Consider the following 143,481-nt stretch of genomic DNA (forward strand, 5'->3'; position numbering starts at 1 on the left):
CAACTCGGCTGAAATCCCTAACCTGTTGCAGCCTGTCCCTATGCACATTTATTCAGAAGCCCCATTGAATTACATGGGGGCTTCCTTCCAAGTAAATGTACGCTAGATTACAGCCTCGTGCACCTACTGTATAAGCTCTGGCAAAGGATTCAAATGAAATGACTTTTCAGCAAACCAGACTAGTCCGGGGTTTTGGCTGCAGGCTTCTTGTTTTGGTTGGGCCCAGTTCTAGGAAAAGGCGGAAATCAGAGAGGCCCGGTGCGTGATTTGGAAGGCTGGCTCCCAACATTTTGAACTTCGCTTTTTAACAGCTGCGTTTGGCTACAATTTTGGCAGCCGCAAGGTGACGAGAGAGAAAGGCGGCCAGATGTATTCCAGGAGTCTCGATCCCTTTGGCAGAGGCAAAGGATGTGTAGATGCTGCGGCAAGGCCCGTCCCACCCTGCCTGAATATAAATTTGCAGGCGATCCAAGCAAGCGCTGGCTGAACTGCAGACGGGTGTTGCCAAATCTGCAAGGTTTTCATGAATGTCCCTGCACATAATAACACACAAGTGAGCTTTTCATGGTTCACAGAGGCAGGCGATTATGTCAAAGTGCCCACGCTGCCGAGGCATAAAGGAAATAGAACAGCGCCAACTAGCGGCTGCAAGAGGAAGTGTGTGGAACTTCAGCCCAAAGCTTGGTCAGTAATAATCAAATAATCGGTTTCCAGGTATTGATATGACTATCAGTGTGACTATGTGTTCATGTGAAACAAAACAGAAAGAAAGAGATTTGTCATTCAGAAGTGTGTTCTCACCAGTGGAATTTGCATTCACATTACACACCAACTTCAGAAACAAAAAAGTTGCTATAGGAAAATTACCTGTGTCTTTTAAGGAAGTTTTCAGAAGGCTAACCAAACCTATTGGTCCAGAATGCATCATTTGCGGTGTGCTCTTTTCACACATTATGTTGAAATTGTCTTTGACCCTCCTTGTACATATGTGTGAAAGTTACCAATGTAGTATATAAAGCAGAAGAGAGACAATTTGAAATCAAAAGTAAATTTTCTACATTGGAATTACAAATGCGGGGAGAGGGGTGTTTCCTTTGAAGACTTGCCTTCTGCGTGGCCCCAGGTTTGATCCTTGGGATGTCCAGTGAAAGAATCTCAAGGCAGCAAGGCTAGGAAATAGATCATAGTGGGTTAGATGGGACAACCTTCTGACTCAATATAAGGCAGTTTCCATTGTTCATGTGCTTGATTGCCCAAAAGCGTTTCCCAACCACATTTTAATCCACATGTGATACACTCCTGCAGGTTGTTTCGGCAATAATGGTGCACTATTCTATCCCTATGTAATAGATGTGTATAGTGAATGGAGGAGGGGCTTCCTCTTGTTTGTGACTTAAAAAGTAGAAATCGCTCAAGGTTCACAGCACATGGGTTGAGCAGCAGAGGTGTGCACAGCATGGAGTATGGTGGATCAAGTTAAAAAACAAAGCAACTCACTAGGCTTGTAGCAGAGAAACTAAGAACGTGCAAGCCCTGCTGGATCAGACCAAGGGTCCATCTAGTCCAGCATTCTGTTGACACAGTGGCCAACCAGCTGCCCATGGGAAGCCCACAAGCAGGTCATGAGTGCAACAGCACCCTCCTGCCCATGTTCCCCAGCAACGGGTGAACAGAGGCATAGTGCCTCTGATACCGGAGGTAGCATATAAACATGTGAACATATTTATGTTTGTGAACCTCCCAGAGAGCTTCGGCTATTGGGCGGTATAGAAATGAAATAAATCAATAAATAAAACATCAGGACTAGTAGCCATTGATAATCTTATCCTCCATAAATTTGTCTAACCCACTTTTAAAGTTGTCCAAATTAGTGGCCATCACTACATCAGTCAAGGAAATCTCCTTGCACCGGTAGGTCAGAGAGGGTCAGGTAATACTTCCTGACTCCTATAAACGCTTTCAGGTCAGAGTTGCTCTCATCTATCTATCTATCTATCTATCTATCTATCTATCTATCATCTAATCTATCTGTTGGAAGGACAGATACTGAAGCTGAAGCTCAAATATTTTGGCCACCAAATGCGAAGAGAAAACTCCCTGGAAAAGACCCTGATGCTGGGAAAGACTGAAAGCAAAAGGAGAAGAGGATGGCAGAGGATGAGATGGCTAGATAGCATCACCGATGCAATGAATATGGACTTGAGCACGCTCCGGGAGAGAGCGGAGGACAGGAGGGCCTGGCGTGCTATGCTCCATGGGGTCACGAAGAGTCGGACACGACTGAACAACAACTATCTATATCTTTCTCTTTGTATGGTGGTAGTGTTCCTGGTGGGAAAAGCTATAGTCAAACTAAGTAGTGGGTCTCAATTCCACAGCTAAACACCAGTGAATGAGGGGACCCACTCTGGTTTAGCAACAAATTGCCCTCACTTTTCTCCCCTCTCCCTTTGTCTTGCCCTGCCTTCCATGGCGCAGGAGCCTGGTCTGACATCCTGGAACTTGCCCATAGTTTACGTTGTGAACCAAAGGCTGGATTCCTGGACAGCAGGCAGAGTTCACACAATCGTTTACACCCAACACATTGTGTGTATGGAACCACTTCAGTTGCATTCATCCATGATGAGCACAAGGCAATCCAGATCTCCCAACACAACCCAGATCTGTGATAAAAGATACAAACGGAAAAACTCGGGGAGATTTGCAAAAGAAAGCCTTGCCAACTGCATTTTGTTTCACTGGATTAAAGAACTCTTCGTCAACGAATCCATTTAAAATTAATTTCATTAATATGCAATCTGCACACATTTGTACATGATTAAAACAATACTTTAGAAGAAAAAAAATACCCTTTTTTCAGATGGTGCCTGTTATATGTCACCTTCAGTTTTACTAAGCACATATATTAAAAATGATTAACATTTTTTTTTAAATATGCTGCCTAGTTAATCAACAGGCAAAGCAATCCTACGTGTGTGTGTGTGTGGGGGGGAGATCTGAAAGTGAAGGAACCACCTTATTCCAAAGACCTGCTGATTTCACACCACCAGGGAGAAAGGGATGGAAGAGTGGGTTTTTCAGGGCTAGCATACACTCCTTGCAACTCCGGGGACATGTTGGGAAAATTGGGGAGGTTCCCAAATTGGGGAGGTTCCCAAATTGGGGAGGGTTCCCACCCAAACTCCCCAGCTACAGAAGTTTCCCAAATTGAGGCTTTGTGCAGGCACAGAGCCCATACGTATGATGCATAGAGACCACGAAGAAGAAGGAGAAAACTGGATTCAATGAGTAGTATCCAATGTTAGGCCTACATAGGGTAGACCTACTGAAATAAATGAGACTTAAGTCAGGCATGGCTAACTTAAGTCTCATACATTTCAATGGGTCTACTCTATGTAGGACTAACATTGGATACGAGCCTGTAGGTTTAGGGCTCCTTCACAGTGAGCTTTTATTCAGCAATTGAGATTGCTCCTTCACGGAGGTTTGTGGGCTCTTCACATGACGCCGTGATCATTCAAGGCATCTCCTGCACTAAATGCCCTTTCTTCCATTTGTAAATAGATCGCAGATAATGAGCTATCAAATCACCCCAGTGTTCCGCTTCAGTTTCCTCTGAGAAAAGAGCAGAAGCGGCAAGAAGAGGAGCGAGATCGATGAAAGATAAATGGAAGACTCAGATACAGGGGGAAGGGGGGAAAGAAGTGGGTGAAAAAGGGAGTCGTGATCCTGCATTTAAAATGGAAGCAGAAAGTCCCGTTTTAAATGCAGGATTTTAGGCTGGTGTAGAGATGCCCTTATGCTTTCCCGTCGATTGGCCCCTGTCCCGCCTGCCCTCTCTTGCCTCTACCAACATTGGAGCTCTAACAGAGAGGGAAGGGTTGTAGAAGTAAAAACTCTCAGTAGTTTCTATTCATTCGTGCCACTCCATTTGGTCCAAATCTGCAAAATCAAGACAATATTAGGTCCACCAAGTAAAATATATATAAAAAAGAGTGAGCAAGCTTCCAAGTCCTCCAGGACTCTTAATTGGGCAGGATGTTGAAAAAGAAAACTGGGGAAGGGGGAGACAAAAAATTGGAAGTAGGGTAGTTGCCCCACAAGTCTGCTGTTTATAAGAATCTTGAGCTGGAATGCAAGAGGAGTGTTGCAGACATAACTGGATTAGCCTCTCAAATTGCAAGACAAATTGTAAAACTATAAAATCTAGTAGCGACTTGGTTTCTGTGTAACCCTGTATGGCTGAAACAATGCTATGTGCATAACACAGCTGACGCTAGTGCTGGCGAAAGCAGTCTTGTTCTGTTCTCTCTCTGCCATTATGTTTGGAATCAGTTTAACAGGTGCCATGATCATGTTGTGGGTTTTTCCCAAACCCCATACCATACCACTGGGAAATTCACAACTTGATGTTGTAATAACATGGTTTCAAATGTTGCCTGGTAGAGGGGAAAAGTAGGGCTTCTCTACGTGAGGTTAAAATCCCACACCCTTACCGGGCTTTCTGCCTCTGGATTCCTTGCAGGATTAAGATCGGCTCCTTTACACATGTTTTTTTTCTGGGGGTTTTCTTTCTGGGCAAGTTCTATATGTTTCCTTATACAGCCACTAGATGGTGCTGTGGTATAGGTGCAATGCAGTGGGATTCTGGAAATTCACCAGAAACGTATCGTGCGTCAAAGTGCTATAAAATCTCTTATCGCATTTTCCCCATTGAGAATAAAGCTGCTATAATGGCCAGAAAGCACAGGAGGGAACCTGGAGGTTGATGACATCGTGTAAAGGACCTGAAAAAAACTGTGAGTGACTAATCACGAGTGCACAATAAAAGCCTTGTGTAGTGAAGCCCCTACTTCCTTGTTAGAAAGGGGTTTTTTTTCTGGGGTTGGACTTGATGGTCTCATAGACCCCTTCCAACCCTACTATTCTATGATATAGGACATGTGAGGTTTCCAGAACATCTACAGTGGTGGAATTCTGTCTGTGTGGAGTTGGATTGTTTACATTGTTAGGTCCTTGGGGAATGGCTTAAAACAGGGATGGGGAATCCATGGCCCTCCAGATGTTGGGCTGCAAATCCCATCCTCCCTCACCATTGGCTATGCTGACTAGGGCTGATGGAAGTTGCAGTCCAACAGCATCTGGAGGGCCACATATTCCCCACCTATGGCTTAAAAAGGTGATATAATAATTTAAACTAATGAAGAAAAAATCCCCACTTAGCCATCATATTTCATGCTCTAGGAAAGAACAAATGTAGTCAAGCATTTTATAAGAGCATCAGACAGGGAACTGTGGAAGCCTTTACACCTGATAGAGCTTGCTGGCTAATTCTGCAGCTGCCAGCAAGGAACCTGACTGAAAAAAACCCTCAGCAAACACGCCAGCCCAGTAAACCAGACACCAAGCAAGATGCCGCGGCTGTTGTAAAGAGCTCTGCAGTCCAGCTGTTGAACGTGCTCCCATCTGTGGCTGCAGCTGTTGATTTCATTGCTGAAGGAGAGGAGCCGTTTCCGCTGAGGTAACATGGCCAGAAACGGCGCCAAGTCAGTATCATTGCAGGCCAGGGAGCATTTAGATGTTTAAAAACTCCTTTTGAATGGGTGGCTGGAGGCGAAAATATACTAGCGGACGATGACTCCATCACCAATGAGGATGATTGGAAGAGGGGAAAGAGTGCGCCAGTGAAAGCACGGATAATTGCCAGAGGAGGTGCAACAGAAAGCAGTGTAGGAACAATCCTGTATACCAGGGGTGTTAAACCTCTTTCAGCCAAGGGGACGAATTTCAGAGAAGCTCTCGGGGGCTGCATTCCAGTGGTGCACAGGGCCAAAATGTCAGCATACTTTAGCTTAACACTTTCACTGTTAGTAAAAAAAAAAAGGGGCATTTCAACCATTTAGAAAGGAGGAAAACAGCACAAACTCAGGGAAACCACCAAATGATCGGTGATCGGGGGGAAGGGGGCGTAGTCAGGTGGCCAGATTCAGACCCCATACCTGAGGTTCTGCACATTCATTCATTCATTCATTTTATAACATTTGTATCCTGCCCTATATCATTAAGATCAGCATACAGATAAAATCAAGTTAAACAGTATAAAACAATAAATAATTTAAACAGCTAAAAACCTATGAAACCATTAAACAAGCTAATAACAATTAGCATCTAAAAGAAAGCAGTTAAAACAGTGTGCTACTTTAGGGAATGCACTTAGCCCTCAAAGTCTTTGGTAAAAATCCATGTTTTTACTTGGTGCTGAAATGACACCAGTGTCTGTGCCAATCGGGCCTCCAAGGGGGTGCCACAGCAGAGAAGGCCCTCTCCCATGTCCCACCATAGTGTATGTCTTGCACCGATGGGACGCAGAGGAGGGCCCCGCCAACAGATCTCAGTCCTTGGGCAGGCACATATAGGGAGAGGTGCTCCCTCAAATATCAATTATATTAATAGCAAACTCATTCTGGCAGGGGTGGGCAGAAATGGAATGAATTCTCCTAGAAAAGGCCACGGCTCCGTTCTACAACATTTTGTGAAGGTCCCATTTGTCCTCATGTTTTGCAAACGTCTTTTTTTGCTGATCTCTTTTCCTTCTATCTGTTGGCTCCCAGCTGTAGGTCTGTGTTTTGCCAGTTGTTATCGTAATTACGAACAAAACAAATCGGGCCCTAGGAGAACAGAATTTTGTATTGAACGAAGTACCTGTTAGATAAGGGATGGGGAACCTTATTTCAGCAGGGGTGCAGAGGAGCTTGCAGGGGTCCAGTGCTGGCACTTTTTGATTAGCAGGGATGCTGACGTCATCTGCCACTCAGACTTCCCTGTTCTCTTTTAGCTTAGCTGCAATTTCCACATTAGCTGTGGGTGGATGAATTTTCTCAGCAACAATATATGGTTATGAGCTATCTCTGTTATACTGCAAAGTATTTTGGGGTGACCTGGTCCTGAATGGACAATTAAGACCCACCAGCTTTACTGAAGACCTGCTCCTGGTGGAGATGAAAGCTGCTAGAATGGTTTGTTGATATGGATCTACAGCTGCTTGCATTTTGGGCCTTTCCTTGAGGCAGGCTTTTGCGGACTGTCATGATGAGCGCCTGCACTTCAAAATTGGCCACTGTGGCATTGCCCCTCAGAGGTAATGTGTCAGGGGGCTCATGGTGGCACTGGGCAGGGCCACAGCCAAACATGGGCAGGGCACCCCTTTGTCTCTTTAGGTCCTGGAGAAAATAATATTCTTCACTGAAATCCTAGGAAAATGGTGTTGGTGCCAAGCAAGCATCGCTGGAGAGGCGGCCTTCATTGAAAAGTCCCAATCCATCATTGCTTTACTTCTGGAGTTGTGAGGACACCTGCAGAATGCTTTCCAGTGTTGATCTAAGACCGGCAAGTTTGTATGGGAGAAGGCATCCTTCAGATGGCCAATGCTCAAGTTGTTTAGGGCTTTATAGATCAACACCATTATGATCATTATGCTGATGACACAACTCTCCTCTCAGAAACCAAAGAAGGTCTGGAATATATGATCAAGAAAATCAAAGAAGAGAGTGAGAAGTTTGGTCTCTCCTTAAACATCAAAAAGACCAAGCTCATGTCCACTGCGAAGAACAGAAATATCAGCATAGTAGTCGATGGTGAAGAGTTTGAATGTGTAGAAGAATTTATTTTCTTAGGATCGCAGATCAATCATAGCAGTGAATGCAGCCCAGAAATAAAACGTCGAATTGTGATGGGTCGCACAACAATGATGAGCATGAACCAAATATGGCAAAACAAGGACATCAGCTTGACAACTAAATGGAGATTAGTTTGTACCACCATGTTTCCCATAGTTACTTATGGATGCGAAAGCTGGACAATGAAGAAACAAGACAGAAAGAGAATTGATGTATTTGAGCTGTGGTGTTGGAGAAGGCTCCTGCGCATTCCTTGGACAGCTAAGGTAACAAATAAGTGAGTACTGGAACGTATAAACCCAGACATGTCATTGGATGGAAAAATCATGAAATTGCGATTGACTTATTTTGGCCATGTTATATGGAGGAACTCACTAGAAAAAGCAATTATGCTCGGATTGGTTAGCGGAAAAAGGAAACCTGGCCGCCAAAGAACAAGATGGCTAGATACCATCAAAATTGATACCAACCAGAGCATGGAACAGCCCAAAGAAATAGGACAAGATCGGGATATGTGGAGAGAGATGATCCATAGAATCGCCAAAAGTCGGACACGACTGAATGGATAATATCATCATCATCAGATCAACACCACTGCTTTAAATTGTGCTTAGAAACAAACTGAAACCTAGGATAACACTTGTAACACAGACACAATATGTTCATTGTACAGAGTCCCACTTGGTAACCTCACCACTGTATTTTGGATCGGCTGAAGTTTCCGAATGATTTTCAAAGGCAGCACAACATATAATGTATTTACTATAATCTAACCTCGAGGTGACCAGAACATGTATAACTGGTGAGGTCACTTTTTTTCAAGAAACGGCATAGCTGGTGTGCACCAACCAAAATGGAGATGTTAAGGCCCAAGATAAAACACAAAGTACGGGGGGGGGGGTATGATTACTTTTTTTCTGAGGCCTGATTTGGAAAAAAATGAATTTTAAGAAAAAATCACACACACACACACACACCTCAGAACACCTAACACATCTCTTTATGATTGTTTTTAAATGTACAATGATCAGCGAAATTATGTGCATTGCATTATAGGCAGAGATATTTTGGAAATGGTAGTAAATCTAGAAAACCTCTGATCTCTCAAATTGCTAAGAAACGAAAAAGAGAAATATTACCCCACCCTCACCCTTTTAAATCTAAAGATGGGAATTTAGTAAAAACATCTGAAGGGATTAAGTAGGAGTTTGGGGAGGATTATTGTTATACAAGACAGGAGGACTTGGATTGGATGATATTTAGTTCTTTCTGGATACTTTACTTAAAGTATCATTAAAGGATAAGGACAGATCAAATATTCCCATTACATCAAGTGACTGAGCAAATTAAGAAAAACAAGCCCACAGCTAGCTAGATAGGATACCATCGAGATTTGTGTAACTTAAATCATGGCTAAGCTGTTCAAAATTTCTTTATTGTACAAAAGTATCCCGTATCTTGAAAGGAATCCAAGACAGTTTTAATTGGTGAGGAAGGGAAAGATCTTGCTGAAATGGATTCATATAGAGTCTTTATTATAGACCAACATCCTTAATAGAGATGATGAAACACATTTATTGTCATATCTATTTTCTATGGGATTTTTTTAAGTTAAAAAGTAGAGGCAATAAAATTTTGACATGGTTTCTTAGCCAACTGAGGGTGTGTCTTCTCCCATAAGTTCCTCTGCGCTCCTTTACGATCTAGTACACAAAATCTGTTGATCCCATCCATTAAACTGGTGGCACCTTGAGGCCTTTTCTGGACCTCATGGATTCAGTTGCCTTTTGTGTACACAGCTCCAACTGCTTTGCACGTGCTCTGTTGGATCACTGAGTAGAAGGCCGAGGAGAGGTCTGACCGCACTAAGCAACTCCTTTGAATCCACACTTTTCAGCACCAAGAGAAACCTATTTCACAGAAGGCAAACTTTTTTCTCTCCCCCACCCCTCTGCTAGCCGACTTATTCCCCCCTATTCTTTTTCCCTCTCACCCTGGCTCCCCACACATAGATATGCTTTTTCTCTCTCTCCATCCATGTTGCATCCCCCTACTCTAGGTAATTGGTTCCATTGTTGAACTGGCCTTACCATCAAGGTTTCTCCTAACATTCAACGGAAACCCACCCTCCTGTAATTTAAGGTACCTCAACGATATATTTTTTCAATTCAAGCCAAGACTTCTGGTCAGGTTGAATGGATGTATCTTTGTGCAGCCAATCCTATACATTTTCACTCAGCTGCAAGCCCCCCTGTGTTCATTATGGCTTACTCACAAGTAATTGTGTGTAGGATTGCAGCCCTACAGTTCTTGATGCTTTGGTTTAGGAACTAATTTTGATGTTTGGATAAAGTTAATTTATTCCCAACTCACAGCTAGGCTGGTAGTGAGTTTGAAATTGTCAGAAGAATTTCAGTAATCACTGGGTATTAGGCAGGGGTGTCCCCTTTTGCCAATATTTATTTGCTTTAGCAACAAATTTCCTCAAGATCAATTTCTTGCAATTTCTAAAAGTTCAAATGCACAACAGGAAGTCCTGGCAGAAGATGAGCCAAATGAAGTATCAGTGTATGCAAATATTATTCTATCATTACAGAACCACTTAAGAGTCACAGGTGTTCCAGGCATTAGAACAGTAGAATCTTATTTCAAGATAAAAACTGAAGTTAAAGGTAAATTGAAATTATTGGGAATTCATATAAAAGATGAGGGGAAACCTCGCATTTCAGTACAATTTACCTTAAATTGTAACAATAGGGATGTAGTATGGCTATCAGCTGATTAAAGACATTTCAATTGATTGACTAATTGCGTACAATTAGTGCTCTGTCATGGAGACATCCATGTTAAAGCAGCATAACCTGAGGAAAAAAGGAACGTATCTTTCGAACAAGCCTCAAGTCTAGCCTTATAATACTCCCACTTCCCATGAAAGGTACAAAAGGCTAACTTGAGTGGTCATGTAGAAAGCTGCTTTATACCGGGTCTATTTGTCCATCTAATCCAGTGTTGTCTACTATTGTGATGGGCAGTGGCTCTCCAGGGTCTCAGGCACAGGTCTTCCCCTTCGCTTCATACCTGATCCTTTTTAACTGGCGAGGCCAGGGATTGAACCTGGGACCCTCTACGTACAAAGCATGTACTGTACCATAGTACTCTCCCTATAGATGCTAGCAGCCTGTTAGGACTTACCCTTCTGTTGCTCCTTGACACCTGGTGTCAGACCTCTTGCTATAGGGGAGATCGTGATTCCTTTCCCCTCACCACACCAAAGTGGTCCTTCCCTGGCTGGGCTGTGGGCTTGCCAGCTCAGCAAGCTGACTTTTCCAGCTGGAAGCCCTCCATCAGCCTATCTAGTTTAGCAGAACTTTGGGGCTGAGAGTTTGTCAGTCTGGCTGTCTGAAGCCCTTTGTAGCCAAAAGCCCTGTTGGTGGTGCCTGGAGGTAAGAATTCTTCAGTCTCCTTTTATGACTACGGTAGTGAAGGGTGAATTGAGCATCCTTTCAGAAACCTTTAGAGCGGTTACTGGTATTATCAAACACCAGTCCTGCTCTCTGAGACAGGGAAAATCCAGGATGGGGATACACCTCATCTCTTGGTATCAGATAATTTTAAGCTCTGCCTTCTGATGTAGGAACACAAGCATTCTCATTCCCAACTGCTTTTCCTCATTGGACAGGAGACCTGGCGTGCCATGCCATCAGCATTCCTAGCCTCATAGGTGGCGGCCTTATGCTACTTCCATCTTACTCAGCAACATCTGGTGAAGTGCAGATGCCCAGCAACCTATGCAGTCTGTCACACTCATCCAGAACTCTCTGGAAGTGAGGTTCTGACTCTCAGGAATGCCTCCAGGATCTTGCTGCTTGCTACCCTATCCAAACTGGGCTTACTTCAGCATCCATCCAGACTCTTACATGAGCAGTCCACTCAGAGCTTCTATTGCCCCATGGAAGTCAAACGCACGACACAGCACCACAGCCAGTCTACTCTGTGAGACAATGCTGACTGGCTTTGCATCCATCAACACAGCGCTGCAGCCAAGTGACTCAGCTCACATATAAAAGGGACAACACTGGGGTGGAGGATAACCTAGCTCCCGCCCCTAGTGACCTCCCCCATCAATAATCATACCTGTTTTTGTTTCTTGGTCATTCTAGAGCATGATGGAATGTCAGGTCCCAGCTTTTAATGATATACAGAAATATTAAACCAAGCTCCATTTGGGACTTTGGGAATGAGGAATCCACAGGGCCCCATGATGTGTACGTGCTAACAGAATAGGCATATCTTTCCTTTACCTAGCACAATATTTTAACGCAAGTGTACAAAAGGAAAAAAGTAGTAGGTGCTAAGTCAGACTCCCCCAAGCGGTACAAAGAAGTGTATTTAATGAACATTATGAGATCATGCTTATTTTTCTGCAGCAGCTTAGAATGTAGCAAACCTCCCCCTCACTACTCAAAAGTAACTACTTTTAAAAAAATCTTTTGTCCAAAATACTTAACCTACATCTTGCCCATGGGATACAGACAAACATTAAAAGCAAATAATTATGCATAGCAGGCATTAAAACCAATAGGTCTGAACTGCAGGTATTTTTGGTGTTTTCTTTGAAAAGCCTCAGATTTTCTCCGCTTACAATACAGACCTCCCCGCCTTTCACTAAAAACAAGGTTTGAAGACACACATTTTTCATGAGTTTTCTTAAAGGATTACAAAGAACTACAAAATGTAAGTTTTATTGCATTTTGGATTAGATTGTTTACACAGCAATTCACCATTTTTTCTTAGTTAAGGGAAATCAGAAGAGACGAATCAGATAAGAAATGGCTTCTGAAAATAGATAGAACACAAACAACCAATTTAACTTCTTGTTACTCTAAATTCACCAGGAGTGCAGTTACCCATAAAAACATTGCCCTCCAAGAGTATTCCAATGCCTTTAAGATGCTGGCGATTCAGGATGGTATTTACAGAAGGGCTCATACACCTTGGTGGAGAGATTCTACATAAGAATTCCTTCACACATTCAAAGCTCATCATGTTTTGTAGAGTCCACGCTGGGTTTAATGAAAACACCTTCCATTGCCTTCCAGTAGTTGTGATGATTAGGAGAATGCATGCCGTGGACTTCCCGTTGGCCCCTGATTGGGTGACCATACTGTTCGCCAGTTACTGAAAGGAACGCATCTGTTCCTATGTGCTTGAACCGTACTGCATCGTCCCGGTCCCAGTGTTTCCCATTGCACTGCACTGTCCACACATCTAAGTCATCTCCTTCTCCTTCATCACCAAATGCGCTTACTTCCTGTTAAAGCCAGAGTGGGGGAAGAAGAAACTTCTTTAAAGATATGCATTTATAGAAACATCAAGCCAGGAGAATGGCAATATCAAGTGAAATATGATAAAAGAGATCATGTATTTGCTTTGAGATCATCATAAGATTTACTAGAACTAACTTTTCCCTTTTTAAAGAATCTAAATGCCAGAAACCAAAAGTTACAGCAACAGACAGGCACTGGGAATAAGCCCTGGACCTACTAGGTAGCCTGAAACAAGCCACTCTCCCTCAGCCCAGTATCTGTAACTTGGGGAAATAATACTGAGGGACAATATTACAAGTCTTCATCTATTACTGTGGAATACCTATGAAGCACTTTGAACAATCTAAAGCACTATATAGTATAAGTTATACTATAGTATTACGAAGTTATACTATCATTCAACATATCACATATGCTACTATCATGGAGGATTCTTACCACAGAACGAGAGTTGTCTGTCACTCGCATTTACTTCTTGCCCTGCATATTACATATTCCAGGGCAATAATTAATGTCAACAGCAACTGCAATGGAAGAGGTTCACCACAGAACAGAACAAAGTTGCTTTCTGTTCTACATCTATGAACCAACCCTTTATACAGTGTGGATTAGGGATATGTTACCATTTGCATGACTATATGGATGCAACTTCCATCACAGTAACAATTTTTGAGTAGTCAAAAAGGATTTTTCAAATAATTTTCCAAACGAGGAGTGTCAAAAATAGACAGGTCTCAATTGAGAAAAAGAATGTGTAATGTAATTTAGGGTGCAACCCTCAACGCACTCACTACGCTACGGGGTAAGGCCTTGTGGGATTTCTGAGTAAACATGCACAGAACCGCACTGTACATCTGTATGATTAAAAACTGTAAATTGCATATTAAAAAGCACAAGTTATATTTTGATGTAAACATACAGATATTTCATGTCTTCTCTTTGCAAACCTCTAATTCAATATAGTCAACTAAAGTTACATTTTTCTACATTTGCTTAGAGGCACCTGAAATAACTAAAATACAAAGTGTGAAGGACAAACTTTGGTTTTACCTGATTATTGGAGAGTGGTGATGGGAAATGGTGGGTGTGCAGATTTTTCCCTGTATTAACATGGGTAAGGCGTACTGCTTGCCCACACTTTACTGGCACCCCTCGCTGGCAGGACCCATCAGTTTTGCCTCTGATCCTCCAGTAGCTGTTAGCATCATCTGACACTTCAACTCCAGTCACTGACTGCTGACCACTTCCTAGTAACAAAATAATCACTATATTATCATTGCAGGCAGATACAGGAATAGGAAGGAAAGCTTGCCTTGAAACTGGGCCAAGGGAAGCTATTTTACTTGCTTTCTTTTTTGAGAACACTCCTTGCTTTGCCAAGAGAAATTCCCTCTCTCCTTGGAGACCTGTTGGGTCCCTTCTCTTTTAGTATTTAGACACTTCTTGGAAACTGTTTTTTTGTTGCATTGTGCCTTTGGTTTGCAAATTTTGTTTTTGATTTTTTGTCATCATGCTGTACTTGGCTTTTAACCTGCTATTTTGGATTTGGATTTTACCTGCTCCTGTTTCTAATTCCCCTTTTTTGATTATTCTGTTTATTTTAAACTGTTTAAGCAACTTGAGTGCCCTCAGGCAATACAGCAGGATACAAATAATATGTCTAATTAATTTTTCTAAGCTTCATTGGTCCATCAACAGCAATTAACCATGACAGCTACATGTACAGAGTGTTTGTTTGTTTTTATATTTAATGTTGTTCACCATCTTGAGGCTTTGTTAAGAACACAGGAAATAAATTTTAAAAATATAAATAAATAAATAATACAGAAGCAGTTGAATAGCAGATGCTGGGCACAAATGTTTGTGTGCATGTGCAAACAAAAGAGGATGGATACTGCTGATGACATCCATGGAGCCACTGTTGGAAAAAGGATGCTAGACTAGATGGAGTCTCAAGTCTGATCCAGCAGGGTTCCTCTTATGTACTGATAAAGGTTTAGATAAACTCATGGTTCCTACCATAGCCCCCATGATCAGAGGTGGTCTACATTGCGTGGGGGAGGGGCAGGGGAGAAAGGACACGCGAGGATAACTTGGGGCCACTGTGGAAAACAGGATGTTAGCCTAGTTAGGCCCTCAGGTCTGATCCAGCAGATCTTTTTTATGCTCTTTATATAGGATTAGATAACACTGGCCACTCGGGAATCCTTACCAGTACAAATTAGACAGGTGCCAACCCTTCTGGGGGTTTGGCACCTACTGAAAACATATTTCCGAGGAAGGTAACCTTGTTTCCTGTCTATAGTAATAATACAAAGTTTTTAATTATGATCTTATACTGTATCATTCTGAATATAGCTTAGGAATTGTTATTAATATAAGCAATACGTAAATATCATTAATAAATACCAGCTCTTAACCATAACTGCTAAGAATGGTACTGCCCTGTTCAGAAGCTGTCTACGTTAATTTATTACAGCCCAAGGCAGAATACATGATCCTCCTCCTCCTCTGCATTTCAACCTCATAACCCTGTGAGGTAAGTCAGGCTGAGATTCATTGACTGGCCAAAAATCATCCAGTGAACTTCATGGCCAAGTGAGCACTAGAACCCAGGTCTCCCCAGTCCCAATCCAACACTCTAACCACTACACCACACTGGCTTTTTGCTGCCAAAAGCAATTCCCTGAGTTTGGGATGTTACCGACTACACTCTCATCATCAAACCGTTTTTCCTCTTGCCATCCCCAAGCTTCTCCGCTTTACCGAGCAGTGTCCCTCCCTTCCTCCCCCACCCCCCAGACAGCTGGCAGACCTTCAAAGCTTTGGTCTCTGGTCACTCACTATTTTTATTTTGTTTGCTTGTTACACCCTTTTCCCTCTTGCAAGCAACCGAAGTGGCTTACATGGTCCTCCACCTCTCCATTTTATCCGCACAACAACCCTGTGAGGTAGGTTAGGCCGACAGTCAGCAACTGGCCTGAAGTCACCCAGGGAGCTTAATAGTGGAGGGAGGACTTGAACCCAGGTCTCCCAAGTCCCAGTCCAACACTATCGCCACTACACCACATGGGGGTGCTTCCAGATGGTGGTCTCGTAGTGCTACCAGTCAGAAGGGACTGTACATCAATTCCACCTTTTTTCCCTTAAGAGATTTTCTGCGGCAAGAAAAAAAGATTGAAGGCTCAGTGGTGGGAAAACACAGGAAGGTTACAAGTGGAAGACAACAATGTCTGGACCCCACTGTAAAACTCAGGGAACAAGGCAGCATGATGGCAGGATAAAAACCTCATCTTTGTCTTTATTGCTGTTTTTATTGCAGCCTTACTGTTTTTATTGCTCTTAATATTATACTGGCTTTATGTGTTTTATTGCTGCATGCTGCCTTGGGAGGGCTTCTGCCCTGAAAGGTGGCCAAGAAATATTTTACATAGATAAAGATTTGAAGCATTTTATGCAGGAACTAAAGACTCTATTATCCTTCCCTCTTTAGAACTCGTGTTCCTCTTTGTTGGCTTTTATACATTGTTTTTATGCTGTGCCGTTATTATCATTGGGTCTTTTTTGTTAAATTGTTTTTAACCTTGTACACCACCTGGCGTATTTGTATATAGGCAGGTTATAAATTGGATAAATAAAAATAAATAAACTAACGAACCTGGAAGCACCTTGTCTCTCTCTCTCTCTGAGGACTGCGGGGCAGTGCAGGCAGGTGGCTCCGAGCCAGTGTGGTGTAGTGGCAAGAGTGTTGGACTAGGAGCTGGGAGATCCGGGTTCTAGTCCCCACTCGGCCATGGAAGCTCACTGGGTGACTTTGGGCCAGTCACACACTCTCAGCCCAACCCACCTCACAGGGTTGCTGTTGTGAGGATAAAATGGAGAGGTGGATGATAACGTAAGCCGCCTTGGGTTCCTTGTAAGAGGAAAAAAGGCGGGGTATAAATGCAATAAATAAATAAATAAATAAATTTCGGCGGGGCTTCCAGAGCATCCATTCTGGGCTTCGGTCACAACCTGCCAGAACTCTAAAGGAGCGATCCAAGGGGCGGAAGCTATTTTAGGGATCGGCTTCAGCACCTTGCATAGCTCCTTTGGAGTTCTGGCTGGTTCGGGCTGAAACCCAGAATGGGTTCACTGCCCCACAAAAACCGGAGCCGCCAGCGCCCACTGCTTCGGGGGCGGGGGTCGCACGCACACAACCAACCACTTTCTTGGCCGGCCTGCCGGTGAGCTTCCCTCAGAGGCTTCTGGCTGGGCCCCCGTGGGGACCAGAGTGTTGGGCTGGGAGCCGGGAGATCCGGGTTCTAGCCCCCACTCGGCCGTGGAAGCTCACCGGGTGACTTTGGGCCGGTCACAGACTCTCAGCCCAGCCCACCTCGCAGGGTTGTTGTTGTGAGGATAAAATGGAGAGGAGGAGGGTTATGTACGCCGCCCTGGGTTCCTTGCAAGAGGAAAAAAGGCGGGGTATAAATGCAATCAATCAATCAATAGGATGGATGGATGGATAGACAGACAGATAGATAATGGATAGACAGACAGACAGACAGACGGGGCTCGGGCCTGATCCGGCCGGCTTCCCCCTCAGGCCGACGGCGACGTCGTTTCCCCTCGGCCGCCCGGCTCCTGCCCGTCCCCGCGGCCCCCCGCCGCCTCCTCACCGGATCCGTACTTGACCTCGTGCGAGTGGAGCCGCACGTTATGCCGGGTGTTGAGCAGCTTCAGCACCGAGCCGCAAGTGACAGCGCCCGCCGCGGCGTCGCTCGCCGGGCACCAGCCGCACAGGAGGAGGAGCGGCAGCAGCGGCAGCGACGGGACCCGGCGAGGCGACGCCGAGAGCGGGACACGGCCGCCGCCGCCGCCGCCCGCGCCCGGCCGCCGCATCTCGCGCCCCCTCACTGCGACCCACTCTCCCCTCAGAAGCCGTTTCCGCCGCCGGCGCTCGGCACGGGCCAATCAGCGGCTGCCAGCGCCGCCCACGCGCACCCCTATCCTGCCGCCCAGGCCGTGAAGGCGACGAAGGAGGAGCTCATTGGCCCGCGGTGCCCATCCAAGCGGCCAATGGGATGTGGCGGCGTGGCGGCACGCGCCCTCCCTCCCTCCCTCCGGAGAAAGGGGAGGGGCCGAAGGGAAACGGGAAAGGACGAAGCGATAGGGAGGAGTTGGCGGGGCGGGGCGGGGCCTAAGAGCGAGGGGCGGGGGGAGGAAGCGCCGCGAGACCGACAGGCCCATCCGACGGAGCGATGTTGTCGATGGGGGAGCCGCGGGTTCGAGCCCCGCCTGCCCACGTGGGGCTGTCAATCTACTTAATTTTTTAAATAATAATAATAATAATAATAATGCAGGCATTGATTGATTTAATTTATAAATATATATATTTATAAATTTAATAATATTTATATATTTATAAATTTATATACATTTATAAATTTAATAATACATAAAATAAATAAATTTATATGTATTTATATTTATGCTTGTTTAGTTACTCATGTAAAACACACACATTTAAATTTATTTTTTTTACTTATATTTATTTATATTTATGTTTGTTTAGTTATGCATTTAAAATGAACGCATTTATATTTGTTTTATATTTATTTATTTATTTATTTATTTATTGGCTATCGTGGTGGTGTCTGGTGTTATGATTGTAAACTGCTCCGAGAACATTTGCCAGTTGGGTGAATAAGAAATATGAATAAATATGTATTTATTTATTATATTTATTTATATTTATTATTTACCCAACTGGAAAAAATGCTCCTAGGGTGATGTACAATCATAAAACCAGGCAACAGCAAAATCTCCAATCAATTAATAAAAATAATAATACCACAATTAAAGTATCAAAATAATACAATGTACAACATTAAAAATATTTTAAAAGTATTAAAAGTATTGAGGAGCCAGCTGTAGAGTTAATAAAGTAACAAATTAAAGACTAAATGCCTGCTTAAAGAGGAACATCTTAACTTGGTGTCTAAATTTATACAAGGTATGCAATGAAGTTTAAGTCACACAGCCCCCTTGGAAAAAGTTTTCCCCTGGGAAGAGAGGCACTCTAGTCATGGTCAAACAGAGCTGCTGCTGCTGCTTCCTCCTCCTCCTCTAGAGAAATGTCCCCCTCGGAGGAAAGGCACTCTGCTCATATTCAGAGATCACATTTTTTCTTCTTTGGAAAAAGTGTACCCCTGAGAAGAAAGGCATTTTGCACATTCTCAGCTTGAGGTGCCAGAAATTTTTGAAAAGTTGTCGGTCTTTGGTGCAATGCTTTAGTGCGCTTGTGCAGTTCTTTTGTTTTTTAAAGGACAAATTTGTATAACATTGCTGTTTAAAGTTGATAAAATTCAAAAGCAACAGTAATGTAATATTTATCAAAAGATTTTTACTTTGTCTATAGGGAGTCAAATAGGCTGCAAACTTATGCATGCTAACCTGGGAGTAAGTTTCATTAAACTCAATGGGATTTACTTCTGAGCAGTCATGTATAGGATTATGCTGGCAAAATATATAAACATAATATACAATAGCTGTAACAACAATACCTTTATTAGGATCAGTTAAAATGATACAGGTAGTAAGCAAGCGTATGAATTCACCAGAACTCTCCTTCAGGTGAATTTAGATGAAATCAAATTGATTGAAATGATGAAGATTTTCTACATCCACCCTGAAGAAGAATCCTGGTGAACCTGAAAGCTTGTGCACCTCTCTGCGACTTTTCAGTTGGTCCTAACATAGTCCTATTATGCTACTGTTATGGAAATGAAAATGATCTTTTAAAAAAGTAATGTTTAAATTTCAAAAAGGGGCTATACAAATACAGGGCAGAACAGCAAAGATGGTAAAATATTGCCCCCACTGCTAAAGTCACAAAGAAGTGAGCAAGCCTTTGAGTCCATCAAAACTCTTCATCAGGCAGAATTTCAGCAAAGTTGAAATGCAATTAAAATGTTTCCCACAGTGTCCAACCAGGGGCCTCTTGGAATCCCACAAGCAAGATATGAGGGCAGTAATACTCTTCCACTGTTGGTCTCCAGGATCTGGTACTGAGGTGGGCTCATTCTGAAACTGGAGGTAATATATAACTGCCATGCCCTGTAGCCGCTGGAAGCTTTATCCTCCATGTTTGTCTAATCCTCGTTTAAAGCCATCCAAGTTGGTGGCCATCACTACATTTATTTATTTGTTACCTTTCTATACCACCCAATAGCCAAAGCTCTGGAGGGTGCTTCACAAATCCCCCCTCCATAACTCTAGAACCCATTGGCATCATCCCATGAAGCTGATTGGTGGGAAATTCAGGACAGATCAAAGGAAGAACTTCTTCACGCAGTGCAGAGTTAAACTATGGAATTCGCTGCCACAAGACTTAGTGATGGCCACCAATTTGGATGGCTTTAAAAGGGGGGTTAGATAAATTCATGGAGGAGGAGGCTATATCAATGGATACTATTCCTGCTGGCTCTGTGCTACCTCCATTGTCAGAGGCAGTATGCCTATGTACACCAGTTGCTGGGGAACATGGGCGGGAGGGTGCTGTTGCACTCAGGTCCTGCTTGTGTGTCTCCCGTGGACAGGTGGTTGGCCACTGTGTGAGCAGAATGCTGGACTAGATTGACCCTTGTTCTGATCCAGCAGGGCTCTTATTATGTTCTAAAATAAAACTTAAAAGCATGCAATATCAAAAAACAACATAAAACATACAACATAAATGTAAAAACCTTTTAAAAAATCAAGTTTACAACAACAAAAGCATAAAAACAAAGTAAAAACCAGCAGCAGTGTATAATCTCAAAAAGCATTAACACCATTTTAAAATAACACAATGACTCAAAATCAGGGGAGGATTAAAAGGTCTTCACCTAGGGGGGAAAAGGTCACAATGTGGGCACTAGGCAAAAATTTCTGGAGAGAGCATTCCACAACTGAGATGCCACCACTGAAAAGGCTCTTTCTTTAGCAGCCACCTGCCTCACCTCATTTGGCAGGGGCACCCAGAGGAGAGCTTCTGAAGATGATCTTAGGGTCCAATCAAATATATAGTTTAGCTATGTGCTGTGTGAAAAAAAAATACTTCTCTATTTATCTGTCCTGAATTTCTGATCATTCAGCTTCTGAGCATGTGTAAAGTGCCTCTTCTCCAAGAGGAACTTTTCCAAAGGAGAAAAACAAAATCCTAATCATTGGTAGGGCTGTTAGGAAGCATAAGGCTGGCTTTTCTTTTGTACCTCCTGATACGTGCCAGCTTCCTTCCTAATTGGAAAGATTGTCAGTGGCCAAGCAAAAACCAAACGGAGCAAAAGAAAAAAGGAGAAAGAGAAGGAGAAGAAAAGGAAGCAATCTGGTACAGTCTGACATGTCACACAATGTATTTGTATTTCATGAGAAAGGACTGTTCCTTCCTGTTAGGAATGACAATGGATCATGCTGTTTTCCTGAAACAGGTCAAAACAGATGTCTTGGGCTGTCAGCTTAGCCGTAGAAAATCAATCATATGGAGCTTTAGCTAGCATCTGTTTGTCTTTCTGGGAGGTCACCCACCCCCAAGACAGTTTGCACCGTGCTCCTTACAATACTTCCCAGTTGAACTAAATAACAACAACAACACACACACACACTAAACAAAACCACCACCCACAATTGTGCTACAATAGCTTCTGCCAAAGCTTTACTTTCTTTGTTTATGACCACTTTAATTTGATGCTGGCGGTCTATTGTCGTGTCCTCACAAGGCGCTGCTGTTTCTATCGTGGGGTCGCTGGAAGACGCGCAGATTGAGATCGGAAGCTGTACGCCCCCCACCCACCCCCAGATCCCACTGATGGAAGGCAGGAGGAACGGAGACATGCGGTTCCTTCAGAGGAGAACTTCAAGATGTTTCCTCTTTTGCGAACTTGAAACAATTAACAGTTTCACGGAACTACAGCAGGGCTTATTTTAATGGCCAGAGTTCAGCCCTCGTAGGTAGGTATGCAGCAGTAAGGAGGACAATGGGCCCTCTTGTCTTTACTATGGAATCATTACACTCCCCCAAGCGTTAGAGAGCAGGTCAGAGAGCAAGAATTCAGTTCTCGGGGTGGCCAGGTGCCCTCTTTATGAAGGACAGTTCTCTACTGAAGAGCTGCCAGAGAACCAGAGGAAAGGTTATAACGTCTGGGACCGTTTAGCTTAGAGAAAACTCAAATAAGGGGAGACATGATAGAGATGTACAAAATTATAAATGGTGTGGAGAAAATGGACAGGCAGATATTTTTCTCCCTCGTAATACTAGAACCATTAATAGCCTTATCCTCCATATGTTTGTCTAATCCCTTTTCAAAGCCATCCAAGTTGGTGGCCGTTACTATATTTATTGTTTGTTACCTTTCTATACTGCCCAATAGCCAAATCTCGGGGGGGGGGGTGCTTCACAAATCTCCCCCTTTCTCTCTCAAAACTCTAGAACCCAATGGCATCATCCCATGAAGCTGAGTGGTGGGAGGTTCAGGACAGATAAAAGGAAGGACTTCTTTACCCAGCACATAGTTAAAGTATGGAATTTGCTACCACAAGACGTAGTGATGGCCACCAATTTGGATGGCTTTAAAAGGAGATTAGACAAATTAATGGAGAAGGCTATCAATGGCTACTAGTCCCTGACGGCTATAAGCTACCTCCAGTATCAGAGGCTGTATGCCTATGTACACCAATTGCTGGGGAACACGACCGGAAGAGTGTTGTTGAACTCATGTCCTACTTGTGGGTTTTCTCTGGGCAGCTGGTTGGCCACTGTGTGAACAGACTGCTGGACTAGATCTGGTCCTTGGTCTGATCCAGCAGGGCTCTTTTTAGGCTCTTATGACCATCCTCTGTTTGAAGGCATCCCCTATGTGAAGAGCTGTCCCGTCTAATTCCTTTCCTCCAAGGAGGCATACACAATCCTCCTCTCCATTTTATTCTCACAACAACCCTGTGAGGTAGGTTAGGCTGAGAGTTAGTGACTGGCCCAAAGTCACTCAGTGAGCTTCATGGAAGAGTGAGGCTAGAACCCAGGTCTTCTAAACACTAGACGAACTGTTGCCCATTCACAATTAGCACTTAAGCAGCAGACTGAACAGGCAGGCACACAAGTCACCTGATCACAGTCTTCCACACTATTTATTTTATTTATTTATTACATTTCTAATCCACGCAATAACTAATGTTCTCTGGGTGGGTTAAAAAGAAAAAAGAAAATGCCACAGAACAGTTAAAAATATAAAATAAAATACAAATATTTAAAAGAATAAAATACAATATAATGCAAATAAACAGCACATGAATAAATAAATAGCCATAATAACCTAGAACTAACATGCCTGAGAGAAAAGAATGGCCTTCGCCTGATGACAAAAAGATAACAACACAGGTGCCAGGTGAACCTCTTCAGGGAGTTTATTCTGTAAGTTGGGCGCCCAGACGAGGCCCTCTGAAGATGACCTAAGGATAAGATTCCTGTATTTCTATTTAAATAATAATAATAATAATTTCTAAATTTGCATCTATACATATAAATGAGCATATGCAAAATTTATGCAAATTGCTGTCCTCTTTTTTGTGTGAAACATTTCCTTTTTTTTTTGGCGATTCATAAGTGGCCATCCTACCCTCTCCCCTTTGTGTTGGGCTATGATTTTGTCCATCCCCTAAAAGGCAAAACGTCAGCCAATCTCTAAAGCACTCAGAGATCTCTGTGCAGGAACCCCCTGGCAGAGGGAGGCACAATGTATTTCTATCATATGGGGAGAAACTTTGAATGCTCCTGCTCCTTGGACCTGAGCTCAAGATGGGCTGGGGGTAGGGGTTGCAGGAGACCATTTTGCCTCACCACAGTCTTGTCCCTGTTGGATAATAGGAACAACTCCGCATGCTTCCAGATACTAGGGGGCAATAGAGAATGTCCTGTTACTGGATCAGTGCGCCCTCTCTTTCCTCTTCCTCCTTTCTTCCTTTTGTCTGAAATGTCAAAGGGGCACAGCTGCATGCCACAATGGAAGCTAGGATAGACTGTAAAATAATAATAACAATGCCGATGAGGATATAGAAATATTACACCCTCACACCAGCTAATGGAAGCCCTATTTGTGACCTTGGAACCTACAAAACAGCATTTTGGATACAGTAGGTGGGTATTTATATAAATCACAGAACCACAGTATACAAATCTATATGCTTTATTGTTATTATATCAGTTTAGTTTGAGATTTTAGGCAGAACAGTCTTACTACCTTCCCCAGCAGTGCTGGACTTGCGCGACGACAAGGCTTTCTTCAAGAGCTCTTCAGAACCCACCGATTCCACTTCTGGCAAAACAGTCCTAGAGCTCCTGTTGCTGTCGTGGACTTGGCTTGCTTTTCGGGAAGATAACGACTGCTTTGAAGACAGAGCGGGTGACTGATCTTCAGAATCGAGGGCAGTGCCAGGGGCTTTTGTTGGGCTATCTTCGGAAGGAATAGATCTCTCGGGGCTATCAGTGGCATCAGTTACAGACCCCTTAGGAGCTGAAGACTGAATGAAGAGGCCCTCATCCTCCTCATCTGGAGAGATGTCATCCGTTCCGGGCTCTGTGGGAAACTGTGGTGGAACTATCTCGAAAATCTCTGGGACTTGGCTATCCTCTCGCTCTTTTGTGGACTTCACTCTTCCCGTTTTGCTGGACACAACGTCTTGCGCAATGGCTGTCCTCATTACCATCACTTTGCCGTGCGGCATTTCGGGCTTGAAAAAAACGCTCTTCTTCTCCCCTGATTTCTTCTGCTTGTCCCCGGCTTTCCTCTTCTTCTCGCCCGCTTTCTTTTTGTCCCCAGCTTTATGTTTTGGGGTCTTGGGCTTACGCGGGCGCACCGCGTAGACCTCTTCAGAGACTTTTGCCCAGTCAATTTGAGAAGAGAGCCGTATCCCGCTGCCCTTAACTCTCTTGTACCCGAACATGATTTCCAAGAGCACCTTTGTCACAGGAACCGATATGAAGCCCAGCTTCTCGGAAAGGAGGGTTTCGTAGTTGTACTTGTACAAGATGAGTTTGGCTGCATTTTCAATCAAAAAATCGATGATGGTTTGCTTCGGGAGAGGCCGGCCATGAATTCGTGCCCGCTTGATGTCTTTGGGCGTAATAATATGCCTTGCATGGATAGCCTGTGAACAGCAAAAAGAGAGGACGTAAGTGTTGAAAGAGATGCTTTGCACCAGTGCTGCCACCAGGTTTTTGAGGGCTCTTGGGCAAGACACCCCCAACGGACCCCCTCCCTCAGCACGTCTCCCTTCTCACCACCATTGTCACCAGCTGCTATTGGTTTTCACCCTCTTTCTCATCACTGCTGCCACTTGCTTCCTTGGCAGGCAGAGAGCCCGTGAATAAGTAGGCCGTGGCATCTGCTGCTGTTCTTTCTCACCACCACTGTGGTCTGCAGAGCTGGCCCAAGACATTTTGCTGCCTGAGGCAAAGGTCAAAATGACGCCCCCTCCCATCCCATTTACAAAAGCTGACTGGACTGGCAGATGAATTTGTCTTCAGCGCTAATGATGGGACGACGTTCTCCACTGACCTTGAAGGCAGTAGGCTGACAGAGGGGGTGCAGAGTAGGCTGCATGGCACCCAGTTCTCTCCATGAAAACCTTGCTGCTGCCTCCTAGCATCTGCTGCCTGAGGCCACTGCCTCACCCTGCCTAATGATAGGGCCGGCCCTGGTTGTCTGGGCCAGAGCAAGAGGCAGGTGAACAAGCAATGGTGCAATGGTGAGGAGGAGGAGGAGGAGGAGGAGCAGATCCAGGGGGCTCTCGTCAGTGGGTGTGTGCTGGTGCCCAACCATGCCTACCCTTGACGTTAGCCTTTCTTGACACTAAAATTAAAAATAAGGCCTAGTGTACATATGTTACTGGACAGGCCCCCTTGCCAATTCTCTGTGGTGCTCCTGTGATGGTTAAAAATCATCATTTTAAAGTCAGTTGATACGTTTTGCAGTTTTTTACCAGTCATTTCAGGATATCCAGAGATTTTGTTGAAAACATATAAATTTGTATGTTAATGCGTAGTGTATGAGTGTGTGTGTGTGTGTGTGTGTGTGTGTATCTCGTCCTTTAATACTTCTGTCAGACTATAAGGCTTATGTATGTATATATAGAGAATTTTAACATTATTTTTAGGATAGTTTAGCGTGCTCTGAAGTTTTTAATTAGTTAATACATATTATTTAAGAATTCTTTTGGAAACATGTAAAATTGTATCTTAAATGCTTTGGTGTACATTATATATCATTTATCATGTATTTTATATTTTGTATTCTTCAGCTCCCTTGATAAAGACCAGTGTCGAAATGCATCGGGAATTTAACTGGTGCAGCTGTTCCTTTTTTGATTTTAGTAAGAAGAGCCCTGCAAGACCGAAACGCCATCTAGCTATGGTGGTGATGTGCCCTCTTTTACAGAGGACTGTCCTTTATTTCAAAGACATGCTGTGTTTGAAGGGCTGTCCAGTCCATGTCCGACTTAAAGAACTATCAGAAGGGAGAGCTGGGCCTTGAATTTGCCCCTCAACAGCACCTGGACAGCAGACAGAGCAAGGCATGCTGGTCTCCTGGTCACAGACTTCCACATTAATGGTGCAATTTATTTATTTATTACATTTATAGCCTGCCTTTTTTCCTCCTTAAGGAACCCAAGGCGGCCTCCTCCTCCTCCATTTTATCCTCACAACAACAACCCTGTGAGGTGGGTTGGGCTGAGAGTCTGTGAATGGCCCAAAGTCACCCAGTGAGCTTCCATGGCTGAGTGGGGACTAGAACCCGGATCTCCTGACTCCCAGTCCAGCACTCTCACCACTATACCACACTGTCTCTCAGTGAGATGCACTCTATTTCTATTTACATTATAATAATTTTTAAATGTGCATCTAAACATATAAACTAGCAAATGCAAATTTTTATGCAAACTGGTGTTTTCTTTTTTGGAAGTAGCCACCCTCTGGCCATCCAATTGCCTTTAGGAAGCCACATGGAGGATTTGAGGGCAATAGCCTTTTCCTGCTGCAGTTCAGGTTGCCTTAAGTAAGGCTCTTTCTCAGCCTCAGATCCGCTAGATGGGGATAAACATACTATTGGGCAGTATTGAAATGAAATAAGGAAGGAAGAGTTACAGAGATGTTGTCGGTGAAGCACTGTAAACATTCTGAAGAGCTGCATACGTGTAATAATAATAATACTTCTTTGTGATTATGATGGCTGATTTGCACATGCAAGACATCGCATTGTTCAGTCTCCCTGTGACTGTACCACTTCAAAGTGCAGGTGGGGGATTGCAAGATCAAAAGCTTCCCCTTGTAAAAACAAAAACTGACTGCACTTAGAAAATTAGCAAGTTGAGGACAAGTCTAATAGCCATTCTTTCTGCTGAGCTACTTTTCTAAACACAAGGAATTATATACTTGACATACTCCCAGATAATACTCTGAAGGCACCTGATGCAATGCTGCAGCTGAAACTCAAAGAGTCTTGCTGAGACCTCTGACTGGAAGGGAGGCCTCTGCAGAATCTAAGTATGCCCCTCTATATTCTTAAGCAGATATTTGTTAGATAAATATAGGATTTTAAACAATTTTCTGTATTCACTGAACTGCAGGGCTTAATTTAATCAGGGCTGAACCAGGGGTGCACAACCTCAGGCTTAGGGGCCAAATCTGGCCCTCTTGAGGTCTCAATTTGGCCCTCTGGGGTTCCCCAGAAGGCCCTGGCAATTGTTTGCTAGTTTCCCGGATTTGGGGCAGTCTCCCCCCCCCTTCTAAATTGTTGAAGTGCCTCTCCTAAGGCTTAGTTATTGGCCGTAAGAGCTTTAAGCTACAAGATGCTGGCATTTTTGTTATGTTGGCCTCACCCCTTTTGCCTTTAGCTCCGCCCACCACTGGACTGTGGCCCCTGAAAGCTTCTCTGAATTGGAATGCGGCCCTCAGGCTGAAAGACATTCTGCACCCCTGGTTTATTCCTTCACCACTGAGTAACCTCAGCCAGCCGTTGCAAATCCAGGCTCAGGGGAAAGGTCTCTAGACCGATCGCCCTGACAACTACGTAGGCCCCAGGCTTCTCTCCCATTAGAATGTAACACTACAAGTACCTGTTTGGATGACTCTGATTCCGTCTGGACCAAGTCTTGTTTTTTCTGTTTTGGTTTTGGAAGTGGGGGTGGGACATATTTGGGTTTGTGTGTGGGCTCCTCAGGCGGTGGCCTAGGCTTTGTTTTAGTGGGTGGAGGTGCCACATATTTTGGCTTGCGTTGAGGCTCCTCGGGCGCAAGCGATTTCCGCCTGCTTTTGGGAAGCGGTGGTGGTGTGTATCTTACTCTGCCCTTCTCTTCTCCCACGGGAGATTCCACCTTCTCCTTTTTTTTCTTTTTCCCCTTTCTCTTCTTCTTCTTCTTTTTCTTTCCATCAGCTGTCTTGCTTCCTTCTGATTTGGACTCATCCTCCGATGTTTCTTCACTGTCGGAGGCTGCTGAGCCACTTCTCATCGCTTCGTCTTCTTCCTCTTCTTCGCTGTCTGCCATGGAAGAGTCCCATGGCATCAAAGGGTGGCCTTCCTCATCGTAAAGGTTCAGCAAAGGGATCCCATCCATCCCAGTTGCCTCCAGGACTTGGCAAACGGCTTGGTTTATAATATCTTGAAGAGCTGCAAGGATTTTGTTTTCTTCCAAGAAATCCAGAGCTTGAAAAGGTTGATTCCCAGGATAATACAGGGGAATACTGCTTGGTGTTGGCCGTTTCAAAACATTGGTGATTTCCTTATGGAGAGATTCTACAGAAAAAGACTGTTCTGGTAACTGTTCCTTAAATTTTGCAAAGTAATCTTTTTTGGGCGGCTGTAGCTGTTCAAAGGACTCTGCCAATTTGGCCCAAATATGGAAGTGTTCTTGCCGGAAAAAGTAATTGTCCCTTGATCGTTCTGAAAACGTCTGGAAAGGAGTAAAGGAGAATGTGAAAGAAAGAAAGAAAGAAAGAAAGAGAGAGAGAGAGAGAGAGAGAGAGAGAGAGAGAGAGAAAATAAAGTACATTATATAGTGTCATAATAAATAACAAAAGGATGTGTTAGGATATTGTAGGAGGTAGCACTAAAAGGGTCAAATTCAACTTCAAAACTAGCTAAATTTGACCCATTTAACATTTTGTAGTGCTATTGTGGCCATTAAAAAAATGGATTTTTTTCAGGTGCTCTGAAGAGGGCAGCCTGGGGGGCAAAAATGGCCCCTGGCCCCCTTGCAGTTGCCCACCCTGGGCTACAGTGATGGACAGCAGCCCTCCAGCCTTTCAGGCAGGAGTTTTTCTCAGTTCTGCCTGGAGCCCATCCTTGGATGTGCCAAGGATTCAATATGAGACCTTTTGCATGTAAAGTATGTGCCCTACTACTGAGCTCCCAATAGTGGAGCCAGCCTTTCCCTCCTGGGTAGGGCTTATTTAGGATTCAAACCCAGGACCTTTTGCACCCTAAGTGAGAATCCTACCCCTAGACCAGCCTTCCCCAACCTGCTGCCCTCCAGATGTTTCAGATTACAATTCCCATAATCCCTGACCATTGGCCATGCTGGTGGTGCTGATTGGAGTTGTAGTCCAAAACATCTAAAGATCACCTGGTTGGGAAGGCTGCCTTAGACCAACAAGCCAGATGACCAAGAAATCAGATCGACCACTCGGAATCCCTTAGCAATTTCCTCACATTATGCGGAAATGACGCCCGTATCTTTTGATAGTCTGAGCCTATTCCAGACTCTTTTCCCTTTCCCTTCCTTATCCCATCAGTTCATCAGCTAAAAAAGCCAGAAGAATGGAAAAAGAAGCAGCAGCAGAATGACTTATGATTGCTGATCTGTGATAATAGTCTTACATAAATAGTAGAGGACACTTGTGCTTTTCATATGACATTGGTGATGGCACAGGAACTATCCAATAGATTCTTATGACATGCTGTTCTTATTATAGGCAATGCTCCAAGTTGCAATGCCCCCACTAGCTTGGGAAGAATCACATTTCCTCATAGCATCATAGAATAGTAGAATCACAGAATAGTAGGGTTGGAAAGGGCCTACAAGGCCATCGAGTCCAACCCCCTGCTCAGTGCAGGAATCCAAGTCATAGCATCCCCGACAGATGGCTGTCCAGCCTCATATTGAATGCCTCCAGTGTGGGAGAGCCCACCACCTCCCTAGGTAATCGGTTCCATTGTCGTATTGCTCTAACAGTCAGGAAGTTTCGCCTGATGTTCAGCCGGAATCTGGCTTCCTGTCACTTGAGCCCATGATTCCGTGTCCTGCACTCTGGGATGATTGAGAAGAGATCCTGGCCTTCCTCTCTGGGACAACCTTTCAAGTATTTGAAGAGCACTATCCTATCTCCCCTCAGTCTTCTCTTCTCAAGGCTAAACATGCCCAGTTCTTTCAGTCTCTCTTCATGGGGCTTTGTTTCTAGTCCCCTGATCATCTTTGTTGCCAGAAACAATATGTTGAGGCTTAAGTTCTAGGAACACGTGCAGCTAGGGGAACGCTAGGAAACTGCAAAGTCAAAGACTCTGTTCACACATAATGACAACTCATGGCTTAATTAAGCCATGGGTTGTTGACTTAACCCACAATATGGCTGCCATACAGTAGAACACATTGTGCGTTGTTTTGTTCCACCCCCCTTGCTGGCTCCCAGCCCATATCCCAGGAATTTGCAACACCAAAGAGCCACCTCTGTAGCCTGATGAAACAACCCATGCACAACCCACAATTCTGGGTTGTGACATAAAGACAACCCATGGCTTGAACAACCCACAGTTGCCAACCCAACAACAAGCCATGGGTGCTCTTTGAGGGTTGTTCATGGTTAATAACCCATGGTTTGTTTGTTTGTTTATTTATTTATTAGATTTATTAGCTGCCCATCTGGCCGGCTACCCGGTCACTCTAGGTGGTGTACAATACAAATAACAACACAAAATACAACAAATTTACATAATCAACTGAACAAAACAACATTTCTTTAAACACACACACACAGAGACAAAAACCCTAACCCATCCCAAATGCCTGCCTGAACAGCCAGATTTTCAAAGCCCGGCAGAAGCTCATCAAATAGGGAGCATGGTGGAGGTCACTAGGGAGGGAATTCCACAGAGTGGGGGCACCACAGAGAAGGCCCTCTCCCTCGTCCTTACCAGCCTAGCTGTCCTGGCTGATGGGACAGAAAGAAGGCCTTCCAAGGCTGATCTCTTTGAACAGCGTCCCTGGTGTTGTTGGAGGTGCTCCTTAAGATAGATTGGGCAGGAAACATATAGGGCTTTAAAGGTCAATGCCAACACTTTGAATTGGGCCCAGAAAACAACTGGTAACCAGTGCAACTCCTTCAGCACTGGAGTGATGCGGTCTTGCTGATGGCTGCCTTTAATCAGGTGGGCTGCCGTATTCTGCAGCAGCTGCAACTTCCGAACCATCTTCAAGGGCAACCCCACATAGAGCACATTACAGTAGTCTAGGCGAGAGGAGACCAGGGCATGAACTACTGATGGGAGCAGATGATTAGGGAGGTAGGGGTGCAGCCACCATATCAGATGGAGTTGGTATAGTGGTGCCCGGCTCACGGCTGACACCTGAGCCTCCATGGACAGCTGGGAGTCTAAAATGACCCCCAGATGGTGGACCTGGTCCTTCAGGGGCAGCTGCACCCCATCGAACATCAGGTCAACCTCCCCCAACTCCCCTTGTCTCCCACCAAAAGTACTTCGGTTTTGTCGGGGTTCAGTTTCAACTTAGTCCTTTCCATCCAGCCACTCACCGACTCCAGCCACTTGGACAGGGTTTCTACAGCCAACCTTGGTGAGGATTTAAGTGAGAGGTAGAGTTGCGTGTCCTCCACATACTGGATGACTGGACTGAGCAAATGAGCAAGAACTGGGCATTTGTCATGCTGTTTATCAGTTCTCTGGAACGGCTCAAATGGTTTCACAGCAACGCCACCACCACCCAGTGATATCAAAGCCATAATGCCATAACGCACAATGGTTGGCAACGAGAACCACAGGCTGAATTTATGCCCCTGGGTCTGTGGAGAAACAATGGCTAGTTGTGCATAGGTCCCCATGTGAAGGGCCCCTATGAATGGCATTACTAGAGGTGGTCACCCCCACTCCATCTCCTATCAGAGCAGGCTTTTTTGGATAGCAGGATTCCAGACATGTGTGCATAAATGCATTGCCATGCATGGATTACATTGGCTGGGCCAGAGCAAATACATCTCAAGGCAGCTGGTAGGTCTCATCCTTCAAGAGAGGCCTAGAAGTACCTCTGCATGGAATCCTCCAGATATGCCCCCCATGGTCTTCTTCTCCAGCTTGGGAAGTCTGGCCTTATACTTATCCAGAAGGCACACTTTGCCCTCCAGCTTAGGCTGCCTTTTACTCTTGATCTGTTTTTCCCAGTCATCGTCAGAGGTGGACATGGTGGTGGTATGATACTTCGACTGGGAATGCGTTGAGCTGTAGGAAAATGACCACGATTCGCTGTCTGGGCTCGAGCAAGAATCTTCTTGGATGTCAAAGATATGCTCCCCACCCTCTGTCGTCACATTTCGGAGCTTCCGGACCGCATCCTCCACGATACTCTGGAGGCTGTCCAGTACCTCCTCATCTGCTAAGAAATCCACAAACTCTGAAAATTCGGCAGCAAGGTGACTGCTTTCTCCGGCACTGCTGCTTTTGCGACGTTTGCGCTTCCCTTGTTTCACACAGGCGAAAGTGCCGGAAGCAGAAGTAGAGGCCGCCGGGTCTGGATTCCTGAACTGACAGCGGGAAGGCGGTCTCAACAGGCTGCTCCAGTCGTATGTGGCTCTTCTCTGGTAAGCATTTAGGTTCCTCATCTGTGACCAAGCAAAACACGGCTGCATCAGTAACAAGAGAATTGGTAGATCAGATTCAGATTTGTTTCTTTGTATATAGTCATCGGATCATCGCAAAGAAACATTTGACACAAGAGACTAGATATCAGTATAGAAATAACCCTTAGGAGAGAGAGAGGAATCTCTTTCTCCACACAGTTTTGGACTTAGGGCACAATCTTATTGGGATGCCCGTCAGCCTCCAAACTCGGAAGCTGATGGGCATCCTCAGCAGAGCCGGAGGAGCACGGAGGTGATCTTCACCTCCACACTCCTCCGGCTCTGCATTTTTGCTATACAGGCTTTTTCACCCATCTTAGCTGGGGCTCTGCAGAGCGGGAGGGAAGGATGCTGGGGAGGCTGGAAGATCCTTTGTAAGCTGGCCTGCCCAGTTCTCTCCCCTCCTTGCCCATGGGAATGCCCCCTTTCCCTCCTCTCCAAGGTTGCCTTTGTGACCTTGGAGAGGCAGTAAGTTCTGACCTTGGATCCAGGAATCCAAACTATCCTATGGCCCCGCCAGATGCTGTCTAAGGGCCATAGGATTGCTCTCTTATTTATTTATTTATTTATTTATTTATTTATTTATTTATTATTATTCAAATGTATACAAAGGTATCAAAGCAGTGAACGTAAAATACAACGGCATAAACACAACCATAAATGCAGCAATAAAAACAACATGATACAAATTAATCAGCAGTAAAACTGCACACTCTACTGTGTGCCACAAACCATAGCTGGCTGAGTCACAGTTCAGGGAAAGCCAGTGCAAAGAGATGAGTTTTAAGAAGACGTCTGGTCATCAGAATATTGGGGCCCTGTTTAATGGCAGTTGTTAGAATAATAATAATAATAATAATAATAATAATAATAATAATAATATCCCGCTGTTTCCCCAATTCTGGGATTCAAGGCGGCCTTACAACGTTAAAACTGCTACAATTAAAACCTATAAATAGAAATATAAATACAACTGTATAAAAGTTAAAAATATAATTAAATCATCAATATTAAAATTGTAAAGATTTTAAAACATTAAAAGACAACCAGAACAACAAAAATGGTATCCATACGTCACATTTTCCCAGGTCCAGACTAGTTATCCCCAAAGGCCTGCTGGAATAAAAAAGTTTTTGCATGCCTGCGAAAACATATCAAGGAGGGTGCCACTCTCACCTCCCTGGGAAGGGAGTTCCAGAGCCTTGGGGCAGCCACCGAGAAGGCCCTCTCCCACGTTCCCACCAGGTGTGCCTGTGATGATGGCGGGATGGCGAGAACGGCTTCCCCTGAAGATCTCAGGGCACGAGTAGGCTCATAGGGGAGAATACGGTCTTTCAGATAACCTGGACCCGAGCCGTATAGGGCTTTATAGGACATAACCAGCACTTTGAATTGTGCCCGGAAACAGACTGGGAGCCAGTGAAGCTGTTTTAACAGGGGAGTTGTATGCTCCCTGTAACCAGCCCCAGTCAGCAGTCTGGCCGCAGTTTCTTTGAACCAGCTGAAGTTTCCGAACACTCATCTGAGGCAGCCCCACGTAGAGCGCGTTACAGTAATCCAAACAGGATGTAACTAAGGCATGTGTCACTGTGGCCAAGTCAGACATCTCAAGGAACGGGTGCAGCTGGCGCACTAGCTTTAACTGTGCAAATGCACTCCTGGCCACCGCTGAAACCTGGGCATCCAGGCTCAGGGCTGAATCCAGAAGTACACCCAAGCTGCGAACCTGTGTCTTCAGGGGGAGTGTAACCCCATCCAGCACAAGCTGTATCCCTATTCCCTCCCTGATCTACCTTTTGACTGACCAGGAGCACTTCTGTCTTGTCTGGCTTAAGCTTCAATTTGTTTGCCCTCATCCAGTCCATTACTGCAGACAGACACCGGTTCAGCACCCCAACAGCTTCCTTGGAATTAGATGGAAAGGAAAAGTAGAGTTGGGTGTCATCAGCGTACTGGTGACACTGAACCCCAAAACTCCGGACACCCTCCCCCAGTGGTTTCATGTATATGTTAAATAGCATGGGGACAAAACAGAACCCTGAGGGACCCCACAAGCCAATGGCCAGGGGGTCGAACAGGAGTCCCCCGGCACCACCTTCTGAGTCCGCCCCTCCAAGAAGGAATGGAGCCACTGTAAAACAGTGCCTCCAAGTCCCATCCCAGCGAGGTGGCCCAGAAGGATACCATGGTTGATGGTATCAAAAGCCGCTGAGAGGTCCAGCAGAACCAACAGGGACACACTCTCCCTGTCTAGTTCCCGGTGTAGGTCATCCACCAAGGCGACCAAAGCTGTTTCTGTCCCATAACCGGGTGTGAAGTCAGATTGAAATGGATCTAGATAATCTGTCTCATCCAGGAATCTCCGGAGTTGGGAGGTCACCACGTGCTCCAATATCTTGCCCAGAAATGGAATATTGGAGACTGGATGATAATTATCCAATATAGTGGGGTTCAGGGAGGGCTTTTTTAACAAAGGTCTCACCACCACCTCCTTCAAGCAGGCTGGAATTCTGCCTTGCCTAAGGGAGGCATTAACCACTCCCCTTACCCACTCGGCCAGTCTACCTCTGGCTGCTTTTATGAGCCAGGAAGGGCAAGGATCTAGAACACACGTGGTGGCTCTCACCTCTCCAAGGATCCTGTCCACATTCTCAGGCTGTACAAATTGAAAAGTATCCAACAACACTGGACAAGCAGGGGCCAAAGTTACATCCTCTGGGTCTGTAGCAACTATAGCGTCCAAGCCAGAGCGGATCCGAGCGATTTTGTTCTGCAAAGTGCTGAGCAAATTGTTCACAGCGGGCTGTCGAGGGGTTTAAATTATCCTCTTGCGGGCTAGCATGTAAAAGACCTCTAACCACTCGAAACAGCTCCGCTGGATGGCTCTTTGCAGACGCAATAGTGGCAGAAAAAAATATTTTCTTTGATGCCCATATTGCATCAGAGTAGGCCTTCAAATAGGCTCTAGCCCGTGTTCGATCGGATTCATGCCGAGTTTTCTGCCAACGTCGCTCCAGTCGTCTTCTCACTCGTTTCATCACTGCCAGCTCCCTAGAAAATCTGGGTGCAGCTCCACTTCGTGAGAGAGGACGCTCAGGAGCAATTGTGTCTACGGCCCTGGTAATTTCTCCATTCCAGAGATCGGCCAGGGCTTTGACAAATCGCCTGCCGAGACAACAGGAAAACCCCCAAGAGCCGTCAGGAAACCGTTTGGATCCATCAGCCTCCTGGAGCGGACCATCTTAATCGGCCCTCCACCCCTGCAAAGGTTCCGAGTGCCAGCAAGTCTAAACCCCACCAGGTAGTGATCTGTCCATGACAACAGTACTATAGAGAGTTCCTCCATACTCAGATCACCGTCACCCCATCCAGCACAGAAAACAAGGTCCAGAGTGTGCCCAGCAGCATGGGTGGGGCCAGATACCTTCTGGGACAGACCCATGGTTGTCATGGTGGACATGAACTCCTGAGCCACGCCCGACAGGGCAGCCTCAGCATGGATGTGGAAATCCCCCAGCACAACAAGCCGAGGGGTCTCCAACACCAAACCCGAGACTACCCCGGTTAGCTCAGGAAGAGAGACTGTTGAGCAGCGGGGTGGACAGTACACCAACAGAATCCCTATTCTGTCCCAGGCACCCATCTTCAAATACACACAGTCGAACCCAGCAGACTGCAGGATAGGGCACCTGGTAAGGGGGATCGAATCATGATAGACCACTGCCACTCCACCTCCCCGCCCCCCAGGTCTTGCCTGCTGCTGAACAGAGAACCTAGGAGGGCAGAGCTGAGAGAGATTAACCCCCCCCCCCCCAGCTTCGTCCAGCCAGGTCTCTGTAATACAAGCCAGGTCAGTGCGCTCATCCAGGATCAAGTCCTGGATAGCAGTTGTTTTACCATTCACTGACCTGGCATTCAGGAGCAGCAGTTTCAACCCAGGGGGTCTGTTGCCAGGGCCATCCAGGTTATTTGAATTGGGGAACAGTTTAGGGACAGTCAGCACCCTATTGTTACTAGGGATGTCAGAGAATTTCGCCACGAATCTCAGGGAGGTTGAATGCCAGCGCATTCGGCCCCCCGAAATCGGTGGCAAAACGGTCTGCCCCCCCGCCCCCCCCGGGACGGGACTTACCTTGTGTGAATGTCCCTGGCGGCGGTGGCGGCGGCGGCAGTTCGGCGGCGGCGGCTGCGGTGGCTGCCGGTCTTCCGACCGGCTGCCGCCACCGCCATTTCCAGTAAAAAAAAACAAACCCGAATAAACGTGATAGGCTACGTAAACATTTACGTAGCCTATCATGGCTAGATTTTAAAAAAATACCATGATAGGCTATGCAAATGTTTACGTAGCCTATCACGGCTGAGTAAAAAACAACAACAACAAACCACGCGTACGCAAATGGCGGCGCCCATGGGCGCCGCCATTTGCGTTCCTTATTTTGGCACGTCTAGTCTATGTAAACATTTACGTAGACTACGGCGAAAACAAGGGGAACGCAAATAGCATAGACACTATGCTGTTTGCGTTCCCCTTATTTTCGCCGTAGTCTACATAAATGTTTACGTAGACTACACGTGCCAAAATAAGGAACGCAAATGGCAGCGCCCATGGGTGCCGCCATTTGCGTACGCACGGGGTTGTTGTTGTTTTTACTCAGCCGTGATAGGCTACGTAAACATTTACGTAGCCTATCACGGCTGATTGCAGGGATGCAAACGGCGGCTATGGCCGCCGCCATTTGCGTTCCTAGCCAGCCAGGATTCACGGCGGGAGGGACGGGGCGCCTCCCTCTCCGGCCAGAATTTTTTTGGGGGGACGGGGCACCTCCCCCCCGGCCAGAATTTTGGGGGGAAGGACGGAGCGCCTTCCCCCCACCACGAATCAAATTTCGGGCAAGGTAAGTGACTTTCGTACATCCCTAAATTTGTGACACACTCTGCCTTTAGAGTGTGACTGTCTCCCTCTGCCCTGTAGAATGTCCCAGAGGGTGGGTGCTGCAACACTAAATGCCCTACTGCAAGTGCTCCTGAGGCAAACCTCAACTCCTATCAGCCCCGGCTGGCATGGGAATTGTAGTCCAAAATATCTGGAGGGCACCAAGTTGGGGAAGGCTACATTAAAAAGCCCCAAACCCTTTAAACTTTCTTTTGAGGATCAGTGTTCCAGCCTCTTGATCATTTTAGTTGCCCTTTTCTGCACCTTTCTCAGTTCTACAATATCTTTTTTGAGATGGGGCAACCATAATGGTACGAAATATTCCAAATGTGGTTGCACTCTTGATTTATATCAGGGCTGGGGAAATATTTTCCCTGTTGAGATCCACATTACCTCAGTCAAAATCCATCAGGGTCATCATTCTAGCACTGGGCAGGACCAGAGCCAAAAGTGGGTGGAGTTGCTGAAGTCACTCTTAGCATTGTTCTGTACTCAGCAGGGGGGAAAAGACATTTGCGCCCAGGCATTCTCCTTCTCCCACTTGTGTATGGTTCCCTCCATCAGCTTTGCAGTTGTGGGACAGAGTAGGAAGGAGTAAGCAGTATCTCCAGCAGGCCTGGGGAGAGGGGTGTGACCTGGGGAGAGTCTGGAGGTCTGGACTGAGGCCTGGATGTCTGGTCTTTGCCCTCTGGTCCAAGGTTCCCCACCCTTAATTTATCTAAAGGAATTTTGATACTGGCAGTTTTATTTCATGCTGTGCTGAAAATTTCTCCCACATTTTTTTGACCATTCTCATTCAATTTGATAGAAAATAAATTGCTTTTGAAAAGAAATTCAAAGAAGAAGAATTTTGGATAAATTCTCATGGGTTGGGTTTGGGGTTCTTGTCCATACTTTACTTATGAGGTGGTCATGGAGTGTACATGATTGTCCTGTCTTTCATTGTCCAATAGTCTCTATGGCAGCCTGTAGCCTCCTCAGCTTCCCACACTTCAGTTGAAGTGATCATGAGGAAGACATCATGAGATAATTCCTGCCATGGGACTTTTTCAGTTCAGGAAGTGCAGGTGGCCTGGGGGGCTGCAGAGCAATGGAAAATGTGTAATAGAGAGAAAACACGCACAGCCCCCTCAGCCACCTCACAGGGATTAGGCAAGCTCAAAAACCAAAGAAATTCAAAACTCTGCCTCAGAAAAGTGGAAGCCTCAACATAGTTGATGCTGTTGCCACTTGCAGGAGCAGTGCAATAAACCAAAAACCCTGAGGAAAAAGAAAGAACCTGTGTTACAGCCCCTGCCATTAGTGAGCCCTCTCTGTGAGAAACTGCTGGAGAATTTCTCCTCCCCTAGGAGAAATTCGGTGAAATTGTCCCCCCAATTTCTCTGCCCACAAATAGGCTGGAGAATTTTGAGAGGCCATTTGCGCACAGCTCTAGTTTTATTGTCAGTCCCTTCCCTAACAACTAGCAGCTTGAAGCCAAATAACTGGTTAGTTCAGGGGCGGGGAAACTAATTTGGTCCAGGGGCCAAATTGTTCCACCCCTGGACTAATGAGGCAGGCTGACGACACCATGAAGCCTGTCCCTTGACATCATCCACTCCACGTATTTGGCTGTTCTCTGTGCAGAGCACTGCATGGGATTCCTGGCCTAAGGTGTCTATCCCAGGTTAATTGGATTTTGCTGTGGCAAGTCATCTTTTCTTTTCTCTCTGGAGATTTGACCAGATTCCACCTGGCCAAGGGCAACTATTCTCTGCCCCCTTGGCTCTTACCTGAGGTCCCCTGAGGCTCTCGTCATCTGCCAGATAGCCGGAGTATCTGCGACTCACCATGGTGCTGAAAGGACAGCGCCTGCCCGCTCCTCCTCCTCTCGCCTTCTTTCTCCTCTTTCTGCACGCAACAGAAAATAGGTTTTTGTTTTGTTTTGTTTTTTACAAGGAGGGGATTCAAAAAGGGGGAAATGATACAGCGCCAGAAGACAGGGAGGGAGGGAGGGAAGGAAGGAAGGAAGGAAGGAAGGAAGGAAGGAAGGAAGGAAGGAGTAAAAGAAAAAAGAAAAACGTATCAGAAAATTTCTTAGAAATCATAGGAGATGGGGCAAAAAAAGCAAACAAACAAAATATATGAGGCAGAGGGCTTCTCTATGCTCTTTTAATGTTGTTTTTCTTTTAATATCACAGTTTAATGAGGGCTATAACCTGTGAAAACTGAGATAATCAGAATTCTAAGAATATATGACCCTCAGTGCAAATATAGCTAGAATACAGCCTGGCGAGCAAATTTTCCCATATCGAAATTATTATGGAAGTTACTTCCATACTATATGTTTAATATTTAAAACAACAAATACAACTCACAATTGGGTGAAAATCCCAGATTACAAGAGGCTGCAATCTCTCAGAATGTCTCATCCAGGATCCTAATCAGCGGTCTTTCTGGAACTGAGAGTTTTGCCAAGGTGAGGAAGAAATCTGGCCCCAAAGGTTCAGGTAGAAGCCAAAGAACAACAGAGAACTCACAAAGAATCTTCTTCTGCTATTGTTGGGTAGCCAATTCTGTTTGTTTGTCCATGTGATTCTGTTAATTTGCATAGGATGTTCCATTTATACCACATCGACAGAAAGAATGGCTTCAGCTAAGCTGCTGGAACCAGTGGTATAGTGGAGCCAGAGATCACAGGGACACAGCACCAACATTTTTTTATTAGCAGGGATGCTGACATCATCCACCACCCCCTCAGAATTTTCTTTTCCCTCTGAGTTTAACTGTAATCTGCACAGTAGCTGGGGGGTGGGGGACAATGAATTATCCCAGCAACAACGTATTATTCCATGTTGTAATGCAAAGTATTTTCAGGTGGCTTGGTCCTTGTGTGTTTCCCATGGGCAGCTGGTTGGCCACTGGGTGAACAGAATGCTAGACCAAATGGACCCTTGGTCTGATCCAGCAGGGCTCTTCTCGTGTTCTTAATGCTCTTGTTTTCATTGCTTTACCATTTTAACTGGTTTGTACACTGACTCGATGGCTTTTTAGCGAATAAGGCTGTATATCAATGCTCATAAATAAATGAGAGCCAGGGTGGTGTAGTGGTTAGAGTATTAGACTGGGACGCAGGAGATCCAGGTTCTAGTCCCCGCTCAGCCATGAAGCTCAAAGGTGACTTTGGGCCAGTCACTGACTCTCAACTTAACCTACCTCACAGGTTTGTTGTGAGGATAAAATGGAGAGGAGGACGACTATGTAAACTGCCTTGGGTTCCTTGCAAGAGGAAAAAGGCAGGATATAAATGTAATAATAAATGAAATAAAAATAAATAAAAAAGTACATTCCATTTCAATAATCAGAATGGCTTCTAAATTTGCATCAATACATATAAATTAGCCTAGGCAAAGTTGATGCAAACTGCTGTCCTCTTTTCAGGTGATGTATTAGTTCTTGTTTGGCAATTCAGAAGTGGCCACCTTAGATCCCCCCCCCCCACAGCTCTTCAGTGACCTGCCACTAAATGTAATATTGCTCCATCGTTCTTACAGAAATAGGGACCTGTTTGTAGTGGGCCTGTTCCAATAGATGCAGTTTCCACAGTTTTTGGAACACTCTGAGTAGAGGAACCTGAATTTCTTGCCTGCACCAATATACTTCAGCTACCTGTAAAAACAAAACCATCAGAAGAATGCCACTTGGCTGCATAGTCTGTGGTGAACGGCCTGTACTTTTCTCTTAACCCCCCCCCCAAAACCCCGATGAATTCTCTCTCTCTCTCTGTTACAAAAGAAGCCTTTATTGCATTTCAGCGTGTTGTAGTCAACATTCCAACCTATGAGAAGAATGGCAGGTTCTTCTGCTTATGAGGTGGGGCAGGGCAAGTGGGGGATGGAAGGAGGAGAGCCTCGAATGCAGAGCAGGGCTGGTGTCAAAGGTAGGCATGGTTGGCCACCTGCTGAGGGCCCACTCTCCAGCAGGGCTCCACTGACCTGCTCCTCTTCTTCCCCACTGCAACCTGCTTGGACCAGACAACGGTGGCAGTGAGGAGCAGGAGATACCATGGCCAACTTGCTCCCTGGCTCTCTGCCTGTCAAGCAAGCAAGTGGCAGCCATGATGAGGAAGAGGAGGAGGAGAAAGAGCAGCTGGTGATGAGAAGGTAGAGTCACTGAGGGAAGGGGGCCCATGGAGGGTGTCTTTCCCAAGAGCCCTAAAAACCTGGAGCCAGCACTGAAGCAGCGGGTCTGTTTTGCTGGTGTTGGGACCGGTTTCTTCATCCTTAGTGGCTCGCCTTTATAAGAACGTAAGAGGGGCGCTGCTGGATCAAACCAAAGGTCCGTCTAAACCAGCACTTCCTGTGTCTTGTGGTGACCAACCACATACCTCTGCAAACAGTGCTGGCACCAGGTTTTTGAGGGCCCATGGACAAGGCACCCTTTTGGCACCTTAAAGACTAACACATTTATTGTGGCATAAGCTTTCGTGGACTACAGTCCATTTCATCAGATGTATGAAGGGTAATCCTGAGTTACAAGTATGGCTGGGGGGGGGGCAGGGGAGGGATTGTAAACAGTGAAGTCAGCAGGAAATGAAATGCAGAAAGCACAGATCATGGCAAACATGTTATTAACAGTGGCCATTCACAAAGCAGTTGTTGCTGATAACACAAACATCCTGGCATTGGGTAAGCCAATTAACAGGCAGTGTGATTTAAAAACAAAACAAAAAACTGTTATCTTGATTCAAGCCGCAGAAAATAGATCAATATTTTCAATAGGTTCAATAGTTGAACCTCCTGATGGATTGTATCTGTTGAGCTGGGCAGTGTCCATAAAAACTTATGCCAGAATAAATGTGTTACTGCCTTAATGTGCTTCAAGACTCTTTGTTGTTCTTGATGAATTGTAACCCAGTGATTTCTTGATCTAATCCCCCTTTGATATTCTGGGATCCCACATAAAGAATCAATCTTCCACAGAGTCATGCACCTGGCAGACATTCCCCAAATTACCCCTATGGTGCTCTTTCTGTTCCACTCAGGTGGAAGAGGATGGGATAGAAATAGAGGGAAGGAGCCCATTGAGAGGAATTGGGAAAACTGGATCTTGGGATTTACGACGTAATATCTTGGTGTGGTGAAGTGTAAATGGTTTAGCTGAGATGACTGAAGTTTGTGGCTCAGAGACAGGGCCCAGAATCAAGAGTAGGGTGGTGTTGCACAGATTAGGAGGCCAAAGTTAGGCTGTTTTTCAGAGTGTCTGCTGGGAGTTTAATTTAAGGCTGAGTTGGGTAGAATTCTGACAGGACCGGCCCTACCATGAGGCAGAGTGAGGCAGCCGCCTCAGGCAGCAGATTTAAAAGGGCAGCAAATTGTTAGCTATTCAGTTTGTTAATATTGCATATTTACTGCTAGAGAGGAAAAGCACTTGTGGGATTTTCTGCCTCTTCTGCCCAAATAATGTGCCTGGCTTTGAATCCTATGCACCTTGACTTGGCTGGGGGGCCGTTTGCTGCTCTGCCTCGGGCAGCAAAATGTCTTGGGCCAGCTCTGACTTCAGGCTTGTGGGATCTACTTTGTCTTATACTGGAACCCCAAGATCCACCATGTGGAGCCCGGTGCAAAAGATATACACTTAGAATTAAAGATCTCTGAGCTCAGGAATTTGTTCTAACTACCAGAACTGAACTGAGTTCTTCCGCAGAAAGAAACGCCCCTGGTTCCCCTGCAGCCCAATGCTTTTTTAATGTCAGCAGTATAATTTAGGGCGGAAGGGAATTCATTTTGTTGCTGCTACAGTTAAACAATGGTTAAAGCTCCCAGAGTTCCTTAGTCCTCTGGAGGATGGATGGGAGGAAGGAACTTCATCTCACCTTATGTGCGATGCTTCCATCTGGAGGAAAAAGTGAGAACTACATTGCTGGGTGTCTAGATGATGAGCAAGAGAGGGCAGCATGCATGCTCCATATAACACAATCGTGGTTCTTTAATCTTCCAGGCGTTCTTGGCTGCCAACCTAAACATACTCACCAGGAGGTGAGCCTCATTAAATGTGATGGGCCCATGCCAATTTTAGGGCATGGGCTGATGTTTCAGAACAGGGCGGGTACAGTGTTTGCCCTGGTGAAGATGTTGTGTGAGGTCAGTCACTCATCACCAAGGGCAGAGGCGTTGCTAGGTCTGAGCCCATAGGACCCTGGCCCCGGATCTATTCCAGAGAGTGCTAAGTGTCCCGTGGTCTCAACGCAAGATTTTTCAGGGTGAAATCCTAAGCAAGTTTAGACAGAAAAAAGTCCAGCAACTCCCAGCATTTCCCAGCCAGAAAAATGCATAGCTGGTTGGAGAATGCTGGGAGTTGCAGGACCTTTTCTGTCTAGACCAGCACAGGATTGCACCCCTTAATCAGCTTAATTGCCATGCAAGGGGCAATTTTCAAAGGGAATTGTAGCTAGAGAGAGAAGGGTTAACCCCCCTTCCCACCCTCCCCACATGCTGCAATGCATCCCCTCCAACCCTCTCCCCTGCATGGAAACCTAGAAAAAAAAATCTTCCCAGAGGTTCCACTTGGAGTTTTTTTCCCCTAAGCTTTGTTGCGGGGTGGGGGAAGAATTTCCAGGGGATCACAGCTGGGGAAGGAAGGGTTAAGCTGCTCTTTCCTGTGCACAGGTGTCTCCCAAATCCCACCACCACATGGCAATTAGGCTGAAGAACCAAAGAAACTTTGGGGCAGAAGTCCAAGTCTCCAGGCAACAGAATGAGCAGGAAGGCCTCCAAAGTCAACTGGGCCAGCTTTCCCCTTGACTTTGGGATCAAGGCTAATCAAGTATCATTGGTATCAATGAGTCTACTCTAAGTATGACTAGGTCTGGATCTAAAGCTCTGTGGACATGACACCATTAAGTCCGGAGTTTAAAATTACCTAATGGGACCACTGAGGGGGGTGCAGCATTTTGTGCAAGAATTTCTAGAACATGATTTTTAGATCAGTGGGAGACGGATCCAAAAATCAACATCTCAAAAGACTCAAGGAGGGCCTTGTAGTCCTTGGCAACATCAAAATCAACTGTGGCATGATTATGAGAGAATGCCCCAACATTATCGGTATTTGACACTCCAAAGGATTATTTATATTTACAAAGATAATGGCCCAATCAGTGGAGGAAAAAACCTCGGAACTACCATTGCCCAAAACGGCTGGAGGGCCACAACCCCCATCAGCCTTAGCCAGTAATGGTGAAGGGTGATAGGAGTTGTAGCCCCACACATTTGGAGGGTGCCCAGTCGGAGAAGGTTAATGTGGCCCTCCGGCCGTTTCAGCCAACAACTGCCGCCAGCCTTAGCCAGTAATGGTGAAGGGTGATAGGAGTTGTAGCCCCACACATTTGGAGGGCGCCCAGTCGGAGAAGGTTAATGTGGCCCTCCGGCCGTTTCAGCCAACAACTGCCACCAGCCTTAGCCAGTAATGGCGAAGGGCGATGGGAGTTGCAGTCCCACACCTTTGGAGGGCCACAAGCTGCCGACCCCTGGAGTCGGAAATTCCTGGGCTCGTCCCTGTCTTTCGGCCGAACCCACCTCACATTGGTTGTTGGGGCGACCTAATGGAGAGGAGGGCCAAGAGGCATCTCCACCCCGAGTAAATAAACACACTGAAATTAAGAGAGAAATGCTCCTTCCCTCCCAAAGAGTTCCCCTTTGCGCCACCGGAGGGCGCGCGCGCCCTGCCTCACTCCGCCGGATTCACACATGCTCGCCCCCCGCTCCTCCTCCGCGCTGGGCTGCAGGCGCGCCGCTCGCCGCTGGACGCGGGTCATGGGCGCTGCCGCCGCCGCCGCCGCCGCGACTCTTCCGCGATGGGTGAGTGCCAGCGGCTCGGCGGGCGGGCGGGCGCTCGCCGCGGGGTCGCAGCCGGGAGGTGGCTGCAGGCCGGGCTGGCCCGCATCTCAGCCGCGCATCTCTCGGCCGCCCTTTCCGCGCCGGCCTCCGGGCGAGGATCTCCGGCCAGAAGCCCAGAGGGCCATCCCGCCCGGGGGTGGGGTGGGGTGGGGTGGGCTGGGGCGGGGGGAGGAACGAGCCCAGGGTCCCGTCCAGCCTGGAGCGCGGGGCCATCCTCGGCACGCCGCCCTGGGAGCAAGGCCGCCCCTCCCGGCTCCCTGCAGGCAGCGGGCCTCCCTTCCGAGTAAAATCGCGTTTCCGTGTATTTGTCTTATCGTTGTGTTGATCACGTTTTAAGTGTGATTGTAAGCCGCCTTGAGTGCCGTTTTTCTTGGTAGAAAGGCGGGGTACAAGTCGAATGAATGAGTGGAATATTCGACGTATGAGTCACCCAACAGCGCGTTTATGCGTCACCCTATAGCTGATTGACGGAGTGAGGTCCCGTCTTCAGTCCCAGCTCCTGCCAACCTAGCAGTTCGAAAGCAAGAAACTGCAAGTGGATAAATAGGTGCCGCCTCGGCGGGAAAGGTGACAGCGCTCCGTGCGCCTCGGTGGTCAGTCATGCCGGCCACACGACCACGGAAGCGTCTTCGGACAGCGCTGGCTCTTCGGCCTAGAAACAGGGATGAGCACCGCACCCTAGAGTCAGACACGACTGGTTGGGGACACCTTTACCTTTTTATAGCTGATTTATTCAGTTATTTGATTTATGAGCTGCTGTATAGCTGATTTATTTATTTATTGAGCCCCCCTACAGCTGATGTATTTATTTATTTGGGCCGTGAGTTGCCCTACAACCAATTTATTTATTTAATTTATGAGTCCCCCTAAAGCTTATTTATTTATTCAATTTATGAGTCCCGCTATAGCCTGCCTCTTCATTCATTCATTCATTTTATGAGTCCCCCTATAGCCTATTCATTCATTCATTCATTCATCCATCCATTCATGAGGCCCCGTTGTTGTTGTCGTTCAGTCGTGTCCGACTCTTCATGGCCCCATGGACCAGAGCACGCCAGGCCTTCCTGTCCTGCGCTCTCTCCCGGAGCGTGCTCAAGTCCATATTCATTGCATCGGTGATGCTATCTAGCCATCTCATCCTCTGCCGTCCCCTTCTCCTTTTGCCTTCAGTCTTTCCCAGCATCAGGGTCTTTTCCGGAGAGTTTTCTCTTCGCATTAATTAGGTGGCCAAAATATTTGAGCTTCGTTCATCCATTCATGAGTCCCCCTATAGCCTATTTATTCATTCATTCATTCATTCATTCAGTCAATCAATTTATTTGTTCAATTTATGAGTCACCCTACAGTTGATGTATTTATTTATTCGTGAGTCTCCCTATAGCCGATTTATTTGTTCAGTTTATGAGTCACCCTATAGCTGATGTATTTATTTATTCGATTTATGAGTTGCCCTATAGCTGGTTTATTTATTATTTGATTTATGGGTCGCCCTCTAGCTGATTTATTTATTTAATGTATGAGCCGCTCTATAGCTGATTATGTATAAATGAGAGCCAGTGTGGTGTAGTGGCTAGAGTGTCGGACTGGGAGCCGGGAGATCCGGGTTCTAGTCCCCATTTGGCTATGGAAGCCCATTGGGTGACTTTGGGCCAGTCACAGACTCTCAGCCCAACCTACCTCACGGGGTTGTTGTTGTGAGGGTAAAATGGAGGGGAGGAGGAGAATGTATGCCGCCTTGGGTTCCTTAAGGAGGAAAAAAGGTGGGATATAAAATAAAAAAATAAAATAAAAATTATTTATTTGATTTATGAGCTGCCCTGTAGCCGATTTATTTATTTATTCGACATATGCATCACCCTATAGCCAGTTTATTTATATAACTGATTTATGAGTCACCCTATAGCTCTAGCTGCACCTCTCCAGCTGATGGGGGGGGAGAGGTGCTACTTTCTCACTGCCATGAAATGGGGGTTAGTGGAGTCAGAGGTCTGTCTGGGATTGCACCCTGAAATTCCAGTGTGTTAGTCTGGTGTTACAGCAAAAACAGACGTTTATGACACCTTGAAGGTTAACCAGTTTTATTATGGTAGAGTTTTTTGTGGGTTAGCCTGCCTCATCAAAGGCATAAAGAGTTACCCTCCGTTTGCAGAGTACAGTGATCGGGGTTCATTTTCTGGAAAAGTGTCCACTACCCTAAATTGATTGAGATCCAGTTTAGAATGTTTGACTTGTGTTTAGCAAACAAAACTAAAACCAGTGTACCACATTAATTTTATGTGGTGTACAAATATCTCAGACATTTTTCCAGTCACTAAGGATGCAACCCTATGCATGTTTAGACAGAAAAAAATCCTATAGCTATGAGCCATGGATTGACTGGGGCATGCTGGGAGTTGTAGGGCTTTTTTTCTTTAAACCTGCATAGGATTGCACCCTAGAAGTCTTTTCGAACAGATTAGGAAAAATAAAAATGACCGATAAAGCACATTTGATGTGGTTTAAAAGTTCTGTTCAAACACATTCAAAGCTATATTACATGGAAGTTGTTGATGGAATACATAAATATAACCACTGCTCTATCTCATTGGGTTATATATATATATTGTTTTTTATTTATTTAAAATACAAATTGTACCCTCAGTCTAAACCAGGGACAGGCAACTTGGAGCCTGCCAGAAGTTCTGGCCTACAACTTGTAGCCCACCAGACATTCCGCCAGATAATTCTGGCCTACAACCTGTAGCCTACCAGATGTTTTGGCCTTACAACTCGTAGCGTGCCAGATGTTTTGGCCTACAACTCCTATCATCCCTCACTGTTCGCTTTGTTGGCTAACGCTGATGGGAGTTGTAGGCCAAAACACCTGGAGGGCCATAAGTTGCCCAGCCCTGATATAACCATGTGAGAAGGGGGCTGTTTTGCAACAGCTATCTTGCACTGCAGCATTTTCTGAACTCATTCTGTTGGGCAGTTGCTTCACGCCAGGAAGCCAACTGTCTGTATTGCTGCAATTGATAGGGTTAGGAAGTCATTTTTATGGTGCACTAGTCATACAGGAAATAGTGTTGTGTGCCATTCTGTTATGCAGTGTAGCATTCAGCTTAGGTTTTGTTATGGCTTTGTTGTTGGGGTGGGACATTGGGCAGTTGGCTGTTCTAAGTATTTGGAATGTCAGTGATGCAAAACTGAAAGCTAAAATCAGTGGGTTGGATTCAGGATTTGCCTTCTGTGGATGGAAGAGCTCTGCTCACAGATGGTGCCTCTGCCCAATTTGGGGGAATCTTCCCCTGCACCACAGGTCACCCCATTCAGTAGAGTTCCCCGACCCTCTGTGTAGCATTTCCAGGGGGCTGGAGTTGCTGTTTTAAGTCAAGGGAGCCAGGGAAGCCTGCATCTGCCACTCCAATTGCACACACCTAAATCTGGATCCCACTCAATTTTATCTGAAACTACACAATCCAGATCCAGATTTGAGCATGCTTACAGTAGACTAGTTGAAATCACTGGGGATTAAGTCATGATTAACTCAAGTCCCATTGATCATAGAATCATAGAATAGTAGGGTTGGAGGGGGCCTACAAGGCCATCGAGTCCAACCCCCTGCTCAGTGCAGGAATCCAAGTCAGAGCATCCCTGACAGATGGCTGTCCAGCCTCGTCTTGAATGCCTCCAGTGTGGGAGAGCCCCCCACCTCCCTAGGGAATTGGTTCCATTGTCGTATTGCTCTAACAGTCAGGAAGTTTCGCCTGATGTTCAGCCGGGATCTGGCTTCCTGTCACTTGAGCCCATGATTCCGTGTCCTGCATTCTGGGAAGTTCGAGAAGAGATCCTGTCCTTCCTCTCTGTGACAACCTTTCAAGTGCTCAAAGGTATCAATGGTTCTACTCTAAGCATGACCATATCTGGATCCAACCCAGTGTCCCCAAGGAAGGTTGAACAGCCACAATTAGAGTTGGCTGGGAGAGAGTTGAGTTGGGATCAAATAGGTTATTGATTATTGGGCATTAACGTTTTGTGTGTCTTCTGTGACTCCCATTCCAGTTAATGATCTCTGCCCCTGAAGCATCTTATTAATATTAAACATATTTTTATCCAGTGGTGAGAGGTGCTGGGAGTTGTAGGCCAAAAATGTTGCCCACCCATACTCTAGAGAGTGATCTAATTTAGCGCGTTTGCTTTACTTGTATTTAGTAAACAAAGCTTTAAAAAGGACCCCATGTTCATTTTTGTTCCAATATACCACAAGTATTTGACCTGAAATATTTGAAGGCCGGGGGGAAATTGAAGCACACTAAATGGGCTTGAAATGTTACACTACGGAGATATTTTTATTAGAATAGCTGTAAAAGTTTAAAGACATTAGCAGCTATTTCCCTGTTTAAGGACACAGTCCAATGCGTGTTTAGACAAAAAAAAGTCTTACAACTGCCAGCATCTTCCAGCCAGGCTAAATGGGAGATGCTGGGAGTTGCTGACCTTTTTTCTGTCTAAACATGTATAGGATTGCTCCCTTAAATTGTTTAAATTTAAGGATAAAAACCAGGGGTACTGAAAACTGTTGACACACTTAGGGTAAGTCTCTAAGTGTTTGTATCTTTAACAATTGGCTTCTCTCTCTCTCTTTTTTGGTGAGCTGCTTTGAAAACTGGTTTTAAAAGAAAGGCTTTTACAAGAGATGTGAAGGCCCAGAAACAACAACAACAACCCGTTTTCTCCCCAGGCCTTTATATCTCTGGCTTTTAATCTGGCAATTTCCTTATACCACCCAGATGCCCTTAAAAAGAAACACCTAGGTAAAAGTCCATCCCCGCCCGTAGAAGATTGCTGAACAGCTTCTGTCTAGATACAGCTCACTTACTCATCAAGGAACATATTCTAGCCTCAAAACCACACCAGTCTCGGAAGAACCTACCCACCTTTCAGCTCTGCTTCAGAATCAGATTAGCAAAGGCCGTGAGTACAGTTCATTTCTTCCATAAATGAATGACGGCTTAGTGCTTCCTGTGTGTTTACCCCACATACAGGTCACCTACCCCCAGTAATTTCTCGAATTTAGAAGGAAGAAGGGGGAAAAAACGGTAAAATGACACCAAGCTGTTTTGAAACTCAAGGGAGGAAAAGTAGACTAAGAAGAGGGAACAGAAAGCCACAAGGCAATATCAGGCTTGGCACAATCCTTTTTCAGGGGTGGGGGACGGACATTCTTTTTCTCATACCTGAATCCTCTGGTATGGTGTTAATTGCTAATGCCCAAGTAACAGGCATGTGTTTTTCTCTTTCTCTGGGGGTGGGACTCGATGGTCTTATAGGCCCCTTCCAACCCTGCTATTCTGTGATTCTCTTTCTCTCTGTCTGTCTGTCTGTCTGTCTTTCTCTCTGTCGCATGATCATTTAGACCAGTTCATGTTAAACTACAAAGACAAATACACAAACATCAGGACACAGGGTACAATATCTTCAATTTAGCTCAGCCGAGCTCTTGTTTGCATGGCGATGAGAAAGAAATTTGCCACCCATTCAATGATATGTGGGAGCTTATCCGAAAGACAATTGATTACCAATCTTTCATCTGGATGCCCTGGGACGTTAGTCAGAAGAGGATAAATTATACGACATCTCAAATCAGAGTAAACATTACAATGTAAGAGTACCTGGGTCAGAGTATCAGGGACTCCTGCTTTACGTGGACACAACTTGCTTTGAAGTGGGATTTTCAGGAATCTGCCCCGGAGCACTTCTGTTGGTAGAACATTAAGTCTGGCAAGTATGAATGCTGTGCGAGCTTCTATATTCCCAAGAGATGTCAGATAAGAAGGCAAGGTACCATAACCGGGCAGAATCTTACGGGCCATGAATCAATACAGAGTGTATAGATCCAGGCATATGTCTTTCCACAGTTCAGCAAGACCCCTGACCATGTGGCAGGACATTTTTGCTCACCCCTGCAAAGCCCTGTGAGATAGCTTAGTGTAAGTTAGGGGGAGAAAGCGGATGCATCTAGGCGTTTAGAAAAGCAATGCAATCAGACAACATGCGGTGTGTGGGTCCTTTGCCGCCTCCCCTGGTTGTTTTTGCGGTTCCAACTGCCCCCCTCCACCGCTGCTGCTGGATTTGCTGCTGCAGTGACGGCAGCCAAAAAAGCAGCAATTTTGTCTTAAAACAAGGCCCGCAGGGAGCATGCGCCTTGTTGGGAAGCAGGACTGCACTCCTGGAAGTTTCCCGGGAGCGAGATTTTGCTTCAAAAAGCCTTGGAATTGCGTGCCTTGTTTTAAAGGAGAGTTGCTGCTTTGATTGCTGTTGGTGCTGCCACATCACCAAATTTCTGCAGCAGTAGAGGGGAGGGCCAGGGATGTGGCCCCCAGAAATGTATTTATTTACAGCATTTCTATACCACCCCACATCTAAACAGATTCCGGAGCGGTGAACAATAACATATAAACTGATAAAAAGATAAAAGAAATAAAACACCATATTAAAAAAGGTTACTTTTAAAAACAGAGTACGTGGCTGGTCAGTCAAGGAAAGCTTCCTGGAATAAAGATGTTTTCAGGAGGCGCCGGAAACAACACAGTGTTGGCGCCTGCCTGACCTCCAGAGACAGGGAGTTCCACAGAAAGGGGGCCACCACAGTGAAGGCTCTTCTCTGGGTGGACTCCAGTCGGGCCATAGGTCCATGTGGAACCACCAGGAGCAGGCCCTCTGATGACTTCAGTGACCAGGCAAGTTGATACCCTTTGATATTTTTATTACTACATTTATATCCCACCTTTTTTTCCTCTTGCAAGGAACCCAAGGTGGCTTACATGATCCTCCTCTTCTCCATTTTATCCTCACAACAGCCCTGTGAGGTAGGTTAGGTTGAGAGTCAGTGACTGGCCCAAAGTCATCCAGGGAACTTCATGGGTGAGTGGGGACTAGAACCCGGATCTCCCAAGTCTTAGCCTAACACTCTAACCACTACACCACACTGGCTCCCTTTGATTAGAGTCTTATCTGAACTGAACCACTTCAGACTACAGTTGGAGGAATTACATGTTTGAATCCCCCCCCCCACTGCACACGCACAGACATGCACAAAAAGCCTGCATGCAGGAAACTAATACACCTGGGAGAGGGTTAGGCTAGTATCTTTCTCCCTGATGTGCTAGCTTTCTAGATGCAGAGTTCCTCTTTATGTTTTCTCGCTTCTCTGCAACTGTCCATTTTCTGCACTAGCCCTGGCCTTCCTTCATCCAAACATAACTCAGTGGTAGACCCCTGCTTTGCATGCAGAAGGTCTCAGGTTCAGCCCCAGGCTTCTCTAGGTAAGGCTGGGGAAACGCCTGCCTGAAAACATGGAGAGCTGCTGCCAGTCAGCATCGACAATCCTGGGCGAGATGGACCAAAGGTCTGAGTCCGTATGAGGCAGCTTCCTATGTTCCTGCACTTGCTCTCTAATTGTGCAGTCAGCTCCATGGACTTTCAGAGAAGTGACCTTTGGTGCTGCTTTATCTTCTTTGGTAACAGTGAATAGTTCCCAGTTAATTTTGATGGAATTAAATTCAGTGCTGCACTTGGGGACGGGATCTTGAGAGCCTCTCACGCAAGCGGAAGGCACTTCCATTCACGCAAGAAGGGGGCCTGGTTTCTTCCAGCTCCCCCCTCCCCAACAGCAGCAGCTGCACCTTCCCACCACAGCACCCCACATCGTTCCAAAGGGCTCCCGAAACAGGCTTTCGGAAGGGTGCAAAGGGACAAAGAGGGAAGGAAGTGCCAGGAAAGGTCTATTAAACAAGTGATGGATGTTTCTCATTTTCTGGATTACACCCATCGCTGCAAAACTTGCCCATGAACAAAACTTGTCCTACAGCAGGGGTGCACAACCTCTTTCAGCCCAAGGGCTGAATTCCAATGCGAAGAAGCTCTTGGGGGCCGCATCCCAGTAGTGAGCGAGGCCAAAGGCAAAAGGGGTGGGACCAAAACACCTCAAATGCCAGCATATCTTAGCTTCAAGCTTTCACTGTCGGTAATCAAGCCTTAGAAGAAGCATTTCAACCTTTTAGAATGGGGCAAAAAAATGGAACAAAAGCTGTGAAACTGTAAGGATTTTTCTTGGGCCTTGCAGTTTACATTTGGTACAATATGGGGTATAGGGAGTTTATAGTTTAAGGGGGTAAGAAATGATGCTTATAGAGGGTTGATGCTTGGGGCAAAGGGGCAAGTAGGAAGATGGGTATGTGAGTTGCTTGCCAGAGCTTAGAGAGGTAATGGGATAAGGGGTTCAACTGACAGCATGTATGCTATCATCTGATTGCATACATCTCTAGGGATGAGGTGGCTCATCCTTAGAGGTTATCACAGGACATTTGAAGGGTGAAGAAAAAGGGTGGTTCTAACTGGTTTTAGGAAATAAAGGGGAGAAAAAAGGAGGTATTGACCACATAAAAGGAGATCTTAGACCTGTTTCACAGTAAACAAGAGGTAGGAGGGGATATTTGGGAAATGTGTCATGAGATGGGACCTATAGGATGACATGGACCAATAGTTGTAAAGATTTTGGAATATGTTTTAGAGGGGAGGACACCAACTTTGAGAGGATATATAATGGGGTACACGGAAGAGATCTGGGTCTTCTTTCTTTACTCTGGGTTGAGCCTGCTACACCGTGGTCTATGTTGTAGACCATGGCTGAAGCCAGGGTTCAGAGTGGGAGAGAGTCCCTTCACTCTTCATGGTAAAGTAGCGCTTTGTGGGTATGTCTTAGCTTTGCTTTGCTGCTGCATGGAAGGTTTGTGTGCTTGTTAAACTTTTTTAAAAAAATCTTTCTTTAATAAATGCGTTTAGCTTATGTCGTTGTTTTAATCCTTATTTATAGAATTTAAGTAAATCTGGGTGAATGCGAACGTTCTGGACTTGGTCCCCAAAGGAACCTCGCCTACCACATCAGGGCCAAACTCAGGCTGTTTAAAGTAGGTGTGCCTGGGTTCCCATACCAGGGACCCTGAAATTTTAGCCTCCAGTTTTTCCCTTGCAACACCACCAAGTGATTGGTGGTTGAGGGAAGGGGGAGGGGTATGGAGAATGGGGTGTGGCCATTTAGGGACCCTTGGAAGGCCTGATTGGGACCATCAAAGGGCTGTATTTGCTCCCCCCGCCCCCGCTGATGTTTTGTACTCCAGACTTATAGGGATACTTGATAGAATCATCAAGTTGGAAAGGATCATAGAGGTCAACTCAGAGCAGGTGGATCTGCAGCGCAGGTTGCAACAACAGCATCCCTGAGAAGTAACCATACTACAGTGGTAGTTGTGGGGAGGGAAACAATGTCCCCCCTTCCAAATCTGAAGGCAACTCCAGGTTGCGGGGTGTCCTGCTGTGGCTGGGTCAGGATCAGGATTAGGTTAAACTAAGGGGTAATCCAAACACAAGGCAGTCAACAGGCAATGGCCAAAGGCCCAGTTTTAGCAGGCAAGGGGGAGAGTTCCAAAAGAGAGATCTGAATTGCAGCCAAGGTCAAAACACAGATAAGCAGTCAGATACAAGACACAGTCCAAGGAGCAGAGTTAAGCAGGAGTCCAAGGTCAGTAGCACAAAAGTTCGTGGAGTGCAAGGCACTGGAGCTGATAGAAGAGGTTGTTTCCAGCAATGGGTAGATTGATGCTACAGGCTTATATTGCCAGAGCTTTCTGAGCCTCACTCAGGACTCCGCTGCAGTTTGTTCCAGGCCTTGCTCCCTTCCTCAGGAGGAGTCCTTCTGTCTACTCGAGCACTTCTCCTTAAAGGAGCTCCACTGGCCTGCCTCTTGAGGCAATGACACTCTCAGGGGTTAGGGTCTCCCCTCCTGCAGGGAAGGACCCGTGGTCATCTCCCCTGGGGGCCCAGGCTCCCCCAGGGATTCCACCATGGGTGGATCTTTGGTGTTGGCCATCTCTGGGAGCTCTAGTTTGTCCTCAGAGCGGGATTCCTCGAGTGGGGACATGGCACAAGGATGTCAGCAACATGATTCTGATGGTTCTGTCTCCTGTTCCTAAAAGAGGAATCAGGTATGGGATGGAGGATGAGGTGTTAGTGATGTCAAGGGGGGGACACTGTGGAGCAGTGGTAAGAGGAGGGTTTTCCAACCTAGCACCCTCCTGATCTGGCAAACCACAAGTCCCATCATCCCCAACTAGGCCAACTGTGCTGGTTAGGGGGATGGGAGTTGTAGTCCAACACTTCTGGAGGGTGCCAGGTTGCAGAAGCTTGGCTTAGAGGGTCAGACTGGGACCAGACAGACCCAGCTTCCCACTCAGCCATTAAACTCTGTTTGACTAGTCACCATCTCAGCCTAGCCTACCTTGCCGGGTTGTTGTGAGGCTAAAATGGGTGTGCGGAGAAGAGCCACAAGGAACAGAGAGATTAGAAGTACAATAATAAAGGTAAGAATATTAGTTATGAGGGAAGATATGAGCCTTCATGCAGGGAGTATGCAGTTAGTGTACAATCCTATACATGTCTACTCAGAAGTAAGCCCCATTTATTGCAATGGGGCTTACTCCCAGGTAAGCAGGGGTTGTAGCCCAGATACCATTTGCTTTGGGGGCAGCATTGTGGGGGTTATTGCTCCTTCCCCAACAGGGTGCCCTCCAGATACGTTGGGCTACATTTCCCAGCATTCCTGATCATTGGCCATGCTGGCTGGAGCTGATGGGAGCTGGAGTCCAAAACATCTGTGGGGCAAGCTGCTCTAGCCACTTCACCATGCTGTCTTTCTCTGTAACAGGCATGGGGAACCTGAGGCCCTCCAGATGTTGTTGGACTGGAAGTCCTATCAGCCCCAGCCAGCCTGGCTAATGGGAGTCATAGTCCAACAACATTGCATGGCTGACGGCTCCCCTCACCCCTGCTACGTAATATCCACACTTGTCTGCGTGCATCGGATGAGTCACGCCCTTTAACCCACGAAAGGATAATTCATTCCACAATCAATGTGTTTGCTTTCGGGCGGTACAGAGCTCTTCCTCGCTTTTGCCAAAACCTAACAGCGGCAATCCGTGGTTAGCTTTCTGCCCATTGCAGGAAATTCAAAACCCACTGACCTTTTAATGGATGAGCAGAGGGTGTGTGTGGGGGGGGGGGGAGAGGAATGCCTTAGGCAAATCTGGTCAAGTAGCTTCACATGCTGTCAAGCTTTCCTTCCTTGAATAGCAAAATTTAACTCTGCTTTGAACTCCACCCTAGGAGGATGGGCAGAACAGCATAGGTGAGACTAGCAATTACCGAATGCCCGGAAACAGACATTCAGGCTGTCACACAGGGCAGCAGCCGTAGTAACGGCTGTAGCCAGTGCTGACTCACGCTTTTGATTCACTCCCTATCTGGCCCTGACATTTCCTGGAACTCTCAGATCATGAGAACTTTGGCTAGCATGTGGGTTTGATTTTTTCTTTTTGGACTTCCTTTTGAATTTTCCTCTTAGGGCTGACTCCTAAGAATGCCCAGGGCTGCTGTGAAACTCATAGTAACCGGAGATGACTTTGGCTACTGCCCAAGACGAAACCAAGGTATCGTGGATTGCTTCCTTGCCGGAGCCGTATCCAACGTTTCCCTTCTGGTCAACGGCAGTGCCGTGGCTGACGCAGTCCAGCTGGCGAGGAGGTGAGAGGATCGCCACTTTCGTCTCTCTGCTTGCCTTGGGGCCCTGTTTGAGGAAGATGGCCAAATATTAATTTCAGAGTTAAGAGTGCAACCGAAATGATCAGTGGGTTGGATCAGCTGTACCTTACGAGGGAAGGCTGCAACATTTGGGGCTTTCTCGTTTGGGGTTGTGGGGAAGGCAAAGTAAAGGGAGGGGAACACGACTGCATGGCGTGTCGAAAGTGGATGCGGAGAAGTGTTTTCTCCCTCTCTTATAATACCTGATTTCAGGGTCATCCCATAAAGCTTCAAGTACTTGAAAGGTTGTCACAGAGAGGAAGGACAGGATCTCGTCTCGATCATCCCAGAATGCAGGACACGGAATCATGGGCTCAAGTTACAGGAAGCCAGATTCCGGCTGAACATCAGGAAAAACTCTGACTGTTAGAGCAATATGACCATGGAATCAATTCCCTAGGGAGGTAGTGGGCTCTCCCACACGGGAGGCATTCAAGACGAGGCTGGACAGCCATCTGTCGGGGATGCTCTGACTTGGATTCCTGCATTGAGCAGGGGGCTGGACTCGATGGTCTTGTAGGCCCCTTCCAACCCTACGATTCTATGATTCTTGGATTCTATGTTCTTAGAGCAATATGACAATGGAACCCATTACCTAGGGAGGTGGTGGGCTCTCCCACACTGGAGGCATTCAAGACGAGGCTGCACAGCCATCTGTCGGGGATGCTCTGACTTGGATTCCTGCATTGAGCAGGGGGTTGGACTCAATGGTCTTGTAGGCCCCTTCCAACCCTACTATTCTATGATTTTAAGCTGAGTGGTGGGAGGTTCAGGACAGACAAAAGGAAGGACTTCTTCACAGAGTGTAGAGTGAAACTATGGATCTGGCGTGCACGGGATGTGGTGAAGGCCAGTAACGTGGGCGGCTTTAAAAGGGGATTAGATCACTCCATGGAGACCAAGGCTATCAATGGCTACTAGTCATGATGGCTGTATGCTACCTCCAGGATCAGGGACAGCATGTTGCTCTAAATGCCAGTCATGATTGCTCTCATGTCCAGCTTCTGGCTTCCCAGAAGCATCTGGTTGGTTAGTCTGCTTAGCTCAGTATCGTCTACACCAGAGGTGAGCAACCTTTCTGGTCCCATTCTGGCAGATTGGGGGCTGTGCGTGGATACATGAGCATGTACACATACATAGGCACACTCTCTCTCGGGATGTCAGAGAAATCCACACAGACTCAAATGAGTTTGGATTTCTGTGAATCCGATTTGTGGATTCTGCAGCAGACCGGCTTTTTCCAAGTTGCGCCAATTCCGCAGACTTGCAGACCAGTTCTTCATTTTGGGGGGTGGGAGTTGCACAAATGCGCCCTTGCGCCAGTGCACATCAGCGCAAACATGCATGTGCAAACAGGAACAAAATTCTCGTGCATCCCTACAAGAGAAAAAATTCCGATTGTCAATGGGTGGACGACGGAATGAAAGGCGCCTGACAATCCGTGAAACACAGATGGAATGGATTTAACTGAATCTGTACATCCCAATCTCTCCCCCAGCACCACCACAGGATCACTGAGGCTTTAACTTCCCACCCCAGCAATTTTGAGCAGGATTGCTGTGATGGGAGCATTTTCAGGTGGAATGGGAGAGAGCACCATCTTGTTTTTTCCCTCAGGCCTTCTCCTCCAGGAATTTGTCCAGCCCCTTGTTAAAGCCACCCAAAGTGGTGGCCATCACCACATCTTGTGGTAGTGAGTTCCATAGTTTAACTCTGCGCTGGGTGAAGAACTCCTTCCTTTTCTCTGTCCTGAATCTCCCACCAATCAGCTTCATGGATGACTCTGGGTTCTAGTACTACGAGAGGGAGAAAAAATAGTTATTTTATTTATTGGCTCTCAGTGTCTCCCTATCTGCTTTCTCCACACCACGCCTAATGTTGTACCCCTCTATCATGTCTCCCCTGACCGTTTTTCCAAGCTCAAAAATCCCAGCCATTGTAACCTTCCCTCATAGGGGAATTGCTCCTGCCCCTTGATCATTTGAGTTGCCCTTTCCTGCACTTTTTCCAGCTCTACAATATCTTTATGTTAGAACAAACCAGCGTTGTTAAAGCAGCTCTCTCTCTCTCTCTCTCTCTATATATATATATATATACACACACACACACACACACATGTCCCCGCCCCGCCCCGCAGTTACTCAGAATCAGAGTTGCAAAACTGGCCCGGGGGTGGTGGATGGGAGACCCTAGGTTACAAAATGTATAGAATTCAAGTCTGTTGAAGGGGAAAATGTCAGTTTCACTTGCGCCCTGTGCTAGCCCTTCCCCAACCTAGTGCCTTTCTGATGAGTTGGACTATCACTCCCAGCGTCCTTCAGCTGGCCACGGAATGCCGGGAGTAGTAGTCCAGCACATTGGGAGAGCACCGCGTTGGGGAAGGGAGGCTGCCGTATACCTTTCTTTTGTGAGGGGAAAATGTAGTCCAAATCCTAATCTTGTCTAAACTGTTGCTGCTTTTGAAAAATAGCACGTAAAATCGACAGCGTTCAGGCATCCCTTGACAGATGCACCAAAGAACATGTAAAATCTGTAGCTTCGGCATCTCTCTCTCTCTGGAATGCCCAGGTTTTCCCTTTTGTGAATATAGAAAGCGCCTGGCCTAGTTTCTGATTACATGCCTGGGTGAGTTTGGAAAGTAGGCCATGTGGCTGGAGTCTGAAATTGCTTCTTTAAATCGAGGTCAGAGCATTTATACTGGCATTTTGAGCATCTTCTATCACAACAAGCGGTGCTGACAATGAAGTGTTGCAGCATGCAGCGCTCCCTGCTGCAGCGCGGAGCGCTCCCTGCTGCAGCGCGGAGCGCTCCCTGTTCAGGATGCCAGCCACTCCGTTCCATTCCCCCCCTCCATTATCCATTCCATCAAAATTTCATGACTACTGAGCACGCTCAGTCCTCATTGGGCAGCTTCCCCCCCCCCCCCCGGTTTTTCTTCTCAATAATGTTTTTGTACTTCTGCAACTCTGCTGATACTTCCCTCTTGTGTGTGGGTGGTACCATCTTGGCTGCATAAGCAACGGCACTCAGTGCCTGAACATCAGAAATTAGAGAGAATGGTTTTGGAAGGTTGTTCTTGAATACCCTGAGCAGTACCTCTTCCATTGCATTGGGAATCTAAGACAAGGGGGATGTTTTTAAAAAAATGCTGAACATATGTGAACTATAACGTCGAAACTGAATTATGTTATACCTGGGTAGTTACAGTTCCTGCTGACACCCCTGCAGGCATGTTAGTTACATCACTGATTAGAAGATGAGCCTCATATGTAAAACGTGTTAGAGAAGAGCTTGGTTGTGGGTCGGTCTTTTTTGCTGACTGCTGTGACAAACATAGATGTCGATAGCCAACACTCACACGCTGCAGATGACTTATTCAGGGTTCCCTTCATCTAACCACATGCGTGAGAACAGCGTTCCCCCAACACGCCGCCTTCCAGATGTGCTGGACCACAACGTGCAACTCACTGGGGATGATGGAAGTTGCAGTTTGACACATCTGGAGAGCACCACATTGGGGAAGGCTGAACGAATTATTGATTGACTGATTACATTTATATCCCTCCTTTTTTCCTCCTTAAGGAACCCAAGGTGGTATACATAACCCTCCTCCTCTCCATTTTATCCTCACAACAACAACCCTGTGAGGTAGGCTGGGCTGGGAGTCTACGAATGGCCCAAAGTCACCCAGTGAGCTTCCATGGCCGAGCGGGGACTGGAACCCAGATCTCCCAACTCCCAGTCCAACACTCTCGCCACTACACCACACTGGCTCGCTCATGAATTAGAAACATGGAGGGCTTTTAAATCAGTATTCTGGCTGAGGAGCAGATAGGTGCTGCAGTGGAAGATCTGTTGTGGATAACCTGAACTATCCAGTGAGTAAGTTCAGGGCTGGCTCCAGGTTTGAGGCCCTCGCCCTGCCGGCAAGGTGCCTGTCAGTGGGCCCTCCAGGTCAGGATCCCTCAGCTGCAGCAGGCATACCTGGCGGAAGCGCCTGCATCTAGGAAGCTGGCTGCCATTTTGATTTCCCACAACGTTCTGGTGCTATGTCATGTTGGACACTCGAGGACACTAGGGAGTGTAAAATGGTGGGTGGCTTCCCACACCCAGCTGCTGCCCCCAGAAAAGCCCATGGGTGGGGGAACAGGCAGGTGGAAGGCCAACAGAGGGGGTAGCACAGGCCAATGTGGTTGGGCCCAAGTAGCTGCCTGCCCAAGGTGCTGACACCCGCCCTGAATAAGTGCACATCTGAAGAATACACTCTTCGTGTGTAGCAAATCGTCCTACTTCATGGTGTGCTATGTCCCTCGTGCTGGGGCCTCCTAATGCAGGGCTGGGCAACTTGTGGCCCTCCAGATGTTTTGGCCTACAACTCCCAAGATCCCTCGCCATTGGCCATGCTGGCTAGGGCTGATGGGAGTTGTAGGCCAAAACATCTGGAAGGCCACAAGTTGCCCAGCCCTGACCTAATGGGATCTTCATTAAGAACTAAGGTACAGCCACGATGAAAAACAACATGATCCCTTCCTCTATATCCATCATTCATGGAAACATTGCTCACCTGCAAAATGTGGGTGTTAACTGGCATTTAAAAATATTCATTCTCCAGGTATTGCATTCCGGTAGGACTCCACGCCAACCTTTCTGAGGGTTCTCCTGTTTGCCCAGCGCTGAAAGAGAAGTCCTCACTACTCAACGAAGATGGGTTCTTCCATGGGAAAATGGGAATCCGGAAAGCATTAGCAGAAGGCCTCCTTAACCTGTCCGAGGTGAGAGGAAGAAAGACAAGTCCAACTCGTTCTCCTTTTCAGGATTGCGTGCAGGAGATACTGTGCAAAGTGGATTAATATTGCCACAACCCTGCTGTTAGCTGGGTTTCTGGCCCCATCTCCACAAGCCACGTCCACCAGGGGACACATTTTTAAGTGATGCAGGGGCAGGATTTGTCAGAGGGCCCCTGGGGCTGTGTATATGATTTCTTAAAAATAAGGCATGCCTTCCAATAGCAAACTCCGTCGGCGGGTGTCACCATGTCCTGTTATGGCTGACTCAGACTCTGTGTTAGAGCAAATTATGGGGTAATCCAAAAGACAAGGCACCAAGCGGGCAAATGGGCCAGTATGGGATCAGGCAAAGGCAGGCGTGGTCCAGATACAAGCAGAGGTCAAAGCACAGTTAAGCTGTAAGTTACTATACACAGTCCAGAAGCTGAGCAAAAAGGGAGTCCAAGGGTCAGTAGCATGGAAAGTCTGTCACAAGGCAAGGTCCGGAAAGCACGGTACAAGGCACCGGAGCTGATGAACGATGTTGTTCCAGCACTGGCTAGGCTAAAACTGAAGGCTTATTTTCCCTGAGCTTTTTGAGCCCCACCCAGGGCTCCGCTGCAGTATGTTACAGGCCCTCTGGCAAAAGTCCCACTCAGGAAAAAGGCCTTGCTCCTGAGGAGTCCTCCTTTGTAATCAAGCACTCCTTCTCAGAGGAGCCCTATTAGCCTGCCTCTTGAGGTGGCGGTGCCCTCGGGAGCTAAGTGGTTGCCCAGCCTTTGCCTCAGAAGTAGAACTCCCCTCCTCCTGCAGGAATGGACTAGCAGTAATCTCCTCTGAGGACCCAGGCTCCCCCAGATCTCCTGACATGGGTGGCTCCTTGGCACTCTGTCATGGGGAGCTCTAGCCCCCCCCCCCAAAGGAGGATTCCTCCAGCAGGGCCATGATATGCCACAGTTGTAGTAGTAGTCAAAATGGGACCATTGAGAAATAAGAGGAAGCAATTAGCATGCTCCGGGGAATCCTGAGGTTTGTGGAAGTACAAAAATAAAAAATCTTCCCCCACCCCAAAACAGCCTAATGAGGACTGAGCATGCACAGTAGCTGCAGAATGTAGAGTGATGGTTGGAAAAGAAAAATGGAACAGGGGAAGTGGAATGCTCTGCTTGTTTCAGGTTTCATTTGTACATTCAGATACTGTGCCTGTTGGACCAAGATCTTGCCATTTTGGGTCCCTAAGTGGCTAAGAAATATTGTGGATAAATACGGGTCTCCAGGAATAACAGCTTCCCACTTCTGCTGGTTCTAGCGGGCTCTTCGAGGTTGATAGCAGTCATGTGTTGAGGTGCTCTTTTGGTTCAGTGGGGAATTCAAAGCATTTGTCTCTAGGACAACCTAGAGAGCCAGTGTGGTGTAGTGGCTAGAGTGTTGGACTGGGCGTCGGGAGATCTGGGTTCTAGTCCCCATTCAGCCATGGAAGCTAACTGGGTGATAGTCACAAACGCTCAGCCCAACCCATCTCACAGGGTGGTTCTTGTGAGGATAAAATGGAGGATTATGTGCACTGCTTTGGGTTCCTTAAGGAGGGAAAAAGGCAGGATATAAATGTAATAAATAAGTAAATAAAACCTTCCTGAACTGTAGTACTGTCCAGATGTGTTGGTCTGCAGCTCCCATAATTCCCAGCTGGCTTGGCCAGTGAAACTCATACAACTGCCAGCTCTCCACACTTTCCCTTCGTTGACTGTTTTCTATTCTTAGGTGAAACAGGAACTAAAAGCACAGGTTGACTTGTTCTGTGAACTAACAGGCCACCTACCTCATCACATGGATGGACACCAGCATGTCCACGTTCTCCCAGGTAGAGTTCTCCTACGCATTAGCCTGCCCCAAACATCCTTCCGCTTTCAGTAACGCCCGCAACTCCGTCCATCTCGCTTGCTTGTAGGAAGCAGGGGTGGGATGAGGAAACGCTCGCTTCCATGAATGCTTGGCTTTCGTACCTGAGGCTTAAGGGATGGAAGAGGAAGGAGTTACCAGAATACTGAGCTGCAGAAGGTCAATATCTGAGGGAGCGGGGAAATCTAACTTGCATTTTTTTTTCAGTGCCATTTTTACAAGGATTTGCCTAGAGTGGTGTGCATGTGCACGCATACATATCGGGTGCAGACCGTCTTTTAGCTTGAGGGCTGCATTCCATTTTGGAGAAGCTTTCGGGGGCCGCATTCCAGTGGTGGGTGGGACCTGTAGCAAAGGGTGTGAGGCCCAAAATACCAGCATATGGTAGTTTAAAGCTCTGAATGCCACTAACTAATCGTCAGAGACATTCCAACATTTTAGAATGGGGGAAAAGCTGCACAAAAGCTGGCAAACCACTGAAGGGTTGGTGGTTGGGGAAAAGGAGTGGAGTCCAGAGAAAGGCTTGTAGCCTTCTGGGGAATCCCAGAGGGCCGGATTTGGCCCCTGGGCCTGAGGTTCCACACCCCTGGTGTATATACCCACACCCACATATATATAGGAACACACATACTGAGGGATGCTGGGAGTTGTAGTATCCAGAGGGTAGCCATCTAGCATGCTCATGTTTGTAACTTGTACCTTTGTCACACATTTTGGAGAAGGTGTGGGTATATGCTGAATCTCAAATGAATACACCCTTCAGCTGTAATGTGTGAAATGACCCTGAGCAGGAGAGCAACCACCATGGCGTGGACCAGAAAACAAGCTCACCTTTTTATGACTATAATCTACTGGAGTTGGACTTGGTGGTAATTTCCTTCTCCCTGTTTACCTCTTCCAGAGATCAGACAAGTCTTTGCACAGGTGCTGGAGGATTATGGGATCACATACACACGGGTCCCCATAGAACCAGACCTTCCCCAGTGCAATTGGATAGATCCGGCGTTAATGACCTTTTATCTGGGTGTGGAGAAGGACTCGCTTCACACAGTGGACGTGTTTAGGAAGCATGGCATAAGGTACTCTGGAAATTGTTCCCGGTTTACCAGCTGTTGACTTTGGGGTGGGGGTTAGATCCAGGTTTAAGCTGGATCAGCTGAGCTGGCAGAAGGGGGAGTGGTAGAGCACCTGCTTTGCAAGCAGAAGATCCCAGGTTCCATTCCCGGCAGTTCCAGGTAGGGATGGAAGAACTCCTGCCTGAAAACACGGAGAGCTGCTGCCAGTCCTTGTCGACCATACTGGGCTAGATGGACCAAGGGCCTGACCCAGAATAAAGCAGCTTCCTTTGTTCCCAAGTGGACTTCACCACCCCCTCTTTCCCATGGCAGCCCCTTCAACCCCCTGAAAATGATAAAGTCAGGAGACCCCACTGAATGGGGTGAGCTGTGGGGTGTATGTGTGTGTATACACTGGAAGGGGGATCCCCCAAAGATGGGCAGAGGGACCTTCCACGAGTGGAGCCATGCCTCTTGCAGAAGATCTCTTCCTCTCACGGAGGGCAGATCTTGGATCCAACCCCTTGGTGTTCCACCAGTTGTTGACTTTTTCCCTGGTGTTCATCATTTTCATCAACGTACGTCACTTACTTGGGGTGTGTTTTACAGAGAAGAAACACATTCTTCTAAAGTGCTCTGCCAAAGACCCTTGGGTCCTGTAGGATTTTCCAACAGCCTGTTGTTTCTGTTTGCAGTTGGTTTGGTTTTGATTCACATGGCACTGGGGACTGTAGTTTTATTTGGCTCCGAAGATTTGCCATAACCAGTAATACGCAGGAACTTGAACATTGCTATTCGCTGAAGAGAAACCACTGAATTTCTTCACCACTGGCTTGCTGGCTGTTGGGGTGCTGGGAGTTGTGAAGGCCCAGGAAAAAAACATAAAATTATAAGGTGGAGCAGAGGGATCCTTTTCTTTCACACCAGGGGTGGGCAGCTTGTGGCCTTCTAGATATTTTGGCCCAGAACTCCCATCAGCCCTAGCCAGTATAACCAATGGTGATGGATCATGGGAGTTATAGGCCAAAACATCTGGAGTACCACAAATTGCCCACCCACGTTTTACACCGAGGCCTGAAACTGTTCAGATTTGTTATTGTTTAGACCACCCTTCCTTAACCTGACTCCCTCCAGATGTGTTGGGGCTACACACTGGCATCATCGTTCCAACACATCTGGAGGGTACCAGGTTGGTTCAGTGATGGTACTTTGTTTTGTAAACCACCTTGGAGACCTTCATTAGGGCCAAAAGGCAGTATAAAATGTCTTTATAAATAAATAAGATACAAGAAAGAAAAAGGAAGAAAACCGCTTTCTCCATAGGATCCCTATCAGCTTTGTTCATGTGATTTAACATTCCTCTTTCTCTCCTTTGCAGGTGGCCAGATATATATATAGGGCTGAGCACCATGGGGAAAAATATGTCTGTTGTCAACATCCTTGGCGCCATTGATAATGCTACTTCGGCGTACTTAGCTAAAGAGGACTCCTTCTCCACTGCTTCAAGTTCGTTCTCATGCCCAGAACAAGAAATCAAGAGTATAACCATTGAGCTGATGACACATCCAGGATACCCCAGCCTTCCACCAGTGGGGGGCTGTGGTGAGGGGCCGGATGATTTTTCACAGTCCTGGGAACGCTTGCACGAACTTGAGACATTGATGAATGCCGCGCTGCAAAGCCATTACAAAATGAGGAACATTCAGCTGTGTGCTTTTAAAGATCTCGAGATGTGACCGACTGAGAATGTTGCTTTAGGCATTACTGTGTGGGAAGGGCTGGATTAAGTGTGATGCTAAGTAAGTTGTAGAATTTGGACCCCAGACAAACAGAGGAGTCTCAGAATGGAGATTCCCCTTGTGGAAGATGCTCCCATCCTTCTCCTTGTGTCTCCATGGACGGCGGTCCCCGCTCTTCATAAGACAGGGAAGAAGAGGCTGTATTCCTGCAGAGGAACGTTTTGAACGGTGGCAGCCTGGCCGTCTGGAAGAACTGAGTATGATTTGCAGAGCGGAAGTTTCCAGGAGTGGGACAGGATCGGTCTGGCCCATTATGCTGGGTACCTGAATTAGGGAACATGCAGGGTAAACCTGGCATTAAAATCACTTAAAATTCTCTGAGGTCACTCAGGTTCCACACCAATAAAAGCTGAATACTCCCACCTGTATACATTATGGACATTTGCATGTATGTTCTTAGTTTGCATCATTTATTCTGCTTCAGCTGGAGGCAAGAAGGACACGAAAGCCCTGCAGTTGAAACTTCCTAACAGCGAGGGCGGTTTTGCAGTGGACCAGACTGCCATGGCGGGGGGGGGAGGGGTGATGGGTTCTCCTTCACTGGAGGTATTTGAGAGAGGCTGGACGGCCATCTGCCGGCTGCTGTAGCTGCAATCGTGCACTGCAGAGCCTGCATCGAGCAGGGGGCTGGACTAGATGATCTGGAAGGCCCCATCCAACTGTGATTCTGTTCAGACTTCCAGTGATGCTTAAAAGCCTAACTTTACAGCCAGAAGGTTAGAAATGTGGCTATTTAACACAATTGCAGGCTATTGAATTTTTCTGGGCAATTTTGTAGCTTTTCCGGGCTTGCGGGGAACACATCTGGCTGCTGAGCATAAAGAGTGCTGTTTGCACCATGCAGAAGGCAGACAGAATGCAAACAGCCAAATTTGTTCATCAGCACGATCATGGAACGAGTTGCGTTTGCCTAAGCATCCCCTATACCTGGGGTCTTCAGTATGGTGCCTGTGAGCATCAGTGTGCCTGCTGGCTCCTCTTGGCGCCTACCAGGCTCCCTGCCCTTCCAGCTTTTTTAAAGATTTATTTTAAATGACTGGGAGACTGGCATACTGCAAAGTGAAGGGCTTCCCTCCAGGCACCATCTTTATTTGGGCTTAAAAGAGTGGTCTTGCATTTTAACACTTATATTTGGGCAGGTTACATTTTTGTCTCACCAGTTTGCCTTCTGGGAAATGAAGCTTTTGTGACCATCTATCAGCCGTTTTATAAATGGGCAAGCTCCCTCCCTCCATGGCAGACATTTTGTGAGAGTGCCTACCACACACTCAAAATTCAAAATGTGCCCACCAACCCCCCAAAGTTGGGGACCCATGTTCTAGACATTCTGGAGCTCCATGGAGCCCACCAACCCCAGATCTAGGGGCTATATGTATAAGGAGCCATTTGAGGAAGGTTCCTAGAAAACATTTATGGGTAGTCCCTACAGAAAACTGTAAGCCAAGAGTGGAGAACTTGTAGGCCAAAACATCTGGAGAGCTACAACTCCCATGATCCCTCACCCTTGGCCATGCCAACTAGGGGTGATAGGAGTTGTAGGCCACAACATCTGAAGGGTCACAAGTTGCTCACCCCTGGCAATCTATCAGTCATAAGAACACAAGAACTGTGTGGGATCAGATCAAAGGCCTATGTAGTCCAGCATTGTTCCAACCAGATGGCCAGCCACATCCCTGTGGGAAGATCACAAGCAGGCCATGAGCGCAACAGTATCCTCCATGTTCCCCAACAACTGTTATACAGAGACACTGAATTTTTTAAATCTTGCACCTAATGACACGACCTCTGCTTTTTGCTGCACTTGCCTGGAATGACCATATTACTAGCTTCAGTACAGTTTGCATAAAACAGAAGGGAGACTGTATAGGATGACGCTGAAATACAAAGGCATCTACGATTTTACTCCTTTTTCATGGGGGCTGCAAGAAAATATTGCAACGTATTCTCACCTCTTAGCATGAGTGTTCTTGTACAGGGTTCCAGCCGGCCATGCTGTCCTTGAGGTTCAATATTCCAAAGCTACTGTGCATACTCATTCATCGAGCTGTTTCATGTCCCCTTGTTTTTTTTAGATTTTTTGTACTGCAAAGCTTGGGGTTTCCCGAGCATGCTCTTCCTCCCTTTTGTTTCTCAGTAGCCTCGTTTGGGCTCCATTTCCGTCGGCACTCCCCACCCAAGTTTGCTATTAGAGGGAGCAATAGTGAAGTTACTTAAGCCTTTTACAAAAATGTGAAATCGATCTGCTAGGCAGATTTTTAATCATTGCTTTATATTCACAAATTACTGCTTACTGATCCAAGTTACATTCTGTTTTAGAACATGCTTCAGTATAGAGAGTTCCTCAGCTCTCCCCCAGTGCTTTCTTGGTTTCCTTTGCCCAAACAAAATATGACAGAAGCAGCACGTCAATTATCTTGTTATTAGCTACGAGCAGTTTATGAAATCAGCCAGTTTTTAGCGATTTTAAGAACACCCCACTCTTCCAGCTATCTGCACTGCAGATGGCACTGCGTTGACCTACAGAGAAAGCTTTTAACACTCTAAGAGACTCACAGGTACAACAGAAGCTGCCTTATTCTGACTGGCAGCAGTGCTCAAGGATTTCAGACACAAATCTTTTCCCAGCCCTGCATGACAGGGATTCAAGGGAGAGAAAACTGTGGCATGGAAATGTTGTAACTCACCAGCTTCCTGCTACTCCAGTGACGCTCAGCACAGGTCATAGGTTCCTTCCCTTAAATCAGGAGCGCCTCAAGCCCGGGGGCCAAATTCAGTCCATCCAGGGTTCCCCCAATGGACCCGTTTGCCCTAAGCGATCATTTGGTTATTTCCCATCTTTTGTGCAGTTTGTTCCCTATTCCAGAAGATTGGGATGCTTCTCCTAAGACTTAGTTACCGGCAATAAGAACTCTAAAATATGCCAGCGTTTTGGTTTTGCCCCTTTTGCCTTTGGGCTCTGCCCACCACTGGAATGCAGCCCCCGAGAGCTTCTCCGGAATGGAATTCGGCCCCCGGGCTGAAAGAGGTTCAACACTCCTGCTTTACACATACAATCTTTATTGTAATGCACTAAGGGTGCTGATGAAGCCGCTGGTTGTGACTGGCTGAGCTGTTCTTACGTCACAGAGAGGTGGAGTGGGTAAGCACAAGAAGCTTTGGCTGGTCTGCTTTGATCTAATGGAATGTGCAGTCTAGACAAAAGCAAAGGCCTAGAAAGCCAGAAGAGGGAGCAGTCTGGACAAATGAGAGGAAGAGAACACGAAAGGCAGCAGACTGAAAAGTGGGAGAGGATACTGACATCTTTACACTAGACTCTTACGAGTCCCCTGGACTGCAAGGAGGTCAAATCAGTCCATACTAAAGGAAATCAACCCTGAGTGCTCATTGGAAGGACAGAGACTGAAGCTAAAGCTCAAATATTTTGGCCACCTAACACGAAGAGAAAACTCTCTGGAAAAGACCCTGATGCTGGGAAAGACTGAAGGCAAAAGGAGAAGGGGACGGCAGAGGATGAGATGGCTAGATAGCATCACTGATGCAATGAATATGAACTTGAGCACGCTCCGGGAGAGAGTGGAGGACAGGAAGGCCTGGCATGCTATGGTCCATGGGGTCACGAACAGTCGGACACGACCGAACGACTGAACAACAACAACCTAGTGAGTGTCTGGTTGGAGAGCCAAATGCTATACCATACTAAGAAGACCACTAAAGTTACAAGAAGCCCACTGAAAGTGCAATATAACAGCTACTATGATGGATGTGGACTGGGGAGAGCTCTGGTCAAATCCCTCCACTTGATCACAAGCTTACTGGGTGATCCTGGACCACTCCCCGCCCCTCGGCTTACCTTACATCACAGTACTGTTGTGAGGATAAAGGGAGAGATCATCTTCACAGCTATGAGCTCCTTGGAGAAAGTGGGGGGATAAAAATAAATAGCAAAAGTCACGTTACGATGAAGTTGAGCCGCAGTATTATTTTTTAAAGCATGGTACAGTCACCAGAAAGCCAGTTTATGATATCCTGAAATGATACCAACATAGCCAACTCTTTACAACATTTTCCCCCAACGTCCATCCATGCGTATAAATAAACCTGCCAATCCAAGATGCATCTGATGGAAGTGGACTCTAGTCCATGAAAACATTTACCACAATAAATTAGCCTTCTAAGGTACAGGACTCTATAGTGTTGCCAAACACACCGTGCACAAGAGTGGAGTCGAGAGCATTAGAATGTAACCCACAGGAACAGCTTTCAGTACAGCGCGAGAACCCAAATGGATGCTTCCAGAAGGATAGGTCTGGATAATGCACCACATGAAACAGAACCACTGCCCTCTTTTAATTGGAGATGCCGAGGAATGAACGTGGACACTTCTGCAATCAAAGTACACAGAGCTACATCCTCTCCTTCCCCAAACAGCTAAACAAGCAGGTTCTAAGGTCATGGAAAAAGGGTTGAAGTAACATTGTCCCCTAACACCATTCCCTCCTCCACCCCCACCCCCAAATATACCCTTGGAAAAAACTGAAATTATTGAAATGCTGAATGGGGGGGGATTCTGTATTTAGGCTACTTCAGCTTAACATTTGCTCAGCAGATCAGTTTTAACAAACCTACATCAACATGCAAGGGAAGGACGCCATGCCACAAAGCCTTTGGGAGCATTTTTATTCAGGGTAGCAGAATGGAATTGCAAGAAAGCCTATACCAATACAAGAAAGGTGGTGTAGACTTGGAGATCTCAAAAACTACAAGTTTAGAATTCAGCTTCGTTTCGGGAACCAGACAGAACCAAAAGAAGAGGGGGAAAAAGAAGTGTGAACGCCTGAGTTGACATTGCATCACTGTATTACTCTGCATTCGTGCACGCCCCAGTTATGCTGTAGCAGGAGGGCTGTTTGGCCAGGACTTTCCCAGCCTCCCGCCTCTGCGCACAAAACAGAAGAGACCTTGGGAAGGCTTCCACTTCCTTCCCCAGCTCCTCACCCCATGAATAGAAGTGAACATCTGAACCACTAAGAGGATTCAGTATCCAGGAGTAAGACCACTTCACGGCTTTCAGGAATCAGGCATTCATTTCTACATGTAAGTGGACAGGTGCAATAGAAGACTCCCAAGGCTGTTCACAGTCTAACCACTGGGTAGGGGGAAGAGGTGAGAAGGAAGGAATCTCTGGACAGCTGGAAAGTTAGCTTGGGTACAGAGCCAGAAACAGTTGCCTCTGCTGCAAAGGCCTGCCCCTCAGGAGTGGTGATTAAAATGGGCACCTCACAGTTGCTTGAGATTTATTTTCACATTGTGTCAGCTTCCCTCATTGCCTTTGTAAAGGCCTGTCTATTCATCACATGCTTCTTGCGCCACTGAAAATCTCGTCTCTAGGTGATTGGAAAGAGTTTGTGGGGATCTTTTGAGAGGCAAGGCTGAAGGGAAATGGGATACCCGATAAAGGAAGAGGCAGTGGGATATGAAGCCTTCAGGTTCAAAGATTTTAATATTTTCTTCATTAGATGCAGCTCGACCACCCTATGGCTGGATAGAAAGCCTTGCTTGTGACCTGATTCAGCCATGGCCTAACAGAAGCAATTTCCATAACCCAGGAAGCCTTTTTTTTTTTTTAAGGGTGCACTCCCACAATTACAGAAGTTGCTTTGAGAAGACGATGACTGTATCTATGGAGGCTCTGGGTCATTCTCTGCAAACACACATCCAGCAGTCTGGATGTAATGCACAGAGAAGACTTTGAAACATGCCAACCAGTTCCTAGAAGCAAAAACAAGCATTTTGTTACACACCATGTGATTTTCAAATTATAGATGAGAAAGATTATATTCCACAAAACACTTCATTCCTAAGTGCAAAGGGGAGCAACAGCACAGCACAGCACAGCCAGGCGTGAATTCTGAACAGCAGTTCCTTGAGTTACCCAAACTCTTCAGTTCCCTTTCCAGAGAGCACCAGTTCACATATATGCAGTTTGACCTGAGAGGTTTACAGTTGAAAAGATATATATCTATATCTATGTATCTGTAGATATATATCTCACTATCAAAGTAACAAGAGTGACAGATAAACGAGTCTAGAGCGCTGTACGGAACAAGAGGCTACCACGCAAACAAGATGCAACCGACAGGTGAAAAACAAACACAGTTCAATTTTGATGCGATGAGATGCAGGATTTACATACACTTCAGGTTGACAGATAAAATTTGGCATTTTTTGTTTATTTTGAATCTGCGTGAGCGTGAATGAAACAAAGTCAGTACCAACTTTCTGCAAATGAAGACACAAAAAAATTGTGGAAATTTTGGTAATAAGACAGTGCTGGTCACCAAGCCCGAAGACACACACTTAGGAAATGCAAGTGTCCATTAAGTAAAGGTAGTTTTCGACTTTAATTGCCTACCAAAGAATTTGTCTAAGAACACTTAAAACAGAGATGCATCATACCCCCCAACTTAGAAAGAAAAAACTTTTCACTTTTGAACAGAGGTACTTGGCTGTCAATCTTTTACGGTTTTAAATCAAAAGCTGGAGTAGGGAAGAAGGGGGAGAGAGGGTACATACAAAACGTTAAAATCCAAAAGGTTACTCTACTGCTCCCCTGACATACGTTAGCCCTGAAACATAGCAAAGGCAAAATCTATTTCCAGACTTCTTACAATCACCCATTTGGGTGCGGAGGGGTTTACTAATGAAAGCTCTTGCAAAATAGAATGATATGTACTTCTTGCTCTCTACTAAGATTTCACAGGGATAGGGCCAAATGCTTGCTTGAACTTTAAAATTTAGTGGCTGGGAAGCCACCTTTGGTCGCGTGGCTAGATCACTTTTTACTGCATCCTAAAGTTAAAAAAGATTAAAAATAAATTGAAAGGGCGTTCAGTTCTAAACAGGAGGAACTTCACCCTACTTGAGCAGGAATGCCTGGGATTAAAAGAAATTATATTAACTCACCTAATTCTAGAATGCCATATTTCATACAAGTATTTTATGAAAGGCAGCAGCATATGCATCTCACTCCCGGCCACTTATTGCTTAATGGAAATTTCTTGTGTTTTCAAGAACAATCAGACCATTCATTATTAGAGGGAGGGTAAGTTTGTCAATTCCATTCCACGTGAGAGAAGTAATATGATGGATATATGTATTCAAATGACTAGCAATTTGTTTTTCAAACTTAAGATTTCAAGAAGTATTCCTTCTATAATCTTACCCACAAAAAGGGGGTAGGATGGGGGAACTTTGTTTTTCCACTTTGGTACCTCTTGGTCCCTAATTTGAAATTCTTCTGAACAGGTTTACAATGCTATTTCGAGTAATTATTTATTCTAGGTAGTCTGCATAGATACTAAGAATAAAAATGATTTTTTTAAAAAAATCACATCCCACTATTCCTTTGCTGCAGAACATCCTGTGTCAAAAATTTCCCAGAAGAGGACATAAGCCATATTGTAATTCACTCATGTACACAAAGCTTGGAGTTCCCCATTTAATAAACATTATTGTAGTAACATCAGCCAGATTTACATAAGATCTGGGCTTGGTTCTGATTATTTTATGGAGTACACGTGGCGGATTTATTATGTTACAAACTGAAGTTAAGAGAAACTTGGGACCAAGTTCCACAAAGCGCAGTGCAACATCTTAGAGAGGGGAAAAGGAAGCAAACTGCCAAACATTCAACTCTTTCTCTCTTTTTTTTGCCAGGACAACAATATAATTTTGCTAAGACATCAGTGTGTGTGTGGGGTTTTGTGGGGAGGGGAGATGCAGGGGAGAAGAAAAAAATTGTAAGGGGGAAAGAAGGGATTGCAGGGGGAAATAAGAAATAACAGCCACAACCTTTTGAACTTTTAAGGGCAGATTATAAGTCTAAGATATTTTTTTGATAAATTCTGACAAGAAAAAAAAAAGAAACAGCATCCTTTAAAGTATATTGAAGCAGTGATTTTAAACAAAGAAAGCAGAACTAGAACATCTTAAATTTTTAATCCTTTCTTTACAGGTTACCTAGACCACTTTTGATTAAGAAACTGTAGAAAGTTAGTAACAGCCACAAGTTATCACCCAGAGGTGGCACTTGTCAATTTTCCATAGAGTCCTGCTTTGTGGTGTGTCTGAAATGCACTGCTCCAGGTCTTCTATCACACATTGCTGACATCAACTCTGCCAGATTTTTTTAGTCCACTGGTCGCTTTTCACCATATTTCTTTGTAAACTCTTCAGCGTTCTTACAGAATTTTTTACGGTCCTTAGAGTATTCTTCGGCTAGGTCAGCCCGAAGTGGGTGCTCAGGCTGAGGATCGTTCACCAGTGCTATGAGGGACTGGATTACTGCCAAAAGAAAGCAAAACACATGTCAGTGTGCATGTGTGTATATGGGATGGGGAAGAGTCTTTGGCTAAATTACAAAGCCTTTTGGTTCTACTTTAATACCAACAGGAGTATTAAATCTGGCCAGGATGTATTTATTGTACAATCAGGGGTGCTATCATACCGCACAAACCAAACCAAGAAGCCAATGAACATTTGAACTTTTAAGCTGCAATCCTAAATATGTTGCATAGTAGGATATTAAAGTGCTGGACCTGGACAGGGTAGACCCAGGTTCAAAAAATCCACTCAGCCGAGAAGATGATTACGGCTGAACATCAGGAGAAACTTCCTGATTGTTAGAGCAAAGGACAATGGAACCCATGACCTAGGGAGGTGGTGGGCTCTCCCACACTGGAGGCATTCAAGACAAGGCTGGACAGCCATCTGTCAGGGATGCTCTGACTTGGACTCCTGCATTGAGCAGGGTGTTAGACTCGATGGTCTTGTAGGCCCCTTCCAACCCTACTATTCTAGGATTCTAAGATCACATTAAATGCAACCTTGAACCAATCACAGTCTCTTACAGCTCGGTCTCCCTCACAGGGTTGCTGTGAGTTTAAGGTGGAGGGGAGGAAGAGATGTGAACTCCCTGGAGAAAGTTAGGATAAGAATGTAATAAGTTAACCAGTTCTATAGCACTAACCAGGTCTTACTTCCAAGTCAGTCGCCACAACTTGTAGGTGGGTGTGTATTTTGATCTGCACATTCATTCATTTCAAATGAAGGAGCAGATTTACATGTTCCAAGGAATACACAATTTAAGCTTTCTGTCACTTAAATGAATGGGGATACCATTGCGAAAAGAGGTTTTGCACATGTACACCAGAGCTCCTGTGTGTGTAAACAGTGCTGGATTGAGACAGAGTTTTAGGACTGGCTCTAGTGGATGTTTGGAATTAACTGTTTTGGAACCAGTTGCAAAATGGGTTAAAAGTTACTGGACAGTTTATGGCTATTTAGCTTGGGTTTTATTTAGATACGCTGAATAAGGTGCAAATGATTTTTTTCTTATATTTCAGGCAAACCATTCTCAGCATGATCTGCCTAGACGCCCTATATAATTCCAACGGTTCCTACCCTACCCCCAGAATGAATTCAATTAAAAGGTATAATTTGAACCACTTTGGATTGTATCTTTCTGCACTTTGGATCCAGATCTGGCTACCCCTCTTGCAACAATTGAAATGTACAGCATACTAATACACAGTTTTATGACAACTAGAGCTAATCTACTAAACATACAGACAATCTTGCTTGTGTAGCTGTTGCTATAAAGAAATATTTGGAAGTGACAAACCTGGCTTGCTAAACTATGATTTGGCAACAAAGGAAGGCGCATTGGGCGTGCACACGTATCCTTCACCCGTCCCTCACGGATGAGCTTCAGCACTTCACTCCTGGTCTGTTTAAATACAGGAGGGAGTAATCCTATGTGGATTGACAGTCACCTCTGACCATGGGGGCGACCACCTATCCAGTGCAGGGCGGGAGGAGTGGTGAGGAGAAGCTCTTCTTACTCTCCCCACCCTGCTTTCGCAGCTAGACAGCCGATTTTGGCTGTCTAGCCGCGGGACTTCAGAGTGCAGGAAGCGGCAGCCGGACGACACATAGGATGTGACATACTGGCATTTCCGACTTCCTCGCCCCAGCCCACCCCTGGGAATGCCCCAGTTTTGCCGCTCTGCGCTGCTCTTACGAGTGCCGATCCGATCCATGCTGCCTATGAGGCAGCGTGGGAGGGGGTGGGGGTCAGTTCTCCAGGAACCAATCTTGAAGCACGGACTCCAAGGTCAGTTCCTGGGAATTGACCTATCCTATGGCTGTCTATCCGGTGATTAGCAGCCATAGGATTGCGCCCTTAGTAAGCCAACATTAAAGTGGAGTTCCCCATTTCAGATTTAACAGGGAACTTTGGTTTAAACAGACCAGGATTGAACTACTGAGGCTGGTGCAGGAAGGGAAGTGCATGTGGGTCTAACTCTCACTCCAGGTTTGCTGAACCATAATTTAGCAAACTGGGATTGTTACATCTGAAAGGCTCCAAGGCCTGCTTCTCTTTCCCACATCAACCTGTGGGCAAATGAGGAAGCAAGAAATCACCAATGTGTTCAGAATATTAATTCAGCTTCCCATTCTTTATGTTATATAAAGACTTTGTTTAAAGAATTGCTTATTCTTAAAGTGGGGGGGGGGGGTAAGAGAAGATCTGTAAGTCATGAGGGCCGGTATACTACATTTGACAGTAACCTCTTGTACTAATGATGACAGACAGCTACACCCTTGGCTATATACTATGGCTGACTCTGACAGCAACATTTCTCTACCAACACTTTATTAAAAGAAGTTGCAGGAAAGCAAAAAGAAACTGACAATGGAACCATAAAGTAACAACCACTGCTACATGGTTATGAGGTTAACTCCCTGTTTGCTCGTAATATGCTGGATGTGAATAGGATAGAACCTTAGAGTTGCCACAAATGTGTTATGAGACTTGACAGTAGACCCAAGATTCTGCCAGGAACAAAAATGCAACTCAAAGCTTTGGCAGGTTGCTCCATTATGTGACTCTGATACTTGAGGCAACTTTAAGTTACCTGACAAATTAATTGTCAATGTGTGTGTTTTTTAAAGAATAGGTGCTATTAAGGTTTCACTAACTTCTAGTTGTGTGTGTGTGTGTGTGTGTGTGGGGGGGGGGGGAGATGATGCCTTATTTCATTCTGCACAGCGGTGAGGATGTGTATAGAATTGCAATGAGTATGTTGAGAGGAGAATTTCTCCCACCCAGCCTCCCACTTGCGTAGTGCAATGAATCAAGATATCCAGTTCTTGTGGGATGAATAAAGGAGAGGGCTGGAACAGGGTTAAAGAAATTTTAGGTCCAATGGATTTTACAAGTTTAGGGCGCAATCCTATGCATGTTTAGACAGGAAACAGTCCGACAATTCCCAGCATGCCCCAGTGGAATGAGGAGGCCTGTGAAGGTGGACCTCCCTCTCCATAGAACCAAAGGTTCCTCAGCTGCCTCCCTGGGACCTTTGGATTGTTCCCGGAATCAATTGTTTAGTCAATTCTAAGTTTTAAAAATGGATTGATCTAGCCAGACCAGCTTTTCCTAAGTTTGGGCCCTGATATGTCATTGGAACTGCAATTCTTATCATCCCTGAGCATTAGCTGTGCTGTCGGGGGTGATGGGATTTGTAGTCCAACATCACCCGTGAACACCCAAGGCTGAGAAAGATTGGATTAAACACTGCAGCCCTAATTAATATTAGAGATGCAAGCTTTAATTCGTAGATCAATAAATAATCTTAAGTTGATGAATCGGTGGGGCATTGAGTTCTCTCACACTACACTGAGGTTTAGTTATTTAATTTATATCCTGCCCCATCCCATGAGCTCAGAGCGGCTTACACTAGTTAGAAATGCTCTTTCTCTTATTTTGCACAGGGAAGTGGAAAGCGGGGCAGGCATGTTGGAGAGAGAGAGAACACAAAATAAGCAGAGGCTTTGAGAAACCAGGAAAGGCAGGGCTCATTTCACCAAAAGACCCAACTTTTCACTTTTGTGGCTCCCTTTTATTATAGATCCAAACAGCCCAGTGGACATGGCTATGATCTTAAAAGACTGTTGAGCCTACTTAAATTCCCACTAAAAATCAAACTTAGTTTGGGAGAAAGTGGGCAGGTTCGCACAAGCAAATAAGCCACAGTGGCTTGTTTTAATCCATGGTGCATGCTGGGTGGCATTTACCCAATTACTTGCCCAGGCGCAGCTGCCGTGTCATCCGAACCTGGGCAGCATGGCTTGTTTGAGGGGGAAACAACCATCAAATAACCCAGAGTGGCTTGTTTTGATCATGCAAACTGGTCAACTATGACTGTCTGCTGAAAAGTCTTACCTTGATCAGTTTTGGTGGCTGGCTTCCAGTTTTCAGCACTAATTACCGGCAGACAAACCTGCCCCTTTTCATCGATGTTAGGGTGATAGATCTTTGTTTTAAATGTAATCTTAGGAGGTTTGAATGGGTACTCTGCTGGAAAGTTGATTTCGATTCTGAACGCACCCTTGTCATACGGAGGATTGTCCTACAAGGAGAAGGTAAGATATTAAGAACGGCCAGACGCTGGGACAGGTAGAATTCAGAGACCATCTATGGCAGGGGTGAGCAGATGTCAGCATATGGAATCTACCCTGTATTTTTTTTTTTACTGGAATCCCAAGATCTACAGTAGCGGCTTGGGAGGAGAGTGGGTGGGCACATGCTTACAACGCAGAGAACAGAAAGTCCCTTGAGCCCATGCTCAACCCAGGAATCTGTCTTCGGTACCAGAACTAAGCCCAGAACATTGCCACAAAACTCCACTCCTGATTTCCCGCTGTACCACCCCCACTCCCCAAATTTCTTTATTTCAGCAGCTTAATTTAGAGCAAATTTGTTGTTGCTCGACTACTGGGAATTTGAAAATTTTGCTGATCGAGTGCAATCTCCTAGAGAACTACCAGGTGATCTCAGTCTACTTTCTGCACACCCTGATTGACCTGAGAGAACTGCGAATACTCCCATGCCAATAACATTTTCCCTGTACAGGTCTAATGCTTTTACACACACATAGATTTAAAGCTGATATGCCAGAAAATTAACCTACATGAGCTTACAGTAAAGGTATCTCTGGCTAATAAGGAGAAGTCTACTGATGAAGCCTGCAAACAGCAGCAACTTGCAAGACAGTGTTTTGCAGAATGAATTGGTGACCCAAAACTGTGTGGCCTATTAAAAGAAACCAGCAAGAGAACTGTAGGACACAGCTCTAGAGAATGGCTCTTTAAAACCATGCAGATAAAAATAATACATGCACACTTGTACAGCTCTCCCTCCATCCAAGGTTTGCTTAAGGGTATGAATGGAGAATGCCCACCCCACATGCATAGCTTCCCTAGAGACATGAAGGCCTGGAAAAAACTCACAAAATTCAGGGAGAAAATGTGTCCCCCCCCCCCCCCAACCTCCATTTTTCCATTGGAGAAATTGGAAATTTTGGTAAACACTGGGGAAAAAAACTCCTATGAAAGTCCTCTTTGGAATGAGTAAAATGCTTTTTACAACAATATTTTACCAATTCAAAACATGTAGGATGAAGATTTTTAGGTAAGACAATTTACAGCATTAGAAAATGATAGTTCCTGCGCATATTATACAGTTCAATATTTTTCTATGTTGTTAAAAAGTTTTAACTCGGTATCAACCTATGCTGCTAGTTTTTAATATTGTGATTCTATGAAACCATTTGTCTAAATAATACTCTTTATTTCCTTTGCTACAAAGTTTATGGTTTCTATTTTCAATTTTTATTCTTTCCAACATCTTAGATGGCAAAAACGAGGATGCACGTGTTTTGTATATGGTGCAGGAACCTGCAGCTCTCTCTCACTAGTACTAGGTGAATTAACTATTTTGCTTGTTCAAAACTAAGGCTGCAATCCTGTATCCACTTTCCTAGGTACTCAACGGGGCTTACTTCAGAGTACATATGCACAGGATTGCACTGCAAAGCGTTAATACACTAGAAGCTGCATTCCTATGCATGCTTACCTGGGAGTAAGTTCTAATAAATGGAGTAGGATGCATTTATCTAGTTAAAGCATTAAAGTTTAGGTTTAATAAGAAAATAAGTATTGAATATATTTCAATCTTTCCCTCCCCCCCAAAATTCTTTAAAAGAGTGAAGAAATGTTTCCCCCTTGGTTTTGAAGCGTTCTGAATTTTTATATCTCTAATAGCCGGCTCTCAGCTCATCCAAGGATAAACTATTTTACTTATTCAAAACATAGATATCCCGCCTTTCCACTAAGACTCTTCAACTCAACTTACTACAGTGAAAATGATCTACAATGAAATACAAAAAATGTCCTAGCAAGAAACTGCAGCAAAAATTCAACAAACAGCAGCAACGAGGAGCCGCAGGCAATTATCTATCAAGCATCTAAGATTTGCATGGTGCTGACTTGACTCCCTTTAGGACTCTAAATGTGCGTGGTTTACCGCTCTGCCATGAAATTTGTGGCAATGGCAGGAAAAAATAGCTTTTAGGGCAGGTGTAATTACTTCGCTAGTACATGAAGCAGCCTTTAAAAAGAAATTGTTCACGAGTACTGAAGTGGACAATGAAACTGACAAGGACATTGACAAGAGAGAGATATTGGTATGCTGGGCTAAATAGCAGGCTGGAGGTCTTGCGCTGCTGTGCAAGACCCCAAATGATTTTCTTTTAAAGTTTGCATATGTGTTACCATGTGCATAAGGGCTCAGAATGCTGTATGCATTTGGCAATCTGACGGGGGAGAGTTTCCTTCATGAGCCCAGCAGACCAATTCCAGAAAGGGTGCTGACACAGGGAACGAGGAAACAAGGATTTCTGCTGCAAAGGCACCTGGGATAAATGCCAGGAGCAGGTGGGAGGACTAAGGGGGAAACAAACAATGGCAAGTCATAGCGCTCCCGATAGTCTGTCAGTGGTAACATGGATTACTGAGCGAATAACCAACCCACAGTGGCTTATCTTCACAGTGGCTTAGCATGACGTGTGAACTCACCCATTATATTCCTCCTGGCTCTCTTTCCTCTCCTCCCAATTCTCATTTGTCTCCTTCTCCATTACTCCTGGCTCACTCTCTGCCTAATTCCTCCCACATTACATCTTAAGACTTTGACCATGCAGACTTTGACATCACGCAAGTCTTTTTTTCTCTCCCCACACCCCACCCCTTTTTGTAACATCTTGTCTGATGAAAAAACCTGGCGATCTCAAAACTTTGCACATTTTTTGTGACTGGTGAATTTGCCTAATAAAGATATTGCCGTAATATGGGTTTTGGAATCGTTCCCTGCTCCATGCATATTCATCAAGAGAACCTGCTGTTGCTACTGCAATGGCGGCACTTTCTTTATCTGGAAATTAAAGCATTTGCAATATCAAAGCATCATCAAAGAGAAGAGCAAGACTCCATGTGTCTCAAATGACCAAAAGCCAACTGCTCTTTTCCCTCTCTCACTGGCTAATAGTATGAAATGTCACCTTTTTTTTTTTAGATTTACCTTTTTTTAGTTTAAGTAATATAAAACACCGTAAGTAAACTTGCATGCAAGAGCAACACTGAGAAAAAGAACAAATGATCTAACGAATCCATGGGAACAGTGAGTACAAGTTAACAAAAGGCAAACACTGTTTGAGATCATTAGGAAACGGTTTAAAAATTATGCAGAACAGCTCTTTCGGCATGCAAATGGCCAGTGCTCAAAGAATCACGCAACTAGTTCCTTTGCCCTTGTGTTTCGTTAATAGCATCTCCCCATGCCACATGGCAAATCCCTTTTGAGACCAAGACGAATTACAAGAGTACTTTGTGATATGGAAAGGGGACTTACTGCACAAAGGAGCCCCCTTCCCCCCCCAAAAAAGCCCACTCTGTGTGCATGCACACGAGTGTGTACACAACCATCCCACAAAGTGGGATCCAAGCCAACTCTGTGCCCACAGTTTCAGCCACTCCGCTTCTAAGGGGATTGAGAACTGGAAAAGATATGGAGCAGAGTAATGTAAAAGTGCAGTGACATGGGAATGCTTTCCAGTTTATTAAAAGTGGTTTAGATAAATTCATGGAGGATACATCTATCAATGGCTACCATGCTAGTTAAGAGTTAGCAAATGTATGACATGTGTTACTATCGTGTGCGTTTTTAGTAATCATGGAAGAACCAGTTTGATTTGTCTTTTGCTCCCTTCCCAGGAAGCTCTTTAGAGTTGCAAACTGCCTTCCTTGGCATGAATACACAATCTTAAATAACTGAATTAGTGGCAAAGTTTGCATTCCAAGTTATAAAGATTCATAAGCAACTTGTGCAAAAATGGTAAGGGGTACTGGTTGTCTTAACCTTGTTTAGATTTTTAGTTTCTTTCCCCCCTTATTGTATGAAATCAAGCATTTATTTTGGGAATTTGAACTTCTGGAAGACACAGTATAAAAAACAATCATAACAGTTGTCCTTTGGGAGCCCCGTAGTTGTGAAAACGATAACCATGAATTTCAAGTTCAAGTCATAACCTCTTCATTTATAAAAGCAGATTTTACCACTGAGAAAACAAGGTTCCTTACAATGAACTGAAAGCTTCACTGGAGCACTTAAAAGTCATAACCGATAAGCCGCAATTTGTGATTGCTAAATGAGAAAGAGCATAATTAAAACACATCACTGGCTTCTGTTAGAACACCTAGCATCAACCACAGAAGCCATATTTGGTTAATGCTGCAATTCTAAAATGTGCAGAGTGCTTAAAAAATACGCTTCATTTTCTGCAGTCTCAGAAAGTGAAAAGAATCAGATGGAACAGCATGAACTAGACTCTAGTTCACTGATTTTCAAAGTCTATAAGATAAAATACTACGCTGATGTCTTGACGTAACACTGGTATTAGCAAGTCAGTCCATCTCTCAATTTCCTAAGAGATTTTGATGCAAGCCTGACACAAAATTATGGCTTGGGCTGATTTTGTCTACTATGACTGACAGCAGTCCTCCAAGGGTATGGCAATGCAAGTTTTACCAGGGGCAGGGCAGGATGGATACTGTCTTCAGTTTGTATCCCTCCCATGCTTTCCCTTCTTCCATCTTTTGTCTCACCAGAAAAAAAAATCTGGTAAGGAAGACAGAATAGGTAGGAGCCCTCCATTTGGAAGCACCTCAAGTCTCGGGCAAGTGGTTCTTCCTAGTTCTGCTATCCAAAATCCTATTCACTGGAAACGCTGGGGACTGAACCCAGAACCTTCTCCATGCAAACCATGTAAGAGTTATAGCCCCTCTAACCCTTCCCTATCAGAGAGTTACTCCATGTATATTAATCAGGAGAGCCTTCTCAAGAGCCTGCTGTCTTACCCTCCCTCAAGACTTTCTTGCTGGCCTGCAGCCAAGACCAATGGACTGAAATAACACCACCCCAGGGAAGCCCATGCCCATTATAGACTATATGAGACATCCCAAATTCCTACGAGCTAGACTAAGGCTATGCCCTCTAGGTACCATGTGGTTATCAGACTGAGCTACTTTGATAAATAGCAGATTTCACCCATGTCCAGAATGGATCCTTGTCGTGGCAAGCCGATAGGCCCTGGCGTGCACCACTGACATCAGCAAGTGTAAGGGCCTAGAGCAGACTTCCCCAACCTGGTGCCCTCCTTACGTTCTAGATTTCAATCCCCATCAGCCCCAGCCAGCATGCCCAATGTTCAGGAATTCTGGGAATTGTAGTGCAAAATATCTGGAGGGCACCAGGTTGGGGAAGGCTGGCCGAAAGGCTTCTGGAGACGCCTAGTGCAGCCTACTATGAAAGGAGGCCCAACTGACTGGTAAATATCTCATTTCAGAATGTGCCCCCCTGCCCCTAATTCTGTAGAACTCCTCCCCTGCCTCCGGCGAGTTCACACATATCTAGCGATAAGGTTAGGTCTGAAAGACTTGGGCATGAGAGGATTTATGTTCTTTTGTTCCTTCTTTAAACATATCCTCCCCATGGTGCATTCAATAGCTCGAAGCTATCAATGTGACCCCACTGCACTGAAGCTAGGAATATTTATGATGGCCCCCACGGGAGTACCTCAGGGGCTACTGCTATACTCGCAGCCAGACTCCATTCATGTGGAGGCCCTGTTTGTAAGGATCAGCACCGCCATGCCGGGGACTGCATGTGTAGCTGCTGCAATTTGCATCCACATAAGCAAAGCCTGGCTGCGAGCTTACAGGTGCTGTGAGTGACAAGGTGCTACAGGGGAGGCTGCTGCAAGTATGAACCAGGCCTCTGAACACCTGAACTACAAAAACTAAAAGCAACCATGGTTTGTACAAGGTACCCCAATTACAGGCAAACAAACTATGGTATTTTTTTTAATTGCAGAACACATGCAAATCTACTGACTCTCCTTTATGAACTACAGCTTCACATCAAATAGTTTTAAAAATCCATTACTGTATTGCTACAAGCCTCGTGTGTGGAAACCGTTTAGAAAAATACCACAAGTGTTATCTTCTCTACTTACAGATTGCTGAAAATGACTACTGTGGGTCAAGTGTAGTTTTTAGTACTGTCTAACTATGTTCAATGATCAGGAAAACTGTAAATGAACACAGCAAGGAACAGCTCTTGAGGTATCATCTTTAAAACCACCACCAATATAGTTTTGGTGTTAGCACTGACAAAGGCTTGGCGGTTTGTATCTTGCACAACTGTTGCAAACCACCTAGAGACCTTCAGCTGTTGGTCGGTACAGAAATGGAATTTAAAAAAAACTTGGCTACTTAAAGAATGCAGTTGATCTATGATTATATGACCCAGGAACTCAAACCCACTATGTTAATCCAAGAAATGTAAATACATGCATACCCTCCCAATCCATCAACAAAGGGAGGACAACATCCCATCACACACATGAGAAGACATCAGGAGAAACCTCCTAATGGTCTGAGCTGTTTAACAGCAGAACAGACTGCCTCAGGAGGTGGTAGGCTCTCCTTTGCTGGAGGTATTAAAGCAGAGGCTGGATGGCCATCTGCCAGGGATACTGCAGCTGCATCCTGTGTTGCAGAGCCTCCACGGAACAGGGGGTCAAACGAGATGACCTCCACCTCTCTTTCAACGATATGATTCAAAGGCCTCAGGCATGCACCTGAAACTACCTGCTTTTTTCTCTCCAGATGATCCTTCCGCTGGAGAGATCTTCAGTGGAGAAAGTTCAGTGCAGATGAGGAAGTCCACGGAGAATGCCTAGAGCCATTTCCAGTGTTGCAAAGGCTGCAAGAAGTGCCACTTGTGGAAATGGTTGGAGGCTGTCCCCTGCGGACAAACCATAGGTGGAGTTGGGGGGAAATCAGCCTGGTGAACCTAATGGTGCATGCTTAGTACTGCTGCTTGATTTTTAAAAGGGAAAATACCCACTAATCTCATAGAGCATATAGACATGTACCCTCAGGAACAGAGGAAGCTGCCTTACAGTGAGTCTGGCCATTGGTTCATCTAGCCCAGCACTGCTGACACGGACTGGAAGCAGCTCTCCAAGGTTTCAGGCAGGATTCTTTCCAAGCCCTAACTGGAGAAGCCGGGGATTGAAACTGGGACCTTCTGCATGCAAAGCAGGGGCTCCACCTCTGAGCTATGGGAACTGTTTTCTGAGGGGTAAAGAAATGGACAGTTTTCACCAGCTCAACCTATCGTCATACAGGGCTCCACCTTCCCCTTCTGCAGAACCTTCTGTCTCTGTCAGGGTGAACCTATTGACAAGAAAAACTGTGGCTTGCTGAGTAAGCAAGTAGGCATACAAGCAAGTGTCTTGCTTCTATTAATATTTCTAACTGGTGAAGTAGGCTCTGTGGAGCCAGCAGCAGCTTACTAACTACACAAAGCCACATTGTATTTTATTCTTTGCAGCAGCTTTAGGTTCCTTTAAAGTGGGGCAGTCAACCTGTGGCCTGCTAGATGTTTGGCTCCAACTCCCATCATCCCTGACCATTGACCATGCTGGTTGAGGCTGATGGGAATTAGAGTCCAGCAACATCTGGAGGGCTGCAAATCGCCTGCCTCCACTTTACAGCAATTTTATATAATAAACACTTAAAAACAGGTCAGGAGTGTATCTGCAAACATTAAATCACTTCCATTTTCAAAATTTCAAGAATAAACCAAAGACAATTCTTTTAGAAGGTAAACAGACTGTAAGCATCACCTTTACACTCCCACGCTGTTCAATTGTCTCCTTAACTTGGTTTATCTTCCTCTGTACCTCAACTGAGGGTATGGATCTGTACCTGTATCTAACCATCCCATTCTCAGTCCATGTTATGCATGACCAAAGGTACAACAAGCACAATTATCTTTCAAAGACTAACATGACCTACTCTTCTGGAAACATACAAACTAAGGGTGCAATCCTATGCAAGTTCAGACAGAAAAAAGTCCTACAACTCCCAGCATTCCCCAGCCAGCATGGGGGAATGCTGGGAGTTATAGAACTTTTTCTGCCTTAACATGCATAGGATTGTGCCTTAAGTACATTAGACATACTTCAAATCTTTTTCAAGGACACTATTTGTTATTGTACTCTGGGGCAGCTGAAACATTTCTATTTAGGTTCAGATCAATCAGGCAGGACCTAATTATGGATTCCAGTTGTGCTTCCAAGTAAAAAACACACACACATATTAACAAAAAGCAACTCACTATGCTCTAGGAGCCATGAAAAGCTTCGGGTCTCAATCAAAAGAAATCATGTTGACAAAAATCACTATTACTCCTCCATATATGAGAATACGGAGAGATCAGTTGTCCAGAGGGAAAAACACAAGATCTGTGGCGAAAAATGGAATCCAAGTTTCTTTAAACAAACTCTAGCATATTCTACAGAGAATGTTGGGGTCTACAGAGGGTGCCAGAAATAAACCTACATCATAAACTCAGTGGCCATTCCAGCCAGTCATTTTAAGTTCAATTTTGTAATTTTAAGAATTGGTTCATGCATTTGCTTGCTTCCTCCTTCCTGCCCCATTCCTTTGTTTATTAGCTTGTATGACTGTGAGTAGAAGCCATATCATTTTAAAAATATCTATACAGTGCTTAGAAAATGTTAGGCACTTTATAAATTATCAGATAAAAACATTTGGCATTATCTCAGTTGAACTAATTCCTTAGGTTGTATATCTTTTGCAAATACCACAGAAGTGTTTTCTTATACTACTAAAAACCCATTAATGTGCCCAACCAGTTTGCAGCAGACAGGATGTGACCCGGTTCACGCATCATGGCTACCCAGGGTTTAACCAAACCATGGGTGGCCATGAATGAGCAAGAGCAAGCGAGTGTGCTTGGAAGAACAACCCAGATCCGTAACACAAACGATGGGTTACACATCTTGGTTGTTTTCTCCCCAACAACCTCCAATTCTGGGTTCAGACATCACGATAAACAACCCAGGGACGGAGTGCCCCTGGGTTGTTTAACTCAGTGGGAGTGAGCAGGCAGGAGCCAGCACACTCGCTCACTCCCGCTTCACTATCGACAACTCACAGTTTATTAGGCATAGGTCGTTTTCGATGTGCGAACTGGGTCTGAGTTTGTAAAGGCTCTCTTTAGGAAAATCATCATCCAGGACAAATGACCTGTGTAGGCACTTTGAAATTATAACAGGCCGCTTTCACACTCACAGGAACAATAAGCCCTTGCCAAGTCAATAAGTTAGCTTCATCAACTTGGATATTACGGAAGTTCTTCATTCCACATTTGCGGATTTCTTCAAGCTCCTGAAAACCAAGCACAGCAGAAATAGCATGTTAGCAAGAACAGCCAGAACAATTGGTTGTTATAGTTCAGGAAACCTCACATGTTGTTTTTCCTTTCAAATTGACCTGAGTCCGATGATCACTGCTAGACAGGAACGAGTGCTGGGCCTGAGTGCTCCTCCCTTGCCCTCCTCCCCTCATGTGCTGGCCTCAGCATGAGGATCCTAACTAATTTTCCTGGTTTTTTTATACTGACATTCAGCAAAGTTCTCTGGCTGAAATGTAACAGAGAACACTGGCTTAATGGAAGCCAGGAGTTTTGTGCCAAATGCAGCACATGACAGAAGGAGGGAGGAGCACTTCCCTCCAACGCTTGTTCCCAGCATCTTAATCATGGTTTATGAAGCCTGGAACAATAGTCAAAACCAGGTCATGAAGTGAACTGGGATTGAGAACCAGGTCAACTGCTAAACACACACTTTTACTTTTGCATTGCATTGCATTTCTTGACTATCCTGAAGCATAAATTAAGTCTTACCTTATGAGAGTATACTGTACAGTACTGGAATAAATTTTGCTAACATTTCTCTGTCAGACACAAAATGAGGAAGAGAAGGAGGAGCAACATTAATAATGAAATATACTTTTAAGTCTCATTGGTTTCAGTGTGAGAGATTGTAGCAGGTGCTTAACTCTCCAACTAAAATGACTGAGACTTGAAAGCACATACATTTAACTCGGAAACAACCATATAAGATAGGATCAATATGATCACCATATTGCAGATGTGGGCAGAGGCCAAGAGAAGAGAGCCTGCCCCCTACTGAGCAAGCTGGATTGCTTTAAATCTAGGCAGTTTACATCATTAATTTAAATCACAGTTTAGACTCACCAAGAAAACAGCAATTTGAACCATTGATTTAAATCAAGTTTCCCATTTTGAAATTAATGTATTTCTTTTCTGAGTAAGTGTGCATACCAAGTGTAGCTACGAAAAAGTATCCATCTGCAGCTAGAGTAGGGATTCCCAATCTTTTTGACCCTGTGGGCACATTCCAAAATTTGAGAAACTGTTGTGGGCACCATCATAAAGTGGTTGCTATGAGGGCCTGGATAGTCACAAAAGAAAAGGAAAAGAATGCTGGACTAGACAGGCTTTTGGTCTGATCCACCACAGCTCTTCTTATGTAAGTTGCCCAAGGAGCTGAATACAAGACAGAGGTTGCGTCTGAGCCCCAAATGCCAAACCACATATTTGACATTATCCCAGATGGAAAACCGGTGATACTCAGAAGAACACCCTTCAAAACACCCAGGCAGCAAACCCCTCCCCCCGAAACCAGAAACACACCCAGGCAGCAAACCGACTCCTCACAAACACATCAGGGCACTACACACATCCACCCCTCCTCCCCACAAAAAACCAGGTAAAACACACTACCAAAAATAAAAACAAACCATCTTTCCTCTGTATGTGGACCCACCACCCTCCCAGTCCCGCGCACCAGGTTTGTAGAGCAGTAAATATCCATGATTTGAGAACTGAACACACTGAAGAGGTCAGGTAGTTGGGAAGGCAGAAGGAGAATTTAACCCATACGGGCTCGCTGTATGATTCTTGTGAGATACGGGATAACATCTCCTAAGTTCTTGTGCTTCTCATGACTTGTGAACTCCTGGATCTAGCAGGAAACTCACAATACATGATATATTGCATCATGCTTAACCTAAAATGTCAGATCCCCAGCTCATGGTTCTCTCATTTACACAGAAAAGACGCCTTTAACTAAGTGATAATTATGATTTAGGTTAAAGAGATGGTGGCCTGGTTTGCACACAATTAAAACCTGGGTTACCTCCTACTTGGCTCCTCCTGCCAGAGAGAGCAGCTAAGCAACCCAACTCGGGAGAGTGATAATCCAGAGTTACAGGTTCAGATGCCCTGACTTTTTTAGCTGCTCCTGATGGCAGGAAGGACATGCTGGCTCATTCATAGCATGCTGGCTCATTCATGGTAACGCAGAGTTTAAAAAACAAACCTGGGATTGCCATGACATGGGAACTAGGCTTATGTGTAGGTTTTAACGTATTTGTACTAAATTCAGATTTCCTCTTAAAACAGCTTATTTTACTTTTAAAGGCACACTTACATAATTGCCATTTTATTTTTTTAAAAATCAGATCTTCCATTTTAATCCACCCCGTTACTGAATACAAGTGACAAGTTTTTAACTAGGACAGCCTGGTTTCAGAGCTCACTCTTTTACCTACAATAGGCCCAATATTGTTACAGCAGTCATCTTTAAAAGGGGCCACTTCTAAGCTGTTTTGAATATAACAGGCAGTCTGACTGCAGTTTTGCATTTATTAAGTTCACTTCTCGGTTAATTTCAAATGAGCCAGAAGTTTTATTAGCATTTTGCAGAATAAAACAAGATGATTGTTTTAGAAGTGTTCTCAATACGGCATTTTCATAGAAGGCCACCTGGTCTAATACCCTCTGCAAGACACAACTGGCAGCTCCACACAGGATCAGACTATACACTTCCCAGGACACAGTGGGGCTGCTCACACAACACATTAATCCATGCTCAGTGGTTGTGGGTTGTTTTGAACCGTGGGTTGTTTGTTGAACCATGGGTTATCATACTGTCTGAATGCAGCCAGGGTGGCTTGTTAACCATGCAGTGTGGGTTACATTACTCAGACCTTGAGAACTCAGGGTTTGTTGTTGGGTTGATCAGGGTGGTTAACAAGCCAGATTACATGGTCAACAACTTACACTGGCTGCATTCAGACAACATGCTAACCCATGGTTCAACAAACATCCCACAGTTCAAAACAATCCACATTCAAACACTTGAGTGTGGGTTTGCGTGTTGTGTGAACAGCCCCAGAATGTCACACATTGAAAGCAGGCATACCACGGAAAAGTGGTACACAGCAAATTGCTCCAGATGACTCAAGCAAAGGAAACAAAAATGTGAACACAAACCACAAGGTTACTAGTCTACCTGATCTAGGCAAAAATCCCTATTACAATGGTGACTTAGCACCTAAAGATGAATAAATCCATTCACAAAGTTTTCCCCAAATAAGTGTTATCGGGGCATTTAATATTGTTTTAAGTGTGGCAGTCCCCATTATTCTGGGAGGAGGGGGACCCAAGGGCTGGGGGAAAGAGCCAAACATTTTCCAACCCCAGTGTATCACTGAGACATGAAAAAACAATACGTGGGCATCCCTCTCTCCCTATTAATATATTTGAGGAAAGATTACTTCAGTGCATTAATAAAGATGTATTCACTAAGCTCAAGAAAGTATCAAGATTAGGTACAAATTCAGCCATGGTAATTCACTGCTATATTCACAACACTAATAAATTATGTCTTGGTCACTTGCAGGTAACCCAAGATAAACAGGCAACCTGTTCTAGTGTGTCTCCACTGATCACAACAAATACATACAGGCGCAAGAAAAAAAAGGCAAAACAGTGGCTTTATTGTCAAAGCCCAGGGTAATAACATATAAATTGGTGTACATTTTAAAAGAAAGACACGCTGTCCAAGCTTAAAACAACAAATAGCACTAACACCACTCAGACAAATTCTCAAACTTCATCATAGAAAGCCTTTCCAAGACAACTCTTTCACCTGGAAGCACTCATCCCTCCTCTTCCAAAAGACCTTCATGTCAATAAAATGGGAGGAATAAAATGGGGTCCCACTGGACTCTGATAGACTGACTTTAAAGCAGCAAAAACCAGACATCTGCTCCACTGATATGCCCCTGGCCAAGGAGATATTGTTGTATCTGTGTGGTCAAAGAGAATACCTGCTTTGCAGTTTGAGATCCTCTGAACTAGAAAATATAGCCTGAACTGCCTCATACTAAGTCACATACTAAGTCATACTGGGTCCATCTAGCCCAGTATATCCACTCTAACTCACAACTGCTCTCTCAAGCAAAGATCTTTTCCAACACTTACTAAAACTCCTTCTGAGTGAAATACCAGACTAAACCAAGACCTTCTGCGTACAAACTTTCTACTCTACCACTTAGCTATGGCATTTCCCTGACTTAATTACACTAAAGCAATTGTTGGCAGATACATGATTAGTGGCTGGTAGAGAAAGTATCTTGTCAATTTGGCCTTATTGATGGTCCACTGTCATGATGTATCCAAATAATACAAAAACACTAGTGTCTTTTGTTGCATTACTGTGAAGATCTAGTGAAAAGGTAAAGGTAAAGGTGTCCCCAACCAGTCGTGTCTGACTCGAGGGTGTGGTGCTCATCTCCATTTCTAAGCCAAAGAGCCAGCGCTGTCCGAAGATGCTTCCGTGGTCATGTGGCTGGCATGACAACACTGAGGTGCACGGAACGCTGCTACCTTTCCCGCCGAAGCGGTACCTATTTATCTACTTGCAATTTCTTGCTTTCGAACTGAAAAGGTACACTGATGGAAATCCTGCACAGCTCTGTCTAAGGTCAATTTAAATGCCTCAATGCTAAGTGTGTGCAATAAATTTAGTCCATGTATGAGGTGGCATACTTCAACCAACTTATCTATTCCAAGTAAACCTATCGAAATACACACAGCTACTCACAAGTAAATAGACAGGCAACAGTCAAAGGAATGTGAACCTTAGGCACAAGGCTTTTGTTGAGGCCTTCCTTTGCTGTGCCAAATCACTTCCATAGCTATACTATAAAGTATTTACACTTCTAGTCTCAGGGTGGGTTGATTTAAACTGCCAAGAAAAAAAGGCAAATATAAATTACTTACATTTTTAAAAAATGCACAAAAGCTGGAAAACCACCACATACATGATCAGCAGTCTGGAGAAAGGGGTCATGGCCATCTGGGGAGCCAGACTAGGACTCCAGTGGCCTGGTCTGGGGCCACGGGCCTGAGTTTCAAAACCCCTGCCCAACAGGGTCCTTACGACAGCCAGCAGCACCCCTACCACATTCCCCACAGATTACTGAACCATCTTCAGGGACAAGAAGCAATGCCAGTTTAGAGTAAAGGGCAGACCTACCAATGGCAATTACTGTAGACATCTGCATCAACCTCTCCTCTATCCCATATACAGTCAGGGCCAGAAATATTGGAACAAGGATAACTGTTTTGGCAGTTGGCCTCCATACACCACCACATTGAAGTTGAAAGGAAACACAGCCAGATGGGAGTGAAATCTGGACTTTCAGCTGTAATTCAAGGGGTTTGACAAAAGTGGGGCACTAACCATTCAGGAAGGACAGCCAGTGGCATACACACACACACATCGTTGGTAGCTCATAAGTAATGGAACGAATGGCTGACACGCAGCTGCATGGCCAGGTGTGGCCTGTTTCCTGGGTACCCCATGACCAATCAAGCAGATAAAAGGTCTGGAGGTGGTTCTGAGTGTTACATTTGCATTTGGTAGCTGTTCCCTAGAACTCCCAACATGAGGTCCAAAGAGGTGTCCATGTGAGCAAAGGAGGCCATCATTAGGCTAAGGAAACAACATAAACCCATCAGAGATAGCAAAAACAGTGGGAGTGGCCAACACAACAGTTTGGAACATCCTGAAAAAGAAGGAATTAACTGGCAAGCTCAGCAACAGCAAAAGCCCTGGAAGACCACGGAAGACAACTAAAGTGGATGACCGCAGAACTCTGCTCATGGTGAAGAGGAACCCTTTCACAACATCTAGCCAGGTCAAGAACGCTCTTGAGGAAGTGGGCATGTCATTGTCAACATCTACAGTCAAGAGATGGCTTTATGAATGTAAATGCAGAGGCTTCACAACAAGGTGCAAACCACTGGTAACCCTCAAGAATGACAGGCCAGATTAGCCTTTGTCAGCAAACACCTAAAAAAGCCTGCCCAGTTCTGGAATAAGATTCTTTGGACTGATGAAACCAAGATTAACTTGTACCAGAATGATGGGAAGAGAAAAGTATGGAGAAGGAAAGGAACAGCTCATGATCCAAAGCATACCACATCATCTGTCAAACATGGTGGAGGCAGTGTTATAGCATGGGCACATATGGCTGCCAATGGAACTAGGTCACTGGTGTTTATTGATGACCTGACTGCTGATAAAAGCAGCAGGATGAATTCTGAAGTGTATAGGGCTATACTTTCTGCTCAGATTCAGCCGAATGCTGCCAAACTGATAGGATGCCGCTTCATATTACAGATGGATAATGACCCAAAACATACAGCAAAAGCTACCCAAGAGTTTCTGAAGGCAAAGAAGTGGGATGTTCTTCAGTGGCCAGGTCAGTCACCTGATCTCAACCCAATAGAGAATGCTTTTCACTTACTGAAGACAAGACTGAAGGCAGAAAGACCCACAAACAAGCAGCAGCTGAAGGCAGCTACAGTAAAGGCCTGGCAAAGCATCTTGAGGGAGGAAACTCAGCACTTGGCCATGTCCATGGGTTCCAGACTTCAGGCAGTCATTGACTGCAAAGGATTTTCATCCAGGTATTAAAGGCAATCCTTGAAATGATGTTGGTTTGTTCCATTACTTATGAGCCACCAACGATGGGTGTGTGTGTATGCCACTGGGTGTACTTCCTGAATGCTTAGTGCCCCACTTTGGTCAAACCCCTTGAATTACAGCTGAAAGTCCTGACTTCGTTCCCATATGGGTGTGTTTCCTTTCAACTTCAGTGTGGTGGTGTACAGAGGCCAACTGCCAAAACAGTTATTCTTCTTCCAATATTTCTGGCCCTGACTGTAAGTTAGCAGCACAGGTGACAAGCAGTGTAAAGAGTCTCAAATTCGTCAGCATTTCAGTGAAGAAGGAAGGGGTGTGAAACTGATGGCAGTGGCCTATTGTTGGTGAAGAATGAGACTGAGGTTGAGATGGGCAGGGACATTTAAGCTGTTAGGATGTGGAGCTGCTATTTTGGCATGTAAGGGGTTGCTGGAGGGCAAGAAGTGGTGCATGGGGAGACGGTTCATTGGATGGGGAGGTGGAAGAGACAGGGGGATGCTCAGACCCAGAGATAGGGGTCTCAATTAGGGGTTGTATTGGTGCTGCTGGTAAAGGGATTTTGGCAGCAAGTTACGTAAGAGTGGTACTGGGATTAGATAGCAAAGGTGGATTTTGTTTTTTTACGTTAACATCTGGCCTCCCCCATTAAAACTTGCCATTTTTCAGAGACAACTTATGGACATGGCCCCCAGGCACCTACTGAGGGAGACAGCTTGGTCCTCTAACCCATTTTTGTTTAATTTAATTTTGAACTTGAGGTCCCTGACTTATGAGTAATGGCAGGAGGATACTTGTATTATCCCTCTCTGAAAGGTTAGCTATTTTTATAATGAATTTTCAATAACTGGTCGTTTAAAGCACAACATATTTACCTATTTATTAACCATTCCTACAGCACTTGCAATGCTCTGTGTTACTGGCATATTGCTTACACTGAAATTATGTTTTTCCGGAAGGATCACGTGGAAAATATGTCAGGAACGAGAAGGAGGCAGCTAGCTTACAATGGGTGTGAACATTACAGCATGGCTGCACGTGTAGCAACTTTATGGGAAATTGTGCAATTTTTGTTACACAAGACAAGCAGCAATAGTTTAGCACCACTGGGTGACAACATGGGGGGAAAATCAGCATGTAGCGTTGCTTGTTATCTTTACCATGAAAATCTCTCAAACTCCATGGTTCACTTCAGTTTTGTGCCCGTCATTCTGGAGTCTGCCTGCCATCTCCTCTTAAGGGAACAAAGGTGGCAACCTCTCAGAAGTACGAAGCTTCTCCCACCAAGTCAGGTGAACTGGTATTGGTACGCTCAAACATTTAAAATTGTATGTTTAGATTTAAAACACATTTGAGATCCCCATTTTGCCTCTTTTGGTCTTTGTCTTGAAGACAAAAGCAATCAAACTCAACTTTTGATCTAACAAACCTCTAAAAAGACTCTTCCTTGAAAAAGAAAAGAAAAAAGTGAGATTCTAAGAAAAGATTCTGGAGGGCAGACACACAAAATGCCTGGAAGCTGAATACAGCTTGTGGGCCATATGTTGCCACTCCTGATTTTAAAAGCAATTCAGAAAACCCCTCTCCTCTCCACAACAAGGAATTAAGAATTATTGTTCAAAAAGCTGAGAAGATTAGGATGATCTCCTTTCACGTAATTTTCTTGAAGGGTGGGTGGAGTGGAATTATACCATTCAGAACTTGACTTATAATTCTAAGATAGCCAAATAATAATGTGAGTCTTCAAAACAATCTGACTGTTAACTCCACTGCCACCAAGTGGCAGTGACTATGCACATGTGTTTCAAATGTGACATACACACATGCACATACCCATTTGAATACATTTGAATGTTAATTCATGCTGGTAATGAAATTTTTTAAATAGTACATTAGCTAACATTAAGACCGGACTAAAACAAACCTGTGCATAAAATGACTTTGTGGGAGGGGGAATACAAACTAGATACTTGCACTTAAACCTCATTTTGTATCAGCCAGATTTTGATCTTTGATCTAATTTCCTGTCCTACACCTAAGCTTCAAGAGCAACTGTTGGCATTTTGAAACCCCTCTCTACCCACCACTGCAAAATATTTAGCTTGTATTTGTCTTCCAATAGCCTGTGTTGGGCTGCAACTGCCAGCCCTAGGAATGGTATTTTGGTTGAAAGAAAAGTTGGTAAAGTATATAGGGGACCATTACTCAAATCAGTCTAGAAAACTCCTGTCACCCAGATATATCCCAATGTTATAGGCTACATGACATTGAACTTACGCAGAGCTGCTTGGAGTAGTGCCGACTACATTTGGGCATCCAACAAAATACATGCCAGACTTGGTAACCAGGAAAGGGTTATTAGCAAAAACATACACATCTCCTCAGTGAGTAGATACGCAGTTTACAAGGATCTGAATACAAATGCTCAAGGTTAGTTATATGGGTGTGGCTGGTGCATTTAGTTTATGCAGAAGTTCAGCTGGGTAAATGTTTGACAATGTAGTTGTTCAAGCAAAAACATACAAAAATAAACCAGCTTGCTGTTTCTTTGCCTTTAAGGCAAAAATCCAAATGCAAACTACATGAACTTCTCAAACGTTACAAGCCACATTTATACTCCAAATTTAAGAAGTGAAAATAACTTAGTGCTCGTAAAATCCTGATTCAGGCATGACACTTGGACTTCAGCAGTCGCTTGTTTTCCCAAAGAGCTGGTGTTATATGAATACCACAAAATAATGTGTCACGCACATTAGGCAATTCCCTTTCATTACTCTAACCTCTACTGGTAATATGCATGGCTTCATGCAGCACAGAAGCCCCCGTAAGTTCTTTCACTAGAACTTGGTCTAATTATTTCATTTCCATGAGAAATGGAAATCAAAAGAAAATGTTATGGGATGGTTCAGACACATAGTAGCCCTCATACACAGGCTGCGCAAGTGCACAGGGCTGATGGCGGGTTCTCATGGAAGTCCTGTTTGCGTGCACTCCACGTAGCCATCTCAATTCCCACTTTAAAGAACTGGGGTGTTTGTATACAGATGACAAACAGTACCTCTACACCCTCATGTAGGGTGCGGCATGACTGAATGAGCGCTACGTACTAAAGTGTGTATTTTAATATACTAACGATGCAATCGTATGAGCTGCTGCACTGTGGCGGTAACAGCGAGCCAGAACTCCGGAGAATCCTTGCCTATCATTCACAAGGAAACATGTTGGTGCCCGCTGCCCAATTGCTCCTGTTTGGCTTCTCCCACAAGCAGGAGCGCCTTCAGTAATCAGGCACTCACCAGCAAGAAAAAGCTGCCCATTCCATCCTTAACCCGATTTCTCCCAAACCAGCCAGGAAACAAACTTCAAACCTTGGCTTCAGACTCTGGCTTGCTAGGGCAGTGACAAACCAGGATTCCTGTTCCAGTTATAATAAGCTTTTTCCTCCTGTTGAGTTTTTGGTTACTGAAGCCACTAGTCCCGCTGGGAGGAGCCATTTGGGAGCAACCAGGCAACATACACCAGCACGTTTGCTCATTAATGGTACGCCAGGATTCTCCAGAATTCTGGCTTATTGTTTTGTGCAAATGTGCCCACTGGCTCATAGAACTGGACATGAGGGCTCTAGCACTGGCAAAACGGCAACCAGTGGTGGAAGAAGTGCCAGAGTTAAACAGTTCTGGCTCATTTGCCTCCGAATATAAGGGCGAACCCTTCTTACCATGCTGTGCCAGTGTCAGGAGCTTGTGCCTGCTTGGCTGCTGATCAGATGGGACATGAAAGGCCTGAGTTAGACCTACCCTACTCTCCATTCCCTCTGCATACTGCAAAAGCCCCATCTAAGGCTGCAACTGCCTTGACAATAGGACATGTATTTTGCCACAGCCCCAGATGGCCTCCAGCTTATCCCATGCTCAACGTTCACACCACAACTCTTCCAACTTGCATGGTACACTGATCACAATTCTTATCTCTTGGTACTCAGTTTGGTAGCTATAGCCAAATTACAAAAACAGGGATTATTTGTAAAGCACTACATGTATCATATGAGAATTAGACACATCCAGATGATACATGAGTGCCTGACCCAGCTGCACTTTCTAGCCTTTGTTATTTAAAGATATGATATCTAAACCACATGTAATAGAGTTGGGGTGTTCTGTCATTTTGATTTTATTTTAAATCAGGGTGCAAGGGCACTCCATCATTGGTGAGGGGAAGTGCACAGGCTACAAAGAGCTAAATAATACTCCAAACATGAAATATAAATGTAAAAAAATGGCAAGGCAGGGTGGTAGCAGTAGCCTTGCCTGACCATTTAAAAAAACCTACGTGAGTACTCCTACACTGGAATGACCCAGTGAATCCAAGACAAAAGCCTTGAAGAAAAATAAACACTAAAAAAATTCTCAAAATTGGAGATTATCACCATTTCACCAAATCACAGGCAACATCCAAGAGGTGCATGGGACACTTAGGCAACATCATGCCATACAGCAGCTGAAATAGCAATGGCTGAGCTTACTCTGGGGGTGGGGATATGAAGACCCCAATTTCCCAGGAACAAAACATAGTTCGTCTACTGTAAAGAACACGAAATAACCTCTCAGCAGGAAGTGCAATCTTGAGGGAAGATGCCTAGATTGCCAGCAACCAAAAGATAACAGGTGCACGTTCATTGAGCTAAAACCTCACATTCTGGAAAGGTCGCAGGAGGCAGCTTTTACTATTTGTGATTCCTGTACTAATTTCCGCCAAATACCTTAACTTTTCAATATGTATTCATTCTATTCCAATAATGTGGGGTTTCATATGGCAGGGCTGAGGAACCTGTGGCCCTCTAGATGTTGCTGAACTACAACTTCCCTCATCCCCAACTACTGGCCATGCTGGTTGGAGCTGAGGATGTAAAATTTCTAGAAATTTTGTGGCCATGGGAAAAAAAAACCCTTTTCCTCAGAAAAAAAACAGAAATTTTGAGAAAACTGGAAAAATAAGCAATGCTCATTTTTTAGCGCTCTTTACTCTTTACTAAAGTCACTTTATTGCTTGAAGACAGCCTTCCCCAACCTGGTACCCACCAGATATTTTGGACTTCCATACCCATCAGCCTTAGGTAGCATGGCCAATGGTCAGAAATGCTGGGCACTGTAGTCCAAAACATCCAGGGAGCACCAGGACGGGGAGGGCTGCTTTAGGAATATAAAGCAGGCTTTCCGTTCCTAAAGTTATTTCATCTATTACTTAGTTTGCTCATGAAATTATCATTATATTTTAAAACTTTTAAAAGTAAACTCGGTTAGTAAATTTGTAATTATTGTCTGGATAAGAACTACATTAAACGACTGCTACGGCATCAAAACACAGACTCTACAGAACAAAACCCAAGCTGTCAAGAATGCACAGTGGTGACTCCACTCACATGTTGGGTAACTGAGCATAAATGTCTATCAGTAAAATATACTGATCAATAATTTTAATGAGGAATGAAAGTAGTGACTATACTGGGAATCTTACAGACAGGATTAAAAAACATTTTGTCCATGGCTTTATTATTTCCAGCCATTTTACATCTGTAGTCTTAATATGAGTGTTCTTACTACATAATTTTTAAAAATAATTTGTGGAGAGTAAAGGCTGGGTAACAAATATATACTTTGTCTTAAATTCTAAAAGAAAATATTTTATAATCCAAAGCTGTTCATTTTTTGGGGGGAAAAAAACAAAAACAGTCCTTGGAAAACCCCTGTTTTTTTTCCAATTTTTTCTGGGTCTTCACATGTCTAGCTGGGGCTCATGGGAGTTGATAGCCAACAACATCTGAAGGGCTGGATTGCCCATCCCTGCCATAGGAAAAGGCTTACTATGACAAGGCTTGAGATCCCGCTTTACAATACGTTCCAGCTATTTCAGTTCCTATTTGTAAGTGTGATCAGACGCTTACAACCACTGAACTATCAGGACTATGTTTATTTCAAAATACTATAGAAAGAAACATTTAAGATTTCCTCTATAATAGATGAGAAATAAGTACCTAAGGGCACAATCCTATGCATGTTTAGACAGAAAAAAGTCCTACAACTCTAAACATGCATAGGATTGTGGCCTAAATAGTGCTTTCTTTGATTCAACAGTTACTACTTTAGTATTACCCTAATTCAAACTTAATGTCTTTGTTGTAGCAAAGGGGTGTTGTGTGGAGAATGACAAATCACAACAGCTACTGAAGAGAGAGTCATAAGCATTTCTCTCACTTTATGGGATGACGTCTGAACTTTTATAGATCCTTCTTTTACATCAAAACCTAACATCAGTCCTCTAGTGGAAAACAAGAAGTTTGGTTCATCATGGTTCAGAATACGGCCTTTAGTGTCACAGTGCCCACGCTCTTGGAACTCCCTACCACTACAAGTTATGCAGGCGCCACCCCTTCTAGGTTTTCAGCACCTACTAAAAATGTTCCTTTTCCAACAGGCATTCCCACGAAAGTAATCCTGCCCTCTGCATGTCGCTTAGGAATTTCTTTAATATAAGGGATTCATAAATATAGTTAAATAAATGAAGTTCCTTATGAACGAAGTTGGCACATAGTTCAGACACAAAATACAGGATCTAGAGTTTATTATTCCATTAAGCTCCAATTGAAATCAATAATAAAATAAGACTGGTTTAAGTTACGGAGCCAGTGAGCAATATAATTGGCAGTTTAATATTTGCTAATAACAGCACCCAGATTAAAAGGCAATCTGATTTAAACTGCATTTATCCATATCACAATTAGCAAATAGCATTAAATTGCCAATTATACCAAGCAAAGACTGAACTTTGGAGAGGAATGTTTCACCTATTAGTATGAAAGCGTTTAAGCTTCACTTTCCTTTTCAATAGACAGCAGCTCCTTTTTTGCAGCAAACAGAATATGGGTGGTAAGAGAAGATTAACACGCAAGATGTGATAGCATTTTGTGCATTATATTAATAACATCAATAGCCTAAGCTTACAGCATCAGGACCAACATCTTATGCTGGAGAGCTGTAGAAGTTATTCCTGGTCTGAAATTCTCCAAATGACTGATTTATCACTTATTTAGCAAACAGCTTGAGGACTACAGCTTTGACAAGTTTTGCAGGCTTAACCCCCCCCCCCCCCCCGATAGTGCAAACATGTGCATAGGAAAGTACATTCAAAATCCTGCACACCTTTGTATGCAGACCGGCCACTATCCATAGGCCCCTTTTTGCCTCTTAAACTTCAGCGTACTAGAACGCAATCCTAGGCATGTTTAGATAGAAAAAAGTCCTACAACTCCTATTCCCCAGCTGGCATCGCTGACTGAGGAATGCTGGGAGTTGTAGGACTTTTCTACTTAAACATGAATAAGATTGCAACCTTAGGGACTATGTACCCAAGTCAAAAACACACAAATGACTGGATATGGGGTTTAAGAACAGAAAGACAGGACTGTTTAAAGAACAATAATTACTCTTGCTTCTAATAATTATGCATGATCTGAAACTACAAGGCTATCCCTTTGGCATACCTATGTTATAAGCAGCAGCTGCAGTAAAACGTGCAAATATAAAACAAAAACAGTAGGACATTTATTTTTTGAAATGGGATTCCATCCTAACATTTGTTTTACACAAATTAACAATGCTTAAGATTAAAATCCTGCTGACCCTAAAACCGTCTACACAAAAGGTGGGAAGAACTGTGGGGAACTATTTCAAGAGTGTCCAAAGTGAAGCCGGTTCCCAGTCAGGACTTAAGAAGAACCAAATCAATTAAAATAATACCATTACTAAACTTAGAAATTCATGAGTTCTGGCAAGTAAACCTTATTCACTGAAAATATAGCTCTTTTAAAAACAACCATAAGTTTATAACTAGGTCTAAGAAAATTTAGTTCAGCAAATAAATTTCACATGAGTAATCAATTACATATGAATAAGAACCTCCTAAGTAATGAGTTCTTAAATAAAAAGCATGCTTCCTTTTGTTTAAATGATGTACACATGTGTCACAGCAAGCATCTTAGAAGAGGCACTGACGTGGTTCACACAATCATTTTCAGCCACCCACCACAGTTTGCAGCACTTGCCAGGTGCCCATACTGTAATCCAACTCCCACTCGTAGGTTGTTGGTGTCATCCGAAGCCGGGGAGGGTGGGTTGTTGGCGTGGTTAACAAACCACGCACAACCCTAAAACAGCCCATGGGTCCTGGGTGGTTTGTTAATCATGCGAACAGCCCACCCTCACAGGGTTCAGACGGCACAACCTACAAGGGGGACTGATACATAGAACGGGCACTTACAGGCACCCCAGCATGTGCTGCAAACTACAGCGGCTTATTTAAGCCACCCTAGCTGAAAATCATGATGTGAAGCCACCCATTCCCTCCTGTGTGAGATAAGAGGAAATGCCTCTTCTAAGATGTTGATTGCCACCTATGGCTATGGTTTTCCCAGTAGTAATGTATGGCTGTGAGAGCTGGACTATAAGGAAGGCTGAGCGCCGAAGAATTGATGCTTTCGAACTGTGGTGCTGGAGAAGACTCTTACGAGTCCCCTGGACTGCAAGGAGGTCCAATCAATCAATCCTAAAGGAAATCAACCCTGAGTGCTCATTGGAAGGACAGATACTGAAGCTCAATATTTTAGCCACCTAATGCGAAGAGAAAACTCTCTGGAAAAGACCCTGATGCTGGGAAAGACTGAAGGCAAAAGGAGAAGGGGACAGCAGAGGATGAGATGGCTAGATATTATCACCGATGCAATGAATATGAACTTGAGCACGCTCCGGGAGAGAGCGCAGGACAGGAAGGCCTGGCGTGCTATGGTCCATGGGGTCACGAAGAGTCGGACACAACTGAACGACTGAACAACAACAAATAAAAATAAATTTTAAAAATCTGAAGGTGAAGGTGTCCCCAACCAGTCGTGTCCGACTCTAGGGTGCGGTGCTCATCCCCGTTTCTAAGCCGAAGAGCCAGCGCTGTCCGAAGACGCTTCCGTGGTCATGTGGCCGGCATGACTGAACACCGAGGTGCACGGAGCGCTGTTACCTTTCCCGCCGAGGCGGTACCTATTTATCTACTTGCAATTTCTTGCTTTCGAACTGCTAGGTGGGCAGGAGCTGGGACTGAAGACGGGAGATCACTCCGTCACGCGGCAAATCAGGGGTATCTTTTCAGTAAATCAAAGGTCAAACATCGCAGACCAATTTTTAACGGAGTCTGTAATGGTACAATAGCTGCAAAAAGCCATATCCAGACATCACAAACTACACAGATCGGTGCAAGGAATATAGCTCAGCAGGTCAGCTACCAGGAAACAGAAACTGAAGATGCTTATACAGAACAGCTTTCAATCTAGATATCTAAGGGCCATGGAGAAAAGCTTAAAGCAACTAAACTGTTATCCTGCTATCTTGCAGAGAGGATCCTCACGCTTCCCAACTCTCTCATCCTAGAAACACTATATCATGTTAAAAAAAGGCCCCAAAGGGTTAAATGAGTTTAGTACGCTGCAATAAAAAACTGAAACTCATCAACAGTATATGTGGCACCTTAGACAATTTAGGGTGCAATCCTATGAAAGTTTAGGCAGAAAAAGTCCTACAACTCCCAGCATTCCCACCCTAACAGATTTACGCTGCAATCCAAAATACACTTAACAGAGTAAGCCCTACTGAATGCAGTAGGGCTTACATCTGAGTAAACATCTATATATCTGCGCTATTATTGTGGCTCGTGCTTTTACGGTCCCATGAGACTCTTTGTTGCCTACCCTGTGAATGAGTTCCAGTGGATCTGACTCCTTAGATAATCCCAGAACTTAATAAAAGCAATCACTGCAATCCTGTTGCCGGCTTCCTGCATCTGGAGAAGCAACTTTAGAAGACCAGAAAAGCTTTGAAGGAGTGCGGGGAGAGAAAAGAAGCAGGCCATCGCGCCTGAAGTGACTTTTGAACCCAATTTTCAGCTCACTGAAAGCGCCCACTTCTTGAAAGGGAAGATGAACATCAAAAGAGGATTATTACGATTTTGATGAAGGGTCTTCCCGAGAACGGGCGGAGACCGACCCACCTGGCCACCCCGCTCCCACCGGCTCCGTTTAATTCTCAGTTCCACAAAGGGCCGACTTCGAAAGAGTCTCTTTCGTAGCGTCGGAAGCCGCCGCCACCCACCCGCTCCCGACAACACTCCGCCCATTCGAGCCGGGGGCCTGACTCGCCCTCTTCCTCATGGCCCTGCGGGGGCGGGCGAGCGGCTGAAGGGGCGGGCGGGGACCCCCTCCCCAATTGCGGGACATTCATCCCCACCCCACCCCACCCCACCCCACGCACGCCGCGGGTCAAAAGGCTGAGCCGGCCGCCCCCGGCCCGCCCTCCGCCTTTGCTTAGTCACGGCGGGCCCCCTTCTCGGGGCAGGGCGGAGGGCGCGCCTCGCGCCCCGGCCGGGCCCCGGGGGCGCCCTTCAGAGGGGCTCCGCGCTCGCGAGGGCGGGAGCCGGCAGGGAGGCCGCCCGGCGCCGCCGCCGCGGCCTATTTCCCTCAGGCGCCGGCGGCGGGGCCGCCCCGAAAGCCGAGCGGAAGCGCGCCGCCGCGGCCGGGGCCCAGGAGGGCCGGGCCTCCTCGCCGCCGCGGGGCGAGACCCCCGAGGCGGGCATGGGCGCGCTCCCCCGCGGCGCGGCCCTGCCTCGCCCGGCCGCCCCCCGCGGCCCTGCCCGGCGGCGAGCCTGGATGTTACCTTCATCAGCCTCCTGCTGGCCGCCATCTTGGATCTGCTGCCGCTGCCCCACAATGCATGGCGGCGGCGGCTGCGGACGAGGCGGCTACATAGCCGCGGCGCTTCCTGAGGCCGGCGCTCGGCGGGCGGAGGCGCCGCCTCGCCGCCGCCTCCCTCCCCTCCCTCCCCTCCCCCCCCGCGCGGGCCCGCGGCTGCGAGGGGGCCGCGCGGCGGGCCCGGGAAGAGGCGAAGGGGCCCCTCCGGGCAGGGCTGTGGGCAGGGCCGCGCCCCCCGCGCAGGGCCGCGCCGCTGGGGCAGCAGCCGGCGTCGGCCCTACTTAGAGTAGACCTGTGGAGCGGAACGGGGCGAAGGCGCGCCAGGGCTCAGCCGCGTCCCCTCATTTCGGTGGCGCTGCCCTAAGGAAGGCCTCCGTTCCATGCTACGCCCTGGTTATATTATTATTATTATTATTATTATTATTACTATTATTACTACTACTACTGGTACACGGTTTCTGTATGGCTTTCCAGGGAACAGTCAGAGTAATGTAGCGGTGCAAATGCAATAATAAAATATCGCAGCTTATTATTATCCATTATTTGGAATTTGCCTTTTTTTAAAAAACGCTGCGACTGTCGTAGGGCGCGACCCTGCGGGGGTGGGCGGCCGCCCCCGGACTCGAGGCCGGCGCGATCCTGCGGGGATGGGCGGCCGCCCCTGGACTCGGAGGCCGGCGCGATCCTGCGGGGATGGGCGGCCGCCCCCGGACTCGAGGCCGGCGCAATCCTGCGGGGATGGGCGGCCGCCCCCGGACTCGAGGCCGGCGCGATCCTGCGGGGATGGGCGGCCGCCCCCGGAATCAGAGGCCAGCGCGACCCTGCGGGGGTGGGCGGCCGCCCCCGGACTCGGAGGCCGGCGCGACCCTGCGGGGGTGGGCGGCCACCCCCGGACTCGAGGCCGGCACAATCCTGCGGGGATGGGCGGCCGCCCCTGGACTCGGAGGCCGGCGCGATCCTGCGGGGATGGGCGGCCGCCCCCGGACTCGGAGGCAACCGCCTATCCAATGCAGAGCAGGAGAAGCACAGGGTTATTGTTCCCTCTGTGCTCCTCCTGCCCTGCATTTTCGGCTAGACAGACGGTTCCAGCTGTCTAGCCATGGGATGGTGGAGCGAGGAAAGAGGCTGCTGGAGGACACGTGTCCTCCCCACCCTGGAACACCCCCTGGCACGCCCCGTTTCGGCTGTTCTGCGCTCGTCTTGCGAGTGCAGAGGACAGGGCTCCTCCGCGCTGCCTCACAGGCAGCGCGGAAGGAGGGCAAGGTCGGTTCTCCGGGAACTGACCTTGGAGTGCGGGCTCCGAGGTCGTTTCCCAGAAAACAAGGTGTCCTATGGCCATCTAGTCACTGACTAGCGGCCATAGTATTGCTCTCTAAATTGGGTGTTTTTATTCTTTTATCTTCATTGTTCACCACTCTGAAATCTGATGTGGAGTGGTATATAAATATTGTAAATAAATAAATAGATTTTATCGTTTTTATTCATTTTGTTTAATCTTCTGTTGTGTGGTTTTAATTTACTGGTATTCTGCCTAGAGAACTGGGCAGTTTAAAAATGTAATGCATTAGTAAATGTATCCCCCGCCGGTAAGACCACTAAGTCCAAGGGTGGGTGGGTTCCCACATAAGGCCAGAGACTCAAAATGACCCAAGTGGACGACTGGATGCTCCTGACTACAGACATGCCTTACTTGATTCCTCCTTGGAAGGGAAGGATGGTTTCTAAGCTCTTTTGAGGAAAAGGGAGAAACTGAGGCTGCACATGCCTGAGAGTAATTTTTATGTATTTAAATCTTGCTTAGGGAGAGCATTCCAGAACCCTGGGGCCATCACAGAAAAGGCCTCTTCCTGAACTATCATGCCCTGAGCTTCTCTTGACCCGACACACGCACAGAAGGTCCTTTGAAGCTAACCTCAGGGTCTGGGTAGCTTCATAGGGGGAGAGGTGGCCCCTTCATGGAGGTACTGGGGTTCCAAGCCGTGTATGGCTTTATAAGTTAAAACCAGAACTTTGAAAGCCTCTAGGAACTAGGGATGCTGGAGAAATTTGAGATGGATTACAATGAACTTGGATTTCTAAGAATCCGACCTGTGGAATCTGCTGTAGAGTGTCCCCCTCAGGCCGTGTGGAGTCTGTAGACTTTCGGATGATTTTTTTACTTTCCTGAAATTTACGCATATTAATCTGTAGAAAGATACGCAAGTTTCTGCTGAGGAAATGTTGAATGGAATGGGGGACAATACACTAAATATTATGTACTGCAGTAAATTATGTAAATACTTATGTAAATATTTACGTAATAGTTTGCATATTTTTCTACATGACGAAAAAAATACTCGCATCCGTCTGTGAGCGGACGATGGAATGAAAGCTGCTTGACAATCCACGAAACACAGACGGAGTGGATTTTACGCAGTCTGTACATCTACTAGGAACATACGAAGCCACCTCACAGTGCAATCATTTGCATCTCATTATTAGTAGTAGGGCCGCGGTGGCTTAGTGGTTAAGACGCTGAATTGCTGACCGGAAGGTCAACAGCAGTTCAAGACCCGAGTGCTACATGACGGAGTGAGCTCCTGTCTTCAGTCCCAGCTTCTGCCAACCTTGCAGTTCGAAAGCAAGAAATTGCAAGTAGATAAATAGGTACTGCCTCGGCGGGAAAGGTAACAGTGCTCCGTACACCTCGGTGTTCAGTCACGCCGGCCACATGACCACAAAAGCGTCTTCGGACAGCGCTGGCTCTTCAGCTTAGAAATGGAGATGAGCACCACACCCTAGAGTCAGACACGACTGGTTGGGGACACGTTTACCTTTTTTATTCTTAGTAGTAGTAGTATTACTATTTCATTTTCTTAGACACCTTTCTCAAGAAAGACTCAAGGCAGCTTACGAGGAAACTAAAACATACCAATCTTCAAACAGGTCTTCTCAAAAGTAAGTCCCAGTTGAGTTCCCTTGGCTTACTCTCAGATAAACAAGATTGTAGCCTAGAATAAGCTAGAAATAGCAGGTCTGTAAAAACACCACTGAACACAGTAGGACTGATTTGTGAGCACACACTTAGCTGAGGGGGAACCCCATTGAACTCAGTAGAATGTATCTCTAAGCAGACATGCATAGGACTGCACTGTAAAGTAGCTTCATAGGTTCCTTAGAGGCTCGATCATTATGTTCCTCGGGGCAGAGGCCACCTTCTCGTTTTTACTACTGTAAAGTGTCACATGCAGTGAGGGCTATAAATAGTAAAATAAAAATAGCTTGAAAAGCCACCTTGTTCCTTTCTCCTGCCATACACAAAGCAGGGCTCCTGCAGTCCTGTTTGAAAATTTCTAATTCAGTTTTTTTGTATCCATGTCTTTGCTTGGATTGAGCCTGTGGGCTAGGAGTGTTGTTGTTTTATAAATGTGACCTGTGGAACCCTTTCTTTTGGATTCAAATGTGGCACTGTTTTTTATGCTTGGTAACATTTGGGCCACTAATGTTCAGCATGGAAGTCAATCAACCATTTTTTCTATTTTGTATCATGTCAGTCAGATTGTAAGTCTGCAGACAGAGCCTGTGTTGTCTTTTTTAAACTGTACAACACCTAGACAACCTGTGTTATTAACATTCCCCTTTAATCTATTTGAAATTCATTTTTTAAACATACTTATTTTAAGAGTAGCGTGGAGGTTATCCCAAGCTGTTCAGACACATTCGCATTTTTCATCAGAACTCACGTAAAGTGATGGGGCAGGTACAGGGAAAAGAGTGTGAATTCAAGTAACCAGGAAATGTGTTTTGCCACAACTTAGATAACAGATTCAACTGTTTCTTGGTTTCTTTGGAGTTTTGTATTTAAAAGCAGAGAATTGCCTTGTGACTAACTGGAAGTGGTGCCCTCTGCTGGATACATTTTAATTAATTTACATTTAAACATACGAATAGAAAATAACTGAATTTCCTAAGACCAGGATATCTGGATAGGGAAAGAAAAGGATTTCAAGCAAAAGTGGTTTGGATGACACCAGAATGTAAAGCAGATTATGAACCGATGAGAAAGAAACCACAAATATGTTAACTGGAGGGAGGCATTGTGCAGCCTGCAACAATGCATGCTTTTTAACAAAAGTTGCAGCTTGTCTTAAACATATTTTAATGTGACTTTCTAATCATTCATTGGTTTTATATGCTATTCTCTTTTATTGTATGTGTGTCTATAACTGTGCAATCCTATGGGCTCTAGACAGCAGGAGACGGCCATAGGATTGGTCGTTTTCTGGGAACCGACCTCCGAGCCCACTCCAAGGTTGGTTTTCAGAGAACTGCCTCCTCACTCCCTCCCCCGCCACCTCGTAGGTCAGCCTCACGCTCTGCACTCGTAAGAGCAGCGTGGAACAGGGCAAAAGGGGGTGTTCCCGGGGGCGGGGAGTGTAGAAGTACTGGTACGACACTTCCTATGTACTCCGATGTCCCGCGGCTAGACAGCTGAAATCGGCCATCTAGCCGTGAACGCAGAGCGGCTGGGGTGCAGAGGAAACGATCCCCTCCACGGTCCTCCTGCCGTGCATTGGATAGGTAGTAGTCTCCTCTGAACTCAGAGGCGACTATCCCCATAGGTGGTTGTTGTTCAGTCGTTAAGTTGTGTCCGACTCTTCGTGACCCCATGGACCATAGCACGCCAGGCCTTCCTGTCCTCCACTCTCTCCCAGAGTGTGCTCAAGTTCATATTCATTGCATCGGTGATGCGATCTAGCCATCTCATCCTCTGCCCTCCCCTTCTCCTTTTGCCTTCAATCTTTCCCAGCATCAGGGTCTTTTCCAGGGAGTTTTCTCTTCACATTAGGTGGCCAAAATATTTGAGCTTCAGCTTCAGTATCTGTCCTTCCAATGAGCATTCAGGATTGATTTCCTTTAGTATTCAATGATTTGACCTCCTTGCAGTCCAGGAGACCCGTAAGAGTCTTTTCCAGTACCACAGTTGGAAAGCATCAATTCTTTGGCACTCAGCCTTCCTTATAGTCCAGCTCTCACAGCCGTATGTTGCTACTGGGAAAACCATAGCTTTGATTAGACGGACCTTTGTCAGCAAGGTGATGTCTCTGCTTCTTACTATGCTGTCTAGGTTTGCCATAGTTTTCCTCCCAAGGAGCAAGCGTCTTTTAATTTCATGGCTACAGTCACCATCTGCGGTGATCTTGGAGCCCAAGAACATAAAATGTGTCACTGCTTCCATTTCTTCCCCTTCTATATGCCAGGAAGTGATGGGGCCAGATGCCATGGTCTTAGTTTTTTTTAATGTTGATTGCTCCCTTATTGTATTGTTGGTACCCAGCTTGAGTACCATATGTAGAAAGGTGGGATGTAAACTGAAATAAATAAGCACATTCCACAGAGTTCAGTGGGGTTTACTTAAAAGAAAGTACATAGGATTGCAGTCTTAAGTGAGGAAGTCTGAGCTTTTAAATATATTTATATATAGATACAGTATATTCTACAAAGCAGAACATTTCTTATCAGGCACTCTTCTATGCCACCCCAGTTTGCTGTGTATAGATGGATGACAGCTGCATTTTCTTACTCTGCACCTGGCATAGGAGTTTGAAGCCATTGATATTCTATGTAGAATCAGTGCCTAGATGCAGTAATGCGCTAGATGAGGGCCAATAAACTGAATCCTAGCGAGACGGAAGACCTTGGGTGAGTGGTTCCTGAGTCCAGGAGATAGGCTCATTGCCTGTTCTGGACGGGGTTGCACTTCCTCTGAAAGATCAGGTCTGTAGTTTGGGTACTCCTAGATCCATCACTGCCACTAGAAGGCCAAATGGCCATGGCTGCTCGGAGTGCCTTTTACCAGCTTCGGCTGATTCGCCAGCTACGGCCTCCCCTGGACAGGGATAGCTTGGCCACAGTGGTATAGGCACTAGTAACCTCAAGACCGGATGACTGCAATGCGCTCTATGTGGGGCTGCCCTTAAGGCTGCTCCGGAAGCTGGAGCAAGTGCAGAACGCAGCAGCTCAGCTGTTGTCAGGAGCTGCCCCTTTTCAGCATGCAACTCCTTTGCTGAGGGAACTGCACTGGCTGCCTATTTGCTACCGGGCCAGGTTTAAGGTTGTAGTACTAGCGTACAAAAGAGCCTCGTGTGGCGCAGAGTGGTAGGTGGCGGTACTGCAACTGAAACTCTCCCCACGACTTGAGTTCGATCCCAGCAGAAGCTGGGTCCCAGGTAGCCGGCTCAGGTTGACTCAGCCTTCCATCCTTCCGAGGTCGGTAAAATGAGTACCCAGCTTGCTGGGGGAAAGGTAGTCACGACTGGGGAAGGCAATGGCAAACCACCCCGCTACAGTCTGCCATGAAAACGCCAGTGAAAGCGGCGTCCCTCTAGGAGTCAGCAATGACTCGGTGCATGCACAGGGGAACTAGCGTACAAAGCCCTAAACAACTTGGGACCAGGACACCTGAGAGAGTGGCGTCTCCCTTACCCACCCGCCTAGTCACTGAGGTCATCGGAGGGCCTGCTCCTGGTGGTTCCACATGGCCCTATGGTCCAAGTGCAGTCCACCAGGTAAAGAGCCTTCAGTGTGGTGGCTCCCATCCTGTGGAACTCCCTGCCTCTGGAGGTCAGGCAGGCGCCAACACTGGGTAGTTTTTGGCGCCTCCTGAAAACATCTCTTTTCCAGGAAGCCTTCCTTGGTTAACCAGCCTCAGTTTTAACGGCACTCTGGTTTTTTTAAAGAATAATCTTCATATCATGTTTCTTCTTTTTATCTTTTGTTCATTCTTTCTCTTGTTGTTCACTGCTCCGGAATTGGTTTAGATATGGAGCGGTATACAAATATTGTAAATAAATAAATAAATAAATAAATAAATAAATAACAATGTAACTTTAGCTAGCATATACCTTGTCTGCAGTGTTACACCTTGGAAGTTGGCAGGAACATCTGAAGCTAAGCAGGGTCAGCCCTGGTTAGTACTTGGATGGGAGATGGCCTGGGAATCAGGCTTTCTGCATTGAGGAGGGGGTTGGACTTGATGGTCTTGTAGGCCTCCTCCAACCCTATGATTGTATGATTCTAAGTAAAAAAAAATAAGGCTGGAGGTGCCTTTCTGATCATGCAGAATGCATTATCCCTCTCCAGTGACTAACCCCAGCCAAACCTCAGAGATCTGGGATATGGGATGGTGGTGTGGGACTACAGGACTTAATTCCAGAGAGGGCTCTGCAGCGCCTACTTTCAACGAGAGCTAAGTCAATCCTAAAGGAAATCAAGCCTGACTGCTCATTGGAAGGACAGATACTGAAGCTGAAGCTCAAATATTTTGGCCACCTAATGCGAAGAGAAAACTCCCTGGAAAAGACCCTGATGCTGGGAAAGATTGAAGGCAAAAGGAGAAGGGGAGGGCAGAGGATGAGATGGCTAGATAGCATCACCGATGCAATGAATATGGACTTGAGCACACTCCGGGAGAGAGCGGAGGACAGGAAGGCCTGGCGTGCTATGGTCCATGGAGTCACGAAGAGTTGGACACGACTGAACGACTGAACAACAACAACAAAGCTCTAGAATATATGGAGTATAAAGAAGTGAGCCAAGCTGTCTCTCAGTTTTAGATGACAAGCTTTGCATGGGTACCAGGCACGCTTGAGCTCATAGAATCGTAACTTTTTTCCCCCTTAGGGCAGGGGTGGGGAACATTTTTGGGTCTGGGGGCTGGTCTGATGCAGCAGGGCTCTCCCTGGCAGCCCTGCCACTCCCCCACTATCATCACATCTCTCCCCCATGCTGTTTTGCTTTTCTCCGTGCGTGAGAAAAGTGAGTTTCTCCGTGTTTTCAGCCAGGAACTGCAGGAGTGTCTCCTCCAAACGGCGACCGAGTCACACACCTGTGACTACAAATGGCACGCGAAGGGACTCTGCTGTAAAAGGGGAATAGAGAGATTCATAAAAGGATATGGCTATCAGTGGCAACTAGTTATGACGGTGCACATCACCTGCAGTATCTGAGGCAGTGTGTCCCTCGGTACCAGTTGCTGGGGAACACAAGCGGGAGGGTACCATTGCCTCCATGTCCGCTTGCGGGCTCCCCGTGGCATCTGGTTGGCTACTCCGCGAACCGAATGTTGGATGAGGGGATGCAGCAGGGCGCCTCTTGTGTTAACCGGTGTAATAATGTGTGTTTATATGTGACAGGGAGCCCATGGAAAGCTTGCTTGGGAAGTATTTCCCCATGGCTGCTAGGATCGCTGCCTGTTGAAGGAGGCCTTGCAGCACACGGCTTCCCCAACCCGCCGTCTGAAATGGGACAATTCTCTCTGCCAGCTCCAAATTCTACCATCTCGTGGTGCTGCAGGTGCAGACCAGGGCTCAAGTTCTTCTGGTTCGGATGGGCACCCTTTTTAGGGGTCCAGGAGTGGTGGCATCTATTTTATTTATTTTTATTATTACATTTTGATTCTGCCTTTCCTCCAAGGAGCTCAGGATGATTGACTCATTTTCCTCTTCCCCTCCTTTTTATCCTCACAATAACTGTGTGAGGTAATTTAGGCTCTAATTCTGACTAGCTCAAGGTCCTGGCTGTGTGGGGATTTGAACCCAGTGAGCATCTTGGCTGTGTGGGGCTTTGAACCCAGGTCGTCACAGTCCCGGCTGTGTGGGGCTTTGAACCCAGGTCGTCACAGTCCCGGCTGTGTGGGGCTTTGAACCCAGGTCTTCACAGTCCTGGCTGTGTGGGGCTTTTTCTGTGGTGGCCCCCACTCTGTGGAACTTCCTCCCTAGGGAACTCCGTCATGCCCCCTCTTTAATGAGCTTCCATCGTGCATTAAAAGCGTGGTTGTTCAGGCAGGCATTTGGGGTGGGTTAGGGTATTTTAGAAAACGTTTTTATTGTAGAATTTTATTGTTTTAAACTGTTTTATTGTATGCTGTACATTGCCTAGAGTGGCTGGGTGACCTGCCAGATGGGGGATTAATAAATTTAATAATAAATAAATAAATAAACTTTAACCCAGGTCGCCACAGTCCTGGCTGTGTGGGGCTTTGAACCCAGGTCGCCACAGTCCTGGCTATGTGGAGATTTGAACCCAGGTCGCCACAGTCCTGGCTGTGTGGGACTTTGAACCCAGGTCGCCACAGTCCTGGCTGTGTGGGGCTTTGAACCCAGGTCGCCACAGTCCTGGCTATGTGGAGATTTGAACCCAGGTCGCCACAGTCCTGGCTGTGTGGGGCTTTGAACCCAGGTCGCCACAGTCCTGGCTGTGTGGGGCTTTGAACCCAGGTTGCCACAGTCCTGGCTGTGTGGGGCTTTGAACCCAGGTCGCCACAGTCCTGGCTATGTGGAGATTTGAATCCAGGTCGCCACAGTCCTGGCTGTGTGGGGCTTTGAACCCAGGTCGCCACAGTCCTGGCTGTGTGGGGCTTTGAACCCAGGTCGCCACAGTCCTGGCTATGTGGAGATTTGAACCCAGGTCGTCACTGTCCTGGCTGTGTGGGGCTTTGAACCCAGGTCGCCACAGTCCTGGCTATGTGGAGATTTGAACCCAGGTCGTCACTGTCCTGGCTGTGTGGGGATTTGAACCCAGGTCTTCACAGTCCCACCACGCCACAGCCACGATGACTTTCTAATCTGTGGAACTCACTTCATGTCTGCACTGAGTGGGTGGGCATGTCTCTTCTTTAACAGAGGACAGTCCTCTATTTTTGAAGGGCTGCTGGAGGACTGCCCTCTATTTTGAAGGCATCTTCTGTCTGAAGGGCTCCCCAGTTCAAAGATCTTAAAGAACCAGCAGAAAGAAGGGCTGAGCCTTGAAGTCACCCATCAACAGCATCTGGACAGCGCCCTGAGCAAGACACACAGGTCCCCTGGTCAGTCTTGTATGCTATGGTGAAATGTACTAGACGTACATTTAAATTATTGTAATCATTTATCAAATTGCATCTGTGCATATGAACTAGCATGTGCAAATCCATGTCATCTTTTGTCCTCCTTTTTGGTGATACATATCCTCATTTTTTGGCGATTCTTAAGTGGCCACCCTAGACCTCCCTCATGAAGGCTCCTTCTCCCTCAAGCTGTCACCACCAGCAGCCATTCCAGCAGGTTGTATGGAGGGAGATGAGCAGGAGAGCAGGGCCATTCCACCAGCCCTGCTTTCCTCCCATTTCTTTTTCCTTGTGTGTAGAGCCTTTTTAGGCTGTAAACCTGCAGGGAGGGGTTGTCTTGTTTAATCGATTATACCTAAGGCCGCAATCCTACAGGGACAGTCGGCCACCTCCAAACTTGGAGGCGGCCAATTGTCCAATGCAGTGCAGGTGGAGCACGGAGGGGACCACCGGGCTGAGCATCGAACGCCACACCAAAGTCCAGGAGGTCTTGGGCAAGCTCCGCTGGGAGGTGGACAGTGCCCAGGCGCCCCGCATCCACTACCTAAAGTCTGAGCTGGAGCTGGAGCGAAGCCTCTTCCTGCAGTATATCCTGGAGCATTTCGAGGGGGAGCCTTCTTCGCCTGGCTCCCCGTGGAGAACTATGCAGGCCTCCTCCCAGCTGCAGACGCAAACCCTGGGCAGCAGTGCCAGAGTAGCCTCAAAGTCCTGCTTGCTGGAGAGCGACTTGAGAAGACATGAGTCTACCCTCCGCCAGACTTTGCTGGAAGGAGGGATCTCCAAGGACAGCAGCTGGTCTCAGCCGGTGCCCCAGAAAGCTTTGGAAAAAGATATGTGCTTGGAGGACAGGGCCAAGTTAAAGGAGTCTGTGTATGTGCTTCCGGAAGGGAAAGTGAGTGGTTGGTGTTCTGCAGGAGAGGTGGGGCCTCCAGCAGGCCTGCAGCAGCACAAACTGTGCAAGGTGGCCAGAGTAGCCTTAAAGTCTTGCTCCCTGGAGAGCAACATGAGAAGATGTGAGCCTCCCCTCCACCATGCCTTGCTGGAAGGAGGGAGCCCCAAGGATAGCAGCTGGTCTCCGCCGGTGCCCCAGAAGACTTTGGAGAAAGAGATGTGCTTGGAGGACAGGGCCAAGTGAGGGAAGTCTGTGGATGAGCAAATTGAGCAGTTATGCAAAATACTCTCTAAGCTGAGTGTTTCTAAAGTCAAAACAGAGGAAGAGCAAGCATGGCGAGCCCAACGTTGGCAGACTCCTCTGAGTGGCAACAGCGATAATCCTGATCTTTCGGATACAGTGGAAGGGGAAGACCAAGAGTCCATGTCTGGCCAAAAAACTCTAGATCGCAGAAAGCACTGGTATGTCTTGTAGAGTGAGCCAAAGATAAAACCATGACTTGGAGAACTGACCAGGCCATCAAAGAAGCTTTGTTTCAGGAGATACAGTTAATGATGCATCAGCAAGGTTATTTGTATCTCTTTTTGACTATGATGACTATGTCCCCTAATTCTGATGCTGCTGTGGAAGTCCCACTGTTTTCAACAGGATTTCCTAGTGAAGCCGCTGGGGGCTATCATGAGGAGGCATGGGGTGCGGTGTCATCAATATGGGGATGACACGCAGCTCTACCTCTTGTTCAAATCTTCACCAAGGTTGGCCGTAGAATCCCTGTCCAAATGTCTGGAGATGGTGAGTGGCTGGATGGGGAGGAATAAGCTGAAGCTGAACCCTGACAAGACCGAGGTACATTTGGTGGGAGACAAGAGGAGGTTGGGGGATGTTGACCTGGTGTTGAATGGGGTACGGCTATTCTTGATAGACCAGATCCACAGCCTGGGGTCATTTTAGACTACCAGCTGTCCATGGAGGCTCAGGTGTCAGCTGTGAGCTGGACAGCGCTGTACCAACTCCATCTGATATGGCGGCTGCGCCCCTTCCTTCCCGACCATCTGCTCCCATTGGTAGTACATGCCCTGGTCTCCTCTCGTTTAGACTACTGTAATGCGCTCTTCGTGGGGTTACCCTTGAAGACAGTTCGGAAGCTGCAGCTAGTGTGGAACACAGAGGCTTGCCTGATTAAAGGCAGCTGCCGGCATAATCACATCACTCCGGTGCTGAAGGAGTTGCATTGGCTACCAGTTGTTTTCCGGGCCAAATTCAAGGTGTTGGCTTTGACCTTTAAAACCCTATACGGTTCCAGGCCAGCCTAGCTGAAGGAGTGCCTCCAGCAACACCAGACAGGCCTCTCAACAAGATCAGCCTCAGATGGCCTTCTCTCTGTCCCATCAGCCAGGACAGCTAGGCTGGTAAGGACAAGGGAGAGGGCCTTCTCTGTGGTGGCCCCCACTCTGTGGAATTCCCTCCCTAGGGAACTCCACCATGCCTCCTCTTTAATGAGCTTCCGCCACACATTGAAAACGTGGTTGTTCAGGCAGGCATTTGGGGAGGGTTAGGGAAATTTTAGAAAATGATATTTTAATGTGTACTTTTATTGTTTTAAAACTGTTTGTATTATTGTACATCACCCAGAGTGGCCGGATGACTGGCCAGATGGGCGATTAAGAAATTTAATAATAAAATAAATAAATAAACAAACTTGTAAGTAAGTATGATGGGAAATTTTCTTTTTCGTCTAGTTTCTATCTTCTAAGTAGATTGTGGAAACTGGGTGGCTCCCGCTATTTGGATCCAGGCCATATTAACACATAGGTTTGTAAATTACTATTTCAATAAACATTTCTATTATCTGTACTAAATACCTTATTTATGATTACATATGAGTTTATATCTTTCAATCACTACCTTTCATTTTGTTTTAATAAATGACTTTAATAAACAAGTTCTGCAACTTTGTTTTTGTAACCTTTGAAAACAGAACTTTAGATTCTACTGGCCACAGTATTTATTTATTATTTTATTTTATTACATTTCTATACTGCCCCATAGCTGAAGCGCTCTGGGCAGTTTACAGATAAAAAACATTAAAATACAATATAAAAAGTTTTAAAACCATTTACACAAAAGCACACAGACAGTATATACAAGCAACATATAACTAAAAACAACTTTGAATGGTCAGTCATAATTAAAGACACATCCAGGACCAATTAAGTTCATCATGTACTGCCAAATGCCTGGGAAAAGAGATGGGCCTTAACCTGGCACTGAAAAGAGAACAATGTTGGCACCAGGTAGACCTCATCGGGGAGCTCATCCAACAGATGGGGGGCTACCACTGAGAAGGCCCTCTCCCTCACTGCTGCCTTCTGAGCTTCCCTTGGAAAAGGCACTTGGAGGAGGACCTTAATTTTAATTTTACCTATTAAAATGTAAATTTAAAGTGTTACCTATTGATCTGGAGCATGAGATACACTCTTTCAAATGGCTTTTGATATGTTCTTGATGCTGATGTGAAAGGGTTAGGGAGCAATCCTATGTCCCCTAGACAGCATCTGGGGGACATAGTACTTTTTGGATTCTGGCTCTGCGCTCAAAGACAGGGCTCTGAGCCCAGAGCCAGGAAATTGTGCTCCCTGCCCGCCCTCATAGCCAGTGTGGAAGGAACCCCACCGGCTGCCTCTCCGAGCTTGGTAAACGGAGTGTGAAGGTGGAGGAGAGGAGATGTTCCTGGGGGCAGGGAGGGGAAGAGGCCAGGGCGGCTGGCTTATGTCTTTTTCTGTCGCTGCCCCAGCCTCCTTCCCTCCCCTCCCCTCCTCAAAGCCTCCACTATAGTCAGTCTGAACACTTTAATCTTCTATCTCAAGAAGACAGAAATGAATCCAATTCATCTGGATCGATGCAGGGCAGCTCTAGATCCTGTCTTAATCCAGAAGAAGATAAAGCAGCTGAAACAGAAGAATTGGAGACAGATGAAGTTTCTATAAACTTGCAGCCAGAATGTGAAAGTGCTTCAATGATTCATGTCTTTTCAATACAATACAGCTATGATTCTTTGGATGGGCCCAATTAGATCCTTGAGGCTGAGCTTCCACTGACAGCTGGGGGATACATTTATAATGGACAAAGATGGTTTTGATGATGGGGTGTTGATGGTTAGCAGAAGAGGAATGGTACCCTCAAATTTAGCAGAAGTTGTTTCATGTAGTGATTGAAATAAGTTTTGTCCCTTCAAAGCTAAGAGACATTTCCTATAATACACAGCATGGAATAGGTTGCCCTCACCAAAGTTTTAGTGGTAGTGAAGAAAAGAAAATGAAGAGGTATATGTTGATCTTCTGTATCCAAGACTGGAAGGAGAAATATGTGATAAGCACACATCAGTGCCTTCTCTCAAGAATCTGTTATCAAAGCAGTTTTCTAGATCCATCATTATCAGCTTGGCTCCACCACATAGATAACTCGAGAGAAATGTACAGCTATCATCTCAACGTCAATACAGATTTATGTCACACTGAAGTATGGTAGTCAGGTGAAAGCAGGGATTGAGAACCTGGATTTAAAATTGCCTTATTGGATCTCAGTTCAATGCATGACAAAGGAAATTCTGATAAGATGCAGTGTACATTCCTTGTGGGAAATGTTTTTCATATTGCCCACCAAATTCAAAAGAAGCACTCCGGATGCAAGAACCTGACAACAGTGCAATAAACCAGTTTTTTTGTTATCTACAGAATTTATAATACTAATCCTATCAGGATAGACGGCCACCTCCAAACTCAGAGGTGATCGCCTATCCAGTGTAGGGTGGGCGCAGCACGGAGGGGATCTTCTCCTCTGCACTCCAGCCACCCTGAATTCGCGGCTAGACGGCTGATTTCGGCTGTCTAGCCACAGGACTTCGGAGTGGGGTAGGGGGAGGCCGGACAATACATAGGAAGCGTCGTATCAGCACTTCCATACACCCCTCCCCGGGAACGCCCCCTTTTGCCCCGCTTCGCGCTGCTCATCCGAGGCAGAGGGGGTGGGGAGGCAGTTTTCCAGGAACTGACCTCAGAGCACAGGCTCCAAGGCTGGTTCCTGGAAACCGCACAATCCTATGGCCGTCTAGCCACCGTCTAGCAGCCATAGGATTGCACCATTAATGGTACAATTATGCCATTTAGTTTTTCTTTCTTTTTTTTGAATATATTTTTCTTTCTTTTATCTTTATACATGAAATAAACAATACCAAAATTACCAACAGCCTGATCAATACTACAGTTTCCCAACAACACAATATTCTGATGAGGACACCACAATAACAAAATTACAAAAACAATTATGCCAATTAGTTTTTCTAAGCAACCACATCACTTGTAGATAGTCGATTTTACAAAAACTACTATATTGTATCTGATGCTCAATTTTATAAAGACAACATGTATCTCATGAGTCGCATATATCCCCCACTACTGCCTGTTGTGATCACTGAGGCCTTCAATTGAATTCCCCCCCCCCCTTCACTTCCCCCTGGAAAGGCTTCCATAGCAGGGCCAAATTTAGCTTGTTTGCTAAATTTCAAATTTTGGTGGCAAACTGGTGATATTGGCTCCCTTTCTGGCTGTGCAGTATGGACTCTGTGGAATGGGCTTTGGGTGGACATGAAAATGACCTCCAGAAGTTGTGTAGCCCTGATCTAGATGTATAATATAATCACAACAGATCTCACCCAAAGTCTTGGTAGCACGATAGTCAAAATGAGTACTGAAGGCTGTGATGAATGTAGTCTAAAAATGTGGGAAGAGTGTGTTGAATGCGGTTGTGGAAAATTACAGTCATGTAGAAATGGAGATATTCTAGCACTTAGGCACAAAGGCAATCATGGACTCCTTTGGTTAGTTAAAGGGCATTGTACATTTTGGTTTTTCTGAAAGCTGTTCCTTCTGAATGAAGAGAATAAGATGATTAGACAGCCTTTTGAAAACTATTAAACTAGAAGAAATGGATTATCTCAGTCATTAAAAAAAAAAATTAGAATTGTAGTGTAGCAATGGAAAACTTTGGAGCTTTTTCTAGCCAAAAGATAATTCTTTTCCGCAAAGTATAGGAGATACTTAAAAGCTGACAGGACTTTAATATTAGAGTGGTTAACTAGCATTCTCACTTTGACTGGGCCATACCAGACAAGTCAAAGGAGAGGTGTAGGATCTCCTATGGTTTTCAGAAAAAGAAAAGAAAAAATAGCACCCTAACCCCGGGGTAGTGGTGATGTCATCTGGTCTGAACTACAGCATTTGTGAAGCAGGGTTTAACCAGGTCTGGGTGAATCTGTCCATGTCACTTTCACATGGTTTTTAAAAAACACATAGTTCTGTTTTGTTTCATTTATACATCAATCTGCAATTTTAAAAAAATCCTCTGAAAATACACATTTAGGGCGCAAACTTGGTATGAAAGCATTTGAGAATGTGTAAAATAAAATTTAAGGAGCAAGTTAATGTAACACCTTGAAAATCTGGTAGCCATCTGACTTGCAAATGTTAATGTTTTAAAGATTTAAAAACAAAATATTAAAAAAAACTGTGTCCAGTTCTGGGCACCACACTTTTAGAAGGATGCAGACAAATTGGAGAAGGTTCAGAGGAGGGCAACAAAGATGATCAGAGGACTGGAAACAAAGCCCTATGAAGAGAGACTGAAAGAACTGGGCATGTTTAGCCTTGAGAAGAGAAGACTGAGGGGAGATATGATAGCACTCTTCAAGTACTTGAAAGGTTGTCACAGAGAAGAAGGCCAGGATCTCTTCTTGATCATCCCAGAGGGCAGGACACGGAATAATGGGCTCAAGTGACAGGAAGCCCGATTCCAGCTGAACATCAGGAAAAACCTCCTGACTGTAAGAGCAATACGACAATGGAACCAATGACCTAGGGAGGTGGTGGGCTCTCCCACACTGGAGGCAATCAATACGAGGCTGGGCAGCCATCTGTCAGGGATGCTCTGACTTGGATTCCTGCACTGAGCAGGGGGTTGGACTCGATGGCCTTGTAGGCCCTTTCCAACCCTACTATTCTATGATTCTGTGATTCTAATCCTATTGAGATATGCGGCTGCCTCCGAACTCAGAGGCAACCACCTATCCAAATCAGGGCAGGAGAAGCATGGAGGGGATCGTTCCTTCCTCGCTCCTCCTGCCCTGCAGTGTTGGCTAGACAGATGATTTCGACTGTCTAGCTGCGGGATGGCGGAGTGGGGGAAGAGGCTGCTGGATGACACATTGGATGTGTCATACAGGCATTTCCACCCTCCCTGCCCCGGAACGCCTGCTGGAACGCCCCGTTTCGGCCACTCCACACTCCTGTTCCGCGCTGCGTCTGAGGCAGCGTGGAAGTGGGGGGAGATTGATTCTCTGGGAAGTGACCTTGGAGCGTGGGCTCTGAGGTTGGTTCCTGGAAAACCAGATATCCTATGGCCATCTAGCCGCTGTCTCCAATGCATATTTTGATACATGCATACGATTGTGTCATTTTAAATGTGTCATTTAAATTCTTGTTTGTGCACTATTTTTAAACTGATTTTATATTTGTATTGTATTTTATTCTGTTTGTTTTTTTGAAATTGTGATGGCCTATGGCTTTGAACAATAAAGGTTCATTCATTCATGCATAGGATTGCATATTTTGATAAACATGCAATCCAGTGGATAGCTAAATGCCTGTCTGCAGCCTCATTCTGGAAGCATGGATCAGGTCATTCCATATAGGGAATTTATAAAGATGGTATTCATCCTTCCCCTTATGCCATTTTCCCAATAACTGGTACCCTCCAAAGTTGTATCTTTGCTCAGAAGGAAGCCCCACCATTTTCAGTGGGATTTATTTGTAAGTAAGTATGCATAGGATTGCATCCTCAATCTGTATTGATTTGGAAAGATTGCATGCTGTTCAGTTTAAGTTTAGGTATTTAAGTTCAATTGCATGCTGTTCAGTTTAAGTTTAGGCATTTAAGTTCAATTGCACGCTGTTCAATTTAAGTCAAGCATTTAAAGTCAATAGGGAAGCCAGGTGCACTTGGATGCATGGAAAATCATGTGTGTGCTTGTGTGCGTGCACATGCTTATGTGTGTTTAAAAGAGGTTTGATAAAAGTGCAACACCTCAAAGAGCAGTTTTAACTCTTAGCAAGGTGTGTGTGTGTGTGTGTGTGTGTGTGTATAACTGATCATGAGGGAAGTGGGAGAAAGTGGGAGAAAACAAGAAGTTTCAGCTTGGGATAATTTGAATACTGGAGAAACAGACTCTTTGGGGGAATTGTGAGAGAGCTTTGGAGGTTAGAGCAAATGCATGGGTTTGGGAAGGAAGTGGATGGAGAGACATAAATGAGCATCAGGGAGCTCCAAAGCCAAGGGGTTTTGGAGTTTGGAATGGGATGGAATATTAGGAAAAAGGGAGGAAGGGGCATGATTGGAGTATGGAGCACTTAGAAGGAAAACAGAAGATAATGCAAAGATTTACCTCTCCTTATCTGCTGACATGTGAAGTGTCTGTTGAGCTCCTTCTCTGGGAAAAAAGGGGGAGATGGGAGGGAACCTGGGGGTGGGGGGAGATTGATCTTCTGAGCAGAAAGGATGGAAGGAGTCCTCTTTCCTTCTCCTCCACTCTGCCCGATCCATGAATGTGGGTTGCTGTTTTTATCCTTCTTCTCAGGGTTTAGCAATCAAATCAAAACAAGTCTTTCTTCTAAGTTTGTTCATGGATGTTAGAAAATGGATTTCTAGGTGTTAGGCATTAAGGGAAGAAAGAAGACGATGGGCTCCTCTTTCTTTCCTGATGTGAGAAAAAGATGCGAGTTACTGGGTGCATATTTCTGGCTTTCACAGGGCCAGATGAGCAAGGTAGCCAGGGGAACTTTGATGATGACGGTCTTAAACAAAGGGGACAAAAGAGTCTTGTAGGCATCCTTGCTTACACAACTTTGGGTTTTCAGGGTGTCACAGCTGTAAAAGACATTGATTCTTTATTTTCCCTTCCTTTTGGCTTAAACAAGAATCAGTGTAAACTATTTCAAGTTGTCTGCAGCTGCGCTTGGCTTGTGCAAGGCCTCAGTATCCTATGGAACCTGCTTTTCTGCTTGTCTCCAAGACCAAAACCCCTAGTCCTCTTCCAGATATGGGCCCTATCCTCACAGAACAGCAGAATTTGGGGGTACTTCATAACATCACTTGCAAAGGGCATCTGGATTATGAGCTCAATCCCGAGAAATGTAAACCTAAATTCTGTTGATTTCAGTGTTTGCCCAAATATTTACTCACTTATTGCATTTCTATACCACCGTTTTGAAGCCAACAAAGGCAGTTTACAAGTATTTCAGAACATAATACAAATACGTACTATTCAAATGGTATGCTTTTCATAAAGCGAAGTTTAATCCATTTCATTAAGCAATGCTGACATGTACCACTAGATGGTAGAAGAACCCAAGAAATTAATCTATACTAACTTACTACAGGATGGTCAAAGTTCTTGCCTTGGTCACTGACTTGGAGTTTCTGATGGGAAAGTGCACATGGCTTTTTTACACTTGCCCCCTAACACTGCCCCATTTTAGCTCATCTACTTGGTAGTAACTTGTGGGTTACCTTTGTGGCTCTGGTCATGTCTTGCATTTATTTATTTATTTATTTATTTATTTATGTATGTATGTATGTATGTATGTGCACAGATCTCATAATGTTGAGTGGACAGAGAAGGAAGAAAACTCATTGCATCTCTTATATTGTGACTCTTTCATTTATTTGTAGAGATTCTGGGCCTGCATAGCAAGGGCCCGACTGTTATTTACACGAGTCTTGGCATTTGGGAATGCATCTAGTGGTTTGGCAGGGAGTCCGCATAATGAAATGGACATAACTCGTGTGGTAATCCCCATGTTCTTAGTTGCTAGTCCAAATATAGTCGCAGAACAGCGGAATAATAACACCAAATCTCTGTGTACCGTTCAGGATGTGTCAGGATCCGCTAAACAAGCCTCCCTCCAACCTGGCACCTTACAGATGTGTTGGACTACAATTCCCATAATCCCCAGCCTGCTGTGGGGAAGGTTGTGCTCAACCTTAGTGGAGCCATAAATGCTACTTTGGAACTTTACAGAGGTTGTGGAAATGATACCGCTAAAGCATGGGTGGGGAACCTCTGGCACGTGGGCTGAATACGGCCATTGGAAGTTCCCCATCCAGCTGGCCAGCGCTTTTGCCAGGCCCTGCCCCCTTTTTCCAAAGCCCCACCCCCACAGGGTTTCCCCCAGCTCAGAGCTGCAGAAAGGGCTGCCTTTTCTGCAGTGCCGAACGGGGAATCCCAGCTCTTTTCTCCCATCTGATTAGAGATGATTTTTCTCCAGCTCGGAGATGCAGAAAGGCAGCCCTTTGAGCAGCATTGACCTGGGAACTGATGACATGGGGGGGGCTTTGAGAGGGACAGGCCCACCCACTGACATCATTCAGCCCCTTGGGGGGGGGGTGTCCCAGGAGGAACTCGGGCATCCAGGGCCAAAACAGTTCCCCCCCCCCCCGGCCCCGTGCAAAAGCAAACATAAATCTGGCATGTGAAAGTGCTTTGGAGTTTGGGGAGGTGAGTGCTGAGAAATGGGAAACTGCATGTTTCAAAAAAGGAAAGAAAAAAAAAACACATTAAAATCCCTGCACGTAGAAAAACTAGCATGTGAGGGAGAAGGAGCCTAGCTTAGTCTTCCCTTAAGACTAGTTTTCTAGGTGTGGGAATTAGGTCTGTACAAGTGGGACCTGCAACAAAACCTTCCTTCCTAACAGGAGTGCTCTGCTTCAGGGCTCCTCAAGCAGGCTGTTCCATTCCCCTCCTGCCTGGCTTTCCCTCCCCCGTCCCCATACTATACTGAACATTTTTTTGGTGGGTGAATAACCCCTTAGGTCTTTAAAAAAGTTTTTTTTTTAATAGTTCTGCAAATCTCACAGGTTTCCCTGAGCATGCTAATACCTCCCTCAGTGGCCCCATTTTGGCTCCAATCCTGTTGGCACTCAACACCATAGTTTGCTATTAGAGGGAGTGATCATTAAGTGATGAATAACTTCAATTGATTAAAACATGTCTAAAATTGATTAATTGGGCAGATATTTAAAACTTTTTTTTAAAAAAAGAATTACCTATAAAAATAGATAATAAACAACCTTTTAGAAGGGTCATTCCTCTTCCTTCTCACGCAGGAGCGATTTGTCTCTTCGAATATGACTCCTGCCACGTTACATCCAAAAACAAAGAAATATACCTTTTGCTTTGAAACACTTGTGTTTTCTTAATTATATGCAAATTTAGGGGCTCAGTCAACTATTAAAATGTCTTTGATTTGTCAACTATTAAAATGTCTTTGATCAATAGACAGTTGTAGAAGGAATAACTGTTTGTGAGGGAGCGATCCATCATGCAAGTCCTCACCTCCTGCCTTGAGTAAAACCACAGGGTTTCCACGTCAAGCCACTGTCTGTGAGAACACGAAATAATTAGCTAGAGCTTTGGTGATATAGGTGCATTTAAAATCCCAACCTAAATTTACAAAGAGCATCTCTACACCAGCCTAAAATCCTGCATTTAAAATGGGGCTTTCTGCTTCTGTTTTAGATGCAGGATCCTGACGAACTTCCTTTATGCATGCTTCCTCCCCCAGCTTTCCCCCTCCTTCTCCCCCTTATCTGAGTCTCCCATATGTTCCATTGATCTCGCTCCTCTTCTTGCGGTTTTTCCTTTTCCACGGAGGGAACTCAAGAGGAACACAAGCAGAGTAATTTCATAGCTCGTCTATTTAAAAACAGAATAAAGGCCATTTAGTGCAGGAGATGCCCTGGAGGTTCACGACGTCATCTAAAGGGCCCGCAAACATCCATGAGCAAGCAATCTCAATAGCAGGAAAAAAGCGCCATGTAAAGGAGCCCAAAGTGTGGTTCACTTACTTTTTATGGGCCATCTACATGATGTTGTCATTGCATTGCTGTCCTCTGACATCCCCATCTCTTTTGAGTGCTTACAAAGCCAACATTTTTAAAGAAAAGAACAAAATGGCAGTGCATTCTTCAGAAGTGAAGTGGAGAATGCCCGGTGTGGAGAATGTGGACATTTTTCTCCCTCTCTCAGAATACTGGATGTCGTGATAGCCACCAATTCGGATGGCTTTAGAAGGGGGTTGGACAAATTCCTGGAGAAGGCTATCAATGGCTACTAGTCTCGATGGCTATGTGCTACCTCCTGTACCAGAGACAATGAGCCAGTACACCAGTTGCTGGGGAACATGGGTGGGAGGGTGTTGTTTCACTCTTGTCCTGCTTGTGGGTTCCCGGTCAACAGCTGGTTGACCACTAGGGATGGCAGAGAATTCTGCCACGGATTCCAGGGAGGCCGGATTCTAAAGAATCTGTAGCCGCCGCCATGTGCGTACGCTGGGTTTTTTTGGGGGGTAGCCATGATAGGCTACGTAAATTCTTACGTAGCCTATCACAGCTGCCTAGCTGGACGCAAATGGCAGCTGCTATACTGGCCGCCATTTGTGTCCACAGCAGCCCATCCACGGCTGGAAATCCAGCTGCGGATGGCCCTGGCTGGCTGCTCTGCGGCCTGGCCACAGAGCAGAGCCAGCTGTCGAGGATTCCGGGGGGGAGGACCGGATCGCCTCCCCCCCTGCCGAGGATTCCGAGGGGGAGGGACGGAGCGCCTCCCCCCCCACCGCGAAAGATTCCGCGAAAAGGTAAGTGAGTTTCGTACATCCCTATTGGCCACTGTGTGAACAGAATGCTGGACTACATGGACCTTGGTCTGATCCAGCAGGGCTCTTCTTATGTTCTTATGATGTGTAAATCGCCACAGCGCTGGTCTTCCATCCTTACGAAGAAATGTGCTTTTGACACATGCAGGGATGTTTTGGGTTGAGCCTATCATCAAGCCTCCACCAGGGGTGGAGAACCTCTTTCAGCCTGTGGTCTGAATTCAATTTCAGAGAAGCCCTTGGGGGCTGCATTCCAGAGGTGGGCGTGGCTGAAGGCAAAAGAGGCGGGGCCAAAATACTGGCATATTGTAGCTTAAAGCTCTCACTGCTGGTAACCAAGTGTTAGGAACCAGTAACGAATGCTTTTAGAAGGGGACAGGAGGAACAGCACAAAAGCTGGAAAACCACCAAGCTATTTGTGGGTGTGGGAAAGGAGAAGATGGTATGACCGTCTGGGAACCCAGGAGGGCCAGATTTGGCCCCTGGGTCTGAGGTTCCCCACTCATGCTGTATGCTTTGACACCACTGTTACCTTTCAGTTCAGCACCATTTAAGCAGTGACTGGGTTCGCACAACACACTAACCCACACTCAGTGACTGAGTGTGGTTTGTTGTTGAACTGTGGGTTGTTTGCTGAACTGTGGGTTAGTGTGTTGTCTGAACCCAGGACATTTTCCACAGGGTGGCTTCTTAACCATGCAGTGCGACTTATTTTTCTCTAACAAGCCACTTTGAGAAGCCATGGTTTGTTGTTGGGTTGTTCAGTGTGGTTAACAAGCCACACCGCACGGTTAACATGCCACCCTGCAGAAAACATCCTGGGTTCAGACAACACGCTAACCTGCAGCTCAACAAACAACCCACACTCAGCTGCTGTGTGTGGGTTAGCGTGTCGTGTGAACAGCCCCAAAGTGTTTATTTTTAAAGAAATAATCTTTTAATTTGCATTCAAAAAATTTGCCAGATATTTTAAAAATTAAAATATAAAAAATTAAATACTGAAATTAAATTTTAAAATTTAAATTTAAGAAAAGTGCTTAAATGCAAAGTTTTTAGTGCAAATTTGAAAACTTGATAAAAAAGAAACATTTATTTATTTTATTTATTACATTTATATCCCGCCATTTTTCCTCCAAAGAACTCAAGGCAGCGTACATAATCCTTCTCCTCTCCATTTTATCCTCACAACAACAATCCTGTGAGGTAGGCTGGGCTGAGAGTCTGGCCCAAAGTCACCCAGTGAGCTTCCATGGCCAAGTGGGGACTAGAACCCAGATCTCCCAGCTCCCAGTCCAACACTCTAGCTTCTACACCACACCAGCTCTCATGCTGCTAATGTAGAGACTTTGTCACTTTCCCACTCAAGTGGCTGTGACAGGCCCCTTGTACACACAAATTGCAAGTGCTATTCCCCACCCCCTCCCCAAAGTGTGGAAAGTCTGAATGTAGCTCATAGTGGAAGAGCAATGATTGGGTTGCTACAGACATACATGCATTGGTAACTCCCAGACTAGACTACTGTAAAGCTCTGCACATAGGGCTGTCCTTGAAAACAGTCCGGAAGCTTCAGCTGGTGCAGAATGTTGCTGCCAGGTGCTTGTGAGGGCCAGGCGGTCTGTGCATATAACGATTTTGTGTGAGCTATAGTGATAACCTTTTTGTTTCCAAGAGTAACCCACTGGTATATGTTTTCTTTAAGAATTCTGAGGAATATTCTGCACATGCTCAGTAAAGGAATGAGATAGGGAGTGGCCACCGTTTTAGGCAGTTACCCGAATTGCAGCATGGAAGAAGCTTGTTTTCTCCTCCCTGTAAGACCCTGAACCCTTGAGACAGGGCTGTTCACAAAGTAGTTCCTGTCTTGCTGGATCCTGGTCCATTTTGAGAAGATGGCTGCGGAGCTGGAGGAAATGGAGTAAAGGCTGTTTTCCTTCTTCGGCTAGCAGAAAAAATCAAGCTTCAGAGAGATGTTTTATTTATATTTTTGTTGTGGACTCAAGCTGAAAAAAAAAAAGACAGAACTCTGGGAGGGCTATGCTGTGTTTTATTGTTTTGGTAATAAGTGTATGGTTATACATGTAAAACTATTACATGTGCATTATTATTGTTTAAATTAAGATATTAAAATATATGTTAATTGTTCCTGAACAAAGCCTTTTGTGTGAGTCCCTTTAGAGACACTGAAGAAAAAGTGTTACACAAGCTCAGTTCAAAGTTCTGGTCTTGACCTTTTAAAAGACTATTCATGATTTGGCACCAGGTTATGTGAAGGATCGCCTACAGCCTTATGAGCTTATCTAGGTCCTAAGATTAGCTTTGGAGGCCTGGCTGTCTGGCCCAACATTGAGAATGATCAGGTTGGCGGGTACAAGGGACAGAGCCTTTTCAATGGTGGGTCCATATTTTTGGAACTTCTTTACCAGGCAACTTAATTTAGCTCTGTCACTTCAGAGTTTTAAGTGGGTCCAAAATACCTTTCTGTTTTGCCAGGCCTTTGATCTGTTGCTGGCTTTTGTCTGTTTCCCCCCCTCTGCTGTCTATAGTAATTTATGATATTATTTTCTTGGATTGTTTGTACATTTTTTTTGTTACATCGCCTTGCATGAGGCTTGCACCAAAAGGCAGATTATTTATGAATAAATAAATGCAGCCCATCTGGAAACATCCCAAGTCAGATCTCCAGCTAGCTAGCTCCATGAACATTTTATAGTTTGTTGAATTGTCTGCCCTTTTAATTTCACTGATACCCTCTCAGTTTAGGCTAGTTGGAACCCTGGGAGATCTGGCTGCTTTTTTTCAATTTATACATGTGCAGACATGTATGCAAATACACACACACATACTCCAATGCAGCAAAATGGTGTGTGTGTGTGTGTGTGTGTGTATGGCATATACCTCCATTAAGCTCAGGGTAGCCTTTTGAACTTCTTCTTACAATTGCAAGTGTGGGAAAACCCCATTTGGGAAAGAAATGACACAGTTGATATTTATCACCACAAGGATCATTGCAACATGTTGTCTGGTATTAATTTTTCTCTCTCTCTTCCTTTAAAAAACAAAACACATTTTTGAATTGCAGATAATCAAACGTATTCACGCCCCAAGCAAAACCAGCCACATTTCTGGCTTTGTGCCAGCATTGGCTTGGGCGTGAAATTTCTTGGCATTTTGCATTCATTTGAAGAAAACCCCTCTTTTCTCAGCTGAAAATTCCATTGCCAACCAGCAAAAGGAGCTATGCAGCAATCTGGGCTGATTTATGCAGACTATAATTCATGTATGGGGCCCACTGGTACAGGGCTAATGCTAGACTTCATTCATGATCGGACCATTTTGCAAGATTAAACTGGGAAATGCCCCCTCTTCCACACTGCTGTGTGCTGTATTCAGCGGCTCTGCTAGGCTTGGACTTCAGAGCACAAGTCCAGGGCAATGCAGCTCCCCCCCCCCCAACAACTGCCAAAGGAGGAAAAGGAGGCAGACAATTATTCCACACCACTGGAGTGGCGGTGGAGGCAGGAAGCCAATGTGGCATCAGGACCCAGCGTGGGCAGCCACATGCCAGGGATGACATATGACAACACAGGGAATTCTTTTTCTTTGATTCCTCTGAGAGAGGCTCCGGGTGGCAAGAAGGGAGAGGGCCTTCTCAGTGATGGCTCCCCATTTATGGAATGATCTCCCTGGCGAGGCCCGCCAGCACCAACATTGTCATCTTTTCGGCATAGGTTAAAACCGCCCTCTTCTCTCAGGCATTTGGCAGCATATAATGAGTCTTTTGATCCCGTCCTGGATTGTCTCTGACTGATTGTTTTAAATTGTTTTAGATCATAGAATCATAGAATAGTAGGGTTGGAAGGGGCCTATAAGACCATCGGGTCCAACCCCCTGCTCAGTGCAGGAATCCAGAGCATCCCTGACTGACAGCTGTCCAGCCTCGTCTTGAATGCCTCCGGTGTGGGAGAGCCCACCGCCTTCCTAGGTAATGGATTCCATTGTCATATTGCTGTAACAGTCAGGAGGTTTTTCCTGATGTTCAGCCAAAATCTGGCTTCCTATAACTAGAGCCCATTATTCCATGTCCTACATTCTGGGATGATCGAGAAGAGATCCTGGCCTTCCTCTCTGTGACAACTTTTCAAGTACTTGAAGAGCGCTATCCTATCTCCTCTCAGTCTTCTCTTCTCAAGGTTAAACATGCCCAGTTCTTTCAGTCTCTCCTCACAGGGCTTTGTTTCCAGGCCCCTGATCATTTTTGTTGTCCTCCTCTGAACCCTCTCCAGTTTGTCTACATTATTCTTTAAGTGTGGTGCCCAGAACTGGACATAGTACTTCAGATGAGGCCTAACCAGTGCTGAGTAGAGGGGAACTAGTACTTCACATGAGTTGGAAGCTATGCTTCTATTAAGGTAGCCCAAAACAGCATTTGCCTTTTTTGCAGCCACTTCACATTCTTGGCTCATATTCAGCTTGTGATCTACAACAATTCCAGGATCCTTCTTGTTTGTAGTATTGTTGATCCAAGTATCTCCCATCCTGTAAATGTGCATTTGGTTTCTTTTTCCTAGGTGCAGAACTTGGCATTTATCCCTATTAAATTTCATTCTGTTGTTTTCTGCCCAGTGCTCCAGCCTATCGAGATCACTTTGAATTTTGTTTCTGTCTTCCAAGGTATTAGCTATCCTGCCCAATTTTGTGTCATCTGCAAATCTGATCAGCATTCCCTGCACCACCTCCTCCAAGTCATTAATAAAAATGCTGAAGACCACTGGGCCCAGGAATGAGCCCTGCGGTACCCCGCTCGTTACCTCTCCCCAGTTTGAGAAGATCCCATTGATAAGCACTCTTTGAGTCCGATCCTGTAGCCAACTGTGGATCCACCTGATCATTGTTTCATCTAGCCCACTTTTAGCTATTTTGCTAATCATGATATCATGGGGCACTTCATTGAAAGCTTTGCTGAAGATGAGATATATTATGCCTGCAGCATTCCCACAGTCCACAAGGGACTGTTTTATGTCCTTATGTGAATGGTTTGATTCTTTATATCATGTATTTTAATGGTTATTAATTTTTGTGAACTGCCAGGAGATCTTCAGCTGTGGGGCAGTATAGAAATATAATGAATGATGAATGAATGAATGAATGATGAAAAAACCTGTTGAATTGACTAACAGTGCAATCCTATCTATATCTATTCAGAAGGAAGTCCCGTTTAGTTTAGTGGGTATAGGGCTGTAGCCTTTACAGGACTGTAGCCTGTAGTCCATTTAGACCAGTACTGCCTACTCTTGACTTGCAGCAGCCCTCCAGGCCTTAGGCAGGGAGTCTTTCCCATAACCTGCTACCTTGATTTAACTGACAGATTAATCAAATAAAACTTGTATGATTAAGGGAGCAATCGTATGGCTGCTAGTCAGTGGCTAGATGGCCATAGGATATTTGGTTTTCTGGGAACTGACCTCGGAGCCTGTGCTCCAAGGTTGGTTCCCGGAGAACTGACCTTCCCCTCCCCCCCCCCACGCTGCCTCGCAGGCAGCTCAGAGTGGCCCCGCGCTCGGAAGAGGAGCACAGAGCGGCGGAAACAGGGAATTCCAGGGGGCGTTCCGGGGTGGGGAAGGCGGAAATGCCAGTACCACACATCTAATGTGTTGTCCAGCCACCGCTTTCCCTTCTCTGCCTTCCCGCGGCTAGACAGCCGAAATCGGTTATCTAGCCACAAATGCAGGGTGGCTGAAGCATGGAGGGGATGATCCTCTCACCAACTCTCCTACCCTGCATTGGATAGGCAGTCGCCTCCGAGTTTGGAGGCCCATAGGATTGCATCCTAATCGATTAACTTTTCTCGAATTACCAAGTTTTGAATGCAGTTCCAGTTTTGACACTTACACTGCAATCCTGTACACTTCTACCCAGAAGGAAGCTTCATTGAGTTTTATGGGACTTATGCCCAGGTTAAATTCCCAAGTCCACATTAGTGTAATACCTTTATTAGGACAGCCAAAAGATTACAAAAGGTGGGCAAGCTTTCAAGGTCTTTTCATCAACCTTTTCATCAGGCAAGAAATCTGGAGATTTCAAAAACTTCCCCTTTTGGGGGGGTCCTCTTTTGGTTGGCCCGATAAAGGTATTACACTAATATGGATTTTGGAATTTTTGTTATGGTCAACGCGGCTACCTTTGTTTTTGTTGTTTGTGACTCCCAGGTAAGCATGCATTCATCGGGGTACATTACCCATGTGTGATGGAGCCCCTGCTCTGCATGCAGAAAGTCCCAGGTTCGATCCCCTGCTTGTCCTGGTAGGGCGAGGGAAGAATTCTGCCTGAAACATGCTACCGAAAGATAATAATTGATATTGTGCTGCTATGTTTGATTTTGCCTATTTTGTGATTCATCTGAAATGTTGTTATGTTAGCATTAGTGAAATTGGAGTACTTCATGATTGTGATGTGGTCCTGTTATAATGATGTATTGGGATGCTTTTTTGTTGTATTGCTGTTCTGTTAGTTGCTTTGGGCTCTTTTTGTGGAAAGGCAGCATATAAATTAGATGATGATGAAACCCTGGAGAGCTGCTGCTGCCAGTCAACGTCGACAATACTGGGCTAGACGGGCGACTGGTCTGACTCAGTATAAGGCAGCTTCCTGTGTTCCTATATTCCATTTCAGCCCAAGGCCAAATTCAGTTTCAGTGAAGCTCTCTGTGCCTGCGTTCCAGTGGCTGGCAGGGCTGAAGGCAAGGGGGCGGAGCTAAAGGCGAAAGAAGCAGCACCAAAATCCCGAAATAGCATATTTTAGCTAAACACTCTTACTGTTGGTTACTAAACCTTAGGAGAAGCATTTCAACCTTTTAGATCTGGGGAAAAACGGAAAAAGCTGGGAAACCACCAAATGAACGGGGGTGGGGTGGGGTGGGGAAGCGGGACCCACTTGGTGCCCTTGGGAAGGGAGCCTGGCCATCTGGAGGACGAGATTAAACCCACTGGTAGGCTGGATTGGCCCCAGACTCAAAGTTCTGCATCCCTGGTATATAGGATTGCAGCCTTACAGTGCAATCCTAGACATATCGTCTGAGTAGACGACCTGTAGATGATCTTTGCTGGCTTACTCCCAGGCAAGTAGGTATAGGATTGCAGCCTTACTCATATATTTATTACATTTCTATCCACTGTGGAACCCAAGGTGGCTACAAGCGGTTCCTGGGGGTCTCCCCTCCAAGCACTGACCAGACCAAGACCTGCTTAGCTTCAGCAGAGTGGCTGCCTCATGTGCCTTCAGACCATGCCCTGGAACCTTGTATTACTCATATTAGCATGTGACACCTAGCTTGCCCTTTATACCGAGTCAGACCTATAGTCTATCCAGCCCTGTCTGGTCTGCGCTGACTGGTAAGCAGCTTGATGCACGACAAAACCATTTTGCATTTCACGTCACCTGTGAAGTGACAGACTGCTGGCTCATGGTCAAAGAAAGAAAGAAAGAAAGAAAGAAAGAAAGACACATCAACCTCCTTCAGTATTCTGAGTGTGAACAAAGGGAATGGCAAATAAAGCAAGGAAGCGCTAAAACGCCAAAATCTTTGCCTTTTTCATGTTTTTTTTTAAAGTTTGCTTTCATGCTGCAGCTATAGGATTCCTGCAGTGGGAGTATCCCTCCTTTAGCTAAATTATGAGAACAAAACAAATTGCGAGGAAGAGGCAAAGGCCCGCGAGCACGAAACTTCTATACCCTCATTTGACTTAATTGCATGTCTGTGAGTGTTTCCTTCAGAAAACCGGCAATTTGGGCAGGGTCTGTGGAAGCTGTAAAAAACAGAAGCAGCAGCAGCTTCAATTTGGTGAATTAGAACATAATTTAATAATAATTATTATTGATGATGATAATTTATTGATGATGGAACACCCTGCAGTGTCGGACCTTTGTATGAAAGATCCCTGTTTTTCCTCTGTGTGGTTTTCTTTTTTGTCATCTCTTTTCCCCATTTAATTCTAGGAAGAGTCTGGCTGGTTCAGACCAAGGGTCCACCTAATCCGTTCAGTGTTCTGATTCCAACAGTGGTCCATCAAATGCCTCCAGGAATACTCCAAACAGGGCACAAATGTAACAGCCTTTGGGAAGACCACAGTCTTGGAAGGGGGCTAAGAAATATATTAAACAAATAAAGTATGTCCCATTAGTTCATTGGCACTTAGTCCCAGATAAATATGCATAGGATTGCAGCCTTAAGAACTGAGGGTCATAGAGTCATAGAACAGAAGAGTCGGAAGGACCCTATAAGGCCATCAGGTCCAACACCCTGCTCAATGCAGGAATCCAAGTCAAAGCATCCCTGACAGATGTGGCACGCTACTTGTCAAGGGGGGAGGGGGAGAGCAGAATTGCACCTACGGTCCTTTTCCCGGGACCTATGCACATTTAAGACACAATCCTATGCATGTTTAGACAGCAAAAAGTCCTAAAAGTAGGACTTTTTTCTGTCTAAACATGCATAGGATTGCGCCTTTAGTCAAAGATCTGAATTCATGGCTAGGGGGCCTTGCCTTTTGCCTCTTCTAGATTCTGCCCTCTCCAACTGACCAGGAGAAGCAAATTTACCTGCAATCAAAATTATCTTTATGTGCTATGCACTGATTAATATGGAACTCTGCTGTTGCTACTGCTTTAACAATGCCACTGTGGAATAGACTGCTATAACCTACGGAACCCAAGGGATACATCTTACCCGAGATTGTACTTAATTACTGGCAAACTCTTTCATTTAGCAACCAGAGCTGGCCATGCTGCGTAGAACCAACATCTCTAATTCGATTTCATTTGAGATTGCTCTTAGTAGTGGTCTGAAATGCTTCGACATTTGGTATCTTATCTTGGTGCTATTTCTTTGTAACTCCACAAAGAGAGAGATGTTCTTGAACATATAAACAGGATATCTTCAAGGAGGTGGATGATGGAGATGGAATGGGTTTCTATGCAGGGCTGGCCCAAGATATTTTTGCTGCCTATGGCAGAATGGCAAAGGGTCTGTTTCCCCACCTCACCCCCCACAAATCAAGATGAATAATACCCATGGAGGATAAGGCTACAAAAGGGTACGAGTCATGATAGTTTGCTCTGAACACCAGTTGCTGGGGAACAGGGCATCAAGAATACTGAAGTCCTAGTTCCCCTCTACTCAGCACTGGTTAGGCCTCATCTGGAGTACTGTGTCCAGTTCTGGGCACCACACTTTATGAAGGATGCAGGCAAACTGGAGAGGGTTCAGAGGAGGGCAACAAAGATGATCAGGGGACTGGAAACAAAGCCCTATGACAAGACACTTAAAGAACTGGGCATGTTTAGCCTTGAGAACAGAAGACTGCGGGGAGATAGGATAGCGCTGTTCAAGTACTTGAAAGGTTGTCACAGAGAGGAAGGCCAGGCTCTTTTCTCGATCATCCCAGAGTGCAGGACACGGAATCATGGGCTCAAGTTGCAGGAAGCCAAATTCCGGCTGAACATCAGGAGAAACTTCCTGACTGTTAGAGCAGTACGACAGTGGAACCCATGACCTAGGGAGGCAGTGGGCTCTCCCACACTGGAGGCATTCAAGATGAGGCTGGACAGCCACCTGTCAGGGATGCTTTGACTTGGATCCTGTATTGAGCAGGGGGTTGGACTCAACGGTCTTATAGGCCCCTTCCAACCCTACTATTCTATGATTCTATGAAAATCCTATTAAGTGCCTCTCCCTGGCAGTAAAAAAATAAAGTGGGTTCGATCCAGGCTTAGTCATACTTAAAGCAGACCCATGGAAATCATGGGGACCTACAGCAGTCTGGACCCAACCCAATAATGATAAATGAAATAACTAAAAATTCGCTGCCTTTTCGGGACATCCAAAACCAGCTGCCTGAGGTGGCCGCCTCACCCTGCCTAGTGGTAGGGCCAGGAGGACTTCAAGATGTCAGTGTAAGAGACAGGACATGCCAATGTTTGGACAGTGGCTGTAGCTTCAGTGACTGTGCAGTGAATCTATAGCATAGTTTAACGCCGTCGTTCCATGGTATTTAGGACTATATGTTGATGGCGTTGAAGAGTGACAGCCTGCTGGAGTAGCTCAAGTGCTGGGTTACAGGAACACCAGAAGAGGAGGATTAGAGTCCCCACCTGTGATTGGTGGGGTGCAGCGATGATCAAGCTACTGAAGTCAAGGCTAGTTTGAGAAAGAAGAGGGAGAGCTTGTTTTCTAGGACACCAAAACCAAGAGCACCATTTTGATTCCTCCTTGGAAGCAGAACTTTCCTGTGGAGGGAGGAGCTGAGCTGAGCTGAGCTGAGAGCTAATATGTGTGTGTGTCTGGGGCGGGGAGGGGGGAGAAGGGGTTGGCAGAGTTGAGGTTGAAAGTGAAGAGGCCGAGCCCTGAAGAGTGAGCTTCTCGTTCTTCTACCATTCTGTAACATCACTGGATGGTGCCTTTTCAAGGAGAGTTGGGATCACTTTTGAATGCTGTGTTGGACCGCCTTGAACAGGGGTGGAGTCAAAGGGAAGAGGCAGAAAGCCTGGCCTACCAGGTTCTTCCAAAGCAAGGGTAGCCCAAGGGCCAAATTCAATTTTGGAAAAGCTTGGGGGGGGGTGTCACATTCTGGTGGTAGGTGGAGCCAAAGGCAAAGTGGGTGGGGCAAAGGACAGGGGGCAAAATAGCAAAAATATCAGTCTATTTTAACTTAAAGCTCTTCCTGCCAGAAACTATGCCTTAGGAGAGGCATTTCAACCTTTGAGAAGGGGGGGGGGGAATCTGCACAAAAGCCAAGAAACCACCAAACGATTGGCAGTTGAGGAGAAGGGGTGGGGCTAAAAGAACACCAGAGGACACGACTGGGACACAAAGAGGGTTGAGTTTGGCCCACAGGCTTGACGTTCTGCACTCCTGTTTTAAAAGGTAGGCCCAGCCTACCTAGGTATTATTATCTAGAGCTCAGTATTTAAGCTTTGATATGTGTTAGGTTGACAGAATACAGTAAAAATATTTAGAAAGTTAGATTTCATTAGCAGGGCCGGCCCTGCCATTAGGCACAGCGAAGTGGCTGCCTTAGGAAGCAGCAGTGAGGTGTGGAGGGCAGACCTGCATGTGCTATGTGGCATGCCCTGCGCCTCCTAAGCGGGCTCGCTGTCTTCGGGTACGGTGGAGGAGAACGGCTCGTTGCCAGTACTGAAGTACTGATTCAGCTGTCAGTCCAGTTGGCTTTTGTACATGGAGTGGGAGGGGCGCCATTGTGTCCTTTGGCTGAGCCAGCAAAATGTCTTGGGCCAGCCCTGTTCACTTGTGTACTCCACCTCTAAAATGGATCCCCTCCAAGCTTGTCTGTCTAAGGACAGGCTAGAAAAATTTAGGGAGCAATCCTGTTGGGATAGGCAGCTGCCTCCGAACTCGGAGGCAACTGCCTATCCAGTGCACGGTGGGCAGAGCGCAGAGGGGATCCTCTCCTCCTTTTGCGGCTAGATGGCCGATTTTGGCTGTCTAGCCACAGGCTGTTGGAGAGTGTGGTGGGGAGGCCAGATGCATAGGAAGCGTCGTATTGGCACTTCTGCACTCCCTGCCATGACCACCGCCCCCCGGGAACACACCCTTTGCTCCGCTCTGTACTGCTGTTATGAGCCTGGAGTCTGGGGATGATCCACGCCACCTACGAGGCGGCGGCCGGGGGTGGGGGTGGGGAGATGGTTCTCTGGGAACTGACCTCAGAGCATTTCCCATAAATTGACCAATTCTATGGCTATCTAGCTGCTGTCTAGTGGCCATAGGATTGTACCCTTAGCCATTTTACGATGACTTAATTCCTTGATAATATGCTATATGTATGTGCATATTGTACATTTTGTGACTCGATCTGTAGTCTGTGCATGAGATTGTGTGCTTAGATAATTGGCTTTGTTCATGTTTGTAGTTCTTGTTTTGGGCTTGTGGCACATTGTACTTGTCTGAGGTATGGTCGATGGTTAGCAGTAGCCTCATATCATCTCAAGAAGGTTTCCCTTCTTGAGTTAGAATTCCACCCCTGATCTTGAGCCCCCTTACAAACACTTCCAGGGTCCCTGTGGAACTCAAACTGGGGTGACTAAAATCTGACAAGATGCATCAGCCACATACTCGAAAGGTTGGGATGTCCGTTGGTGGGAAATCTGGTTCTATTTTGGCTCGACGGAGTTCTGTGGCATGTACAACTTGCTATGCGTCTGTGAGCTGAGCTGTGGGCTGTTCCCTGAACTCCAGGAACTTTTTTGTGCATTTTGGGGGGAAGGTTCTACAATTTGCACAAATTCTGAGCAATTTGCACAAATTACAGCTGAATTTGCACAAATCGCAGAACCTTAAAAAAACTGCGCAAAATTCCCAGAAAAGCTGTAAACTGGCCCGACTCTCTGCAGATCAAGTCTGGTGTTGCAGCGGGAACTGAAACCATGTCTGGGGGGCTGAGCCTAGGAAAACCTGGCAAATTCCAGCCCTCAAACAGATTTTTCCAACATCCCTACTCAAAGGCTTAGCTGCTAGAGACCAGGGAGAACAGTGAATCCTCAGGAATGAAGACTTGAGCAACTCTCACTTACAATATTTTAATGAGGCGTCCTTCTTAGGGTGGCCATGTGCCCTATTTTACAAAGGACAGTCCTCTGTTTTGAAGGGCCATCAGAGGACAGTCCCCGATTTGAAAACATCCTCTGTTGGAGGGCTGTCCAGTCCAAATCCGCGTGGAAGCTAAAGTACCATAGGAAAGGGAGATCAGAGACCTTGATGTTACCCACCCACAGTTAGCAATACCTGGACAGCAGACTCAGCAGGCACACAAAGGTCACCCAGTCATTGTCTTCTCCACTATGGTGAGATGGATTGCATTTCTACGTAAATAAGTCATTATTTCTAAATGTCTGAATTATATATTTATAGAGGCACATCCAATTTTTATGCAAATCGGTGTTCTTTTTGGGTGAGGCATTTCCACTTTTTTGGCATTGCCTGAGTGGCCACCCCAATTCCTCCCCCACCCTCACCCCACCTCCACAAAAATAGGGACACTGATTTAGCAGGGAACAAGATAGGGACTGTCCGTGGCAAATAGGGTGAGTTGGAGTATATGTGTTGTCTTGCTCCCTATCATACCACGATTTATTTGTTCCCCAAATATAAAACAAGTATCCCTATTCTCTTGCATCAAATATTGGGAGACATGAAAACCCACCTTGCAATTATTATTTTTTTACCCCACCCCTCAACAAGCCCAAAGTAGACAAAAGCTCAGGGCTCAGCTTCTTGGTTGGGTTTCAAAGCATCTTTGGCCATGAGACATGCAAAGACCTCCTCAGCCTGTCGAACTGGTTCTAACCGCAATAAGATTACAGCCTTCTCAATTTGATTATGATGTAAGTGGGAGATTATTATGGATTTAAGTTATTGTAGTATAGCTTTTATGATTCTTAGTCTGCTATTACTCTGATAGTACTAGAATTGTCAGTGGAATGGAAGTTGCCGGATAAAAATTGGAGCAATATTCTCCTTTTCCTTGAGAAAATGTCCTTGCACTGCAATTTAGGAGGGTTTTTATTGCCCTAGAGGCCTTAAATGAGAATAAATCCCTCTCCGTTTCTCTCTTTGTCCCTCTACTGCGTCCCCCACAACACACACTTTATTCCAAGAGAATTTTTTTACACCTTCCTCCTCCTTTAAATCATTACTTTCCTTCCATTTCTTCACTGGTTGGAGCCCTACCATGCATTTTTTTAAAAATCTTCAACCGTTTGGAAACACCAGGAAAATTGTCTTTCCCACTTTTCTTTCTGCAGCAACCTATGAGCGCAACCATTCCTCCAACTCCAACTCTTTCAATATGCCCCAAAGAGACCCTCTAAGGTGTTGGCAACCAGGTTCTCTCCAGCTGTTTTGGATGACAACTCCCATAAACCCCAGCTAGCATAGCCAATCATCCAGGATTATGGGAGTTGCCATCCAAAACAGCTGTAAGTCACCAGGTTGCCTGCTTCCCTGCTGCTAGTAAATCCCTGTCTGTATTTTTTTGCCTTTTGTGGGAGTGGGGTGGGGGGCGCTTTGATAAAATGTTGCCACAAGTTGCTGTTATACCTACTCTGTACCTGTTACACTGGCTGCCTCTTTGTTCCCCCCCTGCCCCAGCTCTTCCATCCAACAGTGCCCAGATTTGGGTGGAACCTTTTGGCATTATTATGATTTCTGCCTCTGAACCACTTCTTTGGTCATGGATATACACAGTCCATTTTTATTTTATTTTTTATTATTCACAAAAGAGCCTTGCTGGTTCAGGTCCAGCATTCTGTTTCCACAGTGGCCAACCAGATGCCCCAGTGGGAAGCCCACAAGCAGGACATGAATGCAATGCCACCCTCCCGCTCTTGTGTTCCCCAGCAAATGGTATCCAGAGTAGTGATGCTGGAGAAATCCGCAACAGAACCAAATGAGTTTGGATTTTCATGAATCTCACCCCTGGATTCTGCAGTGGACCAGCTTGTCTCCTGCTGGGCGAATTCCAGGGACTTGTGGACCATTTTTCTACCTTTCTACTAGTTTCTACTAGTCAAAAATGCACATTTCCCCCATAGGCTAAAGTGTGAAAATGCGCATGGGGGGATTTGCGCATTTTCACGCACACAAACTTGCACAAATTCAGAAACAAAAAAAATCTGATTCCATTGATAGGCTGACGACGGAATGAAAGGCGCCTGGCAATCTGTGAAACACAGGTGGAACAGAATTGACACGTACATCCCTAATTCAGAGGCGTACAAACTACTACTAGGGTGGCCACTTTAGACTTGCCAAGAAAAGAGGACATGCATCACCCCCCAAAAGTGGACAGCAATTAGCAATAATTTTGTGTATGTTTATTTATATGTATAGATTCAAATTTAGCAGGTTAAGACGCTGAACTGCAGACCGGAAGGTCAGCAGGTCAGCAGTTCGAGACCCGAGTGCCGCGTGACGGAGTGAGCTCCCGTCTTCAGTCCCAGCTCCTGCCAACCGAGCAGTTCGAAAGCAAGAAATTGCAAGTGGATAAATAGGCACCGCCT

At 45.7% G+C, this 143,481-nt stretch overlaps 4 protein-coding genes across 7 annotated transcripts; 1 reads left to right on the forward strand and 3 right to left on the reverse strand.

Annotated features, from left to right (window-relative positions):
* Positions 1-12,402: 12,402 nt before the first annotated feature.
* Positions 12,403-17,902, reverse strand: SDF2L1 (stromal cell derived factor 2 like 1). The gene is made up of 3 exons (XM_084820220.1): positions 17,662-17,902; positions 14,054-14,250; positions 12,403-12,987 (listed from the first exon to the last, which is right to left on the reverse strand). The coding sequence occupies exons 1-3, from the start codon at positions 17,882-17,884 to the stop codon at positions 12,709-12,711; spliced, it is 699 nt and encodes a 232-aa protein (XP_084676346.1). The 5' UTR covers positions 17,885-17,902; the 3' UTR covers positions 12,403-12,708.
* Positions 17,903-24,217: 6,315 nt separating this feature from the next.
* On the reverse strand, positions 24,218-40,307 carry CCDC116 (coiled-coil domain containing 116). Its single transcript, XM_084819608.1, has 5 exons — positions 40,203-40,307; positions 39,618-39,735; positions 32,322-32,894; positions 28,127-28,960; positions 24,218-25,159 (listed from the first exon to the last, which is right to left on the reverse strand). The coding sequence occupies exons 2-5, from the start codon at positions 39,675-39,677 to the stop codon at positions 24,218-24,220; spliced, it is 2,409 nt and encodes an 802-aa protein (XP_084675734.1). The 5' UTR covers positions 39,678-39,735; positions 40,203-40,307.
* Positions 40,308-45,598: 5,291 nt separating this feature from the next.
* On the forward strand, positions 45,599-67,286 carry YDJC (YdjC chitooligosaccharide deacetylase homolog). Of its 3 annotated transcripts, XM_084819611.1 has the most exons (7): positions 50,576-50,672; positions 54,574-54,667; positions 57,157-57,335; positions 62,005-62,164; positions 63,920-64,019; positions 64,959-65,136; positions 66,491-67,286. In XM_084819611.1, exons 3-7 carry the CDS (start codon positions 57,172-57,174, stop codon positions 66,846-66,848), a joined length of 960 nt encoding a protein of 319 aa, XP_084675737.1. In that variant the 5' UTR covers positions 50,576-50,672; positions 54,574-54,667; positions 57,157-57,171; the 3' UTR covers positions 66,849-67,286. The 3 variants fall into 3 exon arrangements, with proteins under 3 accessions (XP_084675735.1, XP_084675737.1, XP_084675736.1); XM_084819609.1 differs by lacking the exons at positions 50,576-50,672; positions 54,574-54,667 and adding an exon at positions 45,599-45,680; XM_084819610.1 differs by lacking the exon at positions 54,574-54,667.
* Positions 67,287-73,122: 5,836 nt separating this feature from the next.
* Positions 73,123-105,913, reverse strand: UBE2L3 (ubiquitin conjugating enzyme E2 L3). Of its 2 annotated transcripts, XM_084819613.1 has the most exons (5): positions 105,859-105,913; positions 104,898-105,112; positions 88,539-88,634; positions 79,198-79,384; positions 73,123-75,254 (listed from the first exon to the last, which is right to left on the reverse strand). In XM_084819613.1, the coding sequence occupies exons 3-5, from the start codon at positions 88,605-88,607 to the stop codon at positions 75,100-75,102; spliced, it is 411 nt and encodes a 136-aa protein (XP_084675739.1). In that variant the 5' UTR covers positions 88,608-88,634; positions 104,898-105,112; positions 105,859-105,913; the 3' UTR covers positions 73,123-75,099. The 2 variants fall into 2 exon arrangements, with proteins under 2 accessions (XP_084675739.1, XP_084675738.1); XM_084819612.1 differs by lacking the exon at positions 104,898-105,112.
* Positions 105,914-143,481: the final 37,568 nt, after the last annotated feature.

The sequence above is a fragment of the Heloderma suspectum genome, chromosome 13 (assembly GCF_057233095.1).
Source record: "Heloderma suspectum isolate Gila_16-S chromosome 13, 16-S_ref, whole genome shotgun sequence".
Lineage (NCBI taxonomy): Eukaryota > Metazoa > Chordata > Lepidosauria > Squamata > Helodermatidae > Heloderma > Heloderma suspectum.

Bases quoted from the DNA above. Each gene is read 5' to 3' on its own strand.
- SDF2L1 (XM_084820220.1), bottom strand. From the start codon at position 17,884: ATGCGGCGGCCGGGCGCGGGCGGCGGCGGCGGCGGCCGTGTCCCGCTC. The intron at 14,251-17,661 runs GTGAGGAGGCGG...TTTTGTTACTAG, and splicing joins CGAGGTCAAGTACGGATCCG to GAAGTGGTCAGCAGTCAGTG. The intron at 12,988-14,053 runs GTAAAACCAAAG...TGGCTTTAACAG, and splicing joins CACCACTCTCCAATAATCAG to GAAGTAAGCGCATTTGGTGA.
- CCDC116 (XM_084819608.1), bottom strand. From the start codon at position 39,677: ATGGTGAGTCGCAGATACTCCGGCTATCTGGCAGATGACGAGAGCCTC. The intron at 28,961-32,321 runs GTACTTCTAGGC...ACTCCTTTCCAG, and splicing joins CTGGAGGATTCCATGCAGAG to ACGTTTTCAGAACGATCAAG. The intron at 25,160-28,126 runs GTACTTGTAGTG...TGCTGTTCACAG, and splicing joins AATCAGAGTCATCCAAACAG to GCTATCCATGCAAGGCATAT.
- YDJC (XM_084819609.1), top strand. From the start codon at position 57,172: ATGCCCAGGGCTGCTGTGAAACTCATAGTAACCGGAGATGACTTTGGC. The intron at 62,165-63,919 runs GTGAGAGGAAGA...TTCTATTCTTAG, and splicing joins GCCTCCTTAACCTGTCCGAG to GTGAAACAGGAACTAAAAGC. The intron at 64,020-64,958 runs GTAGAGTTCTCC...TACCTCTTCCAG, and splicing joins GCATGTCCACGTTCTCCCAG to AGATCAGACAAGTCTTTGCA.
- UBE2L3 (XM_084819612.1), bottom strand. From the start codon at position 105,885: ATGGCGGCCAGCAGGAGGCTGATGAAG. The intron at 79,385-88,538 runs GTGAGTGTGAAA...TTCTCCTTGTAG, and splicing joins GGCAAGGGCTTATTGTTCCT to GACAATCCTCCGTATGACAA. The intron at 75,255-79,197 runs GTAAGACTTTTC...TTCTTTTGGCAG, and splicing joins AGCCACCAAAACTGATCAAG to TAATCCAGTCCCTCATAGCA.